Source organism: Meles meles, chromosome 11, assembly GCF_922984935.1.
Source record: "Meles meles chromosome 11, mMelMel3.1 paternal haplotype, whole genome shotgun sequence".
In the NCBI taxonomy this organism is placed as follows: domain Eukaryota; kingdom Metazoa; phylum Chordata; class Mammalia; order Carnivora; family Mustelidae; genus Meles; species Meles meles.
In genome coordinates this window covers 85,409,076-85,526,221 of record NC_060076.1, presented here as the reverse complement: position 1 = coordinate 85,526,221, position 117,146 = coordinate 85,409,076, and the positions used below count along the sequence as shown (strand labels likewise).

Genomic DNA, 117,146 nt, shown 5'->3' with positions numbered 1-117,146 from the left:
TACAGAGTCCTTCAGTTTCCCTGTCTCAGTGTTTGTGCGGATTTCAGTTCTTGCCTTCTCCACTGATGAGTTTCTAGAGATTTGGTCATCCTCCTCTTCCTGGCACAGAGAGGAAGACACCCGTACACATGCACAAATGGAGATTTTCCTCATAAATGTGAATTTCCCCTAGGAAAGAGTAACTTCCACTTGAGTTTCAGAACTTTTCCTGTGTCTTTGTTTCTTAAAAATGACCTGTGCTGGGCGCCTGGGTGGCTCAGTGGGTTAAGGCCTCTGCCTTCGGCTCGGGTCATGATCCCAGGGTGCTGGGATCAAGCCCCGCATCAGGCTCTCTGCTCAGCAGGGATCCTGCTTTCCCCTCTCCCTCTCTCTCTGCCTGCTTCTCTGCCTACTTGTGATCTCTATCTGTCAAATAAATAAATAAAATCTTTAAAAAAAAAAATAACCTGTGCAAGGTAATCCCTATGCTAATGAGGCTAACGTTGGGTGACATATTTTTCTCTTCTTCACCTTCTCCCTTGTGTCTGTGTTCAATTTTTTTTCTCCTAAGAACACCTAAGTAATAGGTTAGGGCCCATCCTAATCCAGTATGATTTTATCTTGAGTTGGTAACATGTGTAAGGGCCGTATTTCCAAATAAGGTCACATTCACAGGTACTGGGGGTTAGAACTTGAGCATATCTTTTTTGGGGCACATAAATTCAATTCAGCCCACATCGTGCATGTATTATCTGTATAATATAGAACCTGGAAGATTGAGATTAACAGGATACCTGGTGAGTGGAAGTACTTAAAACATTTGCCTCTCTTGTGTCTGGGGCAGAATCCCCAAGCCATCTGAGGAATCACAAGGTGATCTTTCAATTACCCAAATACAGGTGCTTCGTTAAAAATGTGTGTGAACAAATATTGCTTCCAAGTGATTTCATTGGTCTTGTGTGGGCCCCAGGAATTTGCCTATCAAGTTCCCAGATGATTCTTGTGCAGGTGACCTAGGACCACATTTTGAGAATCATTATTTTTATAGAATTTAGATTCCAAAAAAGACTTTTTCACGGAGGGATATTTTATTACCAACTTTGTTTAGAATCACCAGCTGGTGGTAATAATAAAAGACAAACTGCCTTCTAATCATTTGTATTATCGTTTTAAATTTTTTAGAGACCACACCCCCCTCACTGGCAAAGTTGGAGTCCTTGCAAAGCTCTGCCCATGGTATGGCATAGAATGGACTGTAACTCTAGGCGTGAATGGAGGATGAGGATGGGGGGCCCTCTGGAGCAGCATCATCCTTCATCTAGGTCAGCAAGAGTATCCCTGGGGCAGTGGACAGGTGTTATCTCTTGAACTTTGTTGGACTGATATGAAACAATGACCCTGTGCCAGAAGCCATGACACTATTGAACTGATGAGAAGTCCTTTTTTTTTTTTTTTCTATTTATTGTCTGCCTTCCACCACCTTCATTTAGTTTGAATAGGCCTTCTTAGACAATATAGATAGAGAAAGTCTCAACGGGCATACTGGACAGATGACAAATGTAGTAATTAATTGGGAAAAAAAAAAGGCAAAGCAAGAAAGTGATGTGAGCACAGTGTTGCTGAGTTGGTGGAAAAGGCGATAGTAGTGTACATAGAGTACATAGAGTAGTGTACATGTAATATAGAGTACATTAGCCAGCAGCCAGGACACCAATGTGTACCTCCCCGTGTCTGATGAGGTAATTCACACATGAGAAGTATGTAAAGATATTGAATCCTTCTATGGCAGGTCTTTGTAAATGTAGAACCAGGACTCAGCTGCCGTAATCACCAGAGCAACTTTTTAAAAAATACTGAGATTTAGGGGCACCTGGGTGGCTTAGTGGGTTAAAAAGTCTTCCTTTGGCTCAGGTCATGATCTCAGGGTCCTGGGATCGAGCCCCGCATTGGGCTCTCTGCTCAGCGGGGGGCCTGCTTCCCCCCAACCCCCGCCTGCCTCTCTGCCGACTTGTGATCTCTGTCTGTAAATAAATAAATAAAATCTTAAAAAGATACTGAAATTTAGGCTAAAACAGATCTACCAAACCAGAATTTTGGACATATGGACTCTGTGAATCTGTATTTTATTTTAAAAAATAATTTATTTATTTATTTGAGACAGAGAGAGAACACGCTCTGAGGGGAGGGGCAGAGGAAGAGGGAGAAGCAGACTCCACGACAAAGGGCCCAATTCCAGCCTGTGCCCTACCCCGAGATCATGACCTGCGCCAAAGGCTCGTGCTTCAACAACTGAACCACCCAGGGCCCAGAGGATCTGTATTTTTTAAAAGTGCCTCAGAACGACTCTAACGCTCAGCCAGGATTGGCCATGAGTAGTATGTAATGAGAAATATGAAGGGAATTCATTCTCACCCACAGGAAAAGTGATGGGCATCCTGTTCCCCAATGATGTAGTTTTGGAATGTTGGTAGGGTCCGGAGCCGACGAAAGAACTCTTGAGACATCTGTGGTCCAAAATGGTGGTTTTGTTAAAGCACGGGGACAGCACCTGTGGGTGGAAAGAGCTGCTGCTCCAGAGTGTGAGGAGCAACTGATTAGAGACCTTGGGGTTGGGGGAAGTAGAGATAAGAGAAGTTCCAAAGGGATTTTCATCTGCTGCAGAAGACTCATGGGATACCAGAGGCCTTGCTATTGTCAAACCAAGGTTGTTTTTCCCTCTAGCAAGGCATTAACACTAAGACAGTTGCAAGCTGCTTGGAAGAAGGTAGTTCTCTGCCTGCCTCAAGTATTTGTCAATGGGCTGCAGGTTATAAGGACCTATTAGTTTTATCTACATTTTCTTCTGCCTTTATTTCCCACATCACCTGGCATCCTGGTTGATGTTCCCAAGTTTACCTTCTTTCCTTTGACTCTCCTAAAACAAGATCCATAAATCAAAATTGAAAGCAAAGATACGATTGACATCGTGGCTGTGTATCATTCCATCTGCTTGAGAATGTTTCTGGGTTCTTGTTGATGTTTGGCAGTCTTGCCAGCACATCCTCAATTAAATAAAGTAGCTACTTCTTCTAGCACGGCATTGGAATGACTCCAGTTAAGAATTGATCTAGTAACAAACAACTTAATTGATGATGGTATAAAAAGCCTCAGCCTCAGAATATCTGTAAAGAGGAAGAATCCAACAGAGATTGAAGTGTGCTGAAAGGAATATTCTCCTCCTCTCTTTGCACGCGGCACACACATGCACACCCACCTCTTGTTTTCATAGATTCTCCCAGCCAGAATACTCAGTAAGAAATTGTTTGGGCTTTTAGGCTTTTTGAATAAATAAAATATGCTGGAACTGTGATAATCTTAAAGGAATGAAGATGCCCCCACAATGATTCAAATTGTAGAGGAGATTGAGAGAAGACAAAGTAGAGTCCCTTTATATAGACTTTTCACTGTACTGTCCGTACTCTGGTATGTTTCTAACCTGTAAAAGGGACTCAGTAATGGGAGTCAACCCTCCATTCCTGCTCTCGAGTCACCTGCTCCCACCTCCTGAATCAGTTAGGTAAGTTAGCTTCAGCTATGAATGATGCAGCTTCTCACAGACCATTGGTTTAAACACGATAGAAATGTACTACTCTCCCACAAAAACAGAAGTCCAGAGGCAGGGAGTTCAAGGCTGGTATGATGACGCCACCGTTTCCATGGACCCTGATTTCTTTCTGTTGCTGTGCTGTTGTCAAAAATGGGGCTTTTTGCTCATGCTCCAAGTACGTGGCTTCAGGTCCAGGAAGCAGGTCCATGGTCTGTCTGGCAAGAAGTGAGAGAGGAGTACAACCCCTTTTATGGCCACAACGTTGGCCATGATTGAGCCACACCTGTTTGCAAAGAAAGCTGGGACACCTCATCTTTATTCAAGTTGGCCATGAAATGAGCTAAATTTTGGAGTCTGTTACTAAGGAATGGAACCCATCTCTTTATAGGCAACCATTGTTATTAGTTTCTTGTGTACCCTTTAAGAGATATTGTATATAAATATATAGCCATATATGCAAGCATATATACACACACTCCTGCTATTTTTTTTTTTTTTTAACCAGAAGCCTACAAATTACATTTCATTGTTTCTGGTTTATTTGTTTTATGATTTTTTTTGTTTCTGTATAAAATAATTTTAGGAGATCATCCCGTATCTCTCATTATAGGTTTGTTTTATCCCCTTTATTTTGTAATTTTTAAATTTTTGTTTGTTTGTTTTTTAAATATTTTATTAATTTGACAGAGAAAAATCACAACTAGGCAGAGAGGCAGGCAGAGAGAGAGGAGGAAGCAGGCTCCCCGCGGAGCAGAGAGCCCAATGCGGGGCTCGATCCCAGGACCCTGGGACCATGGCCTGAGCCGAAGGCAGAGGCTTTGACCCACTGAGCCACCCAGGTGCCCCTGTAATTTTTTAATTTTTTAAAGATTTTATTTATTTATTTGACAGAGAGAGATATAGTGAGAGAGGGAACATTAGCAGGGGGAGTGAGAGAGGGAGAAGCAGGCTTCCCGCTGAGCAGGCAGTCTGATTCGGGGCTCGATCTGAGCCACCCAGGTGCCCCTATTTTATCCCTTTTAAATGACTGGAGAGTTTCCCATGGAAATGATGCACTAACTAAAATCCTACTAGTGGCATTCAATTATGTCTTGGTCTGTTTCTACTATAAATATGCTGCAACAGCTATCATTTTAAGTTTATGTAAACAAGCCAGTAGGATATATTCCTAAAACTGCTGGATCTAAATTTGGATGGTTATTATCAAATTGCCTCACACTTCCCCCAAAAATGTGTGATAATGTTGCAGGATTTCTCTGCCTTTAGTGCCCTCAATTCTTGGTCACGCTACTTTAAAGAATGAAGACGTAGACCAGACGGAAGTGGTGGGCAGCAAAGCAAAGTTTATTGAGCAGTGGTATTAAAGCTCCTGGAGAGGGAAGGGACCCCTGAGTGGGTTGTCCTTGGAGTTTCTAAGTTAAGGAGTTTTTATGAACTGTTTTGCAGAGCTTCCTTAAGCAATCAAGGCTTTGGTCACATATCTGTCTACTTATTAGGTTAATGTCAACATGCTGATGGCCTTTTTTTGCTGACATCTGGGGACTTATGTCTCAACTGCTCCTTGCCCATGATATTGACAAATATTTTGTGATTAATTGCCTTATTTTAGGACATTTTGTAGAAGTCACTTTTGCAAAGGCTGCAAAGCAGAATATTAGTGCGATCCTATCTGAGCTGCAAAACAGTATAATAGTGCTGTTTTATTCTAGCTGTCCTGGTTCCGTATTTTCTTGTTGGGGATCCTGGCCTTGACCACCTAACTGTACAACTCACTCCTAGCAATAATGCTACTTCCTAGCATTTTCCTGTAAAGTATACTATAAATATGCCCCCTCCACACCCATAAGTGAAACATACTGCCATGTCATTTTAGGTACTATTTTCATCTTTTCATTAGTTTTTAAAAGCCATTTGTATTTTTTGTTCTGCGAACTGTCTTCATGTTATCCGATCATTTTTTCATCAGAATGTGAATTTTTCATTGATTTGATCTCTTCAGGTATTGAGGAATTTCCCCTGGTTAGTTACTTCCAATTTCCTTGATGGTGTTTTTTTCATGTTTTAATTTGTATGTTTTGAGTATATCAGTAGGCTTTTTAATATCTTCTAGTTTTTGTTTCCTGCTTAGTGAGGTCCCACCTACTCTACTCTTATAAAAACATTCTCCCATATTTTCTTCTAGTACATTTATAATTTCATTTTTTTAAGGTTTAATTCTTTTCTGTCTGTGATTTGTTTCCTTATAAGAAATAAGGAAGGAATCCAATTTTACTTTTGCCAGATGGTTAACCAGTTGTATTGTACTATTGTTATTTACTGAATAACCTATCTTCTCTGCACTGAATTTAAATGCCACCTTTATCATATTCTAAATTCCCATATGTATCTCAGCCTATTTCTGGGACCTTCATTTTGTTCCGTTGGTCTTTCTGTTCAGGCACTGTTACCAAACTATTTCAGGTACTTGGAGATTTATACTGTCATTTCTTATATAAACATTAATTTGCCTTTATCATTTATCTTTTTCAGAATTTTCCTAGCTATTTTACCTTCCTCACTCCCCCAAACCTGGAATCTGCTTGTATAGTGCAAAGAAAAAGTTTATAGAGTTAGTGATGTTGTAAGGATTATAGGCCAAAGTGTTTATTACAACAGCATAAGGGAAGAAGTAGAGATTAAGTGTGTAAACTCTGGAGTTGGACTGATCACTTTACTTTCTGACACCGTATCTTTAAACGTCGACTTTTTGGGCCCATCATTGCACAGCCAGCATTTACTGAGTGCTTCGTAGATGCTAGTTACTGTGATACATCATCATAATAAATGCTCAGTAAGTGTTAGCTACCGTATTATTTAGAGCAGTACCCGGTACTTGGCAAACACATTATACATTTTAGCTCTCTGAAGACATGTTCAGATATAGATTATTTTAAATTTAAAATAAAAGCAGATTTAACATGTAACAATTTCCATCTTCTCTGTGGAACTTGGATCAAATCACCCAGTGGAAATGTGGGTATGAGTGTTAGGGAGAGTGATGGGGAGTGGGAAATCAGCATAGGGCAGTGCAGTATGGCATTGTTAAATAGTGGTGAAGGTCTGCTGAGACTGGATACCATAACCAGCAGCAGCTCCATTCCTACATCATTAAGAAAATTAAATCATTTTCTCCAGCGGTCCTCAGCATTCTGGAGGCAAATGTTCGGACTAATCCAGTTTAGAAATTGGAGGATGAATGGTATGTAGAAGCAAGGGAATAAGAAAGGATGGCAAAATATAATGGTTGTAACACAAAGTCCCATGGAGTCTTACTAAATGGGAAAGGAAGTAAATCCAGGAGGGCACTATACAGGGGTCAAGATGGACAAGAGGAAAAACTGTAGGCTTGGCGAAGGACGGAGGGGAGAACACGGATACCTAAAATCTTGAGATGAGTTAGGGCAGAGTCCTCAGGGATCCAGCCCTGAGCACAAAAGCTTCATCTCAGATCAAGAAGTTAAGAGCTTTACACTTGTGATGAGCACTGGGTGTTGTATTTAAGTGATAAATCACTAAATTCTACGCATGAAACTAATATTACACTGTGTGTTAACTAACAGGAATTTAAATAAAAATATGCAAAAAAGAGAAAACTTATGTGTAGGAGTGTTAGGAATGAGTTGGACAAAGTTAGGTAGTCAGGGCCAGGGTCCCCAACAAGAAAATATGGTACCAGGACAGCTAGAATAAAACACCATTATTATACTGTTTTGAAGCTCAGATAGGATTGCACTAACATTCTGCTTTGCAGCCTTTGCAGAAGTGACTTCTACAAAATGTCCTAAAATAAGGCAGTAATTCCAAAACATTTGTCAATATCATGGGCAAGGGGCAGTTGAGGCATAAGTTCCCAGATGTCAGCAAAAAAAGGCCATCAGCATGTTGACATTGACCTAATAAGTAGACAGATATGTGACCAAAGCCCTGATTGGCAGGACTCATCACACCCCGATTGCTTAAGAAAGTTCTGCAAAAGATCTCATTAAAACCCCTCAACTTTGCAACTCTGAGGGCAACCCTCTTGGGCCTTCCGTCCTCTGTGGGAGCTTTATACTTTTGCTCAATAAACTTTGCTTTGCTCAGTTGTGATGACCGTTCTTCATCTGGTCTAACTCTTCATTCTTTGAAGTGGCATGACCAAGAACCACAGGCACTAAAGGCAGAGAATTCCTACAACAGAAGCAGAAAAAAAATTTTAAGAGCTTTAAAAAAATTAATCTTTAAAGCTCTATCACTTTCTCTACAGGCACAAAGCCATAAGAATGATCAGCCTGGTTTGCTTTGTTTAGGAGGAGTCATTTATATATAGAACAATTCTGTACTCTGAGTTCTTATTTATGATAAGAAACACTCAAAAGACAAAAGTAACACAGGCACAGAAGCTTAAAAAGTGAATGTCTCTCCTTCTCCATTCCTAATTCCCAGGTGTAACCATTCTTCGTTTTTGTGTTCCCCCAAAAGCATAGCCTAAGACAAGGACTTGCGTGCAGGTATGCTATTCCCACATTCATCAGTAACTAAAGAACTCTTGCCAAGACCACCAGGATCTTTAATAAGATGGCTTTAAGGCCAATTTCAAAATCTGTTTTTAGTTCTCTTCCCTTGCTGTCATTTTCTTTGATGTGTTTTCTTTGATGTTCCTATTATAATGGCTATATTCTGTCCTTCAAGTCACACCGATTTCAGATGTGATTTCAAAAGAATTAGCAAATGTGATGAGAGATTCAAAGTCAAATCGTGATAGAAGAAAGAACAGGGTTTGTTTTTCTTGCCCTTTTATTTTTATTATTTTTTTAACAAAAATGTTTTTCTAAGCTGTTTGCTCCTGATTTTTCTGGAAGCAAGAAAAAACTCAAAAATGTTTGGCTTGATGTTTGAAGAAGATATCTGCTAATTATAGTTTGCAGGCATGCACAGCAAAATAACATGCATGTGGATTACAGCATTTTGTATTCTCTGCTGACACTGAGTGAAATAGGCTATTATTAGTTGAGAATTATGTGGGCAGGTTATAGATTGGGGAATTCTAACAATTAAGTGAAAACACATTTTTTTGCCTTTTTTCAATGCCAGTACATTTTATTGTCTTTCAAAAGCCAGTCTTATTCAGTTGAAATTATCTCAGGAGATTTAGGAGTATTTATGTTGAGCTTTTATGAACTCATTTAATTTGGGGTTGACACTTGGGGCTTAGATTACAAAGTATTCCATTCATATTAGTTGGAATGCAAAAAACATAGGAGTGAAAGGCATGGGTTCAGCCATCCTGGGTGTCTTAGTCAGCTCAGGCTGCTGTAACAAAATACCACACACTGGGTGGCTTTAAACAACAAACATTTATTTCTCATAGTTCTGGAAGCTGGGAAGTCCAAAATCAGGGTGCCAACAGGGTTGAGTTTTGGTGAGGGCTCTCTTTCTGGCTTGCAAGCAGCCACCTTCTTGCTACATGCTTGCTCAGTGGAGGGAAAAAGCTCTGCTATGTCTTCTTCCTCTTGTAAGAGCACTAACCCCATGGGGGTGGCTATCCCCTCATGAATTAATTCAAACCTAACTACCCTCCAAGGGCCCACCTCCTAATACCATCACATTGGGAGTTAGGACTTCAATATATGAATTTGTGTACATAAATGTGTAGATCATAAAACTGAGATAGTTATGTGTTTTCCCACTTATTACCTGGGTGACCTTGGTCATGACACTTAACCTTACAGTTTTCTTATCTGTAAAATGGGAGTATTCGTTCCTAATCCTGTAAGGATGGAAAGGGATAATGTTTTTAAAGTATTTGCTGAAGTGCCTGTTAATTTAGGTGGTTATCATTAGGACTCTTTTACGAGTACAAAGTGTCAGTCTTTATAACCCTTCCACACAGTGGTGATCAGTTGTGTTGGAAGGGGAGGCTCTCAGTTGGACACAATGGAGTGTGAAATTATTACCTGTGTCAGGAAGAACACCTACTTGGAAAGATAATTCATCAGTATGGAATCATCTACGTGTGATGGATTTTGAAAAGGTTCAGGGATACCCTGGGGATTCCCATAATGCTAACTGGCCAGCAGGTAGACCAAATTCATGGACTTTGTTTCAGCGGCATTATACTCTCTCTATATATAATATATATACTCTATAACCCCAGATAAAACTATAGAAGTGCTAGAATCTGAGACCTGATGCAAGTTTTCAACTTAGTATCCCTTGGCATCCAAGATCGGAGGGAATGGACGGGCTTCAGACGTATCCATGCCAATGGGCCTTATCTGCAGAGAAGCCTAGAGTGTCCTCAGATTCTCAAAGGGATCTCCAATTCTATAAATCATAAAGGTCTTGGACCATGAAGAAACAGTATATTTCACAGCATCCTCCTTAACTAAATTTGCTTTGTCCCCTATTTTTGGATGAAAAATTTCTATTTCCCCTCCCTAAGAAAAGATTAAATTCTTTTGCAATTCTCAAGATCTAAAATATGATAAATTAATATATGTTTTTGGGGGGTGAGGAAAGGGAGTTTTAAATTAAGGAACAGAGAAAAGCTATCGGTAAATTAAAAAATATTGAAGGGATGAGAAGCCGCAGTCTTTTTTTTTTATCACAATTTTTAAATATCACAATGTAACCTGAATATTACCAGCTCACCAACCAGTGGGCATGGATGAAAAACATTAATAAGGCCTGAATTGAGCTTCCTTACAGCCCTCTCTGCCATGTGTGAGGACCTCAGCTCGTTTCCAGTTTTTTGGCAAAGTCATGAGATTCTCACTTGTACTCAGGACTAAGTCCACACGTGTCCTAATTTTGTATCATTACTCAAGTCCATTGCTACTAGCCGCCGTATTACTGTTCTTTAGCGTAGCTACTGGGGCCGGGCTCTTCAGTGGGAATGTTGCTTCCTGGCATATCTGCTCCACGACTGCCCTGAGATTCCTGCCAGGGTCACCCTGTGTGTGCAGACACTGGGGACCTGCTCTTCTCTCTAAGTAGCAATTTGGTACCTAGTATACAGCATGTCTTAGAGTCTTTCATCATTATGCTTTAGCTTTTGCTTATAATCCCTGCTTCTCTATAGCTAGCCCCTGAGAGTTGGGATGGATAACAGATACTTTTTATCCTTCTGTTCCGTATCACTCTCTTCTCTATTCCAGGTGAGCATGAAAACGCTCTGTGCCTTGTTTTTGTGTAAGTGTTAGAGGGTGAGGTAGGAGATAAGTCCTGAGTGACACATGCAAATAAATCTGTGGGGTTGGGGATTTGAGGAAGTTATGCTCAGCTTAGATATTTCAATCATTTTTACAAATTGATTGATTGATTGATTGATTGATTTTTAAAAGTGGGCTCTGCACCCAACATGGGGCTTGAACTTATGACCCTGAGGACAAGAGTCATGTGCTCTACCACTTGAGACAGCTAGGTGCCCCCACTTTTCTTTTTTTTTTTAAAGATTTATTTTAGAGAGAGAGCACGCACTCTAAACAACAAACATTTATTTCTCATAGTTCTGGAGGCTGGGAAGTCCAAAATCAGAGTGCCAGCAGGGTTGAGTTTTGGTGAGGGCCCAATTTTATGTATTTAGAGTTTCGATATTTCAGAATATTGTAGGCCCAAACCAAAAACAACTGATAGAGTGAACTACCAGTTTTCCATCTCTGCCTTGGTCATGCCCTTCTTGGAGCAACCATAGTATTAGATTGAACCACGGGAAATTGCTGAGTGGCAGTTTCATAGGCTTCAATTTGATACTTTGATCTTCCCAACAGTACAGCATGTGAAACACTGGAGAATGATTATTCGAGAACGGCTTGAGTCGTTTCATAAACCTTGGGTGCAGGATATCAGACGTCTTAAATTTTTGAAATAAAATTAATTTTGGCTTTTCTTTCCCAGAGTCTGCCCCAACCAGCATTGGTATGTATGACATACAGTGCCATTTAGTTTTTCATCTTTCATCCCCTTCGCTTTCCTGTGGAGGAAAACACTCCACATTTGCTTAATCTATAGTGTGGGACAAGCCTTATGATGCTCTGGTCCACTCCGAAGCAGACGGCTCTTTTGCTCTAAGCATATTCTTTCTCTCTGTCCTATTCAGTACCTGGGGCATGGCTGTGGCTTTCAAGGATGTGATACTCAGTAAGGAGACATTCCGTTTTGTGTGAGAATGGAAAGAAGGTCCTCACCACTGGTAGAACCCTACTCTCTCTCCTTCTAGTCTTGGGGAGTCCAGCTGTCTCTCAAGTTCGGCCACTCCACTCTCCTTCAAACTTTGGAGCACTTTCCTTCTCAGACAATCTAAATGTTTGTATCACTGGGCCAGGATTTTGAGAAGCAAAGAAGGGAGAGGAAGGTTAGTCTTTAAGGGTAGAAACTCACATCCAAGTTTTGAGCCTTCAATCAAGAAGACATTACAGTTTGAAGTTGCCTCTTCCATTCTCATACAGCACTAGGATATCAATAAATCATGATGCTACCTTTATTTACGCAAAACCCTCCCCGAGGGGCGCCTGGGTGGCTCAGTGGGTTAAAACCTCTGCCTTTCGCTCAGGTCATGATCCCAGGGTCCGGGATCGAGCCCCGCATCGGGCTCCTTGGCTGGGAGCCGCTTCCTCCTCTCTCTCTCTCTGCCTGCCTCTCTACTTGTGATCTCTATCTGTCAAATAAATAAATAAAATCTTAAAAAAAAAAAAACCCTCCCCGACTTATATTGGATAGCTCACACACTTAGCAGAGTGTCTGGCACATAGTAGGCACCCCAAAATTGATCAGTGAATTAGCCTAAATATACCAGTTTTATACTGAGAAAGAAAGGGGTGGAGAATGGGAAGGAGAGAGAAACAGAGTAGAGAAAGAGTTTAGAGGAGGAGGAAAAGCAGGAGGGAGAGAAATGAATAATTACTGAGTACTGACTGTTATTTCTTGTTACTACAATTAATCCTCCCCTCCTCAAATGAGCACACAGGCATTTTCATCTGCATTTTGTATGACAGGAAACTGAAACTGAGTGAGAGGGTAAGTAAGTTACCCAACATCATGGAGCTTCTTAGTTGCCGAGTTGGGATTAGACCAATACATCTCTCACTCCAGTGTCTGCCAATTACACATCGGTACCAAATATTCCCGACTAATCTGGTGATCCTTGGGACTCTGGTGAAAGCTGCCGGCATTTGATGAACTCCTCTTGTCTGGCCTGGGGTCATCACGGAGTGAAATTCAGGGAGGTGGAAGCCACCCCGAGGGCTGGTTTCCACAGTGGCCAAATGTGATGTGGCACAGAGCAACTTCCACTTTATTGTCTCTGGGAGAAGTTCCGTGTGCTCGGTTATCAAGTTCTGTGCATTCTTTTGTTTGTTTTTTCTTTTTTTAATTTAAAATCAATTTAATTAATATTCGGTATATTATTAGTTTCATGGGCAGAGTTTAGTGGTTCATCAGCTGCTTATAACACCCAGTGCTCATTACATCAAGTGCCCTTCTTAATGCTCATCACCCAGTTACCCCATCTCCCCGCCTCCCTTCCAGCAACCCTCAGTTTGTTTCCTATACTAAGGAGTCTCTTATGATTTGTCTCCTAGTTCTGTACATTCTAATGGTTCTGAACACACTTTTCTAAAGGAAAGTGCTCCCCTGCTACTCCGTAATAACCTTTTTCTGATACGAGGCCTTTTACTAATGCCAGTCGTTTTTCATTGTAAGCTCCTAAGAGGACTAAGCATCAGGACACTCATGCTGTCCATGAAAAATTACATGTGATTATTCCTCTAGCTGAGAAAGAGTGCCTTGTGTCCCTAGAATGTAAAGCTGAATGTTCCAGATGGACAAGAGCTCGTGGGGTTCCACACCACTCAGGGGACAGTTTGTTCCTTTCTTTTGCACTTTCTTTATTTTCAGTGCCTCCTGATGTCTCTGCATCTACAGAAACTCCTTTAAAGGATTGCCTACTCCTGCTAAGACAATTCTCTGATTAGTTTCAGTCCAATAATGGTAGGATTTATTTTCCATAGAACCCAGATTATGGAGATTGATTTGACACATTACTGGTATTATTAATAGAATATCAATTCAGTGTTGAAAAAGAAAACCCAAACTGGTGCCATCACAATTCCGGACTTCAAGCTCTATTACAAAGCTGTCATCATCAAGACAGGATGGTACTGGCACAAAAACAGACACATACATCAATGGAACAGAATAGAGAGCCCAGAAATAGACCCTCAACTCTATGGTCAGCTAATCTTTGACAAAGCAGGAAAGAATGTCCAGTGGAAAAAAGACAGTCTCTTCAACGAACAGTATTGGGAAATTTGGACAGGTATATACAGAAGAATGAAACTGGACCATTTCCTTACACCATACACAGAAATAGACTCAAAATGGATGAAAGGCCTAAATGTGAGACAGGAATCCATCAAAATCCTAGGAGAGAACACAGACAGCAACCTCTGTGACCTCGGCTGCAGAAACTTCTTGCTAGAGATGCCCCCAAAGGCAAGGGAAACAAAGGCAAAAGTGAACTATTGGGACTTTATCAAGATAAAAAGCTTTTGCACAGCAAAGCAAATAGTCAACAAAACTAAAAGACAACCGACAGAATGGGAGAAGATATTTGCAAACGACATGTCAGATAAATAGCTAGTATCCAAAATCCATAAAGAACTTATCAAACTCAACATCAAAGGACAAATAATCTGATCAAGAAATGAGCAGAAGACATGAACGGACATTTCTCAAAAAAAGACATCTAAATGGCCAACGGACCCATGAAAAAATGCTCAATTTCGCTTGGCATCAGGGAAATACAAATCAAAACCACAGTGAGATACCACCTCACACCAGTTAGAATGGCTAAAATTAACAAGTCTGGAAACAACAGATGGTGGCGAGGATGCGGAGAATGGGGAACCCTCCTACACTGTTGGGAATGCAAGCTGGTGCAGCCACTCTGGAAAACAATATGGAGGTTCTTCAAAAAGTTGAAAATAGAGCTATATTTACCCCAAAGATACAAATGTGATCTGAAGTGGCACCTGTACCCCAATGTTTATAGCCGCAATGTCCACAATAGCCAAACTATGGAAAGAGCCCAGATGTCCATCAACAGATGAATGGATAAAGAAGATGTGGTATATACATACACAATGGGATATTACTCAGCCAACAAAAATTGAAATCTTGCCATTTGCAGTGATGTGGATGGAACTGGAAGTATTATGCTAAGTGAAATAAGTCAATCAGGGAAAGACAACTATCATATGATCTCACTGATATGTGGAATTTAAGAAACAAAACATAGGATCATAAGGGGAAGAGAGGAAAAATAAAATGAGACAAAACCAGAGAAGGAGATGAACCATAAGAGATCCCCATTTTTTTTTCAAAGATTTTATTAATTTATTTGTCAGAGAGAGAGAGAGCACAAGCAGGGGGAGGGGCAAGCAGAGGGAGAAGCAGGCTTCCCACTAAACAAGAGCCCAGTGCCAGACACGATCCCAGGGTGATCTGATGCCAGGTGATGACAGAGCCCAAGGCAAATGCCTAACCGACTGAGCCACCCAGGCATCTCCCATAAGAGACTCTTAATCATAGGAAACAAACTGAGAGTTGCTGGAGGGGGATAGAAGGATGGAGTAACTGGGTGATGGACATTAAGGAGGGCGTGTGATGTGATGAGCACTGGGTATTACATAAGACTGATGAATCATAGACCTGTACCTCTGAAACCAATAATACATTATATTTTAATTAATTTAATTTAAAAATTTTAAAGTGTTAAAAAAAAAGATTATCAATTCAACAGAACTTCCTCAAGCATCCCACAAAACACAGGACTTTTTGAATGCAGACTTCTCAATCTGCGTGATTTACAAGCTTAGGCTGCTTATGAAGGAGATCAACCAGAATTAATAAAAACTCAGAATTACAGTTTAATGTACTAGAAAGGACATTTTTTAAAAAACTGCATCTAAGAAATAGAATTAATTCAGTCTAAAGTATTTCCAAGTCAAGATTCACGTAAATCTGCTTTTATATGTAGAGGCTTAGGGTCCAAAGTAAGATCACTGGTTTATACTTAAAAAGATAATACTACAAATTTTTAAAAACATAGGCAATTCTTCTAAGTTGTTGATCTTGAATGTGATATAAATGTGACAAAATCAGAAATTCATACAAATGTAAATCACAACTCCACCAGGCTGAACCGCTTGAAAATATTCAATAGATGACAGTAACGGCTGCTGTTTATTACGTGCCCATGCTTGACCAGCAGCGTAATCCTGAGAGGCAATCATTATCACCCTACCTTTAAAGTTAAGTTATATTGTCTGAGGAGGTTAAACAACTGGCCCAACACCCAATAGCTAGTAAGTAACAGAACCAGGGCTCAACCCGAGAAGGGCTTAGTTGCAGACCCTTTTGTTCCTGGGGCCCAGTTAATACTGGTAAGAGAGAATTAAGGGTTGACCTATTCCAATTCTCAAACTTGAGTGATGAAGCTCTCTTTTCCAAAAAGACAAACAAAAAAACTCACATGGATTCACAGTGTTGGCATAAATTATTTGTATTATAAGAACTTAAGTAGGTACAAAATTTTCCTTTTATGCCCTTATTTGTTATATAAGCTTAAAGTCAAACTAGATTACAAATTAAATACTAAGAAAATTAAAAAGCCAATAAAATTTTAATTAGTAGCATTAACATGATAGAAGATGCTTGTTTTGCTGAAACTAAATTGCCCAGATTAGTTTTAAAAATGCCAAAAAAATCTACTAGTAATGGGGTGTTCATATAAATATAATGTTCAGAATGTTATTAATAATTTCAAGGCAGTGAGAAATGTTCAGATGCCAATTTTAATGGAGTCATTTAAAACTCTGTAGATGATCTTATTTACTTGAAGATAACATTAGCACTCTGCCTTTTTGGAAATCTACATTAAAGAATACCTAATTGAATTATCACTGGAATGTGAAACTAATATTTTCTCATTACGTTAATTGCTACACAAACCTATACTCCAGAAAGCGGATTTCACTAGGGTTCAGCAAGTCTAAAGTATCGCGATGATATGTGATGTTTCAATTCTCCATCTACTTTTCTCTTTCAGAGTTTTGGGTACAAGTGAAAGATAGTGTTAGCTCTTATAACATGTAAGCCTTGAGTTTTCAGTGGCCAACCCCAGTACAGTTCACTTCTCGCTCATGTCAAAGTCTGATCATCCAGCCTTCCACATTTCATGATTCCTTCCATTTTGTGACTCCATCTACCTTTTATCCTTAGTGGCCTTTATGTTCAGCTGACAGATGGGGAAGGAGAGCAAAGATTGTATGCACTGGCGGAAAGGTGGCGTAAGTTCTTATATGGGCCTGACCTGGAAATTGCACACATAATTTCTGCCCACATTCTAGTGGCCAGAATAGTCACCTGGCCCCATATAAATCAAGAGAGGCTAGTAAGTATAATCTAGCTGTGTGTTGAAAAAGGAAAAGAAAACAAAAAACATATAGCAGAATAGTTCTCATTATGGAAAAAAAAGTCTTTTTTTTTTTTTTCATTTTTTTAGTGAACCAGAAGTTCTTCCATGAACCAGATCATAAATATGGATACCAGAATAGGTCTTGTAATGATGTAGCAGTGACTAGGTTTCAGGGGCCGTCTTTACAGGATCTACCTAAACTTACACTAATGTTTTAGATGATCCCTGAAATGAAAACATTAAATATAAAAATTGTCTTTGAAAACTCAAAGGCCTCTGAGAAGACATACACAATCCTGAAGGTCCGTAAGTCCTAATTTTAGGATCCATCTCCATAAACGAAATCTCTGTCCTAGTCGGCTGGAGTGCTCCCCCAGGCCTGTTCATTCACCATAATTATTCCTGGCCTGGGCCTTCTGTTTATGCAGCTTACTGCCTAAAATGCTCTATCCCTTTCTTTTCAGAAATTGATCTAACTTCCACATGGCTAATGGCCTCACACCTCCGTTAATAAAGTTCTCCAGCCTTCTTATTTTCCACGATCTCTGATTTTCTAGAACTCTTATCTTTAAAAAGAACCAAAAATTTATTCATGCCATTATTTAGTTTATGGATATATGACTTGTCTTATCAAATGACTTCCCAACCAGAATCTAGAGGAATTTTTCACTCCACAAAGAAAGGAAAATATAGAACACTGTTTTTTTTAAAGGTTTAATTAATTTATCTTCCAAGACTTTTTTCCCCTGAGATCATATCATTTCTATTTTTTAATATTAAAAAATGACTTGCTCTTATAAAATAAAATTCTCCCTTTCTCCCTGCTTCTCTCTCTCTCAATGAAGAACTTGAACTCAAAGAGATGAATTAACAACCCTAAGTTTACTTTGTAAATTCAAAATAAAATATGTTAATCAAGATATTGTGGACAACAAGTAACTGGAAACTCAAATGAAATGTCTTAAACAATGAAGACACATACGAAGTAGTCTTGAAGAAAGGCTCCTACGTAGGGTTGGATTTATTTATCGGCCCAGTGATGTCATCGAGGAACCAGGTTCTTTCTGTATTTCCTGCTTAGCCATTCTCATTTGGGTAGCTTGGGTTAGAAGGTGGCAGTCATGGTCATAAGCAGACATGACCGTGTTTGACAAAGGGGAGGAGATGGTCTCTCTGAGATCTTTTGTAAAGGTAAGGCAGGCTTTCTCGGAAGCTATCAGCAGATTTCTCCTTCATCTCATTGGCTGAAAATGTGTTACAGGCTGAGACCCAAGCCAATCACTGCAGCAAATGGAATGGAGGAATCATGGTTGGTTAGGATGTACCACTGAGCTGGATTAAGGGTTACCGTCCCCCAGGAGTAGAAAACAGAACAAAATGGTGTTCGGTAAACATGGAAGAAGGGGGAGGGGAGAGTGGTTGTCAATAAACAATCACTACGGTCCACTATCACAGACTGCTTTTAGGGGTCTTCTTACTTAACAAAATACTGGTTGAATAAGTAGAAGTAAAAATATACATGTGGGAGAAAGATACTAAGGATATGAATTCAGGCATCGAAAGGGAAATTGATTCCTCATTCCTTTCTTTAGAACCATCAAATAGTTTTATAATTTATGATAATGTGCACTTGTATGTGCGATATAAAAATTCCTCCTTCATTTTTCCTTCTGGTGTTATAAACGAGCTTTATCAAGTCAAGCCCCATAAATATAAGTTTTTATCACAATATTATTTCAACTCTATTTCTACAGAGCTGTAGAAATTTTATAACATGAAAAATGAGGCTTTAGGAGCTGCATAGAAAAGCCAAACAATTCCACAGATTTTTTTCAAAGCAACACTTTCCCCCAAACATGTCAGAGCAGTATAAATACGTTTAAAACCGTTCAGCTTCACTAGTAACCAAAGAAATGCCAATTAGCATGACAAACATCGTCACTCATCAAAGTGACATTTCTTTTTTTTAGGCTTAGTATTAAAAGTTGGTGTGTATGTAAGGAGATAGGTGTTCTCATATACTGATGGTGGGTGTGTAACTTGGTGCATCTTTTCCTGATTGCCATTTTAACAGTATGTGACAAAGGATTGTTACCTTTCTGTCTCCGCCAAATTTTAGGGGCATTGAGTGCAGAAACTATATCTGCTCTCCTGAGTATTCTTGTTGTTTAGACTACTACCTAATAATTCAGTAAATGTGTATCTAATATTTATTGATAGTAACCATCTATTGCACTAATAAACAGATGTTTTAAAAAGTAAGCATAACTTTTAACCTGGTATTGAAGTCTCTAGGAATATATATGAAAGAAGTAACTGTTACATACCAAGGATTATCTATAAGCGTGTTTATTTTATTGTAGCTGATAGCACTAACAAGAAAAAAAATGTCAGCGGAGAAATGATGTTTAACACTAAGACATTAGATTCTAAATGTTAGCACATTCAGATGACAACAGCTAATAAAAAAATTGCTGGGGGCACCTGGGTGGCTCAGTCGGTTAAGCATCTGCCTTCTGCTTGGGTCATAATTCTAGGGTCCTGGGGTCAGCTCCGTGGCACACTCCCTGCTCAGTGGGGAGTCTGCTTCTCTCTCCCTCACGCTGCCCTTCCCCCTGCTCATACTCTCTCTTGCTTCCTCTCTCTCAAATAAATAAATAAATAAATAAATAAATAAAATCTTTATAAAAATTGTTGAGGGGTGCCTGGGTGGTTCAGTCATTAAGCGTCTGCCTTCGACTCGGGTCACGATACTAGGGTCCTGGGATAGAGCCCCATGTCGGGCTCCCTGTTAGGCCGGAAGCTGCTTCTTCCTCTCCCACTCCCCCTGCTTGTGTTTCCTCTCACTGTGTCTCTCTCTGTCAAATAAATAAATAAAATTAAAAAAAAATTGCTGAAGATTATTTAAGAATATTGAGTGCATACATAAATGTATATTATCAAACCAAACAAAATTTCAAAATAGCATGATCTCTTGTTAAAAATGCAGATAACATGCTTATGGTTAGAAAAAATGCTTGAAATACATACCAGAAAATGCGAACAGGTTATTTCATTATGATGGGAATACACCTGATTCTTTTTAATGTTTTTTTAGAGTTATCATGTACTGCTTTTGTAATAAGGAAGAGAAGAATAAAAGGTTCTTTTGTTCAAGTGAGTAACTTGAAAAAAACGGTCTCTATTTGATTATTCCCAATCAGATGTCATTATTTTATTTAGGTAATGGTGGTGTGATAAGTATATACACTTTATCAACCAAACTAAACATAAAGAACCCACTTATTGGTATTTTCGTGACAGACTGTGGGATGCTTTCCCACTTTGATTCCTCCAGCAAAGATACATGTTTTTAAATGATATTTTAAAGACTACCAAAAAGAGTCACAAATTTCTGTGTAAAGTGTGGGCTCACATCCTTTAGTTCTGATCCTCAGAATTTAATGTCTTGTTTTGAAGTTAAGCTTCAACCTCGTATATTTCATATGCAAGAACAGCAACTTAATTCTTTACAGAGCTGCTCGCCTGCTTCTCTCTCTGTGCCAGTACCATTTAGAGAGCAGAACGAGCATACTTATCAATAGGATGGATGAGTCATGTCAATAATGACGAACAACAGCAATGCTTTTCTCAAAGATGTGCAGTGTATTCACTTTTAAAACGCTAAGCAAAGTGGCATCTTTATGCAACTGAATGATATTAGCAGCTGTTGAAGCAGTGGGGTCTTTTCTTGGTTTCCATCAGTCCATATCATTGTTGGTGAGAAATCCGGTGATTCAGAGAACATAAAACGTGGCATTTTAACATGACACATTTGAGGCACATAGTATTGGGTGTAAACTCATCGTCCCTAAGACATGATTCAAATTCCCTAACAGGTTTTATATGGTCCACCATGTTTATCAGCAACCTCCAGCTTCTCCATGGTGGATATATCCATGGTGGATATTTAGATTTTTTCCCCTTTTATCAAGCCTATGCTCCTACCACCTGCCCCTTCACACATGACCTCAACACTTGCATCGTTCAGAAAAAGAGAACACACAAGACAGACAATGACTCTACTTGACACCACTTAACCTACAAACTTGCTTACCCTAGGACTTGCCAATCCACTCTCCTTTTCGTGGTTAGTTCCTCTGTCTTTGCTTTGGATGCCTCCCCTGCTGTCCCATAAATTGTACTCTATCAGTTAGACCCCTTTCCTATGTCTTCAGCTTCTGACTTTAACCGTGGGCATTTCAGTATCCTCTTGAATGGTGTATGAAGAGCATTAATAAAACTGCACTTCCCACCTACTGAGCATTTCGTCTGTACCAGGCACGGAGCTAGACACTTCTAAATCTATTAACTTACTTTTTTCAGCCTCTCTTTAAGGTCAGTGTTGTTTTCCATATTGTGCAAATGAGAGAACTGAACTCAGGAAGTTGAGGCACCAGCTAAGATTATGCAACAAGTGTGCGGTGGAGAATAGGGGTTCAGACCTAATTCTGTCTGATTGCAAGACTGGGTTTTTTTTTTTTTTTTTAAAGATTTTATGTATTTATTTGACAGACAGAGATCACAAGTAGGTAGAGAGGCAGGCAGAGAGAGAGGGGGAAGCAGGGTCCCTGCTGAGCAGAGAGCCCATTGTGGGGCTCGATCCCAGGACCCCTGAGATCATGACCTGAGCCCAAGGCAGAGGCTTAACTCACTGAGCCACCCAGGCGCCCCTGCAAGACTGGGTCTTAACCGTTTTGTTATTCTGTGCATGTTCGTAATTTCTATCTCATCGTAGACAAACTTCCTGGAAGACTTGTATTTGCTATCTGCACCTCTCACTCCTCAACCCACATGCAGCTTGGCACATGCCTGACTTCACTGATGCCACTCCAAGCAACGTTAGCAAATACCTTCTCGTTTCCAAAGCCGAAGAATCTTCTGAGTCCCCTTCTGAACTTCACTGTAGTAGCTTTTGACTCTGTTGACAGCTCTCTCCTTGTAACATTCTTCTTCCACGGACTTTCATAAAACACCCACTTTGCTTGTTTTTCTGCCATTTAATCAGTCTTTGGGGTTGTGAGTTCTTTTTTTCCCTCTATCCCTTATGTGTGGAAATTCCTCAGATCTGTCTTCTTCCTCTTGTACAAATACAAATACTTTCATTACAAATACCATCCTGGGGATTTCATCCAGTCTATGGCTTTACCTCTAAGGGCTTCCAAGTCCTGCATTTCTTTCTGGAGCCCAGGTCTCTATCCTGACCTTCAGACCAAATATCTCCAGTCTGTTTGCATCTGACTTGACATGTCCCACAGGCCCAGAAGTGGAGTGGTGACATGTTGGGAGTTTCCTATCTAGACCCCTGGGCTTGAATCCTGGCCCACTACCTAGAACCATATACTTCTGGGCTTTCATCTCTCTGGACCTCCATTTCCTTACCTGTACTTAACTGGCCACACACACAAACATAATTTTTCTCTTTTTAAGAGAAATTATACAAATATAGAAAATGCATAGAAATAAAGACACTATTATACTATTTCAGGTTTTCATAATTATTATGCAGGCCACCTGCCACTTCATCAAATGAGAAAATGAGGTTATAGTCTTTATTTTAATATTCCAGGGTCCTATTTGTTATGGAGCAAAAATAAGAAAGGAGAGAGAGAGAGAAAAGAGCAAGTGGGGAGGAAGAATGATTGAAATTTAAAAAAAAAAGCAAAGAAGTTGTGAATTTTCACAAAATTTTGCACATGTTGCTATTCATTAATGGTATCACTCAAAGTAGTCATAAATTATTCGCTAACAGGTTGCATTCAGACAGATCAGTACTCAGGAAAATACTCGAGTAGTGTTTCTTAAATCAAGTGATCATCAGAATCACTGCAGAAAATTTAAAATATATGTATGTGGGCTTCTCCCTAGACTTACTGTATCAAAATCTCTGGGGATGAAAGCTAGGAATGTGTGTGTGTGTGTGTGTATAATTTTTAAAATTATGTTTTGTTAGTCATCACACAGTACATCATTAGTTTTTGATGCAGTGTTCCATGATTCGTTGTCTGCGTATAACACCCACTGCTCCATTCAATCTGTGCCCTCCTTAATACCCATCACCGGGCTAACCCATCCCCTCACCCCTCCCCTCTGAAACCCTCAGTTTGTTTCTCAGAGTCCATAGTCTCTCATGGTTTGTCTCTCCCTCTGATCTTTCCTGAGAGTATTTTTCTCACTTTGAGCAAATATTCCTATCAATTCAAGGAGAGCATACAAAGTCAATCCTAGGAAATTTCACAGGAAAAAAATTCTCTGTGACCTTAACAATTCCGACTGGCCATCTGCATGGTTCAAAATCATTAGGAAATCTGTCGCATTCTAAATTTCCATTTCTTTATGTTTGACTTACCCTGATCTTTTTGGAACAGCATGATACTTGTTACATTCAATAGGCTGCTTAACTTGGAGTGGAATAAAATTATATCTTTAAAAAAAAAATAAGCATTTGAGAAACAACCTGAGGGTTTTGGAGGGGTGGGGGGTCCAGCGTTGGGTGAGCCTGGTGGTGGGTATTATGGAGGGCACGTATTGCATGGAGCACTGGGTGTGGTGTATACACAATGAATTCTGGAACACTGAAAAGAGATAAAATAAAATAAAATGAAAAAAATTTAAAAAATAAGCATTTGAACCAGGCTGAATCAAAGCCAGTTGTTAAATTTAAGTTAACTGATGGGCAAAGAAATCTCTTCTAAAAAGAAAAACTGAGAAAAGATATGAAAGTAAATCTTTCCTGGGAGAATCTGCAATAGTCTGTAGATCCAGTCATTCTTTCCTTTCCAGTGAGGGCTTGGAAATTTGGACATTCTCTCATATAATCTGCCTACACTCATATAATCTCATGTAATCTGTCATTGTGGGGATCAAATGAAATGATGTATGAGACTGAGCTGTGTATGTTCTACTGTTCCACACCAAAATAAATGGTTAGCGCTCTCAACTCTTCGTGACCTCTGAAGTCATTTCCTCCCAAAGAGGTTAGATGGTTTTCCCCATTCAGTTTTTGTTTTGTTTAGATTTTATTTATTTATTTGACGGAGAGAGACAAAGCAAGAGAGGGAACACAAGCAGGGGGAGCAGGAGAGGGAGAAGCTGGCTTCCTGATGAGCAGTGAACCCAATGCGGGCTTCATTCCCAGAGCCCTGGGATCATGACCTGAACCGAAGGCAGATGCTTAATGGCGTAATAACTGAGCCACGAAGGCGCCCCCTCCGCCTCCCGCCGCCTCCCACCTCCCCCACATTCAGTTTTTATGTATCTGTTTATCTTCTGCTTCTGGCTTGTCTGTTCTTTTTCTTATCTCTGTGGAACTATAAACCATATATTAGAGAGGACTTTGAATCCTAGCTCAATTCCGTCAACTATTTTACTTGGTGGTTTCAACTGACCTCCAGATTTTCCCATTTAGTGGTTTACTGGATTTTTGTCATTAGTTGTCCATATCCCCACAGAAAAGGGACTTTTGATAGATGGAAAATAATTTCATTATTAGGAGATGAATGTGATTGGCGTAGAAATGAATAGGTATAATAAATGAGGGCTTATGGCTACTTCTGTCCCTGCCTATTAGCACCATATTATTTTTGATGTATTTACAAGGCTATCTCTAGAATTAAGTGAATGGAAAATGGCCAATGTGCTCATTCACCATTCTGTGTTCTCTTAAATAAGGGCTTCAGATACTGAGGTGGTGGAATGTGGTAGAGTGGATGTGTGTTGGATGGCTTTCTTACCATTCTTTTGAAAAAGCTGCTTTACATTGGCAATCTCTTTTCTAATTGTAGTAGTAATAATGATAATTTAAAAATAATTACTGTCACTTTTGACTAGTTGACATGAGCTAGGTATTTTATATCCATTATCTTCACAACAATGGAAGATAGAAATATATATATATATATTATACATACACACATACACACAATGTTGATATGATTAGAGTGGATTGGTTATTTGCACTAGGATTTTGACAACTCTATGTAGGAGTTCTTTACCAGTTTTCAAGCCAGCTTTAAACCCTCCTAGGATTCCTGTGAGACAGGCTGGCAGCCAGCATCTTAATTTAAGCAGGGTTTGAGCCTGATTCAGTTTTTTGCCTAGCACCTAACTTATTTTTGGAATGCAATACGTGGTAATAAAAACAAAACAGTGAACAATAATACAATCAGAGCAATATAAATTCACTCCTCAGATTGGATGAGGTCTCATTGGACTTTCTTTTAGGGTGTCTGAAGTACGACCTTGACTGGCAAGGAGAGATGAAATGAAATTACACCAATTTTAGCTTTCTTTTGATTAAAAAAACTATTCAAGCTTTTAAAAGAATGGGCCTGCAGCCTCTTTCCATGAATAAGCATGTCTGGAATCGCCACTGATTGTTTCATTCCTGGCGTTTTGGCATTTTGGCATTTTGGCCCTGGCATAATGAGCTTGTCTTCCTCACTTTACCTCTAGACCCTTGGGTATCCTCGAGCTGTGTCCGCAGTCCTCAGGCAACATTAATAGCCACCTCCTTGCTTCTAGACCAAGTTAGGACTCATTGGCACACAGGAGGAAGTTGGGGAGTCACAGAAGAAACATTCCTGCTTGGGACCCACTCAGGGCTCATGGCATCTGCTGTGGTCTATTTTTCACATCCCATATTCTGGCCTTCAGTCTTACGGCTCCAAATATTGCTAGAGTCCGAGAACTTTCCAGATATAGGGAGACAGATTCATGCTCACTTAGCTCAACAGACTCCGTGGAAAACCGAAAATGCTGGAGTTAAATCGTGACAATGAGAACTGTAATTGCCAGAAAGAATCTCTGCTAGTGAAGTCTATATGAGAAGCTACGTGTTCATCCAAGCATTACTAGGTAAGCATGAGAGCAGGCCAGGAGAACTAGCAGAACAAGTTGACTCTTCCAATTATATGAACCTGGGACCAGGACATCTGCTACCAAGATGAGAAAAGGCAAATTCCTGAGCAATTTCTTGCCTTGGAGATGACTTTGGATGACCCTAGAAATATTTCCCTCTTCTCTGACCCCAGAAATATTTTCCCTCCCTACAGCTCCCTCAATCCACTTCACTGAGCAGCCACTGAAAGAAAGATAAACACCAGCCCCTAAAGCACATAGACACAGAGTTGCCCTAATTTTAATCTTACATTCATATTAGGAAATGATCATTTTTCTGAAATAAGATGCCGAGTAATTTTCTTTTATTCATCTAGTAAAAGAATAGAGGTGGTATGTTAAAGTAAGCAAAAAACAAAAACAAAAACCCAGAGGGGGTGGGATGTGAGTGGGGGGTGCAGATCCCATATAGATATCTTTCATTGCCATTTTTTTTTAATTTTTATTTTTTATTTTTTATTTATTTGACAGAGAGAAATCACAACTAGTCAGAGAGGCAGGCAGAGAGAGAGGAGGAAGCAGTCTCCCTGCGGAGCAGAGAGCCCGATGCGGGGCTCGATCCCAGGACCCTGGAATCATGACCTGAGCCGAAGGCAGAGGCTTTAACCCACTGAGCCACCCAGGCGCCCCTCTTTCATTGCCATTTAATGGCTTACTTATATAAGTAAGAGCTGCTCCCAGGAGGTTTAAATCTACCTAATATTCATAGCTTAGTGCACTTAAATGAGTAATTTTTTGGTGAGATCTAATGCTTGATTTACACAAAATGATGATTAAGAACTTTACATAAGAAGAAGCTGTGACCGACAGAGCTGAAGACACACAATTGGTTAGAGGCCAAGGCAAAAATCCACACTTGCTTTCTTAACCCTTGGCCAAAGTTTTTTTACATAATTAAGTACAGCTTATTTTTCTCCTATTACCCAGTTGATTATAAACCAAATAAGGAAAGGGAATTCTGGTTTGGGAGAGAGGGAGGTGGAAAGGGGAGCTTTTTTGAGAACGAGACATTGATAGGGGCCAGTGGACCTAAAAGGAATCCCAGTGGTAGGTCATAAGGTGCAGGGAGGATGATGACAAACATCTCCACTTCCGCAATTTTTCGAGAATTGGTTGGCAGTTCGTTCAACTACTTCAGCTACATCAGCTTTGTAAAGCACAAAACCCTCATCATCTAGCACTGACAGGGAAAGCAGAGCCACGGGAAGATAATGAAGCTAAGACCTGGAGGTTCTATTTAATGGATAACTTTTGAGACTGGGGTAATCTCATTTTGTTTTGTTCTACATTTATTGAGTGGGCCTAACCCAGAACACACAGATGAATAGCACGTGGTCCCTACCCTCCAGAAGCCACAGTCCAACTGAGGAGACCTTCTCTGAAGCAATTCTAGTACCGCATATTATACCCATTGATCCAGGGGTGTACAAGGCACTGTGATAATGTAGAAATAGAATATAATTCTATTGGGAGTGGTCAAGGAGGGCTTAAAATTGTCTCCATGCATGGAGTCTAAACTCCTTTTGGTGGCATTCTTGAGTTTCCATTTATTCCCTAATTCATCATCATTATTGAGCATCTACTGTGGGCTAGTTGCTACAGATAAAAGACAAATTAGAGGAGATATTTGCCCTGGAGGAACTCACAGTGTGATGCAGTTATTCTCAAACCTGACTGCAGTTTAGAATCATGGGAGAGCTTTTAAAATATATGAGTGCCCACAGTCTACTTCCAAATACACAGCTGAACTTGAAAACCATGGGTATAGTGAGACAGACGTGTATATGAGCAGATGATTTTATATGATGAAAGGTCCTAAAGGGTTATAGGAATAACAAAACAGGCATTGAATCCAGGCTCAGGTTGAGGAGAGGGTCCGTTTATTGTAAGAACACTTGAGGCCAGTCTGCAATGCCAAGGTTGGGCAAATGGGCCCCTGACAGAAAGTATGGGTACATCTGTGTTGATGAATTTTATTTACTCATTTATTTATTTATGATTTCCTTTATTCATTTGAGAGAAAGGAGGAGAAAGGGGGTGCACATGAGCCAGGGGAGGGGCAGAGAGGGAGGAAGAGGGACAAGCAGTCCCCACGTGGGGTGATCCCATGACCGTGAGATCATGACCTGAGCCAAAATCAAGAGTCAGCCACTGAAGCACCCAGGAGCCACTGTCCCTCCAAGAATTTTAAATCTCCATGTTACCCTGAGTCCTCTGAGCCTGCACAAATGGACTCATGGGCCACTCGTCCTCTCTGTTAAGCACTAGACACACACATGCTTGCTTGAATGTAGTATAGAGGCCTCTCCTTTGCAAGACATTATGTACTTTATTCGGGATCTCCCCCATAGACCCTCCTGATCACCAGGTTAATTAGTGGGGTTAAGTCATGGAATAACTCTGCCAAGGACCCGCTTCAATGGCTAAGGGAGAAAAAGAACTATGACTCCTTGAGTCCAGTTTCAACACCAGCCAACTGGGACAGTATGCCTGGGACTGGACTCTGAGGGGGCCTGGGTGGGAGATGAATTTGGATACAAGAGAATGTACCAATATGGGAACATTCTCCCGCAATACAGGTTGTGATAATACCCTTGCGAGGACCTGAGAGAGGGTGTAAGCATGTTGTGGGGTGATTCCCAGAAGTGTGGAAAAAGCACTGACCCATATTAAGTGAGGTGGAAATGATGGAATTTGCCATGACAGCGTTACACAATGAAGAAAGGGAAGAAGGTATTTGGCACCTGTCCTTCCTTGCCTGGTTTGATGGTAAATGACTTGGGCAGCAATCTCAGTCTATTTTTTATTATTGCTGTGTCATTCCAGAGATGTCCAAATCAATCAAGAGGATGCAAATTGATGTCAGGAATAGTACCCCAAGAATGTCTCATGGGGACCCAGCAGTCCAGACACACCAAGAGACTCCTGGGCCATTAATGGTTCTGCTGGACCCAAGTAATTATAGCTCCTGGAGTTCCCTCACCTCCCATCACCCCATCCCCGACCAGAACAATATCCCTGTACCTGACCTCATGGTCCAGATTTGTGGCTCTGATTTATGAGACCCTATCAGGCAGGGCAGCCCTGGATATTTGCACCGATGAGATGGGGCCTATCATTTCCAAGGACAAAGTGTAACAAGAGGAAAGAAAGTCTGATAATCAATTTCAGGAGAACTATTCTCTGATAACAAGAAGTAGTTTTTGCTTAGGAAGCAATCTCTGGGCTTTCATTTTTCTGGCCTCAATCTATATTACCTATTGATTTTCGGGTTCCAGCACATCAGCTATTTTACACAAATTCTGTTCTATTTTAAAAATTTGCAATGGTGTATAGTTTGGATACTAGTTGGACATCCCTTATTTATATGAGCATTGTATTTGGGAATGTGGAGCCGAGAATGCTTCCTTTTAGATTAGCCAAGTGACCTTAGCCCCATGGAAATTAGTCCCTGGTCCTGTATTTTTCTTTAAAAGGTTTTATTTATTTATTTGACAGACAGAGATCACAAGTAGACAGAGAGGCAGGCAGAGGGAGAGGGGGAAGCAGGCTCCCCACTGAGCAGAGAGCGGATTCGGGGCTCGATCCTAGGACCCTGGGATCATGACATGAGCCGAAGGCAGAGGTTTTAACCTACTGAGCCACCCAGGCGCCCCTCTCTGGTCCTGTATTTTTAAATTCTGTGACCTTCTATCATTCTGATTTCCAGTGGATATGGTAGACATTGACTCTGGTTACAATTTAAGGAGGGACTTAGGAAAGCTCCCTCATTTCTTCTTATACTAGCTGGCTTCCTAGAAATATTCTTCCAAACATTGCTAGAAATTCCACTATAATCAATCCATCAATCAATCAATCAATCACATAGTTTATGAATAGGACCCAAAGTAGTGCTGTGTTAGTGCAAAGTTCAAGACGGAAGCCTGGCGATCCTGCTGTGAGGATGAAACCAATCCCCAATCCTGTTCAGGAATGTGTTACCAGGTTTTGCTTGCCATTTAGCAATCTGGTCCTTTGTGCCACACATCGGACTCTCCCTGTGTTACTCATTTATTGCATAAGAACTTACCAGATTCTCTCTTTACTCCTTGTCAAGACTAGATGGCATTGGTATAACAGGGAGCAGACAGACCGTGAAAAAGAGAGTACGTGAAGAAGAAAGGGGAAAAGGCCTCAGCAAATAGGGGTACACACCACTTTTTGACTGAAATAGTTTGCAAAAATGAAAGACCAAGTGGCGTGCTAGAAAGAGCCTTGGACTAATTGCCAAACTCTGAGGATCTTTTTAAAGATTTTATGTATTTATTTGAGAGAGAGAGAGAGAGAGAGAGAGCACACACAAGCTGAGGGGAAGGGCAGAGGAAGAAGCAGACTTCCTGCTGAGCAAGGAGCCCAGTGAGGGGCTCAGTCCCAGGATATGAATATGTGTAAGTAATGTATCAGGAAGTGTTTCATAAAATCTTTGAAGGAGGGCTGTAAAAATATCATGTAAATTACAGAGAAATGTATGGAGAATTCAGAACTGATAGATCCTCTGTATCATTGCTATTATTTTTTGAGGCCCCATGTTAAAATGAATTAACAAATGGTCAAGGTCAGGCTGGCATGAAGTTCGAGAGGTGAGCCACTGGGCTCTGTCATAGCCCTGACCTATTCATCTCTCTTAACAGTCCCTTAGATCATTGATTTAGTTGGCATATAAAAATCTGTGAATGGCATAAGATGCTAAGAAATTACTGACACATTAGATTAAAACCAACAAGATAATCATCATTAAAGATAATGTGAAGCCTTGAATTGGGCACCTGGGTGGCTCAGTGGGTTAAGCCTCTGCCTTCGGCTCAGGTCATGATCTCAGGGTCTTGGGATAGAGTCCCACATTGGGCTCTCTGCTTGGCAGGGAGCCTGCTTCCTCCTCTCTCTCTGCCTGCCTCTCTGCCTAGTTGTGATCTCTGTCTGTAAATAAATAAATAAAATCTTTAAAAAAAAAAAAGTTGTTTGCGGTAAAGCTGAGATTTGATCTCAGATTGATATAACTCCAAAGCTCATATCCGCTCTACTACATCAGGCTCTTAGAGGATACTAGCCACTGAAGGAAACAACGTATGGGTGGGAATGCACTGATATGGGTAAGAGTAGAGAAGTAAATTAACATTTATTAGGCATTTACTATTTGCTAGATATTTAACATGCATTCCCTTGATTAATAATACAGTAACTCAATGAAATAGGTGTTATCACATCCCCATTTGCATATGAGGAAACTGAGGTTCACAGGGCTAAATAATTCACCCAAGATCATCTGATGCACACGTGGTGGAATCAGGATCAGGCTACTCATCTGTTCGATTCAGTGACCGTAGTTGGCCATTATTTCCTCAACTTCAGATACTCCACATGGCACCCATTGATTTTGGCCAATTTGTAAATCTGTACTGTAATTCACTTATTTTTTTTAAAAGTCTCCTTTTTAAAACTTTAACTACAGAACTGTATACAACACCATAAATGAGAAACCAGCCAAATCTGTAAAAGAGAAACCAGCACCCCTTGCCGTAAGCAAGAAGAAGCCACAAACATAAAGACATTAATAGTGTTGGATTCTAGCTAGCTACTGTTGCCTGTGGAAGTTTCTAGCTCTGCAGTCTCTCTCTGTTAGAAAAAGGAAATTTTTGAGGTTACTAAACCTTTTCATACTGAGAAGGTCTCCTTGACTTAGGGATTGAAAAATTCAAATAGAAGTAATTATGTCACTATAATTAAACATAATTCAAAGCTGCTTAATGCACTATCTGTGAGATAGCTAAAATAATCTCATGAAGCATCATCTTACATTCCACCAGTTGCTCATATCCAGTACTTTTTTCATATACTCTTTACGATTCTTAGTAATTGCCTTGAGGAGTAGTGGAATGATGAATGTGGTAGAGAGGAAAGGCTTGGGACAATCACCAGCATTTTCAAATCCTGGAGGGCTAACATGTAGAAAACAGATCTGATCTCTTCTCTTTTGCCCAAGGAAGCCACAGTAGGACAAATCGTGTGACATTTTGAAATGCAGCTGTCAGCTCCGTACGATACACACTTTGAATATTAAAACTAGCTATGGATACCGCCTCTGCTCAAAGCATTGAGTTCTCTGCCCATGAGAATTGATAGCTGACCATCTTCCAAGATTGATATTAAAGAAATGATTTTATTTGGGGGGATTGGAGTCAACTCTAAGATCCTTTAGAACTTCAAGATCATTTTCAATTCCATCATTCTCTAAGACTCCATGATGCTTTTTGTTGCTTAAAGATCACTAGACCATTTAAGATCCTATGGCTGGGTGTTGCCTGGGTGGCTCAGTTGGTTAAGCATCTGCCTTTGGCTTGGTTCATGAACCCAGGGTCCTGGGATTGAGTCCCATATTGGGCGTCTTACTCGGTGGGGAACCTGCTCCCCCTGCTTGTGCTCTCTCTCTCTCTCTGACAAATAAAAAAAATAAAACCATTTAAAAAAAAGAAGATCCTATGGCTGAGGATTTTATTCTGGGCAAAGATTTTCAACCTTAGAACTATTTTGGACTGGATAATTCTTTGTTGTTGGGAGGGGGCGCTGTCCTGTGCATTGTAGGATGTTTGGCAGCATTCCTGGGCTCTACCCACACTAGAAGTTAGCAGAATCTCCCACTGTGTCTACCGTCCACTATGTCAACCAAAAATGTCTTGAGACGCTGCCAAATGCCCTGTAGGGAGCAGACCACTCTTGGTTGAGGATCACTGCTTAAAACCACTTCTCTCTTTGTATATTTACTCTTCTGAGACAGGAATCAGTAAGAAGTTTTCAGAATATTTATAGCTCATGCATACTTTTACCATTGTGCTTTATGCCTCTAACAGACATCTGCTGAATATCTACAATATGCCAGTGCCACATTAAATTTTGTGGCTACAGTGGTAAGGGAGACAGACCCAGTCCTCACGGAGCTCTGTGATGGGTGGGTAGGATTCCAGGGGTTGAGGGGAGAAGAGGCAGCCTTGTATAGGGTTTATCATAGTGAACCCATGTGCTTATCTGTTTCCACCATTATCTTGTGAGATTCCTAAAGGTGAGAACCATATCTTTTTAATCTTTTGATTCCCAGAGCCTAGTTAAATGCCTAGAATATAGTAGGTGCTCAACAAATGTTTGCTGACTTAATGAATGAGAGGGTAGGGGATGGGGTAAGGGTAGGAAGTGGTAACATACCCAGCACATTGAACAACAACAAAATCAACCATATTTATTGATTGGTGGAGGACAATTTATATAGTTAAGTTTTTGTTGGGTTTCTGATATATTAATATCATGGCATCTTTTCATGAGTTTCATCATATGTTGTTTTTACGAGTGTAGCCACCTATCCTAACACCCCTTGGTATAGGAAAAAAATATGAGCCAGGCATGGCCTGCCATTCCTTTTTCTATTTCTGTACCTTAAGATGAACAGGTAAAGTTTTGAGCCTCAGAAATGATCAAAGCAGGGCTTTTTGTTGTGGCCCATTTGAACCAGGAATTCTGGTGCATTTGGTCAAACTGCAACTTTACTAGATTTTGTTACCAATTTCAGGATTGCATGAGGGATAGATTAAAAACTGTGAAGATTAATAATGAGATTGACATTGTAATGCTATGTGTTTGAGAAATTCCATATAGCATCACAAATATTAAATGTCTTTTTTCTGAGTCATATTGGCTGAACTCTGACCCAGATCTATGTGTTCATGTCCTTTTAAGGTAAGAGCAGTCTGTAAATAAAAATCAAAAGAGTAGTTTCACTATATACCTTATTTTAATTTTATTTTTTATTTTTTAAAAGATTTAATTTTAGGGGCGCCTGGGTGGCTCAATGGGTTAAGCCTCTGCCTGCGGCTCAGGTCATGATCTCAAGGTCCTGGGATCGAGTGCCGCATCGGGCTCTCTGCTCAGCAGGAATCCTGCTTCCTCCTCTCTCTCTGCCTGCCTCCCTGCCTACTTGTGATCTTCCTCTCTGTGTCGAATAAATAAATAAAATCTTAAAAAAAAAAAAAGATTTTATTTTTAAGTAATCTCTACACCCAACATGGGGCTTGAACTTACAACCCTGAGATCAAGAGTTGTGTACTTTTCCAACTGAGTCAGCCAGATGCCCCTATGCACATTATTTTTAAAAGGTCCTTTACACCTGGGATTCTTAGTGTGAGAACAGAGACCACACCATACTTATTTTTATATCCTGCACAACACATAGCACGTTATCTTCCCTGAAGTAGGCACAAACAAAGTTTGTTGAGGGAAAAGAAAAAACATGTTATAATTATTTCATGTACATCATGCATTCTGTTATACTTAATCAAGATTTATGCCTGATATATTTCTAATTATGTCTGCAGTCATCATTCCACTGAGTTAGGTCAATAACTTTGAATAGAGAAACTGGTACTCATCACACCCTAATAAGTATCTGCTGTTTTTGCTATGCAGCATCCATTCGCTGCCTTCTGGATACTTCATCTCCGTCCAGATAACCACCCTCTTCCCCACTCTCAGTTCTGTGCGCGGTGAGCATGGGACTCAGGTCATGATACCACATTTTATATCGGCCTGCTACCTTGATTGTTTGAGGAAAAGACATTAGTTCAGTTGGGGGCAAATAAGGCGATGAATTTTTGTTTTTTGTTTTCCTGGAATGTGGGAAGCACATTGCTTGGTTTTCCCCTCACCCGAATTTGAGAGAATATGAAGTAGAGTTGGTGCCACCATCTTGCAGCCATGAGGAGAGAGATGCCAGAAAATGGAGGGAGGGAGGAGGGGAGAGAGAGAGAGAATGAGAGAGAGAGAGGAGGGCAGTGTAACTGGATGCAGTAGACATGGATTAATTTGCAACTTAGCTGTGCCACAAGGTAGTGCGACCATGGTTTTGTTTGTTTGTTTGTTTGTTTTGTTTTTTTGGTTGTGCGAGACACTCTATTTTGGCTTTAACTGTTTAAGCTGGTCTTCTACCACTTTCAACTTACAGTTCTATACATGCTCCAAACTCAAGTGACATTTTCTTCATTTCATGGAATATTATAGTATTATGTACACTACATCAGTTTTAATGCTCTGGGAGGAAGGAAATAAATGAATCTGAACTGGGCTTTTAGTGTATATAATTAACATTAATTCATCGAATATTTACTGAGCCCTTATTACGTGCCATTACCCAAAGAATTCTGAAAACACAAACCAAACTTATAAAAACAACAGCAAAAATGTTTTTTCCCCCTCCTACTAGGGCTAGCTTTTTTTATCATAAATAGAATTATTAGTGGCTTTTTGTATGTCATTTGGAAGAGTATTCCATAAAGGATAAATTCTTTCATTTATACATAATATTAAAAATTATCCCTTTAGAGGAAGGAATTTTTGACATTTATAGTTTCTGAAATATGTTTAATTTTATACATCCAACGAATACTGTAAGAATTCCTTAAAACTTTTTTTTTCATAAAAAACATCATTTTTTGTCATTTACGTTGAGTTTCAGTTAGTTTTTAATTTCCATGTGAGACTGGGGGCACTTAATTGTGTAGCTCCCCAAGGATGGTAGCATTTGGCTTTCTGCTAGGGTAGGCCTCAGATTTGGCCTCCAGGAGCAAGGCCTCTGCCTGCATTCAGTGGTTCCTAGCATATCTGGTGTCATGTTGTTAGCCGCGGCCCATGTCTTCCCAGCTGCGTAACCACTGCCTGCTCGAGCCACTTGAGCTGTGCCTTGATATCCTTGAGGAAAGCCAACCCTTCTTCGTGGTCTCTAGAATTAGCACCTAAATTTATTTCATCCTGTGGGTCTTACATGTTGATGTGGCATGTTAGATATGTGTAAACTCTTGTAGTTTAAGGCAGAAACATTGACAACTAGTTTCCAAAATACATGTGAAGTCACGTCCATGAGTCTCTACCCTGCTTTGGTTTTTTATCAACCGACAGTCCCAGGATACTCAGGAGGATAATTCAACACATTTAAAACTGTATTCTTTAAGCTATTTTTAAAAAAGGTTTTATTACAGGGAGAGAGAGAGAGAGAAAGCATGGGGTGGAGCACAGGGAGAGGGACAAGCAGACTCTGTGCTGAGCACAGAGCTACTACCACAGGCCTCCATCTCAGGACCCTGAGATCATGACCCAACCTGAAACCAAGAGTCAGATGCTTAACCGACTAAGCCACCCAGGCTCCTCTTAAACTATTTATAACAATTCACAAAGCGTAATAGAATTTGTCCAACTTGAGATAGATTGCATGGGCTAATAAATAAAACATTACATCTTGGGGCACCTGAGTGGCTCAGTCAGTTAAGCATCTGCTTTCAAGGCAGGTCATAATCCTAGGGCCCAGGCATCGAGTGCTGGTGACTGGCTCCCCACTCAGAGGGGAGTCTGCTTGTCCCTCTCCCTCTGTGCCTCCCCGGCTGATACTTGCCCTGTGTCTCTCAAATAAATAAATAAAGTCTTCAAAAAATAAAATAAAATGTTACCTCTGTTTTGGGTTTCAATTAGGTTTACTCAACATGGTGATATTGGACATTTCATATGGATTAGAAGTTCGGATTGGTAGTCTTTAGTTCATGAAAAATGGGGAAATAATTCATTCAACATCTACTTATATCATCTATCTCATCTTGTTGGATGAAATGATTTAAAACTTAAGGTGTAAGTAGGAGAAATAAAAAAAAATGAGTCCTTGAGACTAAAAGAATATGGAACCAGTGATAGTATGTGACCTCCTACGTTATAGAAGACGAAACCAAGACCAGAAGAGGTAGAATGACTTTCCCAAGGCATCATTGGCTAGTGGCTGTGCTGGGTTGGGACCCAGAGATAATAATTCTATCTAGTGCTTATACCTTGATATTAAATATTGGATAATGGAGTCCCTGTTAGGGCGGAAATGCAGACAAAGTAACACCAGTCAGTTGTATTTGCTTTGAGCTTGCTTTCGTGGTGGGAGTGTGCATAAAAAATCTTCTTGCACCAATTCATGAAAGAATTGTGTAAGTTACATATGGGCAGGACAATATCTATTTCATACAGTGTCATATCAATGGTGCTTAGCATAGTGCCTGTTCTAACTTAGATTTCCAATAAAGGTGGAATGGACAAACAGAAAAAAATATATAGGGGATTAGTGCAATATTCTCATAAAAATCAGCTAAATGAGGACTGAGCCATCTCTCTGTTGCTAGGAAATGCAGAAGTGAGATACAGGATAACTATTGTTGCGCAGATAAAGTAGTGTTGCGTGGGGGGGGGAGCAAGAGTGCTCCTTTGATGGGAATGCAAACCTGCGTTCCCACTTAAGAACTGGAAAATCGAGATCATTATGATTTGCTATCCATCAAGGCTTCCTACTCAGAAGAACACAGCTTTAAAAGGAATGCATTTATCCCATCTCAAATTTTTGGTGTGGTTTTTTCTTTTTTTCTTCTCTAAAGCATAACAAGCTTGTCAGAGTTTCCATGGTGAACATGGGGCACCATGGAAACTGATAGATTTAGCTACACAAGAAGAATAAATAAAATAGGCAGGCATTTATTTCACTGTGCAATGACAACTTCTCTCCTGCCTCAAAGAGCAAAGTGGCTTCTCATTTAACCTGCCTGTCCCGCGCTCTCTGTGCCTCATGAAAACGCGAGTTACTCATTGCATCATGTTATGACCTGTGCCCTGCATCATTTTATTGACCTGCACTGATTGGATTGTTCTCCTTGAGGTTCATTGGTCGTACTTTGGTTTCACTTTGGGGCAGATCTGTGTGTCACTGGCCACTGTTGGAAAACCATGTACAATGTGAAGGTTGTAAATGACAGCCCACGATGCACCGACATAGTCATGGCAAAATCGAGTGGAAAATTCTTCTCAGTCTACTGTGATGAGACAGTGTGTGAGAGCAGCTGGAGTCAAGACCCATGTCCATCCTATACTAAGTAGATAGACAAGCTAACTCCCCTGAGCCTCAGTTTCTCCATCTCTGAAATGGTTAAACTATATCCTCTACTTCATAGGATTGTTGTGAGGCTCAGAATAAGATAGTGGAAGAAGAAACCAGTAGTTGTAGAGTTTTGAGACCACTGGCTTCATCTAAAGAAATGTGATCTTGAGAAATGAAGCTGTTCAACTCTTCTGTGTATTTTTAAATTTTCATAAGAAAATGTTAGAAAACTAAGTGAAATGAAACTCTTAACTTTTAGTTCTAATGAATTGATCACCATTAGCACACACCTCTAGAGATTTCTTTTATCATTGAAATCTGTATTTTTCAATACAAGAGAAAAATTCAAGAGAGCCATCACTTGAAGTCCAACATTTATTTAAGTCTCTTGAGTACCTCCTGTTTACCAGGCACTATGTTAAGGGGATGCAGAGAAAGAAAGGAAGGAGACGTGGTCCTTAAGTAGAACACAATCTTCTGGTGGAGACAGATAATAAAGGAACAATTATAGCACCCCACAAGCTCAGACAAGGAGCATTTAGTACCTGAGAGAGAGCGAGGAGGTGTAAAGATGTTCTGGAAGGGGTTGGGAATGGGCAATTAAGCTGAAGGGTTTAGCCAGGGGAGAGTGGGTAGTAGAATAAGGCAGGCGCGGAGTCAGGTGGCAGAAGGGCTCTGCCGGCAGAGATCGTGAGCAAAGCAGGTGCACGGTATGTGGGATACTGGAGGGAGAAGAGCCTGAAGAAGCAGTGAGAGGTTCAGGAAGCCTCCATACCAAGGAGCTTGTCTTTTCTTTGGAAGGGAGTGATACGTGGGGTAGGGCACTGGAAGTGCATACCACTGTTGGATTTCCTTCTGAGAGACTGAGTTGGTGAGGGTTGAAAGGAGCCATTGCTGACGGAATAAGGATACTAGGAAATAGCAGGGAACCACACATTGAATACTATCTTCTTAGGTCCTTTCAGTTCTCATATTGCACGGCTATAAATGTGGGCTATAGAAAAAGCTGATGAACAGAAGCTGTTATTTCCTCAAGACTTTGGAAGCACAGTAAATACCATTGGTACGTGCTTTGCTGAGTCAGAATAACCCTGTGAACCAGAAGCTGTCTGGTGATGTCCTCGGGCCATGCTTCAAAGGTAAATATAAAAGTGCCACACTCCTTCCTTCCTCCAAACTTTGGTGGCATTGAGAAATTTCCCTGGGGATACCAAGACAGAAGTCGAAACTGTAGGGCCATCAGTGACGTAAAGGACCAGGATGGAGAACACATGAGAATAGCTGGGAAGCCATGATTTTCTGACACCTGGCTGAGCTGCGGCTACAGGATCCTAAGTGAGGTGCCTACAACTCGGCTGGGAATTAATGTGGGAGAGAGCACTGCTTGGAAGAGCTAACCCCCGAGGAGTGCTAATGCTATGCTCCCCGGAAGCCCAGGACCATTCCTTCTGTTTAAGATGAACTTTATTTATTTATTTATTTTTAAGATTTTATTTATTTATTTGACAGACAGAGATCACAAGTAGGCAGAGAGGCAGGCGGATAGAGAGAGAGGGAAGCAGGCTCCCCGCCGAGCAGAGAGCCTGATTCGGGGCTCGATCCCAGGACCCTGAGATCAAGACTTGAGCCGAAGGCATCGGCTTAACCCACTGAGCCACCCAAGCGCCCAAGATGAACTTTATTTAAAGTTACACAATAAAATTACTCGTTGCATAAGCCACACATAACAACGTCAACAAACATCCAAACCAAATTCCCTAGCGATTCCATTTCTTCAACAGAATGATATCCACTGTTTGGATCCACTTTGAAATTCTAGGCTCTATGCCTACAGGTTCTTCATGCTTTTAACCATAGCATAAATGACATTTTTAAAAACTTAACCATTTCATTATATGCAATTCCCACGTGGCTACAGAGTTCCCCCATTTTTAACAACTGCATAATACTCTACTGAGTAACTAGATTCTAATTGACTAAACTAGTCTCTATTGTTGGTCACTTGGGTTGCTTTCATTAAAAGAGCTTTGGCTGCATCGTTTTAGGGAACCTCGTACCTCTTCTGGAAACATTTAATTGACTCCTTTTAAAAACTAAGACACATATTTTCTTCACTTTTCTTTCTGAGGTTCGTAGGTAGACAAGTCTGGGTCAAGAGGATGTTTTCACTGTTCTGGCCCTGGGGACTACAAGGAGGGAGTGAAGTCTGCAGAATCAGGAGATGACGGGGGAAGGGGTTGATGAGGCAACCCCAAGAGGCAAGTGCAATGCTCTCAGCTTCAGGGGCTCCTAATTCTGAGTCCTTGGTAGGGTGACCAACCACTTCAGTGTGCCTAGGACTGCAGCATTTCCTTGAGGGGAAGGAGCTGAGAATGTAATGAATCATTTATGTAAACTAGCCCTGTGTCATAATGGTGACAATTCAGAGAAAGCCCGCTCATGCACTGAAATGAGAAACCCTTATCCAGTAGGCAGGAGCCAGAAACATATTTAGCTCAGGTTATTGCTCTGTTCCCCCCAAAAAAGATTCATACATTTATTCAGTAAATATGTATGAAACATCAAGCACGGTTCTAGGCATAAGAGCCTGGTCTGTGGCGCTTCCTCTCTCTCTCTCTGTGTGTGTGTGTGTGTGTGTGTGTGTGTGTGTGTGTATGTGTTGAGAGGAGAGAGGCAGAAATAAATGAAAATACGTGAAATAAATGAGGAAAGATATGATTCCTATGATGGCAGAAATAAGATGGATGGGTGCAATAGAAATTTGGGGGCTGGGGGTGCTGCTAAAAGTTTGGTGCTGGGGGAAGTTTGCCCCCAAGGGCTACACTGGAGGCACCACCGGTGATGGGAAGAGCCAGTCATGTGAAGGTCCACAGGGACATTAGGGGCAAAAGGAGGGGAATGTGTGAGGCATGAGTGGAAACCAGGTGATCTCCCTGGGGGAACTTAGTAAAGGAATGTAGTGCAGGAAGGAATGCCCAACTGGAAGCAGTCTTCACCACCACCCGATCCAAGTGCCATTTTCGCACATGAAGATAAAGACTCCGAGGCCACTGCCTTGCCCACAGTCTTGATTCCTAACCCAGGGCTCCTTCCAGCATGCCATGCCCCGCTGCCATCCCTAGCCGCTCTGCTGGAGAACTTAGTCTTCTCCCCTGGCGCAAGTGGAATTGAATCGAAGAGATTTATTTTAAGCGTGAGAACGATGGGAGATGGAATTGTTTGTGGATGTTGTGGATGGACAGAACGGCCCAAACACTGCCTCAAGCTGGAAGAGAGGGACTTTGCGGTACAGTTCAGCCTCTGCCGGTGGGGCCCCCCAGTAATTCCGTTAAGAGATGCTTTCAGAACACCAGATTAGGACCGATTCTGTAACCTGCAGGAACTGAAAATGAAACTAGTCAGTGAAGCAGGCAGCTCCAACGGACCTTTCCACCTTTTTCCAAACTTGTGCGTGTTCAGACCTTGAGGGTGCTATAGGTTAAGAAAGTACGAGGTTTTGTCACAAAATAGTCCGAAGTTTGCGGGGCAAGAGAAAGCAGGCAGACGCAACTCTAGGTAAGCCAATCAAGGATGGTGGAGGAGGCTGAGGGACAGGGAGCAAGAGCAAATTTAGTGACCAGCTAAGGTACAGACAGGGCTGGAACCATCCGCTCCTCTTGCTCCTTCCTTTATCTCCCTCTCTTCTCTCCCTTGGGTCCGTCACTCAGCCCCCCTCCCCCGCCCCGGGTTAAAAGTACTGCGTTGTGAGCGGTGATTTTGGAAACAAAGAGTTAACCTATCAAAAACTAACGCCGGGGAGGAGAGAAAGACCACACCCCGAGGGAGCGCGGAGCCAAGTCACAGGAGAAAAATCCTATTGGCATCGAGGAGGCAGGAAGCCCGCCCCTGGGCGCGGCCTGCAGGGGGCAGGCTGTCGCTCGGGAACGCGGGGGCAGTACCAGGCCTGAGCAGGTGCGCCCGGCAGCCTCCCGCAAGTTGCAGGGACCCCTCGTCTCACCTCCGCCCCGTGCGCTCTCGCCGGTTCGCGAACCCCGCGCCGCGCTCCGCCGCTGACATGTGTGCCGCCCCGATGCCGTCCCTGGCGCACATCTTCCGAGGGACATTCATCCACTCCACCTGGACTAGCCCCATGGAGGTGCTGCGGGATCACCTCCTCGGCGTGAGCGACAGCGGCAAAGTAAGCGGGCGCGGGGTCCGGGCGCACCCCGACCGGCGCGCGGACAGGTGGAAGGAATCGCGCGCGGTGCGCGGCGGAGCCGGGATTTGCTCCGCGCTGAGCGGGAGTTGCAGCTCCGGAGTTGAACTTCACGGTTTGACTCTCGGAGAACGCGGAGAGAACCCTGGCGCTAGGTTCGTGGGCTGGCCTGGGAGTAACACGTTCCCAGAAGCTGGGAGCTGTGGAGTACGCACTCCCACGATTGGTTAGACAGCTGTCCAGGCTTCAGTGGAAGGGGGAGCAAGGCTATGCCCTCGCAAATCTTAAGAAATCATTAAGAAACCTGAACTTTGCTTCATTCATCTTTGTGTCTCCGTCGCCTGGCACAGTGCCTGGCACAGGCTAGGTGCTCCGTAAGTTTGATTGAATTTATTGTGGAAGAAATAAGAGAGGAGAGGGACACTTGGTTAATGTTGGTTAGCCCTTTCGGCGCACAGAATAAGCAAAGAACTGATTTCATTCACGTGCTCCCTCAACTGTGTACCAACGATTCCAACTAGATAACTTATAATACTAGAAAGGGTAGTCTGAGAGAAATTATCCACGTGCCCCTGCCTCCCCATAGCCATTTGCGTCAAAGCAAGCAGTTCCATTTCGAGGCTCAAAATGTCTTCTATGAGTGTATCTTCTATACTTTCCAAAATCGGGATTTCCACAAACGACCTAGGTGACTTGATGTCTGATATTTACTGTTCATGCACACGGTGCCAGAGGTGATAATAACACCAGCAGGGGCTTGGCTGGTTTGATAAGTGGAAGCCATTCCATTTTTAGCAGAAAAAAAAATAAAGATGAGGTTGGGATATTTTTGAGCTTTTTCCCAACTACCAGTCTGGTTAGCAAAAGTACACCTATTTGTGACTTGTCAGCTTGAAGATACTATTCCTGACTAAAGACGCTTCCCAGTCAGTGACGGTTTTGAATCGTGACTCTTACATTTGGGGATAAGTGAACCCTGTTTTCTTATGGTGCTTAAAAAATATTCTCTCTGTGCATATTCAGGGAGCCTGCTGCCGTGTTTCCAAGGTGATGGAATTCTCAGAGCTCCCCCAAATGGGGAGACTTCAGTAAACCCCCAGACTGTTTAATTATTGCCTTGTGTACTTGACCGTCAAGTTTGGGGGAATCTTAGGCTTGGGGCAAGTCCCAAGAAGCAAAGGAACAGAGACCTCTAAACTGGGGAGAAATTAGAGAAGATTGCCTATCACAAAGAGCTGTTCAACTCTTGGGTATCTTTTTTTTTAAAATTAATTTCCCATATCCAGAACTTTAATTGGTAAGAAAGCAGGCAAGAGGGTGGTTTTGAAGACTGTCTTCAACCAGTAGAGAGGAGTCAGAAAAGGAAATAATTTATTTAAAATAATTACTTCTTCTGGGGGTTGCACAGAAGGAAGGCATGGTCAGGGAGTCTATTTCCCACTGAGGAGCATACTGAAGTTTTAAATTTAGAAAAATGCCATTCCCTCACTAGATAAAATTAGCTAGGAATTGGATACAAAGGTGAGTTAACCAAGTGCCTTGTAAACCATCCTAATCAGTGAATTGGTAACTGTTGATTTCTCTTCTAGCTGCAAGGCAGTTGATTGCGGACCTCATGTATGTGCCCCATATATTGCAAGATTTGATTTCTCCCATTTGCAAAGTGGGAATGCTTTGCCTTTATAGTCGTTGAGGTAATATTTCTTCAAAAAAATGTCAAGATTCTTGTATCAAATTATCTCCCCATAGAATAAATTAAGTGTGGAGTCATCGTGACGTTTACATTTTTACTGAGCTCCTAAAGCTGTTTGCAAACCTCGAGATGATCAGAAACATTGAGGGGGTGTTTTTTAAAATGCTGCTTCCTGGGGTGGTCATCCTTGGAGAATGTGGATCTATAGGCCTGGAGCAAGCCCCAGGAAATGGCATTCCAGCAAAGGTCCCAGGAGATTTGGAGGCCGGTAGTGCTGGGTTACATTTTGGGCGACCGCAGTGTCTATGTTGTGTGTTGGGACCAGTTGTGTAGGGTCTTGGGACCTAGTTCTTCATTTGGAGCTCACGATTGGGGTTGGCGTGAGTTCCTCCATCCTCTCTCTCCCTTTTAGACCTCATCTCTCATGTCCTGTAACTTCATTTAGACCCAGAGCATGATAATGACTAACTACTTTGAATTCATTAATTAAAGCTCACTCAAAATTAGGTTAATTTAAAAAATGCTGTAGTCAACCTTTTAGTGTTGGTCTTTTTGAATTCAGAGTTCGTTTTTCCTACTTCAGAGGCATGTACCTTTAAAAAGAAAGACTTCAGCACGTATAATTTATTTGCAGATATTTAATTAAGTCTGGAGATGCTCTGTGCTCCGATATTACCAAATACTTGATTCTTCCCACATAGAACAGGATCAGGTTGACTTTAAACTTGCCTAAAAGATGCCTTGGGTCTTTTAATGCACATTGACCTGGAAGCAAGCACGAGGAAGAGACTCATTTCGGGGGTAGTGTCCTGGGGTGGCAGGAACAAGTCCTATGGAGCTTGGGTTCAAGCTCAGTCTTCACCACTTACTTTTCCCGAGACTGTGAATGAGACTTTTAACCTGTCTGAACCTCCATTTCCTCATTTGTAGAATCAGATTTTCTATTGCTAAGTATTAAATGAGATAATTTATGTAAACACCTGGCGCTTAGTGGATACTTAACACAACCATATTCATTCTGTCCTCTTCTTTCCCTCTGCTCCTAGTGATGTGGTTTTTGAATGTTAGTTTGTTGGTGTTGGTGGGGTGAAGTCCAGCACTAACAGCCAAGAAAGAATTCTTGAGATGTCTTTGGTGCCAAATGGTGGTTTTATTAAAGCACAGGGACAAGACCCGTGGGCAGAAAGAGCTTTTGCCTGCTGTTTCCTACGCTCTGGGGTTGTGAGAGCAACCCTAGAGCTGGGAGAAGTAAAGATAAGGAAACTCCTAAAAGGACTTTCATCTGCTAAAGAAGACTCAGGATCCTGGAGGAATATTGCAACCTGCCTATCTCAAGTATTTGTCAATGGGCTGCAGGTTATAAGGACATTTAATTTTATCTACCTTTCCTTCTGCCTTTAATTTCCCACATCACTAGCAAACCCTTAACCTCTTGCTCACTGTTGCATTTTTTTGCGTATTTTCACATGGTGGCATCACTGCAGACCAACAAGTGGAGAAGAAAGCCATGGTCTGCAAGGCACTCTGTGGGAAGAGGGGGCCACCAGATCTCAGCTCTGAAGCCTCACAGCTCATGTCACTGGCCTGCTGGGACACAAAGATGCATCTGGGAAGAAAGAGCTAACAAGCATTTATTGACAGATTCCCTAGTACATCATATGTAGTGTCCCACTGGGTCATTATTCCCACTGTTGGGTGGGGAAGTTGAGACGTGTCTTCAGTTCAGGTCATGGTCCCAGGGTCCTGGGGTTGAGCCCCGCTGGGAAGGGAGTCCACTTCTCCCTCTCCCTCTCCTTCTGCCCCTTCCCCCACTCGTGCTGTCTCTCACCTGCTATCTCTCACTCTCAAATAAATAAAATCTTAAAAAAAAAAAAGAGGCAGTGTAGTGTGTCAAGATACAAATTTCTTTTTGTACTTTTTTTCCTTGAGTATGGTTGACACGCAATGTTACATTCGTTTTAGGTAAGGTGTGAGCTCTTCCATCCAAGTACTAACCAGGCCCGACCCTGCTTAGCTTCTGAGATCAGACGAGATCGGGCGCGTTCAGGGTGGTATGGCCGTAGACAAGGTGTGAACTCTCAAGAGTGCTTCTGTCACTTACTCCCTATGTGAATTTAAAGATTTTATTTATTTATTTGACAAATAGAAATCACAAGTAGGCAGAGAAACAGGCAGAGACGGGGGGAAGCAAGCTCCCCGCTGAGCAGAGAGCCCGATGCGGGGCTCGATCCCAGGACCCTGGGATCCTGACCTGAGCCTTAGGCAGAGACCTTAACCCACTGAGCCACCCAGGCGCCCCTACCTATGTGAATTTGATGAAGTTACTTAGCATTTCTATTTCCCAGTGTCCTCATGCATAAAATACTTAGTGTAATCTGCCTCATAGGGTTGTTGGAAGGCTTACGTGAATTAATAGTTGTGAAGCACATTGAATATGCCTAGTACATAGCACATGCCCAGTAGACGTCAGCAGTTATCAGCCGTGGAGATGGAGAGAGGTGGACGGGATTGACAGTGACTTAGGTCAAGTCATCGGGATTTGATAATAGAGTTAGACATATGTGACTGTACTGAATCATATGGTGGGACACTCCTTTTCCCAGCTTCCTGGTGGTGAAGGGTGACCAGGGATGACATTCTGACAAGCGGGAGGTTGGCTCAGAGGCTTCTTGGAAACATTTTCCTCCTTAAGAAATGTGGGAAGAGAAGGTCTTCCTTTCTTGGACACTTTCATTCAAGGAGTGGAGCTGTAGCTGCTGCCATCGTCTGAGACTCAGAGGAAAACATTAAGAGAATCTCAGAGACACGTACCTAGTCTGTCTTTGAACATCATCAGATATGTCCATGAATAACATCTCTGGACAGTTAACTGTCTCTAGAACTTCCCACTGCTCATTGCCCTGAGGCTTCTGCGTGATAATGAAATGTCTTTTTTGTCTGCACCTCTGTTAATTGCAGCCCAGGGCACCTCCAACGACTACTGCTTTTTTCAAAGAATTGTATTATTTTTCAAAGGACTGCTCACTGCCTTCTGCTTTTCCCATTTCTGTCTTCTCCTTATTGACCCAAAATGTCAGTGCCTTTTCAGGAACTCCTGTTAGTAGTCAAGCCCGGTTGGTTTACCTCTGGGTATCTTTGTATATATAATCTTCTCCCTTGTTACTGACCTTGTTTAGCCTTTTGTTGTCTCTGGCTAAATGAACAGAGGAGCTCCCTAGCTGTTTGCTGTCCCCCATTCTGATATCGCCTCCTCACGCCTGACGGTTCTGTTCTTGGAGCGTGGGTAGAATCACATATCTCCTCTGTCATAACCTACCTATGGCTCTCTGTTCTCTCTAAGATCAAAATGCCCCGATGGACATTCTACGCATGATGTGATTTGGCCCTAGCCTGCTTTTCTAATATTCCTCCTGCTCTGTCCTTCTCTCTGGCAAACAGGAGGAGGATTTCCTTGACTGGTTTACACCACAAGGTATCCATGAGCTGAGGGATGTCTATCCCTGCCAATTTCTCACTGTTTTCCAGCACATCGTGTTCTTTTTTGCCTCCTTTGCGGGTGCCAATCTCAGAGCCTGGAATAGTCCTCCTTTTTATATCCCCCTTTCCACTCCACCTCTGTCGAAATAAAATCTTGCTTTTCCTTCAAAATGCCATTCTGATGTTGTCTTCTCCAATGTCCCTGGCCATCCTCCTTCAGGTGGAATAGGTTACCTTTCGTTCTCCCATAAATGTTGGCATGGATGGTGAAACCAGCGTCTTTCCAGTAGTCAGGAGCATGGCTTCTGGAGTCAGACTATGTGGATCCGAATCTCAGCTCTGCCTCTTACTTGGATGAATTTTCTGTCCTAGCTGAGCTGTGACAATGTGGACAACAGCAGCACCCTGAAGGAATGGTAGCACAGACAAGATAGTGTGTGTAAAGCATCTGGTACCTAGTAATTGCTCAATAAATGTTGGCCACTGTTCTTATTTTTCTTTCACTAAAGTAATTATTGCATTTTTCCTTTCATCATGCTTAACTTCGTAGAATGTTCTCACTCACTGAGTTGATGTAAAGTTCTTGGACAAATGAGAGGTGAGCTAGAGAGAAGGTAACATACTGTGTGTGGGACTCTGACAGATTCTTTGAATATCAACAATCCTGAGATGAGACAGCATCATCATCATCTTTTTCTTCTTCATCATCCCTCCTTTACAAATGAAGAATGGAGGCTCAGAGGGTTTTTTGTCTTGGCTTCTGTCACAGCAGTCACAGCAAGGAAATGGCAAAGCCAAGATCCACACCCCTGCTGGTCTGATTTCCAAGGTCTATGCTCTTTCCAGGAGTTCCTGCTGCCTCCGATCATGAGGAGGCCTGACCCTCTATTGTCCTTGGGGCCCCTCAGTGTTGTCCTATTGTTTCCTTACAAATGAGGTGGTCAGTAAGTGTGTTGAATGTGACGTGTAATACAAAGACTTTCATGTGTCATGTGTAAAAAAAAAAAGACATTTCTAATTCCAGAGATTTTTTTTTTCAAATTAAAGTGTAGTCGATGCACAATGTTACATTAATTTCAGATGTACAACAGTGATTCTACAAGTCTATATGCTGTGCTCACCACATCTGCCACCATCTAACACGACTACAACACCATTGACTCTATTTCCTACACTGTGCCTTTCATCCCCGTGAATTATTCTTTCCATAACTGGAAGCCTGCATTTCTCACTTTCCTTCACCTGTTTTGCCCATCCCCCTTCCTCCTGTCCTCTGGCAACCTTTAGTTCTCTATATTTATGGGTCTGTTTCTACTTTTTGTTTGTTTATTCATTTGTTTCGTTTTTTTAGGTTCCCTGTACAGGTGAAATCCTATGGTATTTGTCTTTCTCTGTCTGACTCATTTCACTTAACATAATAAATGCCCTCTAGATACACCCATGTTGTCGTGAACGGCAAATTCGCATTCATTTTTTACGGCGGGGTAAGAGTCCGTCTTATATTCATACCACATTCATCTGTTGATGACTGTTGTTGACTCTTGGGTTGCTTCCTTATCTTGGCTATTGTAAGTAATGCCGCAGTAAACATTGGGGGTGCATATATCTTTTTCAAATGAGTGTTTTCATTTCCTTTAGGTAAATACCCAGTAGTAGAATTACTGGATCATATGGTGGTTCTCTTTTTAACTTTTTGAGGAATCTCCATACTGTTTTCCAGAGCAACTGCACCAGTTTATATTCCCACCAACAATGCACAGGGGTTTCCTTTTTCTCCATGTCCTTGCCAACACCTGTTATTTCTTATCTTTTTGACTCTGGTCATCCTGACAGGTGTAAGGTGATATCCTGGAGAGATTTTTTTTTTGGAAATTTTTAAAAGATTTTATTTATTTATTTGAGAGAGAGAATGAGAGAGGGCAAGAGAGAGAGCATTAGAAGGGGGAGGGTCAGAGGGAGAAGCAGACTCCTCGCTGAGCAGGGAGCCTGATGCAGGACTCCATCCTGGGACACCAGGATCATGACCTGAGCCAAAGGCAGTTGCTTGACCAGCTGAGCCACGCAGGTGCCTCCCAGAGAGATTTTTAAAAAGCACAGTTGGACTTATTTGAGGCTTTAGAGCAACACTGCTGGGTGTAAACAGTTTGCTTCCCTTCTGCATCTCTAACATTTCCTGTTCCTGGAGTTTCTCAACAATCGTTCTCTTAGATTGAGCAATAAAAGGTGATGATCTCTCAGAAGATCTTACCTCACACATGATTTTGACATTGTTTCCTACTTTTTAAAAAGCTATATCCTTTTCCTTTGTGAAGACATTTTTTGGTTAACCTTATTAAATTGATCTATTAACGCTAAACGATAAATCACATTAACTTTAAATTTAACTTCTAATTGAGATCTGGTTTTCAAAGCCTTTCAACTATTGTATTAGGTGCTTCTGCTTGTGAAACGCTGATTTTTCCCCCAGGCATTATTTATTCAGGCACTATTACCTGAAACCATTTCACAGCAAATTACCCTCAAGTTTTTCTTCCCACTTGGCCCTGCTCAGTTTGGTGCCCTCATGACTCCTGTTTCTATAGTCACAGTGCTCTTTCTCTTCTCAGCCTGTTACTGTTGTTTTTTTTTTTTTTTTTAAGATTTTATTTATTTATTTGACAGACAGAGATTACAAGTAGGCAGAGAGGCAGACAGAGAGAGATGGGAAAGCAGGCTCCCCGCTGAGCAGAGAGCCCGATGTGGGGCTCGATCCCAGGACCCTGAGATCATGACCTGACCTGAAGGCTGAGGCCTAACCCACTGAGCCACCCAGGTGCTCCAATGTTACTGGGTTTTTAAAAATTATTTTGACAGAATGAACCTTTCTCAGCAAAAAACCGCACCTGAAAACCCAATTGTGTCTATCTCAATTTATCGACAAGCTATTGATTGATGAGTTAAAAAACATCTTGGAAGGCTAAAGCAATGATACAGTAACTAATTAAAAGTAAGGCTTCTTCTAGGCTTACATATAATGCTCTAGAAATGTTAAAGGCCCAATGTTCCCCAAGAACTGAAATGGACAGAAAAAGTGTATCATGTGATCACAGCGCCCCCTCCATGCACCCACAGCCTTATATACAAAACACATTTCCAGAAGGCAATTTTAATATGACAAACCTAGATAATACTTTTGTAGGGCAGGAATGGAGAGTTGGGAACGTGGAGGAGATTTTTTATGTGGTACTCTATAACTTTTTGTATTGTTAGTTTTTGTTTTTGTTTCACTTTTATGATTTAACATGAAGTTTACCATCTTAGAGTGCACACTTCAGTGTCATTTATGACCATCACCGTGTTCTGCAGCCACATCCGTTCCCTAGTTCCAGAATGTGTTTGTCACCCCTAAGGGAAACCCATTAACCATGGAGCAGTCACTCCCTATTCTTTTTTTTTATTTTTTAGATTTTTTATTTATTTATTTGACAGACAGAGATCACAAGTAGGCAGAGAGGCAGAGAGAGAGAGAGAGGAGGAAGCAGGCTCCCCGTAGAGCAGAGAGCCCGATGCGGGGCTCGATCCCAGGACCCTGGGATCATGACCTGAGCCGAAAGCAGAGGCTTTAACCCACTGAGCCACCCAGGCGCCCCACTCCCTATTCTTCCTACCCCCTCAGCAACCACTGATTCACTTGCTTTCTCTAGGTTTGCGTATTCCTTATGTTTCATAAAGAATGGACACATACAGCATGTGACCTCTTGTGCCTGACTTTTTTCACTTAGTTTAATGTTTTCAAGGTTCATCCAGGTTGTGGCATGAGCCAGAGCGCCATTCCTTTTAATGGGTGAATAATTACTCTATGGGTATATTTTGTTTATGTATTAGTTGAATTAGTTTGAATTGTTTCTGCCTTTTGCCTACCGTCAACAGTTCTGCTCTCACTGCTATCACAACCACTACCCGTGTGCAAGTTTTAAAAACCAGTTTAGGGGCGCCTGGGTGGCTCAGTTGGTTAAGTGGCTGTCTTGAGCTCAGGTCATGATCTCAGGGTCCTAGAATGGAGTCCCGCATCGGGCTCCTTGCTCTGTGGGGAGCCTGCCTCTCCCTCTGCCTCCTGTTCCCCCTGCTTGGGCATGCTCGCTCTCTCTCTCTCTCTCTCTCTCTCTAGCAAATAAATAAATAAATAATCTTTAAAAAATAAAATAAAAAACGAGTTTATTATTTAAAATCTTTGTATGGCTCCCCATTGCTTAACTATGGAGTGAACCCACACCTGGCCTCTTTGGGTATTTACCTAACTTTCCATATCGTTTATGCCTTTGTGTTTTTGTTTATCCTACTCCTTTGCCTTCCATTTCCTGGATGAATACACCCTTCAAGACTAGTTTAAGTGTCACTTCCTCAGTGGTGCCATTGTTATCACTCCAGCCCTCCTGTTCCCAGGCCTAACTAATCTCTTTGTGCCCCACTTTTTGCTTGGCACTTCTTTTTTTAAAAAAATATTTTATTTATTTATTTGACAGAGAGAGAGAGATCACAAGTAAACAGAGAGGCAGGCAGAGAGAGGGGGAAGCAGGCTCCCTGCCAAGCAGATAGCCCAATGCGGGGCTCGATCCCAGGACCCTGAGATCATGACCCAAGCTGAAGGCAGAGGCTTAACCTACTGAGACACCCACGTGCCCCAGTGCTTGGTACTTCTTTACAGTTTTTATTTTATCTCTTGAATATCCCCTGTAACCTCATGTGAAAGGCAGAGGCTATGATCATCACTTTCATATCCACAACTCTTAGCCTGTGGTAGGCACTCAGATGAATATTTGTTGGATAAATAAATGGTGTTTGGATTTTCTCATCACAAGATAACCAGGTTGGAAAAGTTCACTTTAGGAGTCAGCAAAATGTGCAGCTAGCTAAAAATATCTTCCAAGTAACCAATTGTTTGAATAAGAACTCAGGGTTTTTCGGGGCACCTGGGTGGCTCAGTGGGTTAGGCCTCTGCCTTTAGCTCAGGTCGTGATCTCAGGGTCCTGGGATCGAGCCCCACATTGGGCTCTCTGCTCAGCAGGGAGCCTGCTTTCACTTCTATCTCTGCCTGCCTCTCTGCCTAATTGTGATTTCTCTCTGTCTGTCAAATAAATAAAACCTTAAAAAAAAAAAGAACTCAGGGTTTTTCTAATCTAAATGCTTGATACAACATATTTGGCCACTGGGAGTTGTAATTAGTTTCATGTCCTAGTGAATAATTAAGAACCTAGAAAAGTAGTTTTTTTTTTTTAAAGATTTTATTTACTTATTTAACAGAGATCAGAAGTAGGCAGAGAGGCAGGCAGAAAGAGAGGAAGGGAAGCAGGCTCCCCACTGAGCAGAGAGGCCGATGCAGGGCTTGATTCCAGGACCCTAGGATCATGACCTGAGCCGAAGGCAGAGGCTTTAACCCACTGAGCCACCCAGGTGCCCCAGAAAAGTAGGTTTTAATTGGAACTCTGAGACCTCATAAAATTCTCAAATGTCTTTAACTCGGACTATGTTAAGGATCTGGAATATTGTAGATTATAGAGACCTGCTTATTCCCTTTGGTTTTATATTGTGGTTTTTGAAGTGTTCACCTCTTCATAAAATGGTAATTTCCTTAAAATATTGCTTGTAAATTGCCACTTACAATTTACAGTCCTGGAACATGGTAGGCCCTCCATGAATAATAGCTCTTATTATCCATCTCCTGTCCCTCCTAGTACCTAGTGTTTTAGCACAAATTGACATTCGGTAAATGCTTGTGAATAAAAGAAAGGACAGAACAGACTGCTGTGCTCTGTATCCTATTCCTTTGGGAGCACAGATGGGGCAGAGGTTTCCCTCCATACTATTGATCTAGAAGTTGTTTTCCTCTTGCCATGTGTAGAGTGGTCTCATGGAAACCTTAACCCTTTTTGGAAGTATAAAACACAGAGAGAAGCCACTCTAGGTCCCCGGGCAGTAGGAGCATGGGAACCTCCCCATGATGCAGCCTGTTGTGGCCTCCCCAGTCCTGTGGGGCTAGTACACTTGGAGCGCGTACAAACTGATAGCTGGTGAGGAAAGAGCAAAGACTTCAAGGGGTTGGGAAAAGGGGTGAGCCAAAGAGAGGCAGGTTTTGCCTTATTTGCGCTCAGAGTCAAAAATCAAACGAGCATGGAAAAGTATATAATTTCTAAAAGAGAAAGCTGCAGAGTGTCATGAAGTGTGAAGCCAGAGGACTTGGCTTATTTTAAAGAGATGCTTCAAGAATGCAACCCTAAGGAAGTGACATTGGAGTTGAGTTTTGAAGGTTCAAAGGGAGATCATTAGGCAAAGAAAGAGAGAGGAAGAACCTGTGCGGAGACTCAATGGACAGAAAGAACTGGGAACCCATGTGGCGGAGGATGGAGAAGGAAGATTGGTGGAAATAGATGAGGCCAGAGAGAGAAGCATCAGGCTATTGTAGGCTTTTTCATTTATCCCAGGGCAATGCAGTGGGCAGCCAGGGAAGGATATTAGGTAGAGGAAGATAGATCAGATTTGCATTGAAAAATGTATATGTAAACAAGAATCGCAGAGTAACAGAGTAAAACTGCAGGTAAACAGACTAGACTGTGGAGAAGGGCAAGAGTCATTGCTAGAGGAGATGAGTTGGAAGGTAATTGCAGTGGGCCAGGAAAGAGATACTAGATGGTGGTAGAGTTGGAGAGAAATGGCAGATCTGTGACACAAGAGGGAGGCAAAACTCAGTGAGATTTGGTGACCAGTTGGATAGAAAGGACTAGGGCCTAGCTTCCCCTGGGTTGCAGGCTTATGCAACTGGATGGATGTGTTGACCATCACTGGTTGAGAGACCAGAAGAAGAGATCCACCCAGGGAGGGCAGACTCAGAGGTCTGTTACGGTCATGCTGAGTTGGGGTGCCCTTGTGACATCCACGTGGCGATAGGTGGGTGTTGGCTTGTAGGTCTGAAGCTCCGAGCAGATATCTGAGTGGGAGATGTAAAATGTGGAATAAGGGTTGAGAAGAGAACAGGGATATATTAACTCCTGTGGTTGAGTTTGGATTAAAAGAGAATGAGTAGGATGAGAAGAGCAACCCAAGGGTCAGAGGGTAACCATGGGAGGGTGGTGTTCTAGAAGTCAAAGGATGGAGGACCACTTCAAGAAGGAGGGAACAGAGCAGATGGTAGATGTTACAGAAGGAATAATACTGGGAAAATGTGCATTGGATTTAACAACCTGAAGTTATTTTTGACCTTAAGAAAACTTATTTTGCTAAAGAGAGAGGATGACCATCTGCTTAATTGGGTTTTGGAATGGGCAGAAGATAAGAAAATGCAGATGGTGATCATAGACAACTTTTTTGAGGGAATAAATGTGTAATATTTTTGTTTATCCCACCAGAAAAATAATAAGGTATCTTTAATAGTAATAAAATACAAATAAATCACGTATGTTTTATTCTCCAATTCTTAGGTTATGTGAGGACTCTTTATACAAATGTCTCACTTCCGTAAATTATGTAAGCATTCTGGTATTGCCCACTTGCAAATGTTTGAGTAGATGCCAAGGGCTTTGGCAAACATGTATATGCCACAGCTTAGAAGTAGCTGCAGCCTACTTAATAATCATTTTACTGTCTTATCTCAGAAATAAAATTTAGCATCTCGTTGTTACTGGAAATCTTGGGGGTTCAGACAGTATTTTCGTTTTCTAGTGCGGGTTTCCAGGAGTGAAATTGTTCTCATGTTAGTAAGATCAAATGGGAGAGGCATAATTTTCCCTTAGGTTTGAGATTTTTTTTTTTAATGATTTTTTAAAATTAAAACAAAAATAAATAAAAGGAACAAGGAAAGACCACAAAAACCAGATGTTTTCCTTATTTCAAGATGCAGTTTGATTACAGGAAAGCAGCTTTGGACTTCCAGTTTCTCTAACGCAACTGAGAAAACCTCACCCCTTCCTTCCTTCCTGGTGGATTGCTTACAAAAGAAGATTTAATCCAGCTGAGAAAAACAACTATAAATGACTCATGCTAAGAAGGAGAAGTGCAATCCTTACATGTATGAACACAGGCTTGGGTAATCATTCTCTTTTTCTCTCTCTGTCCAGACAATCAAGTAGAAGAAGGAGAAAAATAAGAAAACTTATGCTAGATTTATGCGAGTTGAAATTAGAATGAGGAGAATTATACCCAGAAACCTGGAGAGGACTGGATGCTTCCAAGATGCCAAATCATTAGACAGATAGAGTAAGAAGTAAGAGGAGAGGATGTAGAAATACAGTAAAGTGACAAATGGCAATAAAAACCACATTAGTTACATTGAGTCCTGTCTTTGGGCTTCCCCATTTTTTGTCCATAGCTTGAATACCCTTGCCTCTCATTCTCCCCTATGCATACCTTACCCATCACCTCCCCCAGAAAACAACCGGATTTTTCTAGTTCTCCCTGATTTTTCCCTTCTGTGAATTTTCTCAGCTCGGTCTGTAATGCCAATTTGGCCCGTGCAAACATGCCGCCATGCGTTGTTTTCAGTTTCCTATATGTGCCCATATTTTATTTCCTCAGCTAGAAGATAAACTCTTGAAAGGTGAGGATTATTTCTTACAGATACCAGAATCCTTAGCAGTCTGATGGGCATATATGCGCATTTCAACAGTGTGTGCTGCCTTGGACTGTTACCAGTTGAAATGCATGACACAATGTGACAAAAGGGAGGTCGAGAAGCATATTTTAAACAACTTCCTGCCAAATCTTGGGATTTTTCCTCCCCAACCCTGTACTCAGTGATTTGATTGTCAGGCGCCTGGTCACAAGCTCTTGGCATGCACAGATGTGACTGTGACAGATGAAACCAAAGGTGTCTCCGATTTTATGGAGGTTAATGACAATTCCAGACCGTGTGTTGGCCTACTGGTTGGTATCACTTGGCGAGCACACGAGCTGCCCTGGCTTGTCAGCACCCACACCTCAGTGTAATTCCCCATCCTTGACGTGTGTGTGTGTGTGTGTGTGTGTGTGTGTGTGTGTGTGTGTGTGTATGCAGTAACTCTCATGAAACAGTTGGAAAACAACCCAAACTTGGCATTTTTAGAAAATGTTGGAATGTTCTTGAGAAAACTGATAAGCAAAGGAAGACAGACCGCCATCAAAGTAGTCTCTTTTCACTATTGGTGCTGCTGCCGTGAGCTCTAAGCTCCTCTAGTAAATAGAATGTGCTCAGCAAATATTTGGGGGATGAATAACCAAGAAAATGATTATTTCTAATAAAGGCGAAAGATTGTATAGCACTTCTGATGTATCAGCCACTGGTGTAAGTCTTCGATATATACTAACTCAATCTTTGCAACAACTCTGGGACTTGAGTACCATTAGGTCTCCATTTTGCAGGTGAGGAAACTGAGTCTTTTAAGGGACATTTGTTCAACAATTTAAGGGACATTTGTTCAAGGTCACATAGCTGGTAACTAGCAGAGTTAGGATTTAAATCCATATGGTCTAGTTCTTAAGTCTGTACTTTGAGCCGCTCTGGCACCAGTGAAAAGCTACGCTGCTGCCCAGCTGTGCCAGGGGCGTTGCGGGGTGGGGGGATACACGGCAGGCTTAAGGCATAGTCAACAGTTTCTGTGGTAAAATTTTTGCTTGCTTTTGGCTTTTTATCGCACAAAAGAAAACTCCTAAGGGGTTCTGACAGTTTGTCAGTGCACCTTCTAAAGCGATTCTGCGTCCTTTCCAAGATCCACAGTTAGCTAATTCTTAACCAGGTTTTCAACAACACTACTGCGTTGTTACATGCGAGAGCTTTAGAAACAGTGAGTAGTTTGGCTTTAGGAGCGGTGGGGAGTAAACTAGGATCGGTTCATGGCCGCCATCTGTCTTCACCCAGGAGAGGAATTTGTAAGGCCAGGAGCTGGACTTCTGAGTCTCTTTCAAGAGCTTTGGGAGTTGAGTTTGTGGAGTTCGGAGAAGCTTACAATACGTCGGGCATGTGAAACCTAACATCAGGTGTATTTAGAGCTACTATAAAGAGAGCACAGGCAAATGAGGGTGTTTCAAGTCACGTGAAATATTTGTCAGAATTAGATTTGATCTTTTTAAATCTACTCTTTTGGCAATGGAGCCATGATTTGACTTAATTTAGTTGCTCTCTGGATGCCGCCATGATTTTGTTACATATTTATATCGACTTTGTTGTAAGTCGGCTTCGCAAATCAAACCTTGGAGCGACTGTCCTGGTGTGACTTTTTTGAAGAACTACCCCAAATCACAGGTAGGAAGTCTTGGCAGAAAGAACCAACCCAAATTTTGCGTTTCTGCTCTCATCCAACTTTCCACATGCAGTCAATCTGATTAACAAATAATAAACAACAACCAACCAGACATTAGAAATTGAAAAACAAACAAAACAAAACATACACACAAAAAAGTCCAAAAATCCAAACTAGCAAAAAAAGAAATTGGAAAACTTTTGGTTTTCCAGGGGAACCGGGAAAAGCTTTGTGATTAATGTGAACTGAAACTGAATAACAGATACTGAAACAAAGATATTTTCAATTTCAGTATATATGATAGAAAAAAAATAGAAATTTTTAAAAATGTGGCTTTGAGATCTGGGAACGGTGCCCTACATCTGAACCTCCAGGAGGAGGCAGTCTTTATTATTTCTTACAACTGTGTTCCATCCAGTGAGCAAATGGGACGAAGAGAGATCAATTGTAAATCAAACAAACAGAAAGAAAGATAAAGCTTTTTTTCCCCTTTAAACTTAGAGAATATGACGTCAAATACCATTCTATAGTTGCCACAGAAATACAACAGGAAAGTTGAATTAGACCCAGAGGTTTGACTAATGATTCTGTGTTCGTGAAAACACATAATTATCCCTGAGCTCTTGAAATGAACCAGTTGCAGTAGTTTGGGAGGGGGGAGGGGATTTGCACATAAGAATTTTAAGGATAGAATTCTCGTTAGCAAAAATGACTCTCCTGGAACTATATAAAGGATACAGCAAGAGGCAAGGAATACGCATAAAGTCTGAGAAAAAATAAAGCTCATTTTTGTCTTCATCCAGTACAGATCTTTTTCAAACCTTAAAAACTGGACTTTTGTGGAGCTGTGTGTAAAGGGGACTTTATAAACTCAATATTATGGGAAAATATATTAGTCTAGAAGTTAGGATACCTGAACTGGAGAAGGGATTCTGTTATTCAGACGATTGTGTGATTGTGGGCTAGTCAGTATTCTTTGTGTGTCTTATCTGTGAAATGGGTATAGGGATGTGGTCTGCTAGAAAGGATTTTTATTTTCTTCTTTTGGGAGCTGGGGACCTCTGGCACTACTGTGCATTTCATCTGAGCTTGCTGCTCACTGCTCCTCTTTCAGACTAGAAAAAAAGACCCTGATGCTTCCCTATGTCCGACAAGTGCTACCTAAAAGCACTACTTAAAAGGTCTTAGGCAACATATAATTATTTTGTAACTGGAGGGCCCTTTGGAGTATCTTGCCCAGTTTACAGCCATACCACCCAGAACGCGCCCGATCCCGTCTGATCTCGGAAGCTAAGCAGGGTTGGGCCTGGTTCGTGCTTGGATGGGAGAGGGTCTTGCCCAGCGGATTTATTGAAACCGGTAGCACTGATGTTACTTTATTCCAGGCACTCTTTGGAGCATTCTACTTGTGTTATCTCATCTAATGCTCATGCCCACTTTATGAGGGAGGTGGTAGTTTTATTGTCATTTTATGGAGGAAACAAAGGTCTAGTGAGATTGAGTAACGAGTTGTCAATGTCAAACAGCTGATAAATGTTGGAACTGGAATTTTAAAAAAATATACCTGGAGAGAAAGTCCACACACATGATAGGAAATCTCTAGTGCAAAAAAGGAGGTGCAGTGACTAGAAAGTGCCCTTCCTTGTTCCTGGAGCCTTGACATGGTATTGCCCCCTTCCAACAAGCAACAGGTTTCTGTTTCCAATTTCTCTCTCTCTTTTTTTAAGATTTTATTTATTTATTTGACAGACAGAGATCACAAGTAGGCAGAGAGGCAGGCAGAGAGGTCGAGAGGCAGGCTCCCTGCTGAGCAGAGAGCCCGATGCGGGGCTCGATCCCCAGGACCCTGGGATCATGACCTGAGCCGAAGGCAGAGGCTTAACCCACTGAGCCACCCAGGCGCCCCTCTGTTTCCAATTTCTTATGTATTTTTCTAAAGATCATGTACAAAACATACAAGCTAATATATATATGTTATATGTTAAAATATTGATATGTGTTCTTTTCTTCCCCCAGCAAATAGTGGTACCCTAAATGTACTATTTAATGCTTTGTCTTGGACATCCGTTCTGTATTCTGGAAATGGTGAGGAAATAGAAACATATTTATTGATTTACTTATTTATTTATATTTTTCACTAGATTACTGGCTTATTGTAAAAGGAAACAATTACCACGTAGACAATGTGATCTCCCACTTCTTTCACCTCTAGGGACCCTCCGTTCTCTTTCCAGTGCAGCCGCGAGCCATGGCCTCCCCTGGAATCTTCCAGCTCTGACCAGGACCTGTTCCTTGCCTTGTTTCCAGCCCCAATTTTCATGGGACTGGGCCTTACCTGATTCTGTGCTGTCTGGCTTTGATAGAAACATAGAAATAAGAAAGCCAGAAAGTCACATTTCTTGAGTTCTTACTCCATGCCTGACACTTCTCATTCATCATCTCGCTTAATCTTGGGAAGAATTATTCGTTTTTGTTTTATAGGTGAGGAACTGAGCCTTACACAAATTCAGTAACTTATCTAAGGCTTTTCACATAGTAAGAAGCAGAGCTCGGATGCAAACCAGGTCTTTGTGGATCCTGAGCCCGCACACTCAGATGATGCTACCTTTGGGTTTTCAGAGTAATCGACATGCTTAGCCTGTCTGTTTGGCTTAGGGCAAGGGTTAGAAATAAGGCTGGGGTTAGGATTCACCTTAGGAGCTACTGGTGTCGTCTACCTGATCTCTGCCCTGATGTCCTGCCTAGAGATGGCCTGCTCCCAGTTTGCTTTGGGATTCCTGGCTTCTGGGGAGTGGAATGGAGGGCATGAAGCTCAACCCTGCCCAAGTTCTGTGCACTCGTATTATGGGTTTCAAGCTTAAGAGTCGGCCTTTGTCAACCATCCCTCTATTTTGAAGCCCCCTCCCTCTCTTTTCTTCTTTTTCTGATTCTCTTTTTCCTTCCTTCTAACCATTTTCCAAATATTTATTTGAGTGTCTTCGTGTGTCTGGTGCTCTGTTTGGTGCCAGGAATACTACGGTCTGAGAGCATCAGTGTCTTTTGCGGAGGTTATATGTTAATGGAGAGACATACACCCTCACTTAAAATGATAATGCAGTGAATGAAGAGCTTGTGTGAATTTCCTATGGCAACTCTAACAAATTAACTAGACCTGGTAGCCTAAAACAATACACATTGATTCTCTTACATTTCTGGAGGTCAGAAGTCTGCAGTTAGTTTTACTGGGCCAAAATCAAGGGCCCTGTCCCCTTGAAAGTTCTAAGGAGGAATCGGTTTTCTTGCCCTTCCCAGTTTCTAGAGCTACCTTCCTTCTGTCCTTGGTTCATGGACCCTCTCTTCATCTTCCAAACCAGCATCTGGCTTCAGTGGTCACCCTGGCTTCTGCTTCTGTGTCAAATCTCTATCTCCCCTTTTCTGAGGACCCATGATTACATTTAGGACCCACTCTGATCATCCAGAATAATTTCCCCGTGTTATGATTCTTAATTTAGCCACATATGCAGAATCTCTTTTGCTATATAAGATAACATTCACAGGTTACAAGGATTAGGAACTGGCTGTGACTGGTCATTTTTCAGCCCTCCATGTTGCTGTTGGCAGATGCATGAAAACCGGGCCAAAGGAGCACCTTGTTTTGCTTGAGGGCATAGGTCAAAAAGGTTGCAGGGAGTAAGTGGTTGACCCTTCACCTGAGTTCTTAAAGACTGGGTGGAAATGAGCTTCTGTGTCATTACTCCCCAGTTCTGGCTCTCTGACTTTCCCTTTCACAATTCGTTTCCTGGCTCCTTTCACCCTTCTGGGCTCATTAAATCAGCTGTAAACCCAAGGCTTCTCCTGTTGATCCTTTTCCACCATCTTGTCTTTCCCAGATGTCAGCCTCTTGCACAGGGTTCACATTCGCCTCTGGACAGATGACTCCAGTCTCTGTCTCCAGACCTGGATACCCTCAGAGCTTCAGTCCTGTGGCCGCCCCTGTTTTGGGGGCAGCTCTGTCTGTAAGTCTTGCTCCTCCACCCCCTCTCTTCTCCCTACCCACAAACCAACATCTCCTCCTGGCTTCCATACTTCCATAGTTTTATCCTTCTGTCCTTGTTCTCTCATTCAGAGCCTTTAGTATATATGTATATATACACATAGACGTATACACACACACACACCCTATTTTCTCAACCGTTCCCCCACATCCATGTACTATCATGTTGTGTGGGTCCTTCCTTAACATTCTGCCCACATCCTGCTACTCTACACTGGCCATTGCCTTCACCCAAACGAACCATTCAGATGGTAGAGTAAGACTTCTGTCACTAAACTCTTCTCCCAACTTACCTTACCGTCATTGTTCCATTAATTTTCACATGTGACTCTTGTTAAAGAAAACTTCTAGAGCCTAAAGTCTAAACTTAACGTGACATCTCAAGGTTCTCCAGAGCATAGGCACTACATCACGTTCATGTGTTTATCCATCCAGGATTTAGCAATCACCGCTCATATGCGAAGACTGTGGCAGGAAATGGAAGTATGATAACGAGTAAAAACAGACATCTCCACCCTTGTGGAATTTGCCATTTAATGATAAAGACAGATATAAATAAAACATTAATTATGAACACACATGAAATTATGAAATTGCAACTGTAATCAAACCATAGTTCAGGCTTTCATGATGTCTGTGACGTGTTGGCCACCGTGCTAAACACTTGACATGCGTTATCTTATTTAATTGTCACACAGTGTTCGTGACTATTATCCCCACTTTATAGATGACAGAACAGCAGAGAGTTTCAGTAACTTGGTGAAAATTCACGCAACGGGAAAGGACTTAAGCCAGGCAGACTGGTTCTGGGTTTTGTCCATTTAGTCACAGTGTTGTATTTCCATAAAGAAAAGGTGTCTGGTGCTTTGAGAATCATTAATTGGGGATAGGGATGGGGAATTTGAGGTAGTCAGGAAAAGTGTCCTAAGGAAAAACAGCTAAACTGAAATAAGAAAGAGGTGTAGGGTTAATTGGGCGAAAGGAAAGTAAAGGTGTTTATGCAGAGGGAAGGTTTATGTAAAGGCCCAGTGGTGGGGAGAGTAGGGTGCTTACAGGGTCTGAATGGGGTCAGTGTGGTGGAGCAGAGAGAGTAAGGGAGGTGTGGACAAGGCAGTGGATTAGGCTGAAATTGGATTAGGCAACCATCCATCATCACCCTGTAGATCGTGTTATAAACTTTTCTTCATCTTAAATGAATTGGGAATACATTGAGGGTTTAAGCAGAGGGTAAGAAAGAGATGTGAAAAAAGTTTCTGCATTGTATGCTGAATTGATGAGGTCTCATTCTCTAGAACAGGAACCCTGGAAAGGAACTAGGTTTGGTACTAAGATCATGGATTCCATTTTGGACATGTTGACTTTGAAGTCCCTTGTGAGAAATATTAATGAGATATCAAGTAAAATGTCAAATACATGAATCTGGAGTTCTTAGAAGTCTGGGTTAGTTAGGTTCCTTTATGTATGAAGAGTAGAAAGGCTCAGCACTTGTTTAAGTGACCATTTGCACCTGAGAGACGAACTGTTGAAAGGCTTCATTCCTACTAAAGAGAACTTAAAGATCTGATTGTGAGGTCTGCATTCATCCTTCTCAACAGATTTGAATGTGGGGTAATAATCAGGCAGAGTGGGAGGAATTAATTTTAGATTCCTTGTCTACTTTCTACTTTTACAACAGATTATCATTGTATAATCATGTATCCTTCAGTGATAAGAACTAATTTTTGGCAGTTGTGGTTTGGAGCTATTAAAAGAGAAGTGGCAAAAAAAAAAAAAAAAAGAAAGAAAGAAAGGAAAGAAAAGGTTGTGTGAGCAGGCTTCTCAAGAGTGCAACATACCCATAGTGCTCGGATCAAAAATGGTTAACTATTGCTGCATCACAGATTACCTCAAAATGGAGGGGTTTGAAACAACTGTATTATCCTTACAGTATCTTTGGGTTAAGGATTCAGGAGCAGTTCAACTAAAAAGCTCAGCCTCAGGATCTCTCATGAGGCCTCCGTCAAGATGTTGGCCAAGACTAAAGGCTTGACTCAGGCTGAAGAATCCACTTCCAGTGTTCACGTTTATTTTCATTACTATATGCTAGTGCTTAAACAGTGGTTGGCGGCAATCCATGGTATTTCCACACAAGAGCTTCTCCTAGAGCTACTTGAGTAAACTCATGGCATGGCTGGAGGCTTCCCCCAGAATAACAACCCAAGAGTGAGAGAGCCACGTGAAAGCTAGAAGGCACATACTGTCATGCAGGCTTCATTCCTAGCATATCACGAAGTTTGGCCCACTGTAAGGTTGGGGAAGGGAACCAGACTCCACCTTTTGAAGAGAAGGGTGCTGAAGAATCTGTGGACATGTTTTCGAGCCACCACATGGGTGTTTGAAATCTGAGTTGTGGAGGGAGCCTCCCCTCTCACCCTGTGGAGAAATTAATTTCTGCTACAACAAACCGAACAGATGGTCAGTCAGCCTCTGCACGGCACTTCCAGCTAGGAGCAGTTCACTGTGTTGTGAGTCAGTGACTTCCATTTATACCCACTTTTAATTGTTAGAAGTTTCTTCTATTCATGAAATTGAAAAACTCTGTTGCTGAATATTCTATTATCAAAGCTGCTTCGGCTGCTCTGGAGTGACACATTTATGTGATGGTTCATCCATTATTTGTAAACACGGTCATCTTCTTGGCTTCTTTCTTCTTCAGAGAAATACTGCTATTTCCACTTAGAATTTCCTCTCATGTTTTGATTCCAGGGTTTTTCCACAATCTGGTCACCTTCCTGAAAACATCTCAATTCAGTTCATCCCTCCACAACTGTAAACCAACAACTAGTTCTGTACCCCATGCTAAGTTTAAAGGGACACGGCCAAAAGAAGCTGTCCTCACTTGGCACAATAGGGCAGGACTGAAAAAAAATGACTATGAAAACTGAAATTATGCAAAGTAATCTTAAGAATCAACGAGAAGGGACACTTGGGTCGTTCAGTCAGTTAAACGTCTGATTCTTGGTGTTGGTTCAGTTCTTGATCTCAGGGTTATAAGTTTCAAGTCCCATGTTGGGCCCAGCATGGACCTTACTTTAAAAAAAGACGAAGAAGGGGGCACCTGGGTGGCTCAGTGGGTTAAGCCTCTGCCTTCAGCTCAGGTCATGATCTCAGGGTCCTGGGATCGAGCCCCGCATTGAGCTCTCTGCTCAGTAGGGAGCCTGCTTCCTCCTCTCTCTCTGCCTGCCTCTCTGCCTACTTGTAATCTCTGTCTGTCAAATACATAAATAAAATCTTAAAAAATAAAAGGAAGAAGAATCAGAATCAGAATCAATGAGAAAATGATGATTATTGAGATCTTTAAAAGCTTTTGTTAAAACATGAAAGATTTTCTTTCCAATCTGAATACATGGGGAAATAAAAAAAAAACAGTAAAACTAGTATTCATTTAGTACACTCTAATTTAAAACATTAGAAATAGGGAATTACAGTGTTTTATTTCTTCATTAAAAAGCAGTTAGCAAGAGTAGTTTGGACAGTGCTTACATTTTTCATCTAATTTTATAATTTACTGCACAGAGTGGATGTCTTTCGTTTGCCTTGGCAAACTGTCATCCAGCTTCTAGATCAGCTTCTAAGATTTGATCTCTTGAACTCGCAGTGTTATGAAATTTCTCTGAGATACTTCTCTAAGAGTTCCTTTAATGGGAAGCCTTTGCTGGTATCACTTCTTCTAAGACAATCACTATTCTCCTTTACATTGATACGTCCACTCTGCTAATTTCCTCTGGCTGTAGATCTAGAATTTTTCAAATGGAGTCACTGTCAATATTCCCATACTCAGCTATTTCTTCTCTAATTCCGTTTGAGTTAGATCCAAATTTCATTTCTTGTTCTATTGCTTTTCACTTCTCTGCTGAACTTTCATCTGTGTTAGTCAATTCTTTCGATTCTCTATTTTTGTAAAATGCCACATGAGTTTATTGCTAGATGTCAAGGAGGCAACGCAACTACACACTTTGCTGTCTGTGTGTGAACTGAGTAACAGATGATAGACCATAGTAACTGATATTTGAACCACGTCGTTGGGGAGCTGGTGTTGTTTAACTAAACCGTGTTATCTGAAATTGATGTGTATCAGATCCATGCAAAGCAAGGGTTGCCCATATTTCTAGACATCTGACCTTAGTTAGAATCTGTTTTTAATGGGCAGTTATTCCACACTGCTTATTTTGAGCTCATGGTCCTTGTGGTTATCAAGTCTCAAACATCTTTACCTTGTGCATTTGATTTTTCTTAAATATAAATGTCAAATTCTACTTACATTCTGGTTAAGCTTTCTCCTTTTAGTGTTAGCCTATGGATTTCTTTTTAAAACTTGATTTTGCTATCTGGGGAATAAATTATCCCTTCCAAATTGTTATCCTTTTCACATCTAAGCTGTGAAAAAAGAACACAGCTGGGGCAAAGCTCAGTGATGTTTCTTGAGATCTCCAGACATGCGCTGGTCATTGTATTAATCAACTCTTTGAGTAGAAATATATAACCAGATATGAAATCTCCAACTCTGTCGTCACCCAGTTGCCTTTCTCAGTCTTGTCCAACAAAGCTAACTGTCATCCGATGCCTTTCTGAAATCAAGGTACACTGTTTCAGCAGTTGTCTCCTGAAATACTACTCTGGTTACTGTGTCCAAAATTAACACTACTGACAATACCTGATGTGTACAGAGAGCTTTAACACTTCGTGGAGTGTTTTATATATATCCATTGAAAAATATCTTGTCTTTTAGGGTCGAAAAATGTGGCACATATTATTACCACATTTTTGAGAGCAGTAAGTCAGGAAGGGTACGGGATTTGCCTGTTTTCACAGAACTCCTAAATAGCAGAATCTTGATTCTTCAGTATAGTGTTTTGTTTTGTTTTTTTAAGATTTATTTATTTATTTATTTATTTTAGTTGGGGAGTAGCAGAGGGAGAAGGAGAGAGAGAATCTCAAGCAGACTCCCTGCTGGGCATGGAGCCTAAGTCGAGGTTCAGTCTCATGACCCTGAGATCATGACCTGAACTGAAATCAGGAGCCCAATGCTTGACTCACTGAGTCATCCAGGCGCCCCTAGTATTTTTTTAACTACCTCAAACTTCTCAGATGAGGTGCCTAAGGAAAGCAAAGAGAGTCTCTGCAGTGTTTTTCCTTTGCTGATTAGACTAGTCTTCCAGTCCTTCCTCCTATAGAGTCTGGTACCAGTTTACTAGGAGTACTGGAACAAAGTACTACAAACCAGTTGGTTTAAACAACAGAAATTCATTGTCTTCTAGTCTGGCGACTGAAAGTCTGAAATCACCCTGATATGAGGAACTGGAGATGCAACTTGGGGGGTTTGGGGGTAGGAAAAGAATAAATGAAACAAGATGGGATCGGGAGGGAGACAAGCCATAAGAGACTCTTAATCTCACAAAACAAACTGAGGGTTGCTGGGGGAGGGCGGTAGGGAGAGGGTGGTGGGGTTATGGACATTGGGGAGGGTATGTGCCATGGTGAGTGCTGGGAAGTGTGTAAACCTGGCGATTCACAGACCTGTACCCTTGGGGCTAATAATACATTATATGTTTATTAAAAAATTAAAAAAAAAAAAGAAAGTCTGAAATCAAAGTATCAGCAGAGTTGGTTCTTTCTGAGAGATGTGAGGGAAGCATCTGTTCTAAGCCTCTCTCCCTGGCTCGTTGATGGCATCTTCTCCCTGTTTTTGTTTTTGTTTTTGTTTTAAAGATTATTTATTTGACAGAGAGAGACACAGGGAGAGAGGGAACACAAGCAGGGGGAGTGGGAGAGGGAGAAGCAGGCTTCCTGCTGACCAGAGAGCCTATATGGTGCCCAGTCCCAGGACCCTGGGATCATGACCTGAGACAAAGGCAGATCCTTAACGACTGAGCCACACAGGCGCCCCCCCTCCTGCCCCGGTGTTTTTTCCCTTTGTGTAAGGTCACAATTCCTATTGAATTCAGGCCCATCCTCATGACCTTAATTTTAACTTGATTACCTCTGTAAAGACCTTATTTCCAAATACAGTCACATTCTGAGGTACTGGAGGTTTAAGACTTCAAAATATGAATTTTAGGGAGACTGACTCCAACCTATAACAGGTCCCTAAGGCAGATTTCATGATTAAAAATAGCAAGGGAGTAAATTTGTGTGGCGAGTACTTTCGTGCATGCCAGCATTTTCTTATCAGTATTTATGTGCCTGCTACACTCTGTTGAGATAAACTTTGTGGACTCTTGCTTTTACCTTTCAGTTTTCAAAAGAGAAAATGAATGCTTTTCCTAAATTCATGCTCAGGTATCCACTTGCTGAATTTGTTTCTGAAGATGTCTTTTGTGAGACAGCAACTGAAATTATTGGGCTGTTTAATGGGTTAATGATTCAAATGTGTTGTTTAACCGTGGTTTTGAGATTTGGGGTGAATTCAACTCAATGTTTGATGACAGTTGTACCCCTATTCCAGAAACTGATTAAGGCCTCAAGGGATTTTGAATTTAGGAAACAAATAAATTCGGGTGTAAACAATTTGTATCCAGAAGCCATTCACAAACTATCAGGGGCATCTAGAGGTCGTCTACCATGTTACTGACTGCTTAAAGAGACATATATGATCTCACTTAATTCTTTTTTTAATTTTTAAAAATGATTTATTTATTTATTTTATTTTAGAAAGAGAGAGAGTGTGTGAGTAGGAGAGAGATAGAGACAGAGAGACAGAGAGAGAGAGAGAGAGAGAGAGAGATTGAGTCCTCAAGCAGATTCCCTGCTGAGTGTAGAGCTTGACATGGGGCTTGATCCCTGGACCCTGAGGTCATGACCTCAGCCAAAACAAGAGTCAAACACTTAACTGACTGAGCCACCCAAGTGCCCCAGTATGACTTCACTTTAGATTGCTAGTTTAGTGCTGTAAATATTAGATCTGTGCCATTCTGTTTCCCAGTGCCTCTCCCCTGCTTGCAGTGTTTCCTGTTGGTGATTTGAGTGTTCCACAGATGCTAAGCATGAACATTTTGTATGATATGATTTCAATGTTAAAAAATAACATTTATTACAAGCAGAGAGTTTGTTTTTGTTCGTATATTTGCTCACATAAAAAAGAAAAGTTATAATGCCTGTGTGTGGGATATGAATGAAGACACGATGAACCATCAGCTTTCTTTGAAGCCTCCCAGATGCCCCTTCTGTCCCATTCCCTTCCCTTCCTCCTCTCAGGGAGCCATTATCCTAAATTTTATGTTTATCATGTCCTTACTTGTCATTATACTTTCATTTGAATATTTGTATTTCTAAAAGTACACTGTTTGCTTTGTAGTTACGATTTTAGGGGCGCCTGGGTGGCTCAGTTGGCTAAGCCTCTACCTTCGGCTCAGGTCATGATCCCAGGTCCTGGAATCGAGCTCCATGTCTGGCTCCTTGCTTCTCCCTCTGCCTGCCTCTCTCACTGCTTGTGCTCTCTCTCTCTCTGACAAATAAATAGACAAAATTTTTTTTTAAAAGATTTCTTTATTTTTCAATCATTGCAAAATTCTTTTAAAAAGCTACAATACTCTAACTCTCATATAGCCTTCCCCCAGGATCCCTATCGTGAACATTTTACCACATTTGTTTCATGGTTCTCCCCCCCATACATGTATATATATCATGTTTTATATGTGTATATGTATTTTGTATGTATATATACATATTTTTATTCTGAACTAACTGAGGGTAAGTTACATACATCCTGTTCTAGTCTAAATACTTCAGTATGTATTTCCAAACAAAAAAAAAAAAAATGAGGATGCTGTCTTACATAATCACGTACAATCATCTAGATCAGGAAATTAATGTAGATCTAAATCTGCCATATTGTTCACAGATCCCTTCAAACTGCTACTGACCCAGTAATGTCCCTGATAGCTTTTTCCTCCTTCTGGGTCAGGATGCCCACTAATTTCACAGGTTGTATATACTTATCATGAATTTTTAGTTGCCTTTCACCTGGGACAGGTCTTCAAGTTTGTTTGTTTGTTTTAAAGATTTTATTTATTTATTTGACAGACAGAGATCACAAGTAGGCAGAGAGGCAGGCAGAGAGGAGGAAGCAGGCTCCCTGCTGAGGAGAGAACCCGATGCAGGACTCGATCCCGGGACCCTGGGATCATGACCTGAACTCAAGGCAGAGGCTTTAACCCACTGAGCCACCCAGGCACCCTTGTTTGGTTTTTTTGTTTGTTTGGTTTTTTTGTTTTGTTTTGTTTTGTTTTAAGTCTTCAAGATTTAACTGTCCTGAGTAAGTTCCAAGAAGACAGGACAGTTTATTTGTTTGTTTTAGGATGTCTTCCAGTTTGGGTTCACCAGTGTTTCCTCATGATTAGACTCAGATTCTGCATTTTTTGGCAGGAATACCACAGAAACTGGTGCTGTGTTCTTGGTGCATCATAGCCCAGATGCATGATACTGGTTTATCCCATTATTCTTTTTTTTTAATTAATCCTGTTATTCTTAATGTTAACTTTGTTCACTTGGTTCAGGCAGTGATTGCCAGATTTTTCCATGGAGAAGTTATTGTTTTCTATGTAAAATAAATTTTATGGGGAGATATTTTGAATTTATATAAATATCCTGTTCTCCTACAAAATTTTCACTCACTAGTGGTTTTTTTTTTCATTTCATTTTATTTTATTTTTTTTCAGTGTTCCAGAATTCATTGTTTATGCACCCCATTCATTTGCATGAATCATTTATTACAATGATGGTTGCCAAATGCTAACTTTCTATCATTCCTTCCACATGTGTTGGTGTTCTACTGTAAGGAAAAACTCTCCCTCATTCATTCATTCATGTGGATTCAGGAATACATCTTTTATTCATTGGGACTTAATTCACAATCATAACAACAAATTATAAATAAATAATTATAAATAATATTATTATTATTATTATTTGATGTTCAAATTGATCCATATTTTGCTAGCTGGAACTTCTTCAAGGTGGTCCCTTTGTGCTTTTTACCAGTCTTTGGCTAATTTTTTTTGTGCCTCCTTTTTGGTACAAAGTTACATTCCCAATTTATCTTGTGCTTTGCTCCAGCCCTGGAGTCAATCTGCTTCTTTGTAGTGGAGAATAGTATATAGAAATCACGATCTGAGCATTATGGGTGCTAATTGTCACGGGATATCATTGTTTCTATGCCTCTTAGCAGATAGAGTTAGGAAGGATTTATGTGTGCATGCGGATATGTGTGTAAGTATGTATGTGTATACATGTATATTCATTCATTCTTTATTGATCTGTCTAAATTAAAACTATGAGTTCACACCAGTCCCTCCAATTCCAGTCCAGTACCACCATATGCCAGTCCTTCCTTTCCATATTTGTAGCTCACCTCTGAGAAGACTATCACTAACCACGTATATTTACGTACTTGCTGGAGACCCTGTGTGGAATCAATCTCTGGACCCTGGTGGCTGCCTCCTCACCATCCCTGCCCACTTAACCTGCCTCCTTGACTCTGTACTTCTTCACCCCCAGTCCCTGTGGCCCTCTTAGCTTTCTCAGCCTTGATGTTCCCTTTGACCCCAACAACTTTTATGTTCCTGGTCTCCCCAGGCCCACCAGCCTGAGATGTATTAAGGGAAGAGACCAAGAAATTGTACAAAGAAAAGAGAAATTGTAGGGGAAGCTCTCTTTAAAAGTTTTGCATGAAAGACAATTTCTAAAAATGTATAGTGTTTAATAGCCCTCAGCCTGGACAATGACTATAGTTCGAATTTTAGATACCTACCAGCTGCGTAATTTTAGGTAAAATGCTTAATATATCTGTGTCGCAGTTTTCTCATCTGTAAAATGAGGTTAGTGATACTATCACCTCAGAAGGATTCTTGTGAAGTTAAATGAGTTAACACATGTAAAATGTATAGGACAGTGTCTGCATACAATAAGTACATTTACTAATATTTATTATTATTATTATCAGATGTCCCATCATTTTAGAACATGTTTTATTTTTCTAATAAAAAGTTACTAAATGCCAGTGAATCACCAGTGATGTCATTAGATGAGAAGAATTAGTAAAATTACTTTTTTATCTATCAAAAAACACATTTTTTCTATAGCAAAATAAGGTTTTATAAGACAGCCAGAAAAAAAAAAGACAGCCAAAATGTATATTTTTCCAAGAGTATTTTTTTTTTAAAGATTTTTTTAAAGATTTTGTTTATTTATTTGACGGATAGAGATCTCAAGTAGGCAAAGAGGCTGGCAGAAAGAGAGAGAGGAGGAAGCAGGCTCCCTGCTGAGCAGAGAGCCTTACGTGGGGCTCAATCCCAGCATCCTGGGATCATTACCCGAGTAGAAGGCAGAGGCTTTAACCCACTGAGCCACCCAGGCGCCCCTCTAAGAGTATTTATTAAACTCTAAAGTTAAAAGGAATAATTATTAAAAGCTATTGCCAATCAAAAAACCAGTCATAAATAGGATAAAGCTTTTTGGGCATGTTCATGTAAGCCACTGGGGCGGTTTTCAAATTAAACAGTTTTAACTTACATGAGTCTTTTTAGGAGTCTGCAGCAGAGTTTGGCAAACTTATTTTGTTGGATGACCCAGCTATTTTGCGGTGACCCAAAGAGCAGTTTACTCTTCATAACAACAAACATCTTGCCCAAATTTGCCATCTGGTGTTTGAAGCCTCTGTCTTGCAGAGAGTTTTTTCATTAGCTGACAGTCATTACTCATCTGATTTTGGCTTTAGTATTGCTGACATTCTCAGTACTGCTCATCCTAAACAGCACAGTTTCAAGTGAGAGAGCACTAGGAGTGGTTTCCTTAACAGAAGGGATTCAATTTCCTCATCTGGAAAACAAGGAACTCAGATGAGAAGGTTCTGGCCAGCTGGCACCATGTCTGATTTTGTGATTTTATGAAACCTGGTTTTCAATGGTTTTTGTATGTGCCAGACAGCCCACCTAAACTCTGGCTTGTGGAGGAAGGTCGTGAGTTATAACAGGTACCATGAAATGGTGAAAGATGGAAAGATGGGAATGAATGGCTCCATAAGACTAGAGAAACTCAGGATCAAAGAGCCATTGCCCCATAAAGACAGTATCAGTGATATATTATAATTTTGCTGTTTTCATTTTCTAAAATAATTTTAGAGATTCCTCAAAAATAAATCTCAAGGCTGTACCATGATCTACAAAGCCCCTGGCTACCATCTCTATTCTTCTAGTCCTTGTACCATACCCCTAACTGGCATCCCTGGTGTCTCAAAACTTGCCAAGCATTAATTTAAATTTAAGTAGACGTGTCAGAGCCTTTGTCCTGATTTGTTCCCTCTGCCTGGACTGTTCCTCCCAGAATATGCGAGCGTTTTACTACCTTCCTTTATGCAAGTCTGTGCTCAAGTATCATTGCTCAGAGAGATCCATCACACACCACATTTTATCTCATCCCTTCCCCTTGCTTTATCTTTCATCACAGCGCTCACTAATACAAGCAATATATCTCATATTCACCTATTGATTTAATTGTTCCTACTCCCTGGAGTAGTGTTTGACATGCAGGCAGTAATTGTTGAGTGAATACATGAGCTAGAGCAAGAAAACCATCTAATAAGTACTTGATTTGTGGATTAAAGTTCTCTCCAACCCAGTGTTGCAATCATATTTAAAGAAGACTCCTGTCTACGCCACGTCTTGCAGTTTTTTGCCTCCGTGCTTCTGTTCCTATCATTATTTACCCTTTCCATCCTTTTCTTTCCAACCCCAGATACTCTGGCCAGGGTTCTGCCTTTGAAACCTTTATTGAACACACCCACTGTCTGTCTATCTGAACCCCAGGGCACTGCGATCTCTCTCTATCCCTTCCTTGTCTCATGTATCATCTGTCTTTGTGAATCTTAATTCCCCAACCATAGGCTCCGTGAGTGGAGATTACATTTATGTATTCTGGTTTTTTTTTTTACTTTACATTTTCATGTACAATTAAAATGGAATTAACTTTGATGATTTTGTTACAAGAAACCATTTATTAACAATTTTGAATCCCAAAGAATGCATTGTAAGGAAATGATCACTACTATCAACATTCAGACATGCCAACACACACACCATATTCTTACCAAAAAATGTGATTAAAGAGCAGGGAGGTGGGAGCAGGGGAGGGAGAGACTAGTAAAGAAAAGCAAAATATTTTTTAAAATGTGATTATACCATACATGTTATCTAGTAACCTGCATTTTTAAAAACACTGTAAGATCATATCAGGGATAATGTTCCACTAGGTAGATATTAAGCCTTCATTGTAACTTTTTTTAAAGATCTATTTATTGATGAGAGAGAGAGAGAAGGAGAGAATCTTTCAAGCAGACTCCCCGCTGAGCTTGGAGCCCAACGCAGGGCTTACTCTGGTGACCCACGAGATCATGAGCCGAGCCAAACCAAGAGGCAGATACTCAACCAACTAAGCCTCCCAGGCACCCCTTCACTCTTAGTTTTTGTTGCATTGTATTTAACCAACCTCTTATTGACTGACTTTGAAATTGTTTTCAGTTTTTCACTCTTGCACATGTATGATGTATGATTTCGGAGGTAAGTGCAGTGAGAAACTTGAAGAGAGGATAGATTTCAAATCTTCATGATGGAGGGCTGGAATCGTTGACTAGAGAAAGGCTGTTTACATTTTTCTTTTTAAATTAATGTGCCTCTTAAAGGAACTTTTAAAAATCTATTTGCTTTTGCACTTTTAAAAGTTGATATGCATAGTTTTTATTAAATTTAAATACATTTAAAGCTCATAATTTTTGGCAGATTGTAAATATGTACCTGTTAAAATTGAACTGTGACATTACTTTTAAAAATCTATCTGACAGAATAAAAATATAGTGACTTGATATCTACCTTAATCTATTTAAAAAAAAATCATGAACTAGCTTCTCTTTAATGCTCTGAAATGCTATATAGTCCCTTTTTCTTCTTGAACTACTAACTCTATTCTGCTTTCCTTACAGAGGCTATGCTAATGCAATATAGTTTTATTTTGGAAAGTCTTTTATTAATCAACCATTGCCGTCAAATTTATGTGGATAAATGTATTTAAAATTTCCTGGGACCATATGGTAATTTGTGAAATGTAAAATACAAAAAGCTGTTTTTTCTCAACTAGATAATATATGGATGGACAAGTGTTACTTGTTGGTAGAATGAAATAGGAGCACCATCAATTTTTTTCTTATTTTCCATTTTTGTAGATGTAAGTGCTGAGAAACATTTTCACATAAATCAAGTAGATGTGACTGGGAGGAGCTTTTTTTATAGCAATATCTCTCAATTCTTTGAATTCCTTCTGAGTTATTTGATAACATTAATCTATTACTAGAAAAACATTTTTAATGATCTCTTGGTGTCTATACAATTATGTTTTCTGTAAGTTTTACTGAGAGTAAAGACCACAGTGCTAGAGAGATGTCTTAGGGCGCTGGGCACAGGCATTGGTAGGAGCACACTTGACCTTGATGATTATGGATATTCCCTCTATCATGTCGTGTGCTTTGCTCCAACACTGTCTGGCTCCCCAAGTATAGCCCAGAGAGGAGGAGAGTTGGATTCAGTTAAGGCTGAACTTCTGCCAGATGTGTGTTGACTAAGACATAAGAAATATAAAATAATAGGTGGTAGAATCTGAGCCAGTCAAGGACGCTGTGGAAGAAGACCACTGATGGACTGGGGTAGAGTGGAGAGGAGAAGGTAAAAGGAGGGCTTTTCCAGGTGGGAGATTGGTTGGAGTAGTTGAAATAGCAAACTGGAAAGAGAGGTCATTGTTGTCTGATGTGTGATGCAGGAGTTTTGGAGGTGGAGCGGTTGTGGTCATGAACATGTCCGAGGTGTGACTATAATATGAAGTTCGTGAACTTCATTTGTTCATTTATTTATGCAAAAATCGCTGAAAATGAGTTCATGGAAGTAGGTGGTCATGGTGTCAAAAGTTCATAGTGGGGGCACCTGAGTGGCTCAGTGGGTTAAGCCTCTGCCTTCAGCTCAGGTCATGATCCCAGGGTCCTGGGATCGAGCCCCGCATCAGGCTCTCTGCTCAGTGGGGAGCCTGCTTCCTCTCTCTCTCTCTCTGCCTGTCTCTCTGCCTACGTGTGATCTCTGTCTGTCAAATAAATTAAAAAAAAAAAAAAAAGTCCACAGTGATTTTCAAAGGAATGAGGGCAGGGCTTGGAGTGGAGAGAAAGAATACGAGCCAGGCATCATCAACAAATCAAGAAAATGAGAGAAAGGGGCTTTTGAAAACTGAAAGGGGCAGGTCTTAAAAGAATTTAGTTTACAAGGAGCTTCAGGAGAAATGGTTTGGAAAGGATTGTGGTGGGTATGGAAGGAACAAAGTCATTCCCTGACTTTGATGTGTGAACACCTGCCATTTGAGAAGCACAGGGAAAACCATGTCCTCAGGGGAGAGCCCCAATTATTAGAAGGGAGGAATCTGTATTTGTGACAGAGATTTTAGTTCTATTAGACAGTGTGTTTCTGAACCACAAGCTTACTTAATGTGTTAGTAAAAGTTCTTCATGGAGTGCCTGAGTAGCTCAGTTGGTTATGTGAATGACACTTGATTTTGGCTCAGGTCATGATCTCATGGTCATGAGATCGAGTCCTGCATCAGGCTCCACGCTCGGCAGGAGTGTGCTTGAGATTCTCTCCTTCTCCCTCCACCCCTCCACACCTGCTCCCATTCTCTCTCTTAAAAAACAACAACAACAAAAAACCCAAAGAAACAACAACAACAAAACTTCCTAAAAGTAGAGTTACTAGTTCTTTCAGTTTCCCTGTCTCTCCAGAATAAGTTTTTTGATCATTTATATTTTCCTCAAAAACCACTTATTTCAAATGTATGTTCAAATGTGTGAATACAGTGCTTTACAACAATTTTTATTTAGGTATGCATTTATGTATTTATGTGTTTAATGGTAAATCACCTGAGTTACAGAGATAAATTATTTTTGTGTTTTTAAAATGAATTACAGATCTGCTTTGATACTTATTGACTCCAGTCTGTTTTCAGGATCATCAAATTATATTTTCTCATTTGTAGGAATTACATTTTCGTTTTCTCTTCTGAGATTAAAAAAATCCCATTTTTTAAAAAAAAGTGTATCGTCAATGAATAAAGAAAATCAACATATTTTATTTTATTTTCAGTTCCACTGTATTTTGCACAGTATAGTGCCTTGCTTCTAATTAATTAGATACATTTTATTTAGCAGTCTTTTTTCAATATTTTATGTTCCATAAAACATTTATTCTCCCAATATTACATTGATAAATGAAATACAGGATATTTCCTGCATATATATTGCATTGTCCCTTGTTTTTTCTGGCTTTGCAATCCACTTTTATAGAGAAGACAGTAATACTGTATTTAAAAAAGAATCAGCAATAGATACAATGTGTCTAGCATTTAATATATTCTAGGGATGTGCTAATATCTTTCACATGTTACCATATTTAGTCTTTATAGTAACCCTGTGAAGTATGCACTGATGTTATCCCCAGGGTGCAGATGGGGAACCCAGACCAAGAGAGAATTAAGATGTCCCTCCAAAGTTCCCCAGCTGTTGTGCATGTTGTTAGGGCTCTGTTAGCGTAAGGGATCGCTCTGTTAGCCTCCCGTCCACAGTAGTAGAAAAATACAGCAGACCTCTTTATGGCAGATGGCCAGAACCAGAGCATCAACATAATTCATGCTAAGATTTGATTGTTGGGCAATTATTATGTGCAGTTATATTCAGTGTTAATAACTTTCCCCATGATATACTACTACCATACTCTGGACATGAGTTTCCTTTAACAGCTTAACCAAAGTCTTTTATTCATCTGCAGTGAGGTACACTTTCTGTAAATAATTGTTTCCTTTCATCATTTTGGGATATGGGGAGAAATAGATGTCAATTAGCCATTTTTAACACCCTGTGTCTTCAAATTAGAATTTTTGAAGTCTCACGTGTATCTGTAGAAAGGCAGAAAAAGACAGGTCATGCAGTTTGCTTCCTTGGTCAAGCAAAGGCAAACGCTGTCCTTTTGTCTCTGAACTCTATCCCATTTGGTTATCGAACACCTTTTAAAAAGACTTAGATATTTAAGTACAACAAATGCCTATGGCTTATTGATTTGTGATTCTTCTTTCTTTCTTTTAAAGATAGTGTTTTTAGAAGAGGCATCCCAACAAGAAAAGCTGGCCAAAGAATGGTGCTTCAAGCCATGTGAAGTAAGAGAATTAAGCAACCAGTAAGTACAGCCAACGTCTTCCCTTTTGCTGTTAAATAGCTTCACATAGACTTCGCTAGTCTCAGATGATTACAAACCTGCCTCGGAGACAGAGAGGTTTTATTTTTTTCCTCGTGGGGTAAGGTGAGAGCGGGAAGGGAATTTGAGAACAGGAAGCTGAAGGGTGGAAACTTGGAGAACAGGAGGCTGCCATCATCCGTTTAAGTCTTCAGCAGATCTTTGTGGAGTTTACTGTGTGCAACAACCAGGATCTGGAGAAAATGATGTGCAAAGTCTTTGCCCTCGCAGGGTTTACAACCCACGGGGATCTCAGAGAGCAAGCAGGTATGCAGATAGGGAAGCACGCCAGTGATAGGTTGTGCTACCTTCTGTGAAGCTATATAGGAAGGAAGAAAGGAAATAAAGAGGGAGGGAGAGAAACTGCCAGGGGTGATGGGGTCGGGGAGAGATGGAGGCTTGGGGAGCAGTAAGTGACAGCAGTTAGGGAACACCCATCGCCCAAAGTACATTTGAGCTGTAGTTTTATATTGTGGAGTTTTAAAAAAATATATTTTATTTATTTATTTGCGTGAGAGACAGAGGAGGGAGAGAGAAGGGGCAGAGGGTGAGAGAGAAAGCAGCAGATTCCCCGCTGAGCAGGGAGCCCGAGACTCAGGGCTCCATCCCAGGACCTGGAGATCATGACCTGAGCCGAAGGCAGGTGCTTAACTGACTGAGACACCGACGTACCCCATGTATCAGGGGCATTGAATATTTGTCCAAAATGTGTTTGTTATGATTGGCTCACTCTCTTCATAGCGTGTTTGATTTATTTTATAGAGATGGGAATACTTTTTTAATTTACAGATTTATTTATTTATTTTGGAGGGGGGCCAGTGGGAGAGGGAGAGAGGAGTTCAAGCAGACTCCTTGCTGAGTGCAAGCCAGACACGGGGCTCAAGGTCACAAACCCTAGATCGGACCTGAGCCAAAACCAAGAGCCCACTGCCTAACCCACTGTGCCACCCAGGTACCCAAGAGGAGAATACTTTTTTGGAACTCAAAGATTTTATCTTGTTTCAGGGCAAGTATGTTTCCAAAGTCAATGGAAGTCCCAAAATCAATAAAAAATCATTTTCATTCTACAGGTGTTCTTTAACTTGGGAAGTGATTTCAGAATGGTGTAGTGAGAACAGTGAACTAGGAATTGGAACACCTGGCTTGAATCCTCTCAGTACAGCTTGAAAGCAAGTCACTTCCCTTCTCTGAGCTCGTCTCCCAGGCTGTTAGCAAAATAATTGTTCTCAGCGATGGTGGATGCCTCCTAAGGTGGATACCTGCAGCAGCTCTGTGACCTGGGTTACCCATAAGGCTTGGAGGCAGAGGGGCTGGCCCCAGTCCTGACAGATGGGGTGACTGTTCATAATGAAGTTTTGGTGCACCTGTGTTTGTGTCCAGGTTTCCTACCTGCTGCCTGTCTGGGCTTGGGAGGTCTTGGGCAGTGGGCCCGGAAGTGAATCCAGTGGGCAGGGAGATAATTCTAGCCACTTCTGTGTTATTGTCTGCTTCCTCTTGCTAGATTGGTATGAGAATGTATGTTGAGGAATGACTGACACTTGGTCTCCTGCCGGCAGGCCCTCAGGATAAGGGGGCAGTGTTCATGGGTTTCTTTTCCACATGTAGGACAATAACTAAACCATTCTAGAGCTCTGGTAAGTATTCTACGGTGTAGGACTGAATCCACATGAAATCAGGTGTCTGCCCAACCACTGCATAGAAATGAGAGCTCTCCTTGCCTGAGACCACTTGCCCTTGCCAGGTTTCTGTCCTGTACTCCTTTCCCTTCATTGCTGTCCTCGATACCTCTCTTTCCTGGGTCTCCCTCAGTCCTCCTGACAGCTCGGCCCAGAAGGAGCATGGCCTTGTGTTCCTCGTTCTTACTCTTTACGTGGACGGTGCTGCTCCAGATTCAGTTTTGGTCTTTATCCACAGAAATCGCCGACACCACCAGACTCGAGGCTTACTTCCACAGAGCAGACTCTCAGACCTGAATCTTCACCTCTTATCCCATGTTTCTGAACGTGGTTTCCTCCTACATTCCGTGCACATCATGTCTTATAATCAGCGTCACATGCTCAGAAGCTCTCTTTTGGACTCATTCCTCTCCTTTGCTGCCCAGAGCTAATAAAATATCAAGCTTTTTCTTTTGTATTCATCTTTTCCTTTCTGTGATAAGAACAGATAAGAACAGATAAGAACACTTATCACCATAATCTTTATTCAGAAATGTCATGCTTGGGACATGCATGGAAGGAGTCTCCCAGCACACCCCTGCCACGGCCAAATTCATATCCTACAGCCGAGGTTCAGTGTGTCACAGCTCTGCAAAAGAGAAGAAAAACAAAGTCACAAGTGTCCTCACCATCCCCTCCCTCCTGGCTAGAGAATAGCCAATACCAGTTAACTCATTGAGCTGATTATTCAAGATCCTTTCTAAGATGGGTTTTTTTTTGTTTTTTTGGCTGTTGTTTTGAAACTTTTTTTTATGAAGTAAAGTGCACAGATCTTAAGTATGTACATGGATAAATTTTGACAAACACATGTAACTATGTGACCAACATATACCGATCAAGATATGACACATTCCTATCAGCCTAGAAAGTTCCTTTGGGCCCCTTCCAGCCCCTCTTCCCCTGTTCAATTTTTGTCTATCACATAGATTACTTCTGCCTGTTTTTCAGTGTCATATGACTGGAATAAATCAGTAATTCCTGTGTCTGGATTCTTCATTCTTCATAATGTTTCCGAGAGTCACCCATTTTGTTGTTTATATCAGTAGTTCTCTTTTTTATTGCCAAATAGTATCCCATTGTGTTGAAATATCACAGTTCGTTTGTTTTCCTGTGATATTTGAACTGTTTCCAGTTCAAGGCTAGAATACATAAACCTGCTCTAAATATTTTTGTACGGTGCTTTTTCATAAGTGTCTGTTTTATTTCAGTTGGGTAAACCACTAGGAGTGAAATTGCCCACTAAGATCCTTTATATTTTGACCAGATCTGCTTTTCTCTCTATCTCCCTCTCTTCCATCTCCCCACCCCCTCCCCCAGACATAGCCTCACCCACCCCTAATCTGCCCAACTAGATTATAATCTCTTTGAAGATGTCTTATTTCTCTTGGGACCTCCCACAAGGTTTAGGAAAGTTTTTAAAATTTGCCAGATATTTGGGAAATATTATTTGATTGAACAACTCAACAAGATGAACAAATCACTCGGCCATTTCATTTTGTGGTGTTGGAGACAGGAAAAGCCCCAGGACTGAGGTGTCCTGAGAGGCCAGCAACTCCCGCCTGAGAGGAATCCATAGTTCACCCCCACCCCGTGCTGCACGCCCCCATGTCGTAGGCTCACTTAACGCCACCTTCTTGCCTTACGAGCTTGTCATGGCTCTTCCCTGCCAAAGTGGAGGACGAACTCTGTCCTCCGAAGGGTCGTGACCGAGAGTTCTGAGCCTGAACACAAACCGCCTGGATTGGAATCTAGGCTCCAAAGCTGACTAGTTGAGTGATTTTTTTTTTTTTTTTTCAAGCTGCTTACATTTCCTGAGCTTCAGTTTTCTCTTCTGTCAATGAGGATAACTTACTTCATAAGTTTATTGTGAGCATTATATCATGATAACTACTATTTTTTTTGAGTGCTTTCTATTATCCAGGCACTGTTTTTACACTTGCTAACAATCCTCACAACAGCCCTGTGGTGTAACTCCTGTCTCCGTTGTACGTAAGGGGACACTGAGTCACAAGGAAGTTAAATAGCATGTCAGTGATTCCACTGTTTGTTGATGGTGGGGTCTGATTCAAAATCAAGCAGTCTGAGTCAAGAATGTATATACTTTTTAAAAAACTCTCTCTCTCTCTCTCTCTCTTTTTTTTTTAAAGGTTTTCTTTATTTCACAGAGAGAGTGAGAGAGCGCAAGCAGGGCAGACGGTGGAGAGAGCGAGGGAGAAGCAGATTCCCTGTCGGGCAGGGAACCCGATGCAATGCTTGATCCCAGGACTCTGGGATCATACCTGAGCTGAAAGCAGATGCCTAACCATCTGAGCCACCCAGGCACCCCAAGAATGTATATACTTAACCCCTGTAACAAACTGCCTCTCACAAGTACAACAACACACACGGATGGCATGCCCAGTACACATACCTCTTCAGTAAACGTTATCCGCTGTGGCCACCATCAACATTATGGCCACCATTCCTGGTTCCCATTTCTTTAAACATAATGCATTTTATAGATACCCCGGGCTTTGTTTGCCTTTCACTGAGGCGGTACACATTTAAATTGGTAGCATAAGGGATTCTTTGTTATGTCAACTTTTGAGCTCAAGTTCTTCATATTAAAATATAATTAATATTTTCTCAGGGGGTGCTGGTGGTGGTACATACTGTCTTCTGACAGATATCTGTTTGGATGTGTGTAGACACTTAACAGACACCAGTGAACTGGATTCGTTCTAAGTGTCTGTTAGTTTGGGGGCTGCCTCGAATCTGTGCGTAGTGCCCCTGAAAACCTTCAAAACGTCTTTCCAGGACTTTCTGTTACAAGAATCAGTGGAAATATAAAAATTAGTTGGTGGTCCAAGGGAAGAGCAGGAGGGATCAGCAGCACCTGGAGAAGGCTGTCCGAGCCCAGGGGCTGTGTCTTCGCTTACCCATCCGACACCCCGCACCCAGGGCAGTCTCACCTCCCAAGATGGCCTGTCGCTAACCAGCCTCGGTTTGCTCCTGCTGCTTCATTTCAGAACCTAGCCCCTACCTCACAGGGGAAAGGACCAGATCTCTTGGAGTCAGCCAAGGTCTAGAGGACCCGTGAGTCTAGCACTGCGGCCACGGTTTGTCATTGCCCGTCATCCTTAATGACTTGGGAGTAATGCCTCAGCATGGCCCTAGAACCCTTACAGACCTTTTTCCTCATCTTTGCTCTCCATCCTACAACCTCCAGTTATGAGAACAAAGTCATCGGATGTCTTGTTCCACGACTGCTTTGCTGCTTCTCCGTGCGGTGCTTCTGCCTGCCGCGATCATCTGTGGTTAACCTCACACCAGCCGTTCTGCCATTCCAGTGTACAAGCCGTAGGTCTCCCAGCGAGCTTCACTTCTGTTTCTTGATCGCTAGATAGGAGGAGAATTTACAGTCATCTAATTGCATTATCTCTAACCTACGGGGGGGAGGGGTGAACAATTAAATCACTGTGGAGAGAAAATGGGATTTAAAGATATGGAAAATGATTATTAAATTCTTTCCTCCTTATATTTATTTCCAGTGAGTTCTTCATGCCCGGGCTGGTTGATACACACATCCATGCCCCTCAGTATTCTTTTGCTGGGAGTAATGTGGACCTGCCGCTTTTGGACTGGCTGACCATGTACACATTTCCTACAGAACTCAAATTCCAGAACATCGACTTCGCTGAAGAAGTATACACCAGAGTTGTCGTAAGTATATCGCTTGTGAGTAGCAGTGTGTTATGACCAAATCACCTGTAGACACGTCCATTTCTTGGGGCATATTTTAGTTACAAAGCACAGGCAGTTGAGGCTAGAGTGGACCGTGGAGACATTTTCAGTTTTTTTCACAGCCCCAGGGGTGTGTGGACCATCCACGTCTTCTACACAAGCTAACCCCTAGCAGAGAGAAAACTTGAATCCAAGTCCTCAAATCCCCTATCTGGTGGGCTGTGTTGACTCTCGATCTGTTACTTCTCGTGTTTCAAGTTACTAAATTTGAGTTTCATGCACGTGTGTGTTCCCTTACTCCTGCCAATCCACAGTGCTGTTCTGGGGACCATATGGAATAGCTGTGTAACCTTTGGAAAGTTCTGTGACTCATTTTCCCCATCTGTAATATAGAGATCATGATAGTAACTACTTCATAGGATTGTTCTGATAAGTTAATATTTGTGAAGTTCTCAGAATAGTGCCTGACACATGGTAAGCATTGTATATGTTTGCCTTAAAAATGCAAGGAAATTTAAAATTAAAAGTTAAAATTACAGTTATAAGGATTTCACATTATTTTAGTAGCTTCCCAAAGGAGGGAAAATAGGATGGTTTCCTATAGCGGGATACGTGGGAACGTGATGAGCATTAACACCACTAGAGGGAGCGATGGAGCTAGTTCAAGTCATTGACCAGTGACTGCCGCGTGTGCCAACCCTCTAGTGAGGGCTCAGAAGATGTCCTTACTTCCACTCTCTCAGGGAAATCAGTCCCCTTCTTTCTACCCCAAACCCCGTGCCAAATCCACTCAGCAACCAGAAATGGCTTCTGCAATGGAGAATACCTTTTGCAAATACCTTCTTATCTGACCCCTACCCTTTGTCATGCAGTGCGCTTAGTCTAAACATTTCTGCATTGTTGTTGGACCGTAGAGGGTTTTTCTTCTAAAGTGTTGGCTGTGTGATGGTGACAGTATTATAAGCCTTATCCGGTTACCTAACCATTCTGCCATTTCCCCTGGTCTCATATCATTCAAGCCTTGAGGAGTAAAAGCGAGCGCTATCCTGTGTATACTTGACTTCCTTAATCATAAATTCAGTGCAATGGTTTATTTAGCCTGCATCCACATGACACCAGAAAAACTGAGAAGGACTAACACCGTGCATGAAATTGCTGGGCCACTGTGTTAATGAATTGTGTTAACCACACCAGATCTTTTCTCAAAATTTGTTTATCCCTCTCATTGTTCTTAAAAGGGTTTGAGATATCTTAAAATAGCATAGTACACAGTGGAAGCAAATGAGTCATGAAAGCATGGCAGAGGGAAAAAGGGGGAAAGGAAAATAAAACTGAGAGATAAACATATACCATGGGGGTCCATGCAGTTGTTAGAATTTGCCACAAGTTCAGCTTTAAGTTTCTAGCCGCTCACCCAGGGAGGAAAACCAGTGATGTAATTTGCACTGTGTATATGATAAAAAAAGAAGATGATTGTTAAGGTAAAGCATTTCTATTCCTTATACTGATTTTCTTAAAAATTAGTTTCAATAATATTTCATATAGATGCATGCTATGTTGTCAAAATATATATTATTAAGGTGCTATAGTATTTTTTTTAAACCCGAATATGTCACTGTTTTATGTTTAGACATTTAGAGTATCTAGTACCATATATCCTTCAGGCAGTACTCCATAAATACTACTTCTTATAGCAGAGAGTTAAGTATTTAATGTCAGTGAGTACAAAATAGACTTTTCTTGACAGATACCTGCCCTGCCTACTCCTGTGTTTCTGGTGAGGAGCAGGCAGGCCTGCATACTTTAATAGTCAGATGAGCTGATGATATGGCTGAAATCTGTAGAAGTTGAGATTTGTTAACTAGAACCCGTCCTTAGACTGACGACTGCTCAGGGATGCTAAAAACCACACATATGAAGAGATCCAAGCCATTTTTGTTTGTTTTATTTTCTTCATCATAAAACAGTTCTAGATCTATACTTCAGCAAATGGGTAAATCAAGACCCTAGAGTTTTGTGCCATAGATGATATTGATCATTTACTGTGCAAGCAATTTAAAGTATATATTAGCAAACATCTCCCGAGATTACTTAGGGAAAAAATCCCAGTAAAGCAAGCCTGGATTATCCTCCTTTAAGCATTGCAAACTGCCGGGCGCCTGGGTGGCTCAGTGGGTTAAGCCTCTGCCTTCAGCTCGGGTCATGATGGGTCCTGGGATGGGGCCCTGCATTAGGCTCTCTGCTCAGGGGGGAGCCTCCTTCTTCCTCTCTCTCTGCCTGCCTCTCTGCCTACTTGTGCTCTCTCTCTCTCTCTGTGTCAAATAAATAAAATCTTAAAAAAAATAAACATTGCAAATGGATGGGAAATTACAGTTTCCAATTACACTGGAATAAACTAAAAACACTAGAAGGCTCAGGAATCTATACATCATACCGTTTGCAGTCAAGGGATTAGAGAGTGAGATCCCTGGTAAAGGTGCCAAGATAAACTGGTTGCGAATATTCTGGGTGACAGAATGAATGTGCTTTTACTCTGTGGGGTTGTCAAAGATTCAGCTGATGAATCCAGCTAGTTCCAGAGAGCTGTCAACCCATGGAGGTATAAGATGAATCAAAAGAGAAAAGGCCGCTCTTTGCTCCCTCTTTCAGCCCAGTGGAAATGCAGATCATCTACTCTGTTAAGAAGCCAGCGCTACTCGTCTCGGAGTTTGTAGTCATCCTATGTTTGGCATCTATTTTGAGCTCAAAAAGCTTGGTCTCAAAACCTTTCTTGTCAAGAACTGAAGGCTGGGGAAAGATCGAGAAACACTACCCACAGCCTGATGTTCTTGACAGATTCTTATAAATGGGAGAGATTCAAACTCGTCACTAACGGAAGAGCCCTCTTGAAAGCTTATGAGAAACTAGGGTGGCATTGGGTCCAGGATGCCCAAATATAGAACAAATGAAGAAGGGAAGCGACTGTGTGTTAGGTGGCCTCCTCAGTTAGGATTTAAAGCCAAACTCCTTTCTTGCAATTACGTAAGCCGCACACATGTAGCTGCTTTGTTAAATGGACTGAACTGAGTGGGAACCAGTAAGAGTAGCTTGGGGATTCTTTCCTTTCTCCTCTCTCTCCTTTGTTTGCCCTTTTTTCTCTGTGGTTTCTCTCTGTCCTATTCTTTAACTATAATTTGGGCAGATTCTTGAACTTTCTATTTTGTCCCAGTCCAACGTGAAAGTGCAATTTCTCATCTAGTAAAAACAACCCTCCTCCCCTGCCTTAGAAAGACTTAATGTCCTGGTCTGTGTGGCGCCTCCGTTGTCCATCCTGCTGAAGAGCCGACACTTTCTATTTTGAGTTCATCTTCAAGCCACGACGTGTGTAAAATTTTGAGAATATAGAAAATGTTAGATTACACTTCCGTTTTAATTTTGAGTTCACTTTAGTCTGATTAGGGCATGCAGCCTGACTCCGTCTCATGACCCTGAGATCATGACCTGAGCTGAAATCAAGAGTTGAACACAAGAGCCACCCAGGCGCCCCCCAGAGATTTTTTTTTTTTTTTAGGATTTTATTTATTTATTTGACAGAGAGAGATCACAAGTAGGCAGAGGGGCAGGCAGAGAGAGAGGAGGAAGCAGGCTCCCTGCGGAGCAGAGAGCCCGATGCGGGGCTCTATCCCAGGATCCTGAGACCATGACCTGAGCCGAAGGCAGCGGCTTAATCCACTGAGCCACCCAGGCGCCCCTAGATTTTTTTTTTTAATCAAGCTTCCTTCTAGCCTTACAGATTGCCTCTTTCCTCTGAGATTTTTTTCCTCCAGATTCTTTTTTCCTCCTCCTCTTTTTTTGTACTAACTTTCCTCCAATGTTTGTTGAACCTTGAGCGTACATTTCATATTTAAGTGTGATGCTCTAAAATACTGATTGGAAGTCTTGTTGGGGTGGCACTTGTTGACGAGGAAACTTCATTATAGGATAAACAGTGAAGGCAGTGAACAGCCCTCTCAACTCTGGGCCCCAAATGCCATTGCGAGGATATCTTCCTTCTAGAACCATTCATCTTCTCTAGCAAAGAGTTCCTGAGTCCTGCCAGGACTGGTGGGACTTGCATATGTGACATTTTGGGGAAAAAGGGACCAAGGATCCAGAGGCTGAACCAGATTATCCACTTAAAACTCTTTCCAGTCTCTGCCGTACCTTGCCATAGTGGGTGTCCAGTCTTCAAATACGACTGCGAGTTTCCGCAAGAGCAGTTCTCTCCTGCAAGTGTCTGGTTGGGGTGGTTGGCTGGTTTCAGCAAGGAGGAGAAGGGTCTTGCCAGGTTTAATCATCTGTATACAGACGGCTAGCCAATTCTCTGTTAACAGCGCTACACTTCTTTCTCTCCTTCCAGAGGCACCTCTGGGTTTTTATCCTTTTTTTTTTTTTTTTGGTCTTCTAAGAGGATGAAGAATTCCTTCCTTTGCTCGTGTCTCTTTCTTCTGGGTTAATACATTTTATACTCCTCTACTGTTAGATTAGTGGAAATGTGCTACTAACCTGCTAGGTTAAACTAGAAATCTGGCTGAATAATCTTGCCCTCTGGTAGAAAATGGAAAAAAAATATCATTTACTCATCCCTTGATGCAATAAAGTTTGGATATCCTTAAAATAATCCTAAAACCCAAGGAATTAATTAGTATTACATTTTGTGAATTCTGCAGCATGGAACGGTGTGAAATCTAGGAAATCAGAAGTACCAGCTTCTTCTCCAGCTCACACTTCCGGAATATAAATACTTTTGCCATTTACCTTAACCGTATTTCATATCAAGATGGCATACCTTTAAATAAAAACATTTTAAAATTAAAAACTAGAATTCTATTTCATCTTTATTTGCCATGTGACTTTTCTGGGCACACGCGATTCATGGTTTTTTGTGATTTATTTTTAGAGGAGAACACTGAAGAATGGAACAACCACAGCTTGTTACTTTGGAACAATTCACACTGACTCATCTCTGCTCCTTGCAGAAATTACAGGTGAGGAAATTAAAGCGTGATTTATGGGCACATCAAGCTAAGACAGTCAGACCGTGCCCGGCAGTGACTTATACGTGTGGGCTGTCCTGCCTTTTAATTGCTAGAATCTGAGCGCTGCGTTTCTTGTGAGTAATTAGGTGTATGTATATGGCCCTTGAATGCTTTTTATTGTGTACATAATTTGATTATTTATTTATGGTTCCAGAATGATGTGTACGGGTGTGAATATTGTGTATTAGTTTAGGGCGTTTGGGAACAGGTTTACTAATTCTCACTGTGGCAACAGTTTATTATATTATAATATGCAGACATGTCTTGGCTGTTGGCTGGGCTCAGGACACTGTGCTAGATGCTGGGAACACAATGAAATAGAAAATAGTCTCTTCCCTTGAGGAGCCAGATGGGATTAACGATTAATAACCACACCCTTGATTAATAACTGTATTAACAGCGACTGGGCTCTTGCTAGATGCCTAGCTTTGCACAGAGCACTCGCCGTGGATTATCTCACCTCAATTGCAAACAGCCGTTGGAAGTAGGCATTCATGCCCTCGTGTTCCAGATGGATAAACTGATGCTCAGAGGCCATAACATAGCCAAGTCACACGGCTAGTAAGCAGATCTGAGATTGGCTTTAGATTAGTAATTCCAAAACTCGTACCTCGCACAGCGCCCAGAACATAGCAGATGCTCAGTAAATACCACTGGCTGGTGTGCTGATGCTTCTGCTCGCTGGCCAAGGTAGCTTCTGCCGGAGGCTTAAAGGGTAGCACTGAAAATATATATTGCTATTTTTGGAGGAGACAAAGAAGACTCAGAATCAGATCATCTGGAAAGAATTCAGACAAGGGCCTTTGAATGGGGCTATGCAGGAACATCAAATTGGGGGAGGAAAATGTCTTCCCAGCAGGGGAAATGACATGGACAAAGGTATGGGGACAGGGACATCCACAGTGGATAGAGGAAGCAAGGAACTGGAGGACAGGATTCACCGCACGGTGGGATGGGAGAGGAGGTTGGGCAGATGGGATGGTTCAGACTATGGAGAGGTTCGAATATGCATCAGACACTCAAAGATTTTGAGCAAGATGAGGTATGTGGTGAAGGTGGTGGTTCAGGGAAGAGTCATCTAACGGCCCAGGCATCACAGTGGATTACAGGGGAAAGAGAGAGGAAAAAGACCTTTGCAAGTCTTATGGCAGAGGCAGAGACATCGGACAAACAGTATCTTCAATGTTCTAGCAGAAATGAGATTCTTCTAGGACCTCTAGTGAGGACCGGTTCCTTAGTGCTGAGAGCTGCTGGGGGACTAAGTCACATTCCCCACTGATGATAATATTGGCCTTGCTACCATTAAGAAAAGTAGCGCTATCTTTTCTAAGCCCTATGTGCCAGACACTTTATAGACATTATTGGTGTATTCCTCATAACCTTACACATAACAGAGGACGCTGGGCACATGTGGGTTTAGACCTTAATCAAATATCATCATCCTGGTAGTAATCCAAGAAATAGTCGGTGGAAAACCTTGAACTACTTACAGAGTTTGGTGTGGTTTGTTGTCGTTGTTCCTGTTCTTTCATGGTGTGATGACCTTTCACATTCTCACTGTGTCTTCATGATGATTTCAATTTAAGTGTGTTTTCTAAAGGCTCGGGAGGGATATACTGTTGGGGGAAAAAGCATAACTTCACATTCTGTTTGTGTGGCCTCTCACAGATAAATTTGGGCAGCGGGCGCTTGTGGGCAAGGTCTGCATGGATATGAATGCTACTGTTCCAGAGTACAAGGAAACCACCGAGGAGTCAATCAAGGAAACAGAGAGGTACATGTGTCTTGAGTGGTCTTGTGCGCGGTCCCTCTGAGGCACTGATGGTGTGAGAGACAGAGAGAGGCAATTCTGTGAACCGGGCCCATAGGCACATAGGCACTGTGTGGGTTTGCCCTTCTTCATGCAGGTGGTCTGGTCCTAAAGAAAATGTTGCATGTCAATACCATTGCGAAGCCTCTGTGAACTTGCTATAGGAGTCCTACAGTGAACCCCGCTGTGAAATGAAGGATTCTTTTTAAAAGTTAATGATTTACCACTTCCCTCTCCTTTATTACAGATGAAGGCTTCTCCTGTAAATTGAACTTGCTTTCCTTTTTTTTTTTTTTTAAAGATTTTATTTATTTATTTGACAGACAGAGATCACAAGTAGGCAGAGAGGCAGGCAGAGAGAGAGAGAGAGAGAGAGAGGAGGAAACAGGCTCCCTGCTAAGCCTGATGCAGGGCTCGATCCCAACCTGAGCCGAAGGCAGAGGCTTTAACCCACTGAGCCACCCAGGCACCCAAATTGAACTTGCTTTAAGTGTATGGTCTGTGCTTCAGATTCCTTTTGGTGGCAGGATCATCCTCTTGCCTGAGATCATGAGCTTCTGTTATTTTTTATTTTTATTTTTTTAAAGATTCTATTTATTTGACAGACAGAGATCACAAGTAGGCAGAGAGGCAGGCAGAGAGAGAGGAGGAGACAGGCTCCTCGCTGAGCAGAGAGCCCGATGTGGGGCTTGATCCCAGGACCCTGGGATCATGACCTGAGCCGAAGGCAGCAGCTTAACCCACTGAGCCACCCAGGTGCCCCAGCTTCTGTTATATTTTTTAAGATTACATTGGGATAGTCTGTGGAGCCCAAAGTTACCTTATCTACATTTCTTTTTCTTTAATGGTTTTTCTCTAATGGCTTTAATTTCCTTTCTTTAATGGCTTTTCCATAGTCCCCTGAGCCTTTGATTTGACAAGGAATTGCATTATCTGACATTCGACATCCAAGAGTTATAGAACATTCTTTAGTTATAAATCTTCCCCAAGACCTAACCTATCCTGATGCAAGTTTTGGAAGCCCAACTTTCTACAATTCCAGATCTCCTTCACCTTAACTGTGTCCTCTGGAAAGGATGGCTTAGGAACCACCATGTGCTCACGGAAGGACCGAAGCATCACCTTCCTCTTACCATTGGCCACAAGCTGAACTTGTCTATGGATGTGTGTTTGTGATCATAGCAAGCCTTATCCACATTTTATTCTGAAACAAAGGACCACCACAACGCAGAAAGCTAGCTAGTAAATGTTTCGGTTGGGGCACAAACCGCCGTTTCATATGCTCTGCGGGTACCACCATCCCTGATTGCCACCCCCATCCCATCTGGTCTCTTTCCTCAACACCCACCCCCCTTCCCCTCAGCCTGCCCTCTCCGTTTCACAGCCATCTCTGGCCTCTTCCATCAGCCTTACTCTGTCATCTGTGCCCATAGAGCCCTACGCTTTGAAATGCCTCCAGGTGCATAGGATGCCAGTGATCCAATATCCACAGAGCCTAACATCCTGCGGTATTTCCCCAAATAGAACTTAAGCCAGTGGAATGGCTCGAGTGATATGGAAATACTCATGAACAGCCCAGCTGATGTTAGGGGGTAAAATTGCATTTCCCTGTGATTTTGCACTCTTTCTCTCTGGCTGCAAATGAGAAAGCAGAGTAATTACTACTTGTTAATCTTTAATTAGTGCTGGGGAAACATGTAAGGCATTAGAAAAGTTTGCATGGAAATTAAGACATATAAGGATCATGTTTTCACCCTTTTAAAAAATCTATTTGAAAATGCCAAAATTTTCTATCTTAGCCATTTGTTGCTTTATTTCAGATTTGTGTCACGGATGCTCCAAAAGAATGTAAGTAAGCTTGTTCCCAGCTTGGTTTTGGATTGCTTTTGTGTCGTTTGTAAGATTGGCTATTAAGTTGTTTGGTAAAGATTAGTCCGTGTATGTTTGGCTTACTCCATGCATGCAGAAATATTTCTCCGGAGCCTTCGACTGTTTTTACGGTGGACCCATCAACTCAGCTCTGTGCGATCAGGCTTTTTTGTCTCTTCAGTGGTTTTCCTTTCCTTTTCTCTGGAACCTTCTAATCACACAGGACTGGTCGCTGGGAAGGTGAGAGAGGCCTTCACGGATGTGGACAGATTGGGAGCAATGGGAAGTTGGCTACATCAGCATTGGCTCTGGCCTCTTGTACACCCTGATCTTGTCTAGAGCACAGGTGGTGTCCACCGTGATGCCCCAGGTGTTGGCCGCCTTGGTCCCTAACATGTGGTATGTCACATGGCCTGCAGACACTCAGCCAGCCACTCCTCTCTGCATTGCCCTGGTGTTGGTGAGCCTATCGAGGCATTTCTGGTTCCTTCCCCCACTCCCCGCAGGCCAGTTAGCAGCTCCATTGTGCAATCTCTTAGATTGGCAAGCCAGACCCTGCCCTTACCACCTTTTTTGAAATCTCATTGGAAACTGTGAGAACCCTGTTACTTTCAGTCTAATCTCGGGAGAACTAGGTGAAGCTTTGTGGGTCCTCATGCTCACCACCCCTCTTTTGAGCCCTTCTGTCCTGCTCAGCCTTCACCTTGGGTGACACCAGAGCCAGTGCTGCCACCAAACGTCCTGAAGGAGGCCATGGCCAGCGCTCCTCCCCAAGATGTGGATGGGGAGTGGGCTGCCACTTCTCTCTGAGTCTCCCCATATCAGCCCCCCTTTAGAAGTTCTTCTGCTTCCCACTTCTCTCCAGGAAGGCCACCCAGTCACGGTCTCATCTGAACCTTACATGGATGTAGGACTGGGACGATCTGTCATTTGAGACAGGATCTTCTTCCATTGAACTTGGTGCTGTAGAATATTCTCTCTTGTCCTCAGCCAGGAGCTGTTTCCATGAAACCCACTGCTTCCACCCACTCTTAGAATGGGGGACTATCCCCCTAAATGAAGATACGAAATTATCGTGTTGTATGATTTGCATGTTGGGACATGTCACACATTCACGATAGCTATAGTTTCCTTATCAATTTTTTTTTTTTTAATTATTTCCAGTATTCCAGAGTGAAGCCCATAGTGACACCACGTTTTTCCCTTTCCTGCTCCGACACTTTGTTGGGTAAACTGGGAAACATGGCGAAGACTCATAATTTGCATATTCAGGTGGGTGTTTTTCTCCTGTTTGTGCCCCTGTCCAGGCCTGCAAGACTTTTTCGTACCCTAAATTCTGGCAGTCCTCTCTAGTTCTTCTTCTGAGATTTCCCAGAGAAATAACATCATAAGATAGGAAGGGCTCTTACAGACATCACCTAAATCCACTTCTTTAATTTCTCAGATAAGAAACTTAAAGTTCCTTTAACACTCCCCCCCACCACGCCTCTCTGATCAGACTTAGAGAGGCAAGACAAGGGGGTCATCTGTAACAAAGCCAGATCAATAACACACTGGTTACCTGTTCTCCGTGGGATAAATTTAATTCGTTTCTTTCCTACTTCTCTCTTTTATTTGATCCTTTCCTCAGTGTTCCAGTCCTTCATTTTTGGAGGAACCACCTATTATTTGAAAAGCAAAAAGAACCTAATTTCTACCTTACAGAAATGCATTTAAAAATCCTTTTGTTCTGAGTTTCTTAATTTAAAAATCAGGAACAAGAAAGTATATCTTACTTTGTCATTAAATGGTTGCGATTTGGGACTGAAACACTTTTTAAAGCTTCCAGCTGGGTTCCAATTGGGAGTTGCTGGCTCCCCTTTCCCCACCCAAGCTTCATGCCTGACTGCACTAAAATTTTCCCTCTCAAGAGTTGACTATCTTACAACAAAGGACAAGTTAGGGGAAAGGCAGCACATTGATTCTTTATCACGATGGAGGGTATTTTGTTTTGTTTTCTTGATAAGATTTATTTTGTTGGGGCTCATTAACTATTCTCGTCATCCCCTCCCCCCTTTTGGGGGTACTGTGACATTTGTTGTGTTTTTTTGGTAAGACTTTATTTATTTATTTCTTAGAGAGAGAACACAAGCAGGGGGAACAACAGGCAGAGTAGGCAGAGGGAGAGGAAGAAGCAGGCTTCTTGCCAAGCAGGGAACCTGATGCAGGACTCAATCTCAGCACCGTAGGACCATGACCTGAGCAGAAAGCAGATGCCTAACCGGCTGAGCCACCCAGACGTCCCAACATTTTTATTTTTTATTCAATCCCACACAGTCATAGGGGAGGAAAAAGTTTTCCTGACTTACTTAGAGTCCCTGGCTGGGTCCGAACACTAACTTGACAAAGACCATACGAGAAAAGCATACAAATGTATTTAATAAAAGTTTTACATGATAAGGAGCCTTCATAAGGAAATGAAGACCCAAAGAAAGAGATAGGAGCATTTGTAGGTTAGGTTTGGTGACAAGTGCCCATTCATGGAGGAATATAATTGTTTGGATTCTTTGGGGCATTCCTTTGTCTTAGGATAAGGATGCTCCTTTCCTCCAAGGATAGGGTGGTCCCCCCCCTCACGTAACAGCTTTATGATCTGTTTCAGGGAGGAAGGGTGGGGGAAGGTCAGAATGACCTTCAGTTGTTTTTCTTCTGCTGAAAATATGCATTGTGCCTGGTGCCATATTTGGAGGCTGTGTGTCCAGAACTCCGTGAACACAAAACAAAATCGAGTGCTGAGGGTGTAAGCATGTGTGCTTACGTTGGCTCAAATTTATCAAAGTGAAAAGAATGATCTGGCTGTCCTTTTTTCTCTTCAGATGCCCATGCATTTTTTCAGTGGTCTAGATTTCCTCCAAGCAACATAGAACTCACCCTCTAGGTGGAACACTCTATGTTTAGAACATCACTGTTTTTTCTCTGATTTCTTTGGCACACACTTTACGTCATGGAGAAGAGGAAACGGCATTGCCGTTCTTGGAAGTGGCAACTTGCTCATGAGTTTTTCCCATTATATGTACTCATTACCAACTGGTCTGGAAGGATTTTTGTTTTAGGCAAGGGTGTGGGGTGGTTACACTGAAGTGTTGTGTCTCCAAAGTACTTTCTGCCCTCTGAGGCTTTATGGTGCCCTCAGGAAAGGTTGGTGTGGGAGCCAGGACTCATTTGTTTTGACTGGGCGTGGATTTTTATGGGCTCTTTTTTTGATGATGGCAGGATTGTCTAGCTGTTATTTTCTAAACCATTTTCTGTAGAAGAACTCATTCTGGAGGCAGATGAAGGGGACAGAATGAGGACAGGGCTCTAGAGTCCCAATCTTTGCTTCTTCCTGAGAGGAAGCCTGTTTATGCCTTTTACATATTGGATTTCTGTAAATTTGTATATGGATAACATACTCAAAGCTGAAAGAGTTTAGAAAATTACTCCTTTAAATCAACCCTTATATTTGAGACGTGAGAATATAAAGACCCAAAGGAAAAAACTGACTCACCCTAATACCCATAACCAGGCTCAGAACTTGGGCTAACATTCAGCTCTCCTTATTCAAATTCCAGGTTTCTTATGAGTGAACCATGCTATCTGTCCTTTTATGGCCACGAAACTCTTTTCTTAAATGGCCAAATGGGAAGAGGCAGGTTCCCACAAATAGCTAGGTTCAAATACTCTCTTCAAGTACTTTTTTTTTTTATTCCCACTATCTATAGAAAGAATGTAACATGGGTTAAGGTTAGGGCTAGAACATTACATACTCATGTAATTATCATGTTCACATTCATAGTTTCTTTTTCATATAGATGTGGTATGTATATAATACATATAATTGTTTTCAGTAAAACCCACGTAGCATCTTTGTTGTGTTACCTTGCAAGTAGACACCATCCATACCATTTTTGGGGTAGGAAGTATAATTTCTAATGGTATTTCACATTATAAAATGGAAAATATTACTTCTTTTCTTGTAGAGCCATATAAGTGAAACGGTCAGTGAAGTTGAAGCTGTGAAGAACTTATTTCAAGATTATAAAAACTACACAGATGTGTACGATAAGAACAATCTTCTGACAAACAAGGTACGTTGCAGATCATGACATGATCTGTGTCAAGAAGGGGTACTTATCTACGTTTTAAAATCTCAGTAAATCTCATGGGGTGCCTGGGTGGCTCAGTGGGTTAAAGCCTCTGCCTTTGGCTCAGGTCATGATCTCAGGGTTCTGGGATCCAGCCCCGCATCAGGCTCTCTGCTCAGCAGGGAGCCTGCTTCCTCCTCTCTCTCTGCCTGCCTCTCTGCCTACGTGTGCTCTCTGTCTGTCAAATAAATAAATAAAATCTTTAAAAAATATAAAAATAAAAAATAAAATCTCAGTAAATCTCAGTATTTGGGGGGCAGCGGGAAACAAAATGAAATAATAAATAACATCTCAATGGTAATTCTCAGATTTTTCCAATATGTGTGCATTACCCAAACTAGAGTAAAGCCCAGAGGATGCGGGCGCGTGGGTGCACAGTTAAAAATCAGCCTGCAGTTTCATCCCAGTAAATAACTCTCAAGGCTTCTTTGAGGGTGGGCTTGTCGCTTGGTCCAAGGACGTTTTGTCAGTATCCATTAGAATGTAAATGCGCATTCCCTTGAGTTAGCAGATGCATTTCTAAGGATCCGTTCTGTAGCGAATATGAATAGGAATGTTAACTCATGTGGAAGTTAGGAAGTGTCTATCAGTGGGGGATTGTTTAGTTTACAGAGCATCCGTAATTAAAATTTATCCAGCATTCGCGAGAGTGATGTATACGGGCTTACAAGGAAGAATGTTTACAGGGTATTGTTTGCTGTGTGTGTATAGATGTGTGGGTACATGCTCACTGAGAAAACAGTATCTGGGGTGCTGGGTGGCTCCGTTGGTCAAGCATCTGACTATTGATTCGGGCTCAGGTCCTGGTCTCCAGGTCCTGGGATCAAGCCCTGCCTCCGGCTCTGTGCTGAGTATGAAGCCTGCTTGGGATTCTCCCTCTCCTTTTCCCTCTGCTCCTCCCCACTTACACACTCTTTCCCTCTCTCTCTCTCTCTCTTAAAAATAATAATTATCTGGAATACAAACATTGACAATTAAATGTGATCCACCCGAGGGAGAAAACGGGACTAGTTAGTCTTTATTTTTAGACACTGTGGTAATGCTTTAAAAAAAAAAAAAATGAGTGTATAATACTTTAATAATTAAATAATTTCACATTAATTAAAATTAATATAGTGGGGAGACCCTTCGTTCCAACAATATATCCCTTGGCCTTGGGCCTTGGCCTTCAATGACTTGTACAAACTGCATGGAGAGTTGAACCTACTGCAGCAAATAAATTCTTCGGGACTATGAAGGGAGGGCTGAATGTGACTAATCTGAAAGGTTAATACTCTACATAGATCTTGTAAATGCTACAGTGTAATTTTCAGCCTTCTCTACATATATTTCCATGTGATTAATAAATCAACCTGCCATTTGCATGTTAATTTTATTTGCACAGGGCTTGGGAAAATTTTATTTATTTACTTATTTAGTTTTTAAGATTTTATTTATTTGACAGACAGAGATCACAAGCAGGCAAAGAGGCAGGCAGAGAGAGAGAGGGGGAAGCAGCTCCCTGCTGAGCAGAGAGCCCAATGTGGGGCTCAATCCCAGGACCCTGAGATCATGACCTGAGCTGAAGACAGGGGCTGTAATCCACTGAGCCACCCAGATGCTCCAGGAAAATTTTATTTTATTAATAATTCTTTAGTCACTGAACTGCGCCTCCCAGAGGAGAAAGCTATTAGAAACAGGTTTTGTGCAGAAGGAAGAAGAATTTTGAAAGAGTAAAGCCTTTTTTTTTAAATTTTGATTTTTTTTCATTTGAGTAGAGTTGACACAAAATGGTACATGAGTTTCTGGTGTACAACATAGTGATTCAACTTTTCTATGTTATGCTATGCTCATGACAAGTTCACTACCATCTGTCACCATACAACCTATCACCATTGACTTTATTTCCTAGGCTGTGCCTTTTAGTCCCACAACGTATTCATTCCATCTCCAGAAGCCCATGTCTCCCACTCCCCGTCACCCATTTTGCGCATCCCCGCAACACCTTCCTTTCTGCATCCATCTGTTTGTTTTCTGTGTTTACAGATCTGATTCTGTTTGCTTGTTAATTTTTCTTTGTTTTAGATTCCACATATAAGTGAAATCATGTGGTATTTGTCGTTCTCTGTCTGACTGATTTCACTTAGCGTCATAACTTAGCATAATGCCCACAAGGTCCATCCATGTTGTTGTAAATGGCATGATCTCATGTTTTGTTATTACTGAGTAATATTACACTGTATGTATACCACAAGAAAGACTTAAATCCTATTCAGGAAAACCCACAAATATCATCAGGACTAAACAGAGAAGTGTCACAGAGAAGGCAGTGTCTGCCTTCTTAGATCAATTTCATCTTCCAAATTAATGCATATAAAATATTATATTTCCTAATTTTTGTGAAAATATAAATATGGGTGGTAAAACAGTTTATTTGGTTGTTTCAACTGTATTCCAATTTTAAAAAGACCTAAAAAATAGATAAATAAAGATTATTTGCTTTTTGGGGCACCTGGGTGGCTCAGTGGGTTAAAGCCTCTGCCTTCGGCTTGGGTCATGATCTCAGGATCCTGGGATCGAGCCCTGCATCGGGCTCTCTGCTCAGCAGGGAGCTTGCTTCCTCCTCTCTCTCTGCCTGCTTGTGATCTCTGTCAAAAAAAAAAAAAGATTATTTGCTTTTGTGTATCAAGAGCATTGGTGCCTGTATTTGACTAGAAGCAGAAATGAGAACAACTCTTTCCAGGATTATGCCCACAGCTTCCATGTGCTGACAAAGAAAAGTTTACTTCTAGAAAGTTCTGATTAAGATAGGAGCAAACACAGCCCCACCAGCTGCTCACCATGTAGAATTAGGAAATAAAGTAGCGTGGCCGAAGGCAACAATGTATCTTCGAGCTGGATGGCTGTCCCAGCCTGTAGATCCCCCAGACCCTTGTTATTTTACAGGCCTTTTTGGAGGGGTAACTTGTACACAGGGATTTTCAACATACAAGTAATCATAAATGCTCTTGGGAAGAGACTCAGATAATTCACACCTGTAAATCTTGTCTGCACCTGTGACATCTTGCTGGGAGTCGAGACTAAGGGAAACATTTTTTAAGTGGCAAACTCCACGCAGGACACTCTTCTCTCCAGACAGTGATGGCGCATGGCTGCTACCTTTCAGCAGAAGAGCTGCAGGTGTTCAAGGAGCGGGGAGCAGCCATCGCCCATTGCCCCAATTCTAACTTATCGTAAGTAGACAATCATCGGTCAGTCAATGGTGAGTGTTTGGGCTGCGAATTAGCAGCCCGGATACCTTTGGTTTTCTCAGCCCTGCCTCCGGGTCCCCCTTCGCGAGTTCTGTTTAATTGGGACAGGAACCAGGTAGAGCACCGGGGCCAACCTCTGCCTCAGTGGGGAGAAAGAGCACTCAGTAGAGGACATTTTTTGCAGAGTATGCATTTGAAGAACACAGCATCTTTTAAAATTTCTGTGTTTGCCCAAAATGGGACAATAGGAAATACAACAGAAAGAGTTCAAAACCTCCAGCATTTCAGGGTTTGCAACTAAGGACCCCAAGAACGCATATGCGAGCCAGGCGTTCCAGGGAGAGGGCACTGACTTCCCATTACTTCGCATGCTCTGCGGCCAGGAGGAGGTGCAGTGCTGCCACAGGCCAGTGTCCGACAGTGTATACTGCGCTGCCGGATCCAACAGGCCACCAGGTCACATGGGAGGGACCGTGTCCTGTTGTAATTCCCTGGAATACGAAGCTTTATTTATAATTAGTTTTCAGCCCTTTGAAAGGTCATAGATCTGAGTCAGATGGAAATGATGGCCTGTATTTTCAGAAAGAAGCTCACAGATACAGAAACATTACATCTCCTTTCAGGGAATTCATAGATCCCATGATACTGATCCATGGATGCTAGGTTAAGAACCCTTGCACCAGGATTCGATACAGAAAGGATCTCACTTCCGGTGCTAGTTGATTCAGAATAGAGTTCCTCCCACTTGGAAGCAGGTTGAGATGGATCATTCGTATATTCATTCAGCAAATTTATTTCGCTTGTGCTAGGTTTTAGTTTTTTTGAGGGTTACTTTGTATCCTCTGCTCTTTTGCGTTCTTGCAGAAGTGTACCATGAGACCACTCATGTACAAGTCGTTTATGTGGAGGTATCTCAGGATGTCCGTGGGTAAGACAGAGAAGGCAAGGGTGTCAGTAAGAGCACATCATCAAGCAGCTTACACTGTGGGCTCCTGGAGTTTAATTCTTCCAGAAACTTCAGGGAACCAATGTACAAAACAGACCTCAAAGTCATCCTGCCTTTGGGGCGAGGAAGCGGGGGTAGTTATTCCCACACACCTATCAGTTATTTGTGGAGGGCTGCTGGGTGAGGCAAAGAGGTATGAATTCCCTGAAACTCCTGACCTTCCCGGAATAAGGGCAGAGCAGGCTCTGTGATGGGGAAAGAGCCCCAAGGTAGAGTCGGAGGTCCTGGCAGTTGGAAGTGTAGGGAGTTGGCCAGCAAAAAGAGAAGTACGCCAGATAGAAGCACAGGAAAGACTTGAGAGCCACAGAGCTATATTTCTGGGGCATTTTTGAGAGGTTCCAGAGCCTTCTGGTTTTCAAACATAAAGTGGTCACACATGAGAGGAAATCTGGCCTATGTATGGCTAGTGACCATAATTATAGTCTGGGGACCAGATAGGGAAAGGATTTAACATTTCCAGGGTTAGTTACACAATATATAAATTAAAAAATGATCCAGTTTTGCAAATTGAGATTGGAGGTTAAATTTCCTTATGGGTACGTTTCTGTTTAGATGGTCGCTGCTATTCTTTCTCCAATAACTTTGATTTATTGCATGTGCATTGGGGATTTGACAGTGGTATTTATGTGCATCTTCAAGGAGACCACTGTGACCTTTGCCTCTTCTCAGACTTCTAAGAAACGCTTTGGTTTTCCTTTGTTTCTGTAGAAAGGCGGCACGTCTAGTAAGCTCAGGGTCATAATGTCCAGAATTCAGTCTGGAACCTTCTCTCCTAGCTGCCGCGGTCCTCAGCCGCAGCCTGCGAACTGTCAGGTCCTGACTCATCAGCCTGCACCCCCTTTCCCAGCAGTACCCTCCTTCTTTGGTTTCACAAGTCACTACTCATTCAGGGTAACAAAGTATCCCAGACACAGAGGAAAAACAATATTTTGCGATTTCTACTTTTGAACATAGAATGATGAGTTTATTAAAAATGAAAACAAAAACAAAAAACACTGAAGACCAGTAGATTTTTGCATGAATGGCAAGATTGAATTCCTTCATTTATTTTTCCTTACAAATGATCCCATTTTCCTTCTGTTTCTTGATGCTTTATACCCTCCTGAGATTAACCTCAACCCAATAAGCAGAGCTCCTTTACGACTGTTTTTTTACTTCGGGACTCAGATGATCTAATTTGGCTAATGTGTTTGTGTCAACATGAGAGCTGTTATGCCGGGAAACACAGTTTTAGGGAAATCACCATCATTATTGTTGGTGTCCTTTTTTTTGTTGGAAACACATGTGTCTCCTTGTCCTGACTACTTCCTCTTTCTACAGGCTCAGCAGCGGCTTTCTCAATGTGCTCGAAGTCTTGAAACATGAAGTGAAAATAGGGCTGGGTACAGGTCAGTAGTTCGCCATTTGGACATGGGCAAAGTGGTTGAGCCTAACTTTATGATGCGACTAATTTCCAGGTTGCAGTTTAAAGAATTAGTTTTCTTATCTGGTAGTCCTATCTCGAGCTAGTAAAATGGTGGGATGGCAGCAGTAAGAAACTGTATGGGAAGGGAGAGGTTTTGATGATGCTGACCTCCTGAGGGCCATCAGGGATTGCTTGACAAAGGGTAAGTCCTACAACAAAGGTGGTGTAGTTTTATTGTTTTTGGTTTTGTTGTTGTTGTTGTTGTTGAACTCCTTGATTTGTTTCCCCCTTTCGTTTGGTCCCTCTGGCTAGGTTTTGATGGTTTGGATTTGTACGGTCTTAGTTTTCCGTAACCCTGTCATGACAGATACCATCTCGAAAGAAAATTATTTGACCTTGCCATAGGGAGCAGAGATTCGGTCTATGCCAACATTGAGAATCTGGAGATATATTAAGAACTTGCTTTGGTTTTGATCAGTGTTTAACAAAATGAGATTCCAACTCCCACAGGCAGTCTGTTGTTTGCTGGGATGAAGGACATCCTAGGTGGCTGATGAATTAGTGGTGCCTTTTTTTCACCCCACAATACATTTTAATTGTTTTTCCTGACTGTGTGCAGTGCTGCTCACTTTGAAATTATGAGACAGGCCCAAATGCGTAGGCATATCCCCTGTGAACCTTTTATTACTGTGTATGAATAACTAAAAAAAAAATTTTTAGGTGGGTATGGGGCACAAGGATTTATTTTCATTCTTGATGCATTTACCTTCCTGATACTTAAGAGCATTGCGATGTTTGCATAATGGTGAAGATGGTTGTCATCATTTCCCGCAATAACTCACACGTCAGTTAATTTTATACCAGCAATGTCGGGAAGATATACAATAAAATGAAGTGAATTATTAATATTTTTAAGGAGGTGTCCTAGATTAGATGTTCGCTCCAATTTTATGAGTCAAAAGAATTATGATTTTAAAAAATTCTCACGTAAGATGCCAATCATCGAGACCATGGTAATACTTGAATATAGTCACAGGTGTTAAGGTAGTTATTTTATTGTCAGAGAAAAGCTTTAATGAATATGAAAAAACATGGCCAAGAATTTTTGTTACACACTAGTCTATTAATGAAAAATTCTGTTGATGGCCAAAAGTCAGGTTAGGTCTTGCTTTCCAGTTTTCGAGGATTTTGTCTCCGTGACTTCAGTTCATCACGTGACTCCCAGTTCTTGACTTTGGGTTGTGCCGTGGTGGGTACAATGTTCAGGTACAGCTTTGTCACTTATTAGCTGTAAGACTTTGAGCAAATTTCCTTAATTTTCTAAGACTTCCTTTCTCTAATTTCTATAACAATAACAATAGTTATAACTATGTCTATCTTATAAGCTTATTTTGAGGCTTAATGAGAAAAAGGTGCATACAAAATGGTTATTAGCACGTACTTGACACATTGCACTAGTCAGTCAAGATTGGTTTAAAGGGAAGGAGCAATGTTGGTATATTGACCAAAGGTTTGATTAAATATGACATATTCACTTATGAACTGGGAGAATGCTGCTGCATTTTACATAGTTTCTGTTGCAATAGCCCCACTGCATTCCACTCTTTTTGAAACATGACCTTTAAATTCAACCTGCCTGCCTCCTGTAGGCTTCAGAAGATCATTTAACCCTATACTATGGGCCGGGAGTAGGTCCCAAAGTGGTTTGTTCACCCCATCTACGACAAGTAGAGGCAGTTCTGGACTTTCTCAATGATTAGATAGGAGAACTCACATGAAGCTTAACAAAAGTGTTGCAAAATCAGAGAAAGTCATATCAAAAAGAATGAGGTGTGCCTGGGTGGATCCGACTCTTGATTTCAGTTCAGGTTTATGATCTCAGGGTCCTGGCATCGAGGCCCACATCAAGCTCCACACTAGGTATGGAAGCTGCTTAAGATTCTCTGTCTCCCTCTTCCGCTGCCCTCCCCCCACTCATGCGCACGTGCACATGCGCTCTCTCAAAAATAAAAACAAAAAAACCAATGACAGGATGATCTTATCTCTGAAATTGACCTATCTCAGGATTTAGAAGAAAAATCTCAGGAAATTGCCATCATCTTTGGAGTACAAGAAGACATGGTACTATGAAAAGACCACAAGTTGTGATGGAAAAAGAAATTTTTTAAATGAAAGAAGAAAACTGGTGGGGGGGGGGCGGGGGAAGAGTGAGGAGCATGTAGACAATCCTACATGACTGGAAGGAGGGTGAATTTTACAACCACTTTGGAAAATTGTTTGGCTATTTCCTGTAAAGTTAAATATACATCGACATATGACCCAGTAATTCCATTTGGGGTATTTACCCTAGAGAAATGCAAACATATGTTTGCAGAAAGAGTTGTACACGAATGTTTATACCAGCTGTATTTGTAATAGCCCCAAGCAGGAAACAATCCAAAATCCCGTGGACTGGGGAGTGGATAAACAAACTGTGGTGTATTCTTAGAGTGGAATGCCGCTCAGCATTCAAGAAAGTAGAAATCACTGATCTATGTGAAACAAAGGTAGATTCACAAATATTTTGTTAAGTGAAAAAAGCCAGGCACAAAAGAGCACATGCTGTATGTTTCCATATGGTATGAAACCTAGGGACCAGTGGAGCTAACATTATGTTGAGAGAAATCAGAAAGTGGTTGCCAAGGATTGGGGATGGGGGCAGGGAGCGCCAATGACCAGAAAGGACTGAGAGAGATCTTGCTGGAGTGATGGAAATGTTTAACATCTTGTCTTTCTGAAAGGTGGTTAAATGGCTAGTATAATTGTTAGCATTCGTCAAACTAGACACCTGAGTTCTATGCATTTTATGTTGTCTTAATTATAATTCAATTTAAAAATGACAAACAGTGTAGGAAGCTGTGAGTAGAACTATTGCAGAAAATTAAATCAATGATGTGGAAAACAACATTGATCAAAGATCGAAGGGGATGTTTGAGACTGATCCACATGGAGCATAGAAAGACTAACAACACAGAGGTTTATCCTGACCCAGGACCCAGAGCAAATCGAATAGAAGTTGTGAAGGATAAATCTTTTCTGAGCTTAAGAAAGAACTGTGTGTCATATTCAAAGAACTTACCCTGTTCTATGCTAAATCATAACTGATTGGTAAGATATTGGAATTACAAAGAAAAAGGAAAAAAAAATCTGAAAACGGTGAGGCAGGGAAAAAAGTCGGTTATCAACAAAACTTATTAAAAACGAGTTTGGTTTTTGGGTGTTTTTGCTGGCATGAAAAATAGCAAGATCCAGAAAGAGTTTGGAGCCAAATTGTTGTTACCCAAGAATATTATATTGGACGAGATCCTCCTTTATTTGCAAAGGCAACAAAATTCTCCAATATACAGAGTTTTAGAAAATATTCTCCCCATGAACTCTTGGAAAAAATTACTTGAAAATCTACAGCATTCAGTGAGTTATGAGACAAAACAATGGGCCAAGGTCTAGGGACGAGATGGGACAACAGCGTATCAGGGAGGTCAGTTAAAATAGAAATAAGATTTTAAAAGTTGTAAAGGAATTTAAAAAATGAAAGCAAAAATCAAAAATGTATCTTATGAGAGCATATGTACAGTATTAAAGTAATACCTTAAAAAAGTTATCAGGCTGTGAGCCTTAAACTTCTCTCAAAAAATAAAGTCAACAAACAACAACAAAAAATATGAACACAATTCCTTCTAAAAGCTCTCCCTGAAAAATTATCATAAAGTAGCTTTTATTTATTTTTTTTTAAATATTTTATTTATTTATTTGGCAGAGAGAGATCACAAGTTGGCAGAGAGGCAGGCAGAGAGAGAGAGAGAGAGGGAAGCAGGCTCCCTGCTGAGCAGAGAGCCCGATGTGGGACTTGATCCCAGGACCCTGAGATCATGACCTGAGCCGAAGGCGGCGGCTTAACCCGCTGAGCCACCCAGGCACCCCATAAAGTAGCTTTTAATTCCCAAAGTTCTCATCTGTATTAGAATAGAGCTAGAGTTTTTAAGGGCATAGAACTGTGAGCTTGTTTTAAGTCTCATGTTATGCAAATTATTTTCGTAACTATGCAGGCATATTTCTGTGAGAGTTCAAGGACTATCCAGATAAGAGTTTCTTCTCTTAGCTTTATTAGCCATTTGGGCATTGCACTGGGTTGAACTGTCACTCCTTATCCCCAAAGATGTCTACTGAACAAAATATGAAAAGGTCTTTGCAGTTACAATTAAGGTAGAGATTTCAAGATGAAGTCATTCTGAATTAGGGTAGGCCCTAGATGCAATGATTAATGTCTTCCTGGAGAAAATGAATGACACGTAAAGACAGAGCAGAAGGCCATTTGAAGGCAGGAACAGATGTTGTACTGGTATTATATTGTGGTAAGCCAAGGAACTGTTGCAGGAGCCACCAGAAACTGAAAGCAGCAAAGAAGGATTCCTCCCTAGAAGCTCTGTAGGGACCACGGCCTTGCCAGCACTCGGATTTAACACTTCTGTCCTCCAAAACTGTGAAAGAATAGATTTCTACTATTTTAAGCTGCCACATCTGTAGTGATTTTTTGTAGGGACCCTAGGAAATGAATACATTTGATACACATTTGATATTAATTGCAGGTTTTGAATTCTTTCAACTATTAGTCTGTGTCTGTTCTGTGTCTAGATAAGATCTTTTCTTGGAAGTATATTTCAGACTGAGTATCAGTCACTAAAACCCCAAAACCAATGTCATATACCTAATATCCCATTTATCGAATGAGTTTACTCTTGTGGCTTTATTTCATCTCCCATAGATGTGGCTGGTGGTTATTCAGCCTCCATGCTGGATGCGATCAGAAGAGCAGTGATGGTTTCCAATATCCTTTTAATTAATAAGATCAACGAGAAAAGCCTCACCCTCAAAGAGGTCTTCAGACTAGCTACTCTTGGAGGCAGCCAAGGTAATGACCATTTTGTCTCTTTCTTGAGCAGCGTACAACTGTGCCAGTCTGTGTCCTTGGAAACAGTATGAAGGCTCACGAGAGTGGCATCAGCAGGCACCCCATATTCATACCCCAGTGTTGTGTCTCATATACCATACCCCAGATTTAGTGGGTAATGTTCAGACATGTAGTGGACGCATCCTTTCTTCAGCAAGTCCCCTGTCTTTGGCGGAGGACATGTTCAACACACAATTGTATTAATGCTTTGTTGGATATTTGCAATATTCCCATGTGGGTGAGTTCTTGAAAATCATCAGCTTTTTCCCACTGAGTCAAGTAACACGTTCTGTATTGGCCTGAGGGATGAGAGTAATGCTATTCATAATAATAGCAAAAATAATAGCCCAGACTTAACTCTTACCAGGTAAGAGGCACTGTGCGTCATGTGTTGTGACTTCAATCTCACAACCGCTGCTAATTCCCCACGACCGGCCAGGCAGCTGAGCGAGGCGTACACGGTTGTCAAGCTACAGAGTGCCCTGATTTGAATCCAGAAAATCGGGTGCCAGAGTGCAGGTTCCTACCTTTCCTCTGGAAATCCCAGCTTCAACTCTGCATTTTCTTGGTATATTTAAGGACACTAATTACCCAAAGCTCTTTAAAAGGAAAAAGATGTAAAAGTGTAATTGATTGATATGTAAAGACTGTTTATCAGCTTTTTCCAGTTCTCACCTATAACCATATTTTCAGGGAAAAAATAGAAATTGGTAATTGTATTGCTTTTAGTCACTTCCGTATTTTAGTGTGATCTGGATGGATGATGGTGAGCACAGCATGAAACTCAGGTAGCTATTAGGAAATGAAAACATCGAAACAGAGACAGTGTAGATATAGAGAGAGATTCATGAAAGGTACCCGGGGTCTTAGAAAATGGAGGATGATAGACGCTGAGAGTGTCCTGGGAAGAGAAACCTTCTGGCTCTTTGGATGTTCTGGGCTATGACGAATGCCATAAAGAACATTTCAGGGAAAACAAGCAGAGGTCATGCTCTTTGAATTTTCTTAAGTCTTTTTGTTTTCTAAAGTTCCAAGTTTTAAATCATCCGTTTTTTAAAATTCCCCATCCCTGTTGGTATTGTTGGCCCGCCATCTGATGTTCATGGTGCCAGTGGACTGTACTTAAGTGCCTTCTGTATTCTAGGCTCTCTGCGAGGTGCTTCATCGGGATCCTGTACGAGCTCAAACTGGCATGGGGTGCTTACCAAATCGTGTCTATCTTGCTGTGTAGCTTTTAGATCTATTTTCTGGGCCCTGAGCTTACTGTGATGGAATTTCTTCTCCTAAGTGCGTGTCTCTGTGAGACTCTGAGTGAAGTGAGATGACTGGATCACTGTTTAAATTGCAGCATCTCCCCAGCTTGTCACAGCCTTTCCCTTCACTCTCAAGACCAAGATGTGCATAAATCCCCTTCACAGGCTCATGTGCTCCAAAGGCAGCGAGACTGCATTTCCTGAAATGCGTTTGAACTGCTTACCAGCCCTCCTGGGCCTCCCTGTAATAATCTGGATTTAGACCAATTTACAAATTTGTAAAAGCAGTTGTGCCTTTTTTGGGTTAGCACATGCCTGACCTTCCAGGTCTGAACAATCCTCTCAGTTGGTTTATACGTATACGTACCATCAAAACTCTGGCGAATGAAGCTGGTCATCTGAACTATTAAACACACAAAAATTTTATGTTGAATACAGTCATTAAAAACTTCTATTTTCCGGGACGCCTGGGTGGCTCAGTTGGTTAAGCAGCTGCCTTCGGCTCAGGTCATGATCCTAGCGTCCTGGGATCGAGTCCCATATCGGGCTCCTTGCTCGGCAGGGAGCCTGCTTCTCCCTCTGCCTCTGCCTACCTCTCTGCCTACTTGTGATCTTTCTCTGTCTCTCTCTCTGACAAATAAATAAATAAAATCTTTAAAAAAAAAAAACAAAAAACAAAAACTTCTATTTTCCTAAGCTTCTTTATCAAAGGCAAAAGATTGTAATTGGCAAAGGAGGAGAGAATTTCCAATGATTTTTCTACTACATTCGGTCCTTCCCACACAGTTAGTAGGAATCACCTAACTGCCTTTAACATTTTCTAATTACTTTTGCACCCCTGTCTGCCTATAAGAGTTCTTCAGCTATAAAATCTTGTTCTTTTCTGAGAATAAAAGAGTTACCCTTTAAACAATCTTTTAAGAACAAGTAGGGTTTCTTAATCAGTGATTAGGGAACTGCCAAAAAGTCTGCTGGATATCCATATAGAGAGAGAATGTACCAGATTGTGTCTAATGGAGGTACCTGATCCAATATTTTCACATCGGACTCTATCTTGATGGGACAGAATTCAACCAACACATGCAAAACTTCAAATAAACAATGGTGCCCTCCAGCTGGCCTTCGTCTGTGCGCGCTTCCTCTTTGTAGCTCAGCGTGCACTCAGATTACAGGCTTTAAGGAGCTTTAGATTTAATATCTTTATTGACTCGGAAAGCCAACTACTGCCATCTTCTGAAACTAACTCATAAAAATGACAGATGTTCCTCCTTGACATCTGATATTCATGGAACGTGAATTCTCGTTACGAGATGGATTAAGTCAACAGATAGTACTGACCTATTTTAGAAAACCATTCTTCCCCGGCAACCAGAAAGTCCTTGAGGTTACCGAGAAATTGGTCTGCTTTCTACAGCATTGGCACTCTTGAGTTAGGAGGACATACTTACTTTCAGAAGTCAATTTTCTCCATTCAGAGGATTTAAACTAAGGAACTTAGGATGGACAGGGCTGCGTTGACGAAGACGCAAACGGATACTTATTTATTTGAGGTTCATTTCACTGCCATGAAAATAGATCCTGTCAGCTGTTTCACAGAACAAAAAGGGCAAGAGTTGGAGTGTTGGGGGGAGAACAGGAGGGGAAAGGAAGACATTATGTCAATCGTCATGTTTCTTAGAGGGATGAATGGAAATCATAGGCCAGCTGGACTGTGAAGGGCGCTAATAGAGCGGAAACAGACAGACACCATCTGAATTAGAGATCGTGGTGATGAGGGGACCTGTTTTTATTCTCAGATTGTGCTTTCCACATGCTTCTTCTGCTTCCTGTGTGTCAGTGTTTTAGGATTTCTTAGAATGAGAGCTTCTCTGCTTCACATTAAGATAGTTGTTCTCTAGTGATAGTCTGCAAGGACAGACTCTGTCCTTGCAAATGGGGACATTTTCACCATCGGATGGCTCCAAATACTGACTGTTTACTAATTTATTCCACTCTGTAGCCCTGGGACTGGATAAAGAGATTGGAAACTTTGAAGTGGGCAAGGAATTCGATGCCCTCCTGATTAACCCCAAAGCATCTGACTCTCCCATTGACTTATTTTCTGGGGATCTGACTGGTGATACATCTGAAGTAAGTAAAACAAATTTTGTCAAAAGGCATCTTTTTCATGAAGTAGTCACCATATCTTCCCCGGAAGGAAAAAAAAAAATTAGAAATGGAAACATTTTAAGGGAATACAGGCGAATCTTAAAAGGGAAAGTAGATCCTTTTCAATTTATCAATGTAATATTAAGAATAATGGTACTGACAAAAACTTGTATTTTGAATATATTTGTATATTTGAATCTATTTGACTACAATAAGTCCATTTCTTTTTCATTAATGGAAGTAGATTTTTGCCTCTGAGAAATAAATTTGTATGTCTTTGCTTTACCACCCCCTGTTGACTGTGAATTTACTCTTCTAAGTGCACAGAATATTTTTTCTTATTATTACTTCATTTTGCATTTTAGGCTGTAATCCAGAAGTTCCTCTACCTAGGTAGGTGGATATATGTCTCTGTGCTAAATAAAATCTTTCCTGGTCTTTCTTGGGTATGGCTCCCTGCATGTGTGGCCCCACAGGTTAAACTCTATGTGTGACCATTTCCTTTATTAACATTCCTCAGTGTCAAGCCCATTTCAGGGCATTATCTGAAATGCCCACGTTCCTCTGGAAGATAAATCCAAAGCTGAGGAACGGCAGGTGCCGGGGAAGAGGCCGTCGGGTCCCTTCCTCCCCCTTCACTCTGAACACCTGCCCAGTCCTCCCTACCATGTTCTATTTGTGCTAAGTTTGTGGTGGAGTCTCACCACCCATGTCTGGTGTGTGTGTGTGTGTTTTGTTTTGTTTTAACATGTACTCGCATTTGATTCTGTTCACTGAGAGAAATAAATAGTATGGAAGATTCTACTTTGCCTCCCCCTTGGTCTGGGGAGCTCTGAGTCCTGGGTGAGCTTGAGAAAAGAGATGCAGGTGCCGTTTCTAGAGCTCCTTTCCTGGAGGCCCTCCATCTCCCCATGCTGAGGATGATTCTGGCCTATAAAGATAAGCATTTCCTTTACTGTCAGGGCTGGAAATGCAAACCACTCCAGCTGACAGGGCTGCCCGCGGAAAGTGAACTCAACTTTCTGTGATTTCTGCCTTTGGTGCAGAATTCAGACCCCAATCCTCCAGTTTGATGGAGCCCCTTGTCTGGGTCATGTCCCCTTGTCCAGATTATGAACAGTCCGAGAGGAAAAAAAATGTAGCTTTTTGTATTTTCCCTCTTAGAAGTGGTATTTGTTTAAATCCCTCCCTATAGCAATTAAAATACTTACTGACAGGGACGCCTGGGTGGCTCAGTGGGTTAAAACCTCTGCCTTCGGCTCAGGTCATGATCCCAGGGTCCTGGGATCGAGCCCTGCGTCGGGCTCTCTGCTCCACGGGGAGCCTGCTTCCTCCTCTCTCTCTGCCTGCCTCTCTGTCTAGTTGTGATTTCTCTCTGTCAAATAAATAAAAAATATTAAAAAAATAAAAAAAATAAAATAAAATACTTACTGACATAGGAGTGCCTGGGTGGCTCAGTCCGTTGGGCGTGGGACTCTTGGTTCCAGCTCAGGTCATGATCTCTGGTCGGTCATGGCATTGAGCCCCAGGTCGGGCTCCACACTCAGCGGGGCATCTGCTTCTCTCCCTTCCCCTCCTCCCACACTCCCACACTCTCTCTCTGTCTCAAAGCAATAAATCTTTTTAAAAAATACCTATTGACATAAAAAACACTTTATGAATGATTCCTTCATTTTTTTTTCAGGAGATGACCGAAATATTGAGGAGGTTTATGTGGGCGGAAAACAGGTGGTCCCCTTTTCAAGCTCAGTGTAAGACCCTCGGCCTCTACGAATTCTCCTGGGATCATGTGGTTCTGCATCTCCCTGGTGCCCAGGCCAAGTTAGAAAGTCCAAAAATAGTATCTTGTTCTTGGGATGACTCTCTCTTTCTGTGTCTAGTTACAGTACTCACTTGACAAATCGTTTGAAGGAGGTCGTGCTAATTCCCAGCCTTCTGGTTGGGAGGATTCAAAATCTCTCCCTTTTGAGCTGTTTGGATTTACTTTAAGCTCAAATATAAGGGAATGTTATTCCTGGTGGGGTTCTTATTGTGAGATTTAAGTCAAATCGATTTCATATTTGGAAATGTGGAGAGAAAAGGTATTCCTGTAAGGCTAGATATGTTGAGCTAATAAATGTGAAAAATCAGAAAATGGAAAATGAACTAGTAAATATATTTTTATGAGGGAGAAAAAGTTAGACTATGAACATGCATTGGAAAATTACTTCAGATTATGATTGAAAATTATGTACTGAGCATATTAATTTCAAAGGAGAACTTGTTGAATTTTAAAATGTGTTTCTAGATTGACCTTGTGTTCTGGAAATTTGCACTTAATGGAATTTGCATTTCAGAGACGTGTTATTGTTGTGCTTTGCCTTCTTTGGGGATGAAATGTCAGAAATTGAATGCCATATGCTTTCTTCATAGAGTTCTGTGCTGCAGAGTGTTTGACAGAGGTTGGGTGTTAAAGATTTAAAGTCTCTTAGGAATATTATTCATATAACTACAGGGTACAAATAGTGGTATTTTTGTGTACTTTCAAATCACCTTAATGTATAAATGTGTGATGCTATTATTGCTTCAGTGTTATTAGAAAAGAAACAAATTCCATACTCCACTGTTGTGTAGACTGGAGTCTTCATAAACTGGGTCACGTGCTGGGCAGTAAGGAGCTACCAACACTAAAACGAAGGGTTTCACGGCAATGATGGGGTCTCCCCAAGAGGTATGCCATGGTTGCTGAATATTTCGTCCTCAGATCTCAATCTGGTAGAACTTTAAAATGAAAGGCAAACTCAGTTAAATACATTATTAAAAATCTTTAAACCCTGCTTACTGAAAGCACTGGATTTTTCCATTTTATCCTGCTGCCTTTTTAATTCCTAATACTTTGGGGGACATTAGAATTTTAGGATAATGAAAGTACATGCCCCACTTAAGGTTTAGAGTAATACGACTAACCTGCACTAGACATCTAGGAACATTACACAAAACAGTATTTTTGTGCTTCCTAGGACAGTGTACTTTTCCATAACCTGTAATTAAAAGCAAATTTTAAAAATAAACTCTGAAGAAGTATTGATGTGAACGTCATTTAAATACTACAGTTTTCTCATTTAATTTCAAATACTATAAACCAACACGGAAAAGGAATAGATTTTCTTACTGTATCTCCACACTCACACCTAGGACTTAAGTGTGACTCCTTATAATTTACCTTAGAGTAGAGAATATAATATAATATAGCTAACTCTGGACTTACAGACCCAAGAACAAAATTCCCCTTCTTGATCCTCAATTAGTTGTACTAAATCAGCAGTCATCTGCCCACATTGTGTTTTCTGTTTTTCCCGGTGGAAACACTTTTAGATTTGATTGTGTACACACAACATCTAATGACGGAACACAATTTTGGTCTTATTTTCATTTTTTAAAGAATTTCTCTCATTTGAATACAGTTGACACACAATTTGATCTTATTTAAAACACACAAGCAGTTTGTGTTGTGGGATATTAAGTGACTCCATAAATTCAGCTTCCGGTGGCCAAAGGAACATGGTTCCCTGGTGTCTAACCCAGAGGAGTGGGCTTAAGAATTTGGATCGGATGTGTAAGATCCTCTCATAGGCAGCAGCTACCTTCCCAACCTTTGCAAGACCCTATACTTGTACCTTCCTTAAGGAGGAGGTACGTGTTGATGTCCAGCACCAGCTTTCACTTAGATGAAGGATTCTGTATATAAACAGGTGTGACCTCAGCAGCAAGGAGAGTGGCCATCTACAACCAGTCTGTCAAACATTCCATTTAGCCCCGGGAGTATGTTAAGCCCTGGCTATCTTTTCCGGTAAAAATAGGATATGTTGAAATGTTTATTGTAGTTCGCCCTCCCTGCCTCTCTTAGAACTTCTGTGTTTTCATGGCTCCCAGCACGGTGGTCCTGAATGTGGCGTAGGCTGTGTACAATATGGCAGACATTGGCCGTACATGTGGTCAGAGGCTCTACACCTTGAAATGTTAGTTTGGCCTCATGTGGCTTGACTTTCTGAATTGTGGAGAGGCAGTTTTTCAAGCCAACCCTATCTGTCACTTTATGTTCGAATATTTTGCTCTCTGACAGGAAAGAAAGAATGAAGGCTTCTTATCAGCCCCCCACCTCGCCCTGTACTGGTTGCCTCGGGTTTCATGGCATTTGTTAATGGAATGCACTTTAACAGCTAAAAACTGAGTTAATACTGCTGATAGTCCTGCATCTGAAAGGTATTTTCTTCAACAGAACACAAAAGCGGGCTGATCGGCTAAGGTGAATTGAATGTCCAAAAGGGAATAAAACATGGGATTAGGACTGAGAGGTTGTCCTGGTAATCGAAACCTGAGACTAAGAATCTGCTCCCTTCTTTCGTTCTTTCTCTGATTTCATTGTCAAAGGTTCTAGAATCTGAGAGAATATCTTGGACCTAGCTCCCTTCATGTCAGGAGGAAGTCTTTCTAAGTACTATTGTGAGCACTGAACCCCACAGAATCTCTTTTTCACTTCCCTGAGAATTCTGCACAGCAAAGGGAGGAAAGTGGTTGGAAACTTTCCTGTTACGCTTAGCTGATCTTGAGCCCTGGAGTGTCCCTGTTGGCAACTACAGCTGGGATGTCACAGAGGTAACATGGTGGATGTGAGATCCAGCAATGTATTCTGAACCTTCATTCCCTTCCAGACTCTTCCTATTTTTAATCTTTTCACCTCAGAACCAGACATATGGAAAGCTTTCAAGGCAAGCTGGAAGGCATATTGTATCAGTTCTACCTTGTGCGTACATGGAAGATACCCAGACCTGGACGTTTTTGTACCCTAGTGGACATCTTTTCATTGTTGTCCATTTTTTAAGGTTGTTGATGCTGCTGGACACATTCACATGTCTAAAAGGAGCATCTGAGTTTTTAAAAGGTAGACTAAGAAATGTGTCACGGCAATGTCTGGAAATAATTCTCAAGTTAAACGGGTTGTTACGAATTTTTAAGTTTTGTTTTGTTTTTGGTTTTGTTTTGTTTTTTTTTTGTTTTTTTTTTGGTGAGTCTTAGAAGAGATATTTGCAACCTCAGATCTACCTAGTCCCTTTTGGTATGATTTTGGGCCCTGACCCTTTTCAGTGTCTGTAAAGGAAAGTGTGTAAAAAGTACACAGATGAACAGACACTACTGGAAAGCCCTAGCATTGGACCCCATGCGTATTTTCACACCCAGCCTCTCCCTTTCCCGCCCACAGCCCCAAAGGTGAGAGATTGAGAGCTGAGGGGTTAGTCTGTAAATCTAGTCCAAATTTACTGAAACGCAAAACTTGAGAGACTAGTGACGGAACTCGTGTAAATTCTGAGACAGCTTTCAGTGTCCACGGGGAACAGACGTCATGGGGCACTGAGTTTTGCCTGTTTATTTCCTGTTCAGGAGCCTGTCAGAAAGAATTCTCTATCAAAAACCACCTTACATTATATGTCAAACAAAATATGTGTGTATTCATGAGGACATTTTTACTCAGTATTTGTGTGATTTGCTAACCTGTTGATGTGCTGAGTGAGCTCCTTTGTGCTTCAGACAAAAATAAATGAGATTTTGTGTTTACATTTTTTTGTTGTTGTGAGTTCTATTGCTCTGACAGAGGGAGATTAATCTTGCAATGTGTTTCTCCTTTTAACATGAGTTTTTAAAAATAGAATAGAATATGTAGCTGTGGGCCAATGTGTATCTTCCATTTTACAACATACATAACTTCTAAAAATTAAGCTATAGAAAGTCAGCCATTTAGATTGCTGTTGCTTTTTTATTTCAGCATAGTTAAATTTCATATTTTCTGAAGTCACAACAGAGTAAGAAATGCACATTGACATCAAGAATTAGTTCACATATGGGGCGCCTGGGTGGCTCAGTGGGTTAAAACCTCTGCCTTTGGCTCAGGTCATGATCCCAGGGTCCTGGGATCGAGCCCCGCATCGGGCTCTCTGCTCCGCAGGGAGCCTGCTTCCTCCTCTCTCTCTCTCTGCCTGCCTCTCTGCCTACTTGTAATTTCTGTCTTTCAAATAAATAAATAAAATCTTAAAAAAAAAAAGAATTAGTTCACACAGGAGCATCTGGGTGGCTCAGTCAGTTAAGTGTCCACTTTCGGCTCAGGTCATGATCCCAGGGTCCTGAGATCGAGCCCCACATCAGGCTCCTTGCTCAGCAGCATTCTATTTCTCCCTTTCCCTCTGCCTGCCTGCCTACTGCTCCCCGTGCTTGTGCTCTCACTCTCTCTCTTTCTGCGTCAAATAAATAAATAAAATCTTTAAAAAAATACCCAGGAGAGAATTCTCAGGTGAGTAATCTAGCAAAAATGTGAACCTAATTTGTAACTGGGCACAGAGTTCTGTTAATAGTTAATCAACAGGCATGTGCAAATTATTGCATGGTACTAACTTAGTCATTTAAATAAAGTAAGGTTTAGATATAAAAATACTTGTCAGTAGCAAAATAGGACCTGTACTAGGGTGTTTTCAGGACCTCATGCAGAGGCCACTCATGTAAAGGAAAAGGATCCTTAAGTATTGTCACCAATAAGAACAGGTTTTGGGTTTGGGGTTTTTTTTATTTATCCTGTTTTAAAATGGGATAAGAGAAAAAAATTAAATGAGTTAAGGAAAGTATTCTGTTCTTTAAAGTTATAGAACATTCAATTTTTTCATGAATTCAGACTCATCCCCTCTTACGATCAAGCCTACCTCCACCATCACTGTAAAATTACCTTAGATCTGTCATACTTCTTAGGTTTTTCCATGCTTCTACAATGGTTGAGTCTGTATTTTGGGGTGGGAAGAGAG

At 41.4% G+C, this 117,146-nt stretch overlaps 1 protein-coding gene across 1 annotated transcript; it reads left to right on the top strand.

Annotated features, from left to right (window-relative positions):
• Positions 1-41,882: 41,882 nt before the first annotated feature.
• Positions 41,883-115,914, top strand: GDA (guanine deaminase). The gene is made up of 14 exons (XM_046023738.1): positions 41,883-42,148; positions 77,811-77,899; positions 83,202-83,373; positions 88,313-88,400; positions 90,120-90,225; positions 92,082-92,109; positions 93,295-93,402; positions 96,129-96,236; positions 99,408-99,505; positions 101,850-101,917; positions 106,736-106,882; positions 110,174-110,304; positions 110,688-110,715; positions 112,007-115,914. Exons 1-14 carry the CDS (start codon positions 42,026-42,028, stop codon positions 112,075-112,077), a joined length of 1,365 nt encoding a protein of 454 aa, XP_045879694.1. The 5' UTR covers positions 41,883-42,025; the 3' UTR covers positions 112,078-115,914.
• The last annotated feature ends 1,232 nt before the right edge of the window (positions 115,915-117,146 follow it).

Bases quoted from the DNA above. Each gene is read 5' to 3' on its own strand.
- GDA (XM_046023738.1), top strand. From the start codon at position 42,026: ATGTGTGCCGCCCCGATGCCGTCCCTGGCGCACATCTTCCGAGGGACA. The intron at 92,110-93,294 runs GTAAGTAAGCTT...AATTATTTCCAG, and splicing joins CACGGATGCTCCAAAAGAAT to TATTCCAGAGTGAAGCCCAT. The intron at 106,883-110,173 runs GTAATGACCATT...TCCACTCTGTAG, and splicing joins TACTCTTGGAGGCAGCCAAG to CCCTGGGACTGGATAAAGAG.